The 134730-nt window shown below is 39.4% G+C and overlaps 14 protein-coding genes and 1 long non-coding RNA gene across 29 annotated transcripts; 8 read left to right on the forward strand and 7 right to left on the reverse strand.

Annotated features, from left to right (window-relative positions):
- Nucleotides 1–884: 884 nt before the first annotated feature.
- LOC135643340 (receptor protein kinase-like protein ZAR1) lies at nt 885–4119 on the reverse strand. Of its 2 annotated transcripts, none has more exons than XM_065160180.1 (2): nt 2433–4119; nt 885–1886 (listed from the first exon to the last, which is right to left on the reverse strand). In XM_065160180.1, exons 1-2 carry the CDS (start codon nt 3880–3882, stop codon nt 1258–1260), a joined length of 2079 nt encoding a protein of 692 aa, XP_065016252.1. In that variant the 5' UTR covers nt 3883–4119; the 3' UTR covers nt 885–1257. The 2 variants fall into 2 exon arrangements, with proteins under 2 accessions (XP_065016252.1, XP_065016246.1); XM_065160174.1 differs by having other exon boundaries at nt 885–1901; nt 2433–4116.
- Nucleotides 4120–5551: 1432 nt separating this feature from the next.
- On the forward strand, nt 5552–21212 carry LOC135643333 (uncharacterized). Of its 3 annotated transcripts, XM_065160153.1 has the most exons (20): nt 5553–6011; nt 8062–8214; nt 9372–9550; nt 11106–11213; nt 13550–13720; nt 13795–14337; nt 14442–14516; nt 14593–14721; nt 14835–14909; nt 15003–15212; nt 15400–15552; nt 15636–15868; nt 15993–16110; nt 16219–16357; nt 16681–16885; nt 16961–17066; nt 17154–17294; nt 17378–17501; nt 17583–17699; nt 20616–21212. In XM_065160153.1, exons 1-20 carry the CDS (start codon nt 5786–5788, stop codon nt 20996–20998), a joined length of 3588 nt encoding a protein of 1195 aa, XP_065016225.1. In that variant the 5' UTR covers nt 5553–5785; the 3' UTR covers nt 20999–21212. The 3 variants fall into 3 exon arrangements, 2 of the variants coding, with proteins under 2 accessions (XP_065016225.1, XP_065016234.1); XM_065160162.1 differs by lacking the exon at nt 16961–17066 and having other exon boundaries at nt 17249–17294; XR_010498215.1 differs by lacking the exons at nt 17378–17501; nt 17583–17699; nt 20616–21212 and having other exon boundaries at nt 5552–6011; nt 16681–16859; nt 17154–17293.
- Nucleotides 21213–26155: 4943 nt separating this feature from the next.
- Nucleotides 26156–29367, reverse strand: LOC135643351 (AP-3 complex subunit delta-like). The gene has a single exon (XM_065160188.1). It carries the CDS (start codon nt 29259–29261, stop codon nt 26376–26378), a length of 2886 nt encoding a protein of 961 aa, XP_065016260.1. The 5' UTR covers nt 29262–29367; the 3' UTR covers nt 26156–26375.
- Nucleotides 29368–30398: 1031 nt separating this feature from the next.
- LOC135582235 (uncharacterized) lies at nt 30399–37209 on the reverse strand. Of its 3 annotated transcripts, none has more exons than XM_065160202.1 (8): nt 36775–37209; nt 36333–36419; nt 34103–34150; nt 33990–34036; nt 33302–33368; nt 33175–33218; nt 31636–31693; nt 30399–30771 (listed from the first exon to the last, which is right to left on the reverse strand). In XM_065160202.1, exons 2-8 carry the CDS (start codon nt 36393–36395, stop codon nt 30721–30723), a joined length of 378 nt encoding a protein of 125 aa, XP_065016274.1. In that variant the 5' UTR covers nt 36396–36419; nt 36775–37209; the 3' UTR covers nt 30399–30720. The 3 variants fall into 3 exon arrangements, with proteins under 3 accessions (XP_065016274.1, XP_065016271.1, XP_065016280.1); XM_065160199.1 differs by having other exon boundaries at nt 37040–37208; XM_065160208.1 differs by having other exon boundaries at nt 37061–37205.
- A 2859-nt stretch (nt 37210–40068) lies between these two features.
- On the forward strand, nt 40069–41079 carry LOC135643367 (zinc finger protein GIS3-like). Its single transcript, XM_065160218.1, has one exon. The coding sequence runs from the start codon at nt 40255–40257 to the stop codon at nt 40957–40959; it is 705 nt and encodes a 234-aa protein (XP_065016290.1). The 5' UTR covers nt 40069–40254; the 3' UTR covers nt 40960–41079.
- Nucleotides 41080–41306: 227 nt separating this feature from the next.
- On the reverse strand, nt 41307–50008 carry LOC103980795 (uncharacterized). 3 transcript variants are annotated; one of them, XR_010498226.1, is made up of 8 exons: nt 47212–50008; nt 45665–47133; nt 45483–45548; nt 43736–43837; nt 43226–43345; nt 43007–43151; nt 42199–42604; nt 41307–41468 (listed from the first exon to the last, which is right to left on the reverse strand). It is a non-coding gene; the product is annotated as an uncharacterized LOC103980795 (long non-coding RNA). The 3 variants fall into 3 exon arrangements; XR_001977536.2 differs by having other exon boundaries at nt 45665–50005; XR_671352.3 differs by lacking the exon at nt 43226–43345 and having other exon boundaries at nt 45665–50004.
- A 274-nt stretch (nt 50009–50282) lies between these two features.
- LOC135582243 (uncharacterized) lies at nt 50283–62265 on the forward strand. 4 transcript variants are annotated; one of them, XR_010498232.1, is made up of 13 exons: nt 50283–50465; nt 52034–52226; nt 52352–52437; nt 53029–53113; nt 54377–54455; nt 54887–55014; nt 55148–55234; nt 55374–55486; nt 57519–57649; nt 57783–57896; nt 59900–60112; nt 60335–60416; nt 62027–62265. XR_010498232.1 is itself a non-coding variant. In XM_065160254.1 (11 exons), the coding sequence occupies exons 1-10, from the start codon at nt 50401–50403 to the stop codon at nt 57893–57895; spliced, it is 1080 nt and encodes a 359-aa protein (XP_065016326.1). In that variant the 5' UTR covers nt 50283–50400; the 3' UTR covers nt 57896; nt 62027–62265. The 4 variants fall into 4 exon arrangements, 2 of the variants coding, with proteins under 2 accessions (XP_065016326.1, XP_065016318.1); XR_010498227.1 differs by lacking the exon at nt 59900–60112 and having other exon boundaries at nt 50284–50465; XM_065160254.1 differs by lacking the exons at nt 59900–60112; nt 60335–60416.
- A 1285-nt stretch (nt 62266–63550) lies between these two features.
- Nucleotides 63551–69903, forward strand: LOC135643388 (universal stress protein A-like protein). Its single transcript, XM_065160263.1, has 4 exons — nt 63551–63804; nt 63995–64086; nt 66888–67006; nt 69446–69903. Exons 1-4 carry the CDS (start codon nt 63609–63611, stop codon nt 69522–69524), a joined length of 486 nt encoding a protein of 161 aa, XP_065016335.1. The 5' UTR covers nt 63551–63608; the 3' UTR covers nt 69525–69903.
- A 4511-nt stretch (nt 69904–74414) lies between these two features.
- Nucleotides 74415–76070, reverse strand: LOC135672344 (adenylate isopentenyltransferase-like). The gene has a single exon (XM_065180803.1). It carries the CDS (start codon nt 75682–75684, stop codon nt 74545–74547), a length of 1140 nt encoding a protein of 379 aa, XP_065036875.1. The 5' UTR covers nt 75685–76070; the 3' UTR covers nt 74415–74544.
- Nucleotides 76071–85447: 9377 nt separating this feature from the next.
- Nucleotides 85448–86785, forward strand: LOC135643394 (LOB domain-containing protein 40-like). The gene is made up of 2 exons (XM_065160274.1): nt 85448–85773; nt 85860–86785. Exons 1-2 carry the CDS (start codon nt 85584–85586, stop codon nt 86525–86527), a joined length of 858 nt encoding a protein of 285 aa, XP_065016346.1. The 5' UTR covers nt 85448–85583; the 3' UTR covers nt 86528–86785.
- A 6540-nt stretch (nt 86786–93325) lies between these two features.
- Nucleotides 93326–94980, forward strand: LOC135672345 (ethylene-responsive transcription factor ERF119-like). Its single transcript, XM_065180804.1, has 2 exons — nt 93326–93655; nt 93749–94980. Exon 2 carries the CDS (start codon nt 93919–93921, stop codon nt 94765–94767), a length of 849 nt encoding a protein of 282 aa, XP_065036876.1. The 5' UTR covers nt 93326–93655; nt 93749–93918; the 3' UTR covers nt 94768–94980.
- A 339-nt stretch (nt 94981–95319) lies between these two features.
- Nucleotides 95320–98499, forward strand: LOC135582252 (superoxide dismutase [Cu-Zn] 2-like). Of its 2 annotated transcripts, none has more exons than XM_065160297.1 (7): nt 95320–95467; nt 95603–95704; nt 97105–97200; nt 97271–97302; nt 97403–97478; nt 98115–98168; nt 98259–98499. In XM_065160297.1, exons 1-7 carry the CDS (start codon nt 95407–95409, stop codon nt 98285–98287), a joined length of 450 nt encoding a protein of 149 aa, XP_065016369.1. In that variant the 5' UTR covers nt 95320–95406; the 3' UTR covers nt 98288–98499. The 2 variants fall into 2 exon arrangements, with proteins under 2 accessions (XP_065016369.1, XP_065016363.1); XM_065160291.1 differs by having other exon boundaries at nt 95335–95500.
- Nucleotides 98500–102263: 3764 nt separating this feature from the next.
- LOC103980802 (uncharacterized) lies at nt 102264–104307 on the forward strand. Its single transcript, XM_009397308.3, has 8 exons — nt 102264–102387; nt 102459–102524; nt 102605–102702; nt 102784–102821; nt 102923–103010; nt 103100–103318; nt 103690–103755; nt 103840–104307. Exons 1-8 carry the CDS (start codon nt 102342–102344, stop codon nt 104029–104031), a joined length of 813 nt encoding a protein of 270 aa, XP_009395583.2. The 5' UTR covers nt 102264–102341; the 3' UTR covers nt 104032–104307.
- Nucleotides 104308–104695: 388 nt separating this feature from the next.
- Nucleotides 104696–108305, reverse strand: LOC135643405 (F-box protein At1g55000-like). Its single transcript, XM_065160304.1, has 2 exons — nt 107799–108305; nt 104696–105348 (listed from the first exon to the last, which is right to left on the reverse strand). Exons 1-2 carry the CDS (start codon nt 108225–108227, stop codon nt 104974–104976), a joined length of 804 nt encoding a protein of 267 aa, XP_065016376.1. The 5' UTR covers nt 108228–108305; the 3' UTR covers nt 104696–104973.
- A 7283-nt stretch (nt 108306–115588) lies between these two features.
- Nucleotides 115589–134371, reverse strand: LOC103980805 (chloride channel protein CLC-d). Of its 4 annotated transcripts, none has more exons than XM_009397312.3 (23): nt 133813–134371; nt 133640–133712; nt 130953–131174; nt 130829–130875; nt 130660–130758; nt 127008–127082; nt 124849–124937; nt 123635–123775; nt 123470–123540; nt 123272–123351; nt 122993–123142; nt 122787–122846; nt 122619–122693; nt 120538–120689; nt 118515–118650; nt 118313–118444; nt 118146–118223; nt 118000–118055; nt 117834–117911; nt 117594–117750; nt 117388–117489; nt 117246–117292; nt 115589–115953 (listed from the first exon to the last, which is right to left on the reverse strand). In XM_009397312.3, the coding sequence occupies exons 1-23, from the start codon at nt 133981–133983 to the stop codon at nt 115911–115913; spliced, it is 2334 nt and encodes a 777-aa protein (XP_009395587.2). In that variant the 5' UTR covers nt 133984–134371; the 3' UTR covers nt 115589–115910. The 4 variants fall into 4 exon arrangements, with proteins under 4 accessions (XP_009395587.2, XP_009395588.2, XP_018680889.2 ...); XM_009397313.3 differs by having other exon boundaries at nt 115589–115946; nt 117251–117292; nt 133813–134341; XM_018825344.2 differs by having other exon boundaries at nt 117251–117292; nt 133813–134341.
- Between the last annotated feature and the right edge of the window lie 359 nt (nt 134372–134730).

The raw sequence follows: 134730 nt of genomic DNA on the forward strand, positions 1-134730 counted from the left end.
TCGTCTTCGTCATCATTTAATGCCTACTGTTCTTGTTTGACAGAACTTCCTGCGTGACATTGATTTTGCAGCAAGAATCTGACTTCTGAAGGAGTTGCAGTAGAAATCTCAGGTCTTGCACCATCACACCTGAAACACTGCTTTCTATTCCTCCAGTTTTAGTTCATAGATTCTCTTCTAAGAAAGGCTCAGATGCTTTATATACATCTATTTTGGGATTGATCATATCTGACCTCTGAAGGAGTTTTTGTTTGGTCCTTTTAGTTCTGTTCTAAAGCCTACATACATGATGGAGGTGTGAGATTATGTTTGTTCTAGGATGTGAATGGCAGACTTTGTTGAGTTCCTATCTTCTCTTTCCTCTGGTAGTTGTATATCATAATATTCTTTTATTATTTTTGTTGGATAATACAACCCATAATTTCATCAGAAAAGAATTATAATGAAAAATGGATCTCTCCAAAGCTACATCAAATGAGCAACCTCCACCATTGTATTGCTGGTCCAAAGGAAGCCTTTTGATGATGAGTCCCAGCAGAAAGATAAGGCTGTACAAAAGTCTCCTGGGTGCTCTGCAAGCCTGGTTGGGTGTGTCCTTGACATGAAAAAAGTTGTGGCACCAAGACATGGAAGCTAAGATAAGTCCTAATGAGTTCATCAGAATAGATTATGGATGGTAAGACTAAGACAAGATTCTGCAAACAGGCTAATGACCAGTATAAAAATCTATGCTAAACAGTAAATTATTAGCAAAAAGGTAGGCCATTCTTCAAGAATCTGTGACAGACAAGCCATAGAAAAGTTGAGGTATGTGATTCAACTAAGATGTATCAGATCATCTTGAGCAAAGATTTTATCATGACAGGAGAAACAACAGCCATACCTTTCTTCAATGTATTTTTCCTATATTACCAAGCAACACAACCTTAATGAAGTGCCAACTGAGGACCACCCAAGCTCCATAATAAAGAACACATTAAACTATGGCTATGAAAAAGGTGAAACTAAAAGTTACAAGCACTACTGATCAAAACCAAGGCACAGACTCTAGAAACCAGTACAGTTGCAAAATCACTGAATCAAGATGTCTCTTTGTTATCTAATGAGCAACAAGTTCAATCAACATTCTCCATTCATGGTGATACTGACTGATGGTTTACCAGGATTGCGCTTGGAATGATTGACAGGGAAAGACATGGAAAAGTAGTCACCTCCTACATTCAAACTGCTTTTTGGTCCTTGTGAGCACCTTTGGATTCAGTTGATCAATCTTTCCAGGGTATCGGCAACATGCCACATTGATGGTCTCATTTCAGGATTAGCTTGCACACAAGCCAAAGCAATTTTTAGCACTGAAACAATCTCATCTTCTCTATCTATTTCTTGAGCTAGAAAAGGGTCCAAAACATCCAAGAGGGATCTCTTCTCTTCGATGCAAAACTGGACCCAACGAACCAAATCCATTTCCGTAGTCTCCAAAAGAACAAGTGGGGACTTGCCAGAAATCAGTTCTAGTAGGATCGCTCCATACGAGTAAACATCCCATTTTTGAGATGGTTTCATGGTTCTCAACACCTCAGGAGCCTGATAACATGATCCTTTGGTTATGATGCGACCAAATGCAACATCCGATTGTTGGCTAGCAGTTGTCTCAGCAAATACTCTATCTGACTGCAGAAATGGAGATCCTTCAGCTAAGTTTGCCAGACGCCCAACCCCAAAGTCAGATATGTAGGGTTCCATGTTCAGTCCAAGAAGTACATTGTTAGGTTTGAGATCTCCATGAACATACTTCTTTGGACTAAATTCATGCAGGAAAGCCAAGGCCTTTGCTACTCCCTTCATGATTTTCAAGCGTACTTCCCATGATAGTGGTGCAGAATCCCCTGTTCCAGCTTTCCCTGTTATTAGCCATAATATCGAGAAATATAATGAGAATGATATGCATGTAAAAGTTTGAACCATAGAAGATGTTGATTAGCCAAATTACTCTAGAGATGTGAATTAACTAGTTTGTCAAAGTGCTCCAGCCTGCTACGGATACTTTTATGAGCAAGAAATTAATCTCTCACACAGAAAAGACCACAAGGTCAATATAGGCTTGGGAAACCGGTCATGAGATTGAAGATGAATCAATGTCAAACCATACTTCTTGAAGATGAACAGTCACCGACAAATTTGGTGTATCCAGTTCTTAGAAATGTTCTTTTAATTTAAAAATGATTTAGATTTCATTTGAATTTGATGAAGTTGGAAAGTACAAACAGCATTAAATGAAAATACACTAAAACATCCAGTGTGGAAAATCCTCCTTGGATTAAAACCAAGGTTAGTTGTATTCTTCATTGGAAACTGAATATTATCTTAAGTTACCTATGAACATGGAAGATATCATCAAGTATCAAAAGAAAATTAGTGGTCCGAAAGCATACCATGAAGAGCAGTAGAGAGGTTTCCATTATGAATGTAGTCATAGATAAGTAGTTTCTCATCAACCGACCAGAAATAAGCTCTTAGAGTAACAATATTGGGATGTCGAACCTTCCCAATCATTTCTACCTCAGTTTGGAATTCTTTAAACCTTTGTAATCCTCCTTCCCCCAGCCTCCTAACAGCTACAGTAAGTCCATTGTTCAGCAAAACCTTATAGACAATACCAATTTCACTCTTCCCCAAAACAAAAGCTGACCCCTTAAGAAGCTCATCAAGATCAAAAGTCACATGCTTATCCAATGGCACTAGCTCATACTGCTCAATATTTTCTGATAATGCGCCCGACTCCTTTGTAAAGCACATGCATTCCTTCCTGCCCTTCAACCCTTTGTCAGAACGCTCTCCTTCTTCCTTGGTCTTTAGTGAAGCAATTGCCTTGCGGTAAAAGTAATAGAACAATAATGCAATCAGACCAATTCCAAGCACATCACTCACCGCAATCGCAATCACTGCAGCATTACTTAGTCCTTCACTGCTACTTCTTCCACTATGAGTGTCATCTTCCTTGGGCGAGAGCACATCAGAAGGACACGGGGTCTGCAATGGCGAGCCACAAAGGTCAGGATTTCCGACATAAGCCATCGGTCCTCTGCTCTTCAGAGCCCCATTTTGGGGTATTGGCCCACTAAGATTGTTATAGGTCAGGTCAATAAAAACATTCTCAGGCAGGTTCCCCAGGCTCGGCGGAATGAAGCCGGAGAACCTATTGTGAGACAAATCCAGAGTTCCTTGAAGATTAGGAAGATCACCAATATCACCCGGAATCGGACCACTGAATCCATTGTAAGAAAGATCAAGCTTTTCCAATCCTACAAGGCTGCTACCAAAGCCAAGGGCCAGAGAACTGGTGAAGTTGTTATGGCTCAAGACAAGGGCCTTCAATCGCTTGCATTGGACCAAAGAGCGCGGTATCGAACCGGAGAACAAGTTGCTGGAAAGGTCCAAGCTTTGGAGGTACAGAAGCTCACCGATCGCCGGCGGTATTGAACCGGACAGGAAATTCCCAAAAAGGACCAACCTTTCGAGCCCTCGGGCGGCGAAGAGGCCAGCAGGAAGGCTGCCGAAGAGCCTGTTGCTCCGAAGGTTGACATGCCTGAGAGATTGGAGGGAGCCAAGGGCAGAGGGGAGGTAGCCCACCAGCTTCTTCTTTGGCAGGCTTAAGGCGACCACTGAGCCTTCTCTGCAGGTGATCCCATTCCAGGAGCAGGGATTCTCGTCGGAAGAGTTCCAGTTTCCCAAGGAGCCCTTGGGGTCTCCTCTGATGGCTTCTTTGAACGATAGGAGGGCTGTGCCATCACTGTTCAGGCCACCAACAGCAAAGAGAAGAGATACATTGCAGAAGAGGAAGAGAAGCAGCAAAGAAGGTTGTGGTGGTGATGACAAGGCCATGAATGGGTGCCAAGGATTTGACCGTTAGAAGAATGAGCACAGAGATACGAATACCATATAAACACTGAATAATCTTTACACCGCAGCAGAAAAATAAGGTGTGGAGAGGAGAGAAACGGGTGATCTCGAGCGGCCTACCTTGTGCGGGGCAGAGGGCAGTGGAGAAGGGAGGAGTCGGGAGCTGCAGTGATGGTGAGAGGCGAGGGATCTTTTGCCCTGGGAAAGAGAGAGTGAATGAAAGCCAACAAAGTAGAGGTCAGAGGCAGTCGGGCTTAGTGGGATTCCCAGTGCCAACGTGTAGAACTCAGATCCCTTACCAAAGGACATGTTGGTGTCATATCTAATATCTATCAAGTTTCAAAATGACATATTTCTCCCTGTAATTTTAACATAGTAAGTATATCCTTCTATTGATTAACATACACCCATGTATATTCTCTCTGTTTATATTCACCCAAAAAATGCACATTATTCATAAAAAAGAGAAACATAATATAATTAAAATATTATATTTTATTAATTGTCGAATAATATTTAACTAATGTATACAGGGATGTTGAGGTTGATATTTATAGAGGTTCTAAAATAATTAAATAAAAATTATTTATGTACAATTAGATGTAGTATTAAATAAGGATTAAATGAGAAATTTAAGATGATATAAGTAAAAAACCTATTAATATTATAATTAGAAGAGCTAAGACAATTAGTCTTATGGAGAGATCTAAAAATTTATTTATTTTTTACATAGCTCAATGATGATAAAAGATCCTATCTGAAATAATTAAGATATTTATTATTATTATTATTATTATTATTATTATTATTGAGACTAACTATGAGACATGTATATTTGACTACTACTAAAATTATAGAATATATAATTATGATTATGGTTATATATTTATAGTTTTACCTATAAGTGATATTTTGTGGATGGAAACCGGGGGTATTTTGGTAAATTCAGTCCTTGAATATGTGCATGCGTACAATCAAATGCTGGTTTGAGCCTGGACCAGTTTGGTTGATATCGACCAACCGGTTCGGGGAGAACGAGGTTGGAAATTACTGGGCCGGTCCAATTATTGGGCTGGGCTGAGGCATAAATATGTTGACTGCGTTGACCAAATTAACCGTTGTCTATCTATTACGTCATTCATTAAAAATATTCCAAACAAAATCCATGTTTATGTTCGTTGTATTCGTGATTGATCCTATTATTCCCTCCCTTAATTATTTTGCCGTATCTATCGAAATATTTAATGCTTCATATATTCACTTTTAATTATTAGTGTATTTTTTTAATATCAAATTTCAAAGACACGTACCACTTGGTTCAAATCCTCAACGGATATATGCCACTCTGTCAACTTATTGGGTGTGTCTCCCTTTCCTGATTCCATGAGAAAATAGTCAGCTAAACAAAAGCAATGCAACTGTTGATGCCATTCACGAATAAGTAATTTGGTAGATAATTGATCAACTCAACTCAATTTTGAAACCATCATCATATAACAGCTGTTATAATGAGCGTAAACGCGTTAACATATTGTAACAGTTGTTATAATGCTATCACATATCGAGATTAATTAGGATCACAAATCGCAATCTAAGTCAACTCTAAACGCCACATCGATTAAAGTAGGCGGGGGGGATCCAAACACGGACCCGTCTCCTTTCCGCGCACAGAGGAGGCAAGCGTCGACTATTCCTTCTCCCTCTCTTGCTAGTTCCCCACGACGCGCCTTCCGTGGTGTGGTGGTGACCCGTGAAACCTCATCTGTTGTTCCGCATCGACATTTGACATTCTCTTTCGCCATATGATAGCGCTCGATCTCGTTCTCCCCCGTATGGTGTGAGAAGACGACCGGAGGAGGGATCCATTTTCGTTTCAGCAGGAGGGATGGGGGATCCGGCGTCGAGGCGGGCGATGGACGTGGAGCGGACGTCGCTGTGCAACTGCGTGGTGAACTTCTTGTTGCAGGAGAACTACCTACTCACCGCCTTCGAGCTCCTCCACGAGCTGGTCGAGGACGGCCACCATGACCAGGCCATCCGCCTTCGAAATTTCTTCGCCGACCCCGCCCTCTTCCCCTCCGACCAGATCTCACGCTTCAACGCCCTCCGAGGTTCGATTCGCAGACCCTTCCTCTCCTCCTGATCCCCTTTTGGACCCCTTCTTGTCTCATTCCGTTTCGCCAAATGGTTTTTCTTGAAAAAAGGAATCACGTTCTTATGATTGTTGTGGCGTTAAACAGCCAAGGCATCCATATGATTTGTGTAGAACATGTTTGATGACGTCTAAACAAACAAGACCAGCCTTGAGGTGAACGTGCCTGCTGTTTCATTTGCGTAAGATTGATCTGAGATTTTTAGGCCATTCGATTGATCATATATTTTCATGATAACAACGACTGGATTTGTTTCAGCAATTTAAATTGTAATATCATTATGCGATCGATCTTCATGATCGGTCGGTACTCTTATGCGGCCATTTGGCAATGGACATGTATAATGGTAAGATCATTGGGTTGCTATTGATATGTGTTTATTTGTTTGTCAAGACTCTGATGCAACTATTTTGGATTCTTTGATCCTCTTCGTTCGGTTTCTTTTTTTCAAAATGATCCATTCACGTCTAAAGATGTTATTTTTTAACGTGATGGATCTCCTGGAAACTCTCTAGCAACCTGAAATTTATTATTGTCGGTTCCTCTGACTCTTCTTTGAAGCTTGACCAAGTTGTGATATCTTTTTTCAGTAAATATGTAAACTTTATGGACTTACTTGCAACTTCTACCACTAGACGTTTTCAGATCCTCAAATGTCATGTTGTTTCCCACTATTATTTGATGTTTCGTTGCAGCCAATATATTTGGAGCCAAATTTGGTGATCCATAACTCAATTTCAGGTCACCATTACTTTGGAACAGTGATCTTAGCTTTTCCTTTACCATTCTTGGTCGATCATAAGTTCAAAATGTTGGACACTTTTGATACAAATTCCTAGGTTTATCAGCGTTGAGATATTTTTAGGACTGTTTTTTAAGTATAGTAATAGAAATCCATTAGACTATATACAACAAAAACCTTGGATTTGAAAATTTCTATTCAATTATAGTAAATTTAAGATTTTACGAGTATTTTTATAAAATATATGACAATTTTTAGTTGCAATTGTTGAGGTCGATAAGTTTGCAGATTTCTTCCTCTGCCAAAAAAGGAAAGAAAAAACTGTGAAGCAGGATCTTTTGTTGTAATTTGATCTTCATAATATCCTGTTGATTTGATGTTTTCGACAAATGTAATCATTTGAATCAGGACAACATTTTATGCATTTCTACATCACATACCAAGATTGACCAAGGAGGAAATAAAAGCTGAGTTAAAATTTAAGAAAATGGAAGATAATGTTGACTGAAGATGCTCTACATGAAAGGCAATTAATTCCCATTGAAGATTTTGCTATCTAGTAAGATCATTTTATGAAGTGAAAATGGAAGTTAAGATTCTACAGAAATGGTAAACAGGATGATCAGTATGATTAACCATTGATTTTAAGAATTAGAATTTTTGTTTCTTTTCTCTTCTTGTACTTGGGAGTTCTAAGAAAAGTTGGAAGAGTTGTAGTGAAGGACATGACTAAATGAATGAAAATTTTCTTCTCTTATTATGTGTATGGATGTATAAGACATTCATTCCTAGGGGCGACTCTTAAGAGTCCAGAATATGGTACATATCCCCTGATGGCTTGATGCCATCATCCATGCATGATGCTTATCCTGTGTAGGAACAAGGTTTGATGGCTTGATGTCATCGTCCATCCATGATGCTTATCCTGTGTAGGAACAAGGTTTGTGTGATGCATTAGAACCAGAGTGAGAGTGGTATTTGTCTTCTCCTCTCTCTCTTTTTTCTTCCACCTTTATAAAACAAAATACGTATTTTCTTTGCACCTAGAGCCCCTTCATCCTTTCATCCTACATCAAATTGTTAAGTTCCAATTGTGATCATTGGACTTGGTAGTTCAAGCAACATAAAGTAGAACATCTATGTTTTTTATGTCCAAAAATGTAATTTTGTTTTGTTGATTGTATGTGATAAATTTGGTTCCATCAACTGCAGTTGGATCATGGTTTGTGTGATTAATTCATATGATATTTCTTGAACTTGTTCCAGTTGCAGATGCACAAAATGTGCTAGAAGAGAAAGTAACAGTAGAAGAAAAGTTGGCAATCACTGAATATGAGCTTCGTTTAGCCCAAGAAGACTTGTCAAGACTCAGGGAGGAGTTACAAAAGCAAAAACAATATTTTCCTGATGACCTTAATGGTCCGTTCTTAATGTTTAATATAATCCCTATGATTTGTGTGAGGCATGCAATAGATGAAAATGTGTTAGATACAATTAATTTACAATAGTCCATCCTGTCAGTGATTTAGAATCTTTCTGCTAGGTATTTATTTTAGAATCAAACAGTTGAACTCATACCTAAGGTAAATGCATTACTATTGTGGCTAGATAGTAAAATCAAGATGGTATAAGAATGTTTTGTTGCACACTGTGATTTCAGATTATGGGTTACTAAACAGAAATCATCTATCCTAGATAAAAACAGGAAAAGAAAATCCTAAGGTGCTGGCATGCATAATGTTGAGATCTTTTGATCATTATGTTAATAAAATCTTAATTTTTTTGAATTTTCTTTTTGTAATATGTGTACTAGTTTCACTGTCTACTTGATTGCTTGGTAATTTTGAACTTAATAGAACAAGATGGAACTTCTGAAGCAATCTTAGATATAACCAGGCTTGTATCATAATTATGGTGGGTCCTATGTTGGATCTCTTCATGGATCAAATTTCTGACAATAAGTTTTTTTTTCTTTTTTAAAAGCTTCAAAGTGAGTAATCTATGAGAATGAAAACATGTCTATGAACAAAATGTAAAACAAGTTTTGTTTTGTTTAGTCTGTCAACTCTTATCAAACGTATACTCACCCTCCTTCTACATTAATGCATGTGTAGTAGATGGCTCCATCAAAATGTAAAACAAGTTACATTTTGTTTAGTATGTAAACTCTTAACAAACATATACTCACTCTCCTTTTACATTAATGTTTATGTAGTAGATGCCTCCATCAACCATAAACTTGTATATAATGCCTGTGATCCATAAAGTAGATTGTACAAAATAATAACATAGGTGGTAAGAGCTCATAATCTCTCGAAACTCAATGCCCGCATCAAACATGCTTTCATCTTGTTCGAAAACTATTATCTTGCTATTGTCATTTTTTTATCAATTTAAATTCATGACATTTTGGCAATTGTAACTGTATGTTCTTGGTTTGTATTTTACATGCATATTGCATGAGATTTATCATATCAATGGGTTGCTAAATGATTAATACTTATTTTGTGCCTTTGTCTTGAAAATATTATTTTATGACAACATTACATTATTGCTATTCTTAAATTCTAGTTCAGGGTCCAGTTCAGATATTTCGGTGACTAATGGCCCTACAACTCTACATAACACGAGGAAGATCTCTTATGTCTCTTTAGGCCCGTTAAAGGACACTGAACGGAAAGATCTAAATTGTGCTGTGAAGGAATACTTGCTCTTTGCTGGGTACCGCCTTACAGCTATGACATTTCTTGAAGAGGTCAGTAGATCTTTATTGTATGATTGCAAAAATTTATAGAAAATTTTCTAGTTCAACTATATCAGCAGGCTGGTTATTCATTTCACATAATAAATTTATAAATATTCATTTCAAGTAAAGGACAGCCTTAACACAAAGCTAAAAAATCTTTTAGCTGTACTATTTAATCATGTTCCATCGATTAATCAACAAAAAAGCAGGACTGTGAAAGACAACTGCCAGAAGAAAAACTGATATATTTACTCTGCTGGTATCTAGTTTCTCCTCGTATTCTTTGTTGCTTTGTGCATTTCAAATTTGTTTGTTGGAATCACATGGTTCACACAAATCTATTTTCATATGCTATTGGCTAACTTCTTGGGTTCTACCTTTTCTTTTTCCACACATCTGTCCTATATTTCGACACATGCAATTCTACCTATGTTTGCCTAGTACTCTCGTTTGCACTCATTTCTTTTTATTCAATACTATAATCATACTTGTTCTGTTTCGTGTATGATTTTATGTCATGACACATCCCTGATGGTTACATACTGGCAAAAGTTGCTGAGGTATCTGTTATAAACCACTTCATACTCGACACACCCAGACACTGATGCATTCGGTATCTTATAGTTGATATACTTGATGGCCAGCATATGCGATTCTTGGTGTAAGCCTTTGATAGATTAGCGCTTTGGGGTTTTTGTGCGTTGCAACAAACAAAGACTAATTTTCTGATGTGCATGGGTTTAGAGGATCTGTTTAGTATGTAGATATGATAGTTTATGAAATATTGATTGGTCATGATTTTGACTAGTTTTATAAAATGATCACGATTTGCAGCATGATTGCAATAGATAATAGGAAACCATGTTGGTATAAGCTTTAGTTGGACATGAATGGGGAACACGTGTGTAAATCAATGTTATCTTTTTCTAAAGGATGAAATCTTTTTAGATGGATTGTCAAGATTTTCCTACTTCAGTGAAACAAGAGAGGTTGACACCTTCATTGCAATAATTCCGACTATGTGAAGTGAAGGACTCGAAGAACACTTGTATTAGTAAGCAGAGGTTACGTTTTTTCCATGGTGGGAACATGGCTTTTGAATACCATGCTAGCAAGTCTCAGTATCCCCCATTGCAACAATTACACTTTCTAACATGGTACAGAAAGCTGATGCACATGGCATCCTTATAATCTGCTCTTTCAGTGATTATAACTATCTAATATGACATTAGTTTCTACTTTTTTGATTATTTTAGATGAGAACCGGAAACTATGTGCTTCCATGCAGTATTACATATGATTTGATTAAGCTTCTGCTGCATGAATTTCTTCATGACAATATCTTTTACCTACATTTTTCTTTTGTTCTATATATAGTTATATCTTGTTTATTATAGGTATCTATGCTCTCTCAAGCACATCATTTACATTCCTGTATATTAATTGACTAAAATTTTCCTATTCCTTGATTCTGTTTATGCTTTTCTTGATACTAATGCTTTCTCTATTCATTCTTGTGCATGACTTGCTTGAGCACATTTTATGTTGCCTTATTGTATTGTAGGTCACTGATCAAAACCTAGATGTGTGGCTGAAAAGTTCAGCTTGTGTTTCTGATGCTTTGCGTCGTTATTATTATCAGTATCTTTCATCCACCTCAGAGGCTGCCGAGGTACTTTATCCAACATATCCTGACAAGTTTATAGTTATTTCTTCTTTTGGTTGTGGAATAAGCAATATTTGATGAAGAAGAAGTATTGAGGATGGACTATACTTCAACCAATTGTTGTCTTTTTGTTTTATTTGGCAAGTTTTGGTTCAAATCCAAATTAGTTTCCATGTTCGATTGTAGTATCCATAAATCTGTGCAAAGTGCTTTTTGCCCTCAAAATGACATTTTATACCATTCAGGTGTTCATGTACAATCATTGTATTTGCTTTCGAGGCCCTATGTCATTTTTTCTGTTTAATACATGTCGACGATGTTTTCATTAATAGATCATACTTTCACAAGCTTAATGAAGGGCTTGTTTTGTTTTGTAGTAGTCGCAGCAGTCAAAAAGTGTCACTTTACTGGATGATGTTTCCAGAAAATGATTGTGAAGTTTACTATTTGATTTATCAATAAAATGGACAAAGGAAAATTAGTTACTTGATCCGTGAGTTTTCAGGATGCAGGAGATTGTAAATATCTTTTGTGTCAGTGGTGACCAACTGCTGATATAGCACTATAAATAATTATTTGATGATCAGCAGTCAAAGACTTTAGGACACAAGTAGCTGTAGCCAACAGTTGGCATATTTTGATTGTTAATCATTAGCGGACTGAAGAATGGTGTTGCACATCATGGCTGCCACTTGACTAACCTTTGGTGATTGGCAGCCTCAGCCCACCATTTGGTGTCTGTTGGCTGCTGGTAGAGATCATAGCTAGTACGCAATGACTAGCAGTAGACAAGGTAGTATTCCAATTTTAGTAGCCTAGTTTCAAACTTACATGGAACTCTTATGTCCAGTTTGGAAATGCAATAATGACTTGGAGACACTATTGTTTGTCCTACATTCATCATTTTGGGATCAAGAGCTGGCAATGGTTTGTTTCATTTCGAGTCTGATCGATCTCAAATGTAAAGTGTTGACCAGCATATGACCCATCTCGCTGAAGATCCTGGAACTGAACCTAGGTGATTGGTTTTGCAGGTCAATCTGATCCACTCTGACTTGCCAATCAGACTAGATTACTAGCAGTCAATTCGACTCAGGCTTGGGGAAGTAAATGCAGAAACACCTATGTCTGGCTGCTTCTTGTGGTCCAATAGATTCACTTGATCATCAAATAGAAAAAGTCGAGTGTACCATACAAACCCTGACCTTCACTGGGGCAAAGGTTTATACCATTGATGGTGGCAGAGAACAAGGTGGTGTGGTCGTCAACAATGGTTCATTTTTTGTGCCTTTATTCTGATCTAGAACCTACCAGCTCTAAAGCAATTGGAGATACAACGAACATGAGAAGGCAGGAAGAAGCAAGGTGATGTGGTTGCCGGCTGGCTCCTGATTGGCTCAGTACATGCTGCTGCCAAGGCATGACACACTGCCATGCCAGCATGGAGGTATTGGCAAGACACAAAAAGGGAAAAGAGAACTGATTCAGTACTTTTAGGATGCTTTGGAAATATATCAGTGATAGTTGAGAAGATTTTGTATATCTTGCATGCTGATAATTTGATTTTAGACAAAATATGTATACAACTAGTTATATTGTTCGTAAACTCTTCACGTGAAACATTATTTTAGGAGTCTATGACTAATGGCATTAAATAATTTATAATAAATTCTTCTTATCTTCTCTATATGCTTGAAGCATGGTTCTTCGCCTAGACTAATGCATAACAACAACACTTACTAGTCTGATAATTTATTGGGTTAGTGGCATCGATCGTGGCTCATGCAACCATGTATATTCAAATCTTAGAAAAAGTTATATGGCATGTACCGGCATACCATGTGTCTGTACATCAGGATGTACTAAACTCATGCCGGTTCAGCAGGCGACTGGCACAGGCCTGGTACCTGAAACATCAAACATGGCTTGAAGTACCATTTTCCATGATGAACAGGTTAGGGATGACAGTTACGCACTTGTTATTGTTCACCATGATATGTTGCTATATATTCTAAAAATATAGAAAAAATCTCAAGCATCATCATATGTGATAGTTATATGTTTACAATGTCTTTTACATCTCTTTTTTTTTCAAGGTTTGACATATAAGTTTATCCATAATCTGTCATACTGATATATTGCATTTATATGTATGCTTCATACATGAATATGTGCAGATGTTATGGTTATAGTTTTTCACAATATTAATGGAATTCACTAATAACTTTCACCCAAGGACGATCATCTATATTATTTTCTTTTGCAAAGTTCCTATTACAATATTCCAAACAACATATGGAGCAACATTTGACTCTGTTTCATAATGAATTGTCTTGCTGCAGGAGAAGATTTCCCTTCTTCGAGAAAATGAATTTTTTATTAAAGAAAATCAGAGGCTCAATGATGAGAAAGAGTCCATGCGTAGAAACAAGGAACTGGCTGATAGTCAGATACTAGTTCTAACAAGTAACTTGGAAGGTGTAAAGAAGGATTTAAAAGATAAGGATACTCTGGTATCGGTCCTGTCCATAATCTTTCTGCAAGTTAGTTTCATGGGCATAGAACTAACATCTGTGTTGTTCTGAAGGTACAGAATCTTAAGCAGTCCATGGATCTACAGAGAAAGCAACTTAATGACTGCAGAGCTGAAATCACAGCACTGAAGATGCACATAGAAGGAGCCCGAGCTAGCAGAAGCTGGACAGCTGGAGAAAGTGAAAGCACAAAGGCTCCTTATACTGACAAGTCTAAGGAAGAAAAGAAAACCTCATGTGGTGAACTAGAAGACTTAAAAGGTGTTCATTCCACAACAAGAAATCCAGAACCCATTATAGCTCTTAGCGAGGATGTGCAATCAGAGGAAAAAGTGGTTGAGATCAATGAAGTAGCTGTTGTATCGAAATCTGTTGACTTAGTTTCTACTAATTCAGATGAGAATCATGGTTACCAAGCTTCTGAAGATGTCAGATCCAGGCCTCATAATATTGTTTCTGATGCAGCAAATGTTTCTTGTAATGATAGTGTTGAATACCAAGAGAATGCTCATAAACTCATTTCTGAATTGAAGTCTGAGGATAAAGGATTGAACCAAAATTCAGAGAGTCCCAAGAGGGGGAAAACTCAAAAGATGGTAAATACTTGAAAACATTTGTTATTTTTAAGCATTAGCATACTTCTTTTTGGTGGTTATATAATATTATATGCAAACAGGTTTAGCTTCTTGTTTATTGTTAGGCACTGGAGACCATACAAATACTTTCAGATGCATTACCAAAGATTGTTCCCTATGTTCTGATCAACCATCGTGAGGTTCTTATTTGAAGTTTCTTTCTGTCTCCATTTTTCTGAAACATTAGATTATATTATTTATGACTTACAAATGCAGGAGCTTCTTCCATTGATTATGTGTGCTATTGAACGCCATCCAGATAGCGCAGTGAGAGATTCCCTAACACACACATTGTTTAATCTTATAAAACGGCCAGATGAACAGCAGCGGCGCATCATTATGGATGTGAGTTACTTCATTAAGACATGGTTACTAAATGATTTCAAGATTTTTTTATTTCTTTATTTTTCTTAATAAAGAAAATTGTAGCTTAAGGAGTTCTGTGTTTTCCTTTTCAGGCCTGTGTAAGCCTAGCTAAAAATGTTGGAGAGATGAGAACTGAAACAGAGTTGCTTCCTCAGTGTTGGGAACAGGTACCCAATGGTTGGCTTAATCTGCTTCATCTATTTAGGCAATCTGTTATTTATTTTTCCATGATGGGACTATGTTATGAAACTGATATGCAGATTAATCACAAATATGAGGAGCGTAGGCTATTAGTTGCTCAATCATGTGGAGAACTTGCAGAGTTTGTTCGACCTGAAATTCGTGATTCTCTTATTCTATCCATCATTCAGCAACTAATTGAAGATTCTGCCACAATTGTTCGAGAAGCTGCTGCTCATAACTTGGCACTGTTGCTTCCACTCTTTCCAAATTTGGACAAATATTTTAAGGTCAGCCTCACTAATGCTCAGAGGCCATCATGGAGCAGAAATTTGAGTTCACAGAATTGTCTAACATGTAAGCTGTATAATGGGCTGGAACAAATGGCACCAGGAGTGGTCTAGGGGCTCACTTCCTGGTTAAAGAAAATGCTCACAGCTGGAATTCTTATCTAAAATTCATCTTTATGTTTCATAGGTTGAAGAGCTCATGTTCCAGTTGGTATGTGATCCTTCAGGAGCGGTTGTTGATACCACAATCAAAGAACTTGTTCCTGCAGTAGTAAATTGGGGTGCTAAACTGGACCATGTTCTACGAGTCATACTCTCCCACATTTTAGGTTCTGCTCAGGTATCTATGTTTCGTATCTTCAGACCTCTTTGGCATTATGGTTTTTGACTTTCTTGCTAGTACACTGACACATAATTTGTCAGCGGTGTCCACCTCTATCAGGAGTTGAAGGATCTGTAGATTCTCATCTCCGTGTTCTAGGAGACCGAGAGCACTGGAATATTGATGTACTGCTTCGGATGTTGACAGGGTTGCTGCCATTTGTCCATCGTAAAGCTATTGAAACATGCCCTTTTAGCTCTGCTATGGAGTCTCTTACCACTTCAGAACAACAAAATTCCTTCTTCTCCACGTCTTTGCTTCAGTTATATGCAGGGTTAGCTACTCACAAATTGAGGACCCTCTAATCTGTCCATTCCTGGAACATATTGGTTCTGAATTAGTTTTATCTTGCTTTAACATTAGCTTATTTATGCATTTTCCTCAAATACGTTGGATAGGGGTCGGACAATTTGGCCTATGTTTGATTGGATGCACGTGGATTGTCTTCCTGACTTGATTCAGCTTTCCTGCCTCTTATCTCACAAGGAAGACAATCTGAGAACTCGAATCACAAGGGTAAGATTGTAATTAGTGCTAACTCAATTAATGCACTTTAAACTTGCTGCATTTTCTCTGGATAACGAACTCTGACATCCATTTCTTGATTTTTCTTTGCAAACAAAGTACCTTCTGGATGTATCTGAATTCTTTGGGGAGCAATACCTTGTGCATATAATGCTTCCTGTTTTCCTGATAGCTGTTGGCAATGGTGATGGTGCAGATTTGACATTTTTTCCTTTATCCATGAAGTCCAGAATCAAAGGTATTAAGACCATCTCAAGCGTGTGATTATGTATCCTTTCATTTCAAAATTAATTCATTGTGGCTTAGTTTTTCTGAGGTTTTTGAGCTTACATTATGACCTATTAAACATATCTGTGTACCCACGTCACGGCACCCTTCTCCTGTTTAAATTTTTTATTAATTAGGAACCAAGGATTGTATAATGGTTGACCAACTTGATGGGTTAAGATTCAGCTCACAGCATCTTTGGAAGATTATACTTTATAAGTAATAATATCATTAGCAATGTGAGCATTCTTTGGTAATGACTGCTGATCTTGCTTTTCTTTTCCTTTATTGCAGGACTGCAACCTAAAACCTCTGTGGCAGAGAATCTTTCTGTCATGTGCATTCTTCCGTTATTGTTATCTGGAATTTTGGGTGCTCCAACTATTCATGAAAAATTATCAGATTACTTGAGAAAACTACTAGTGCAAAACAATACTCAAGAAGGTTCATGGCTTGTTCATCACACTGCTGAGGTGATTGATGCAGTTCGATTCCTTTGGTTAGTATTTTGAAATAATATGTAGTATTTGATCATTATTTTCATATGATTTCACTAAAATTGGATTTAATCCAGCATATTCAATGAGCATCATGGAGTCATTTTTAATATCCTATGGGAGATGGTCGTTAGTGCCAATGTGAATATGCAGACCAATGCAGCAGTTCTCTTGAAAGTTATTGTAAATTGCTGCCACAAATAGTTCAATTACTTTTCTTTTTTTCTTTATACATCATTGGATGTTTTAATGACATTTGTGCAAAATTAGGTGCCATATATTGATGTAAAAGCTGCTTCTACACATGTTTTGCCTGCTCTTGTCACTCTTGGTTCTGATCCAAATTTAAATGTGAAATATGCAAGCATAGAAGCATTTGGAGCTGTTGCGCAGCATTTCAAAAATGATATGGTATTAAGGAATTGCCATTACAGTATTCCATTGTTTTAAAAACAAATATCCAAAAGTAGACTGATAAAGCAACTATCTTTCAGATTGTTGACAAGATACGCATACAAATGGATGCTTTTCTTGAAGATGGATCACATGAAGCTACTATTACTGTTGTTCGTGCACTACTTGTGGCTGTACCACATACAACAGACAGGCTACGTGAATATATCCTTTATGTTCTGGGTATTCTGAAATTTGGTTTTTCCTCCTTCTAAATCTCTGCATTTATCCTTGACATTTTTTTACATCTGTTATCAAAAATTTTCCAACTTACTTGCATGCCATCTCATGGAAATGATATCACACACCGCCGTGAGAAAGCAAATGTATTTTGCGAGGCAGTTCGTGCTTTAGATGCCACAGGTTTGCTCCCTTCAGATCCATTTCCCTTTTGCTTTGTTTAGTTTCTTGGCAAGATAGTATTGACAAATGGATTACTGTTGTGTATCATTAGTTATCAGTCATGCTCTGATATTGCCATCTAACCTTGCCAGTAGAGCATGTTGACATACTAGAACATTCTGTTATAGAAGTAAACAGGTAAGTTTCATAAGCCAATTGATTGTTGTACTGTAATATCAGTGGATTTAAAAAAACTGCTATTTATGTTTTTAGAGATGATAACAGTGAAGTTCTTAAATTGAACACAATAAATTATTGGGACATAAAAAGACTAGCAAAAGGCTACTATTGACAACTTTCTGGTTTGTATTGGTCAATCAGATTTAGGTAAATTGGATGAATCACCTTCCTTGGTTTATTTTCTTGTTATTTGGTTGACAGATTAAGAAACAATCTCCTGTTTGTAGGGATAAGGCTGTATACTCTAATCCTTCCCAAAGAATCTCCTGTTTATGTTCGCTCAAGGTAAAGACTTAGAAACTTAATTTTGTTGAAGAAAGAAAATGACTTTCTCTGTCCATGTTCTTTATAATATTAACTACAGGTAAAGAAGTATTTCTCCTCTTTGGCAATGGTGGACACATGTCCCTGGATACTTATTTAATCTTCTATTCTCTTTTTAAGTTGAGTCTTCTGTACCCCAAACTTTGTCGTCCTTTCTCATCCATCCTTTTCCTGGTTTCACATAATCTTATTTGCATACTCACCTCACATTTACTAAAGAAACACTGTTGCAGTTCAAATTGTTGCATGAAATTCACAAATTCTTGTTATTTAGTGAGTCTTTTGCTGATTAATTTTACATGAAAATTCCATTTTTTATTATCCATTCTCTGATCTTCATTAGTGCCAGAATTTCTCAACAGTGAGCAGGATTTTGCACTAGTTTCTTTCAAAGGTTTCATATAAGCAATTCTTTTGACATTACTCATTGATTCCCACCATTAGATCTTCAAAATCATATATTTGTTATTTTACTAAATGTAAACCTAACATTAAAAGAAATTGTAATGTATGTGCTGCAAGATAAATATTGATATATATTTTTCATGTATTACTTTGTTATAACTTCTAACAATGATTTTCATCTTACATTATCATGTTTACATTGTATTTATCTTCTGCTATCATTCATTTATCTAAGTTGCACATGTGCATGAAACTTTATTTGTTATGCCTTCAAATATTTCTCTTTTAGACGAGTCTTGATTGTTCTAGTTAGAAAAGTCAACAGGGCAACCTTAACGCTGCAAGATTGCCACTGTTGAACTTGGGTTGTTAGTGTTAAAGCCTCTACTCGTAGAGGTAAATCTATATATATTTATCTTCCCTGTTCTCCACGTAGGTGGGAGCTTCATCCACCGAGTCCCTCCTTTACCAGTGACTGCTATAATTAACTACCAGAATTCTTTGTGGATTTTACAATTTGGATATGATGTTTTTCCTAATTATCATTTCCTAAACTTGAATGTCTATTTTCACTTTTTGACATATAACTTCTACTGGACCAGTCTTTTTGTTTAGCCTTTATAGATGTTGACATAATTAATATAATTTGTCTTCAGTGCCATAGTTCTTGAGCACTGAAGACCAAGGGCTAGACCAAGCATATTGTGCCATCAGTCATTGTGTTGTCCTCATGGATCAGTTTTCTTTAGCTTCTGTTGAGTGCAAACTTTGGCTATAATGAAGACAAACTTACACCAGGACTACCACACAAGTAATAGGTCAAGCAGGTAAGAACACTATAGGCCATGAATGGATAATCCCTTTATTCCTTCAAAAGGGGAGTAGGCTTAGTTTGCAAAATTTTTTCATCTTCCAGAAATAAATATGAAGAAAAAGGTCAATCATAATGTGGTTGCAGTTTTGATTTGGTAAGCCTAGTGTAGTAACTAAAACAGTAAAGTAGATGAACATAGCAAAAAGCAAATTCTTAGTTGACTATTGATTTTGCTCTTCTGGCACTTAAAGCTCCAAATCTCAGATTGCTTATTCTGGACTACTAGCCCTATGGTGTTCAGGAAAGGGCTGGTGTAGTTGAGCTTTATCTGTTTCAATGTCAGGGAGCTATTAGTTTGACGATAGCACTCTGGTTTGCATGATTATCAGCTTCGGCCATTTGATATGAATATGATAATTCTGCATCTGCTAGAGAAGTGCAAGCAACAAACCCAGAGTCATGCTAAAGCAGGACTGTTGTTATTGTAGCTGGTTATCTATGATTTCTTGAAACCTATTCAGATGGGGAAATGCTATCTAGATCAACTGGATCACTCCAATAAAATTTTCTGGGGTTGTAATACCTGATGTGGTGAAACCCACATATCTAAGCCCCACATATTAGGTCTGTGATGGACTATATCACCCCAGAAAATTTATAGTGGTGATTCAGTCAGCATAATAGCATGGTCCTTACATATTTCATTTTGGAAGTCTCTGCCGATGTCATTAGAGTTGCTCCTTCTGACCTGGATGATTAGTTCTAGTTCTAGTCATGGAACTTCTTGAAAAAGATTGCAGCATTAAGACTGCATTCATTAAACCTTCATAGATCACATATCGGCAAGAGTTTGTTGCATTGGACTTACAATTTATGTTTCATTTTCACCTAAGTAGATAATTTCAAATATTAACTTTTTATTCCACCAAGTGGAACTTGTCAATTTCAGTCCTGAGTGTTGACTACTAATTCAACAATTTTTGTTGATGTGTACTTTTTGTTTTTTTGACAAGGCAATATGAAAGCACCAGGAAGTGTTCTTAAGAATAGAGTTGATCTTCCTATTGACAAGTCATGATTAGTCTATGAATCTATAAGAACTCCAATATTTATTTTGCATATGAACTCTGGCCAGACTTTTCCATTTTCTGCAGATCTTCCTGCCACCAGTATCCGTGATTTCCTTGTACCCACTATCCAAAACCTTTTGAAAGACCTGGATGCTCTAGATCCTGCTCACAAGGAAGCATTGGAAATTATACTGAAGGAGAGGTCAGGTGGGGCATTTGAAAACATCAGTAAAGCGATGGGAGGCCATATCGGTCTTGCATCTTCAGTTAGCAGTTTCTTTGGTGAGACTGGCCGTCTAGGAAAGAAAGAAGGTGGTGACACGCACGAATATGCTGCTTCGCCACAGCCAAGTCCACCAGCCCAGCAAGATGATACAAGGTTCAGGAAAATGTTGAGGGGCAGTTTCAGTGACATTTTAAGAGGCAAAGGTAAGGGTTCCGAGGAGCCTCCAAGACAGTCGGGCTAAAGAGCCTTGAGACACCTTTGGTCAATACTCTCCCGAGGAAAGTTCTCAGTACAGTCAGAATGACTCCACAGGTGCAACAGAGATTTGCTTTACTCTCTAATTAATAGTCTTTGATTTGTAATAAGTGACGTTTTTGATACTCGAGGTTATTCATCGTAATATAATGAAATTGAACTGAAGGAATAAACTTTGCACCTCTTATATTGCATTGTCAGACGACTTGTTTTTCAGGCCTTTATGATTGATGAGATGTCCAAGTTGGATGATTAGAGCTGATTAGATAAGTTGGATGATTAGAGCTGATTAGATGTTCTTGTAATAAACATGGCTAAAACTTGAGATGGATTTTCTTCAGTTAACTTTTGCAATTATAAGTCTCTGTTGGATGGTTAGTGCATTGTTGCACAAGTAATAGAAATTTCTTTCAATTAGAAAAAAGACTTTTGCAGTTATAAACATCTGTCAAGTTTTATAGTAAACTTTTATAAGATGAAACATTTAACAAGATTTGTAATTTCGATCCGTACTAGTATAGGTCGATAATGGTAAGATTCGATCATTACCGTCCAGTACAGATCTCGTATCGCACAATCAGGTTATGGTACCACCTAGTAGAGGGCAATCCACTCGCTCGTATCAGGTATGGATCCATACGTCAAACCTTATATCTATGCATATTTCAAATAGATTAGGTGAAATAAGATGAACTACGGTTATTAGTTCTAGTCTCATTAATAATTAGTTCTCCGTGTAAAACACATCAAAGCTTCTTCACCAACCGAGGCAGGCATTGGTTATACAAATTTATCGATGGATCACAAGGAGACATCCTAGTTAAAGGTTATTATAAAATCATTTCTTCCCTTTCCTCGAAGAGAGGTTCTCCCTAAATTTTGAACCCAATCGTTGTCATGAATGTTTGATGTAATTCATGCAAATGTATTGGATATATATACATACATGTCTAATGCATCAATCAGCTCGCGTAAGATGGTAAAAGAAGGGAAAAAAAAGGCCCTGCAGCCATAGGAGGAGAAGCCTTATATGTAGGCCATTGGAATCTCTCACCACCAGCAAATCGTGTTCCTCTCTATCCATTGAAAAAGAGAGAGGTCATGTGGGTCTTGTGAAAAGAATAAGATGGCCATGTCCTATCTCTCGACTCATCAAGAGACGGCTGCATAAACCTTCTAACTTGTGTATTGTCATTGGTGGCAAATAACTCAGATCCCAATTCGAGAACTGATTGTTCTGATTCTGTTGGTATCACGACAGTTTCGATTCTACCTATTTTTCTTTTTTTTATATTTTTTTTCAAGATACTGCTTAAATTAAACTATTGAAAGGGACAAATTCGTCGAACATTTTGATTTTCTTATTTTCCTATCGGATCCAGAATTAAACCGAAACCATCAGTTTTGGTTCCAGATTCAACTGACCGGAACTATCGGTTTCGATTCTAGATTCTAAGATTTTTCTTATTTTCCTATCGGATTCGGAGTTAAACCGAAACCATCAGTTTTGGTTCCAGATTCCACTAACCAGAACCACCGGTTTCGATTCTAGATTCTAAGATTTTCTTATTTTCCTATCGGAGTTAAACCGAAACCATCAGTTTTGGTTACAGATTCCACTAACCGGAACTTTCGATTCTAGATTCTAAGATTTTCTTATTTTCCTATCGGAGTTAAACCGAAACCATCAGTTTTGGTTCCAGATTCCACTAACCGGAACTACCGGTTTCGATTCTAGATTCTAAGATTTTCTTATTTTCCTATTGGAGTTAAACCGAAACCATCAGTTTTGGTTACAGATTCCACTAACCGGAACTTTCGATTCTAGATTCTAAGATTTTCTTATTTTCCTATCGGAGTTAAACCGAAACCGTCAGTTTTGGTTACAGATTCCACTAACCGGAACTACCGGTTTCGATTCTAGATTATAAGATTTTCTTATTTTCCTATCGGATTCGGAGTTAAACCGAAACCATCAGTTTTGGTTCCAGATTCCACTAACCGGAACCACCGGTTTCGATTCTAGATTCTAAGTTTTTCTTATTTTCCTATTGGAGTTAAACTGAAACCATCAGTTTTGGTTACAGATTCCACTAACCGGAACTTTCGATTCTAGATTCTAAGATTTTCTTATTTTCCTATCGGAGTTAAACCGAAGCCATCAGTTTTGGTTCCAGATTCCACTAACCGGAACTACCGGTTTCGATTCTAGATTCTAAGATTTTCTTCTTTTCCTATCGGATACGGAGTTAAACCAAAACCATCAGTTTTGGTTCCAGATTCCACTAACCGGAACTACCGGTTTCGATTCTAGATTCTAAGAATCAAAACTGAACCGTCAAAATATGCTTCCAATTTGATTCGGAATCGTCAAACTGTTGACCCTATACACAAAACATTTATGTGGAAGGAGGGTGTATGCCCAGTCATATGCTTAAATTTAAGAAACAAAATTATTCAGCAGCCAAATGCCTTTCTTTCTCTCCATAAATGATATAGCTTACTAGCTCTTATTTTCCTATAATCATACTCACTTAGACCCATTCCTTTTCTGCAGCTACAATATATGACAACAGCATTTTTCATCTGTTTTCTGCTTTGACAGCAACCACATTGTTGCTGCTTGGGATTAGAATGAACAACAACATGAGAAACCTTCAGACTTGGTATTTTAGGAGAAAAACCTAACACAGTGTCAGATTTTTTCATGCTTCTTGCCCTGAACTAAAAGGTGGTAAGAAAATCCATTTGCTAAAACATTGTATGCAATACCAAGAAGTAAGGAACTACACATTTTTATGATAGGATATCGAGGGCCAATATCACTAACTTGCCATCCCTAGTGGAGCCAAAATTTACCACATCTTTTGTAGCAATCTAGATCACTAATCTTAGCTGCTACAAAATCTGAAGAAGTCATCCATGGTAAGAGAACTCTTTGAAAGCTTGAAATATCTTTATACTATAAAACTGCACAAAAAGGAATCAAGAATCACAGATTTGTGGCCAGAGGCTAAGCGATTACTTGAAATATAAACGAAAGAAGTTGATCTACTCGTTATCAACAAAAAAAGATCCAAAAGAAGTATGACAATTCTGAAAACAGAAGGGGCATACTACTAGCTGAAAATCTGATGTACTGAATCAAAAGATCTCATTGCTGATGTACTAGCTGAAAATCTGATCGAGCAAAGAAACAAAATATTGAATGGCAAACCTGAAAAAAATCTGGAGAACAGAAGTTGCAGAAAAGTTGATACATGAGGCCTTCGCTACGAAGATTCCATTGAATGCTCAACTAAGAAAAGCACAATCCTAGGTCCAGGTAAAAAAGTTTCTTTCAAGAAATTTTATTTTGACAGTGAAGGCGATGAACAGGTTGCAAGGCGACTAAACCCTCATTGACCAAGCAATTTGGAGAATGGATTCTTGCAGGTAATTCTCCATCTAATGATGGAAATTTAATGAAGGATGGAAATAAGAAATTAAATAAGATTGTGGCTATCACATGACTGTTTATCACCGAAAAAGCAAAAAAGGAGAAGAAAACACATGGAGAGACAAAATTATTTGTTGATTATACATATGCAAATTTTAGTATATTGGGAGATTTATATGCATAAATCAGTGATTTAAAAAACGCTAGACACCAAAAGGTGCCAAGGTCCAAAAACGCCCAAGGTGCTAGGCACTCGCCCGAGCGAAACGAGACGCTAAAATATAAAAATATATAATATAATTAATAAATATAATTATTTAAAATTTTAAATAAAAATATATTATTAAATTAAAAAAATCTAAGATACAAAATCACAATGTCACATTAACAAAAAGTTTTAAAATCAAAATAATATATTATTAATCTATTAACAGTATTGAAAATTAATCATTTTAAATAAACTTAATATTAACAGTATAAGCCTGCTGACTGAGAAAAGAGGAAGCGGCGGCGGCGACAGCGGTGAGCGGCGGGAGGCGCGAGCGGCGACAGAGGCAGCGTTTGCGAGCAGCGACAGCGGCGAGCAGCGGGAGCAGGAGCAGGAGCAGGAGCAGGAGCGGCGACAGAGGCAGCGTTTGTGAGCAGCGACGGCGGCGAGCAACGGCAGCGAGAGCAGGAGCAGCGAGTAGCGGGAGGCGCGAGCGGCGACAGAGGCAGCATTTGCGACCAGCGACAGCGGCGAGCAACGAGATCGGGAGCGGCAACGGCAATGGCGAGGGTTAGGGTTGGGTTCTCACTTATATCGATTTTAGTTGGTTCGATTGAACCAACTAACTATCAGAGACCGAACCAGGACCGAACCAAACCTAAAATCTTGGTTCGGTCGCCTTGGTTAACCCAGGCGCTCGCCTGAAGCGCCCAACGCCTGGGCTCGGGCGAGCACCCAGGCGACGCCTGTTTGAAGCGCGCCACCTGGGAGATTAGCGAGGCGCTCGGGCCTCGCCTCGCCTCGCCTCGCCCGAGCGCCTAGGCGAACGCCCGAGTGCCTTTTTAAATCACTGGCATAAATCAAGAGAGTTGAAATGATCATATTGATATGAACCATTTTCCTTATGTCGTGAAGACAATTATGTGTGATCAAGCTGTCAGAGAGCACATTTGATTGGTTAACCTATCAATCACTTGATGTCCTTAAAGTCAAATATATTTCTCATACTAAAGCATTTTGTTAATGGGCCTAGATGTAAGGTTATTCATATTTTTGTTAAAAGTAAAAGTTTATCGACAGAGACAAATTAATATCAAAATTCCTATATGAGAAATTATTCATTCTGCTCTTGCTACTCATCATTTTCATGTCAAAACATAGATGCACTATAATCAATAAAAGAAAGACTCACCAAAAGTCAGATTTCACCTCCTAGTGAACAGATTTGTTTTCTATTATTTGTTCTGTGATTATTTTGCAAAACACTGGGAAATATCTGCAGCTGAACATTATGCACCTGCAACTGCAGACATGTAACAAAGATTCTAGATACTAAAATATTATTTCTTTTGGACCCCCAAAGCATAAAATACTCTAATGAACTCTTATAAGTCTCGAGAATCTAGGAAGTTAGCTTCAGACAAAGAAAGTTTAACATTTATTGGAAGAAAGAAAGACCTTAAATCTGGAAATGACTATATTGTCCATTAAAAAAATCCACTCAAATGTAGCCGTTTTGCCATATTTTGTCTAACTCATACATACCACACAGTATACCTGAACTTTTAAGAGATTAAAGATACAATACAAGAACTAGAAGCAGTACGGCAATAAAATGTACAGGCATAAAAAAAGACTGACCTTGACAACAAGGGAAACGGTGTTCAAATCATATGTAAAGGCAAAACCTTATAACAGCAAGTAGACAAACAACAATCACAAAAGGAAATCTTGGATAACTGGAGATTGTGGAACAATGTCCAAAGGAGCATCTCCTCTCTGTCTATGCTTATGCCTTCTGTGATGGTGGCTACTCTTTGCTGAGTGCCTATGACTCTTCTCTTCATTATCCCTGTTCTGCCCAGAGCTTTCAATCCTTTCCTTGTGGTGATGTCTGCTCTTCCTAGAACTTGATTTTCCATGTTCTCTATCACCAAAACTGTTACTTTCTTTTTGCTGAGAAATTAATTCACTATTCTCAGATCCATCATTCTCTCTTCTTTGAGAAGTTCTGTCCGATGATGTTTTATGTGTCGATGATGGTTTCTTTTCATTTCTTAAAAGAACATCCCTGATTGCGCCAGATAACATATCATCCTTAGATTCCTTAGCTGTACTCAAATTAGAACTCGAAACACCATCTCCTTCATCCAACCTTATCACCACAGGTCGTGGTTTCGTGGGCTTTGCCTTTTCTGGAATAAGTGATTGTGCAGGGAGCTTCACAATGTCTTCAGTGTCTTCCCCATGACTGACAGGCAACAGTGGTTCATTAGCACATGGATAATCATTTGATTCAGACTTATCTTTGTCCATGGGAAGATAGTACAACCCATGTCGCTTACGATGTTCAGCAAGCAAAGAATTTGGCTCAATAGCTGTTGCAGAATCCTGGTTAGTCTCTGTAGAATGATGATTGCGTAAGGAAAATGAAACTGATGCACATGGATTGATATCATCATCACCTAAAATGTCCAAAAGTTCAGAAAGGTTTTCATTCAGAATCAGACCCTCAGGCACTGAAACTCTCTTCTGAGCATTTGTAGAGACAGGACCTAACTCTTCAGAAAATGCTGATTCCATGAGTTCCACCATTTTAGTGATCTTGTTATCCCTTGTTAATTCATGTCCCTCCTCGATATTCCAAAATTGAGTTCCCTGTATGATGAGAATTAGACCAAGAACATTCCTAGCTCGCTCCTGAACCTCCACTTCACCACAATCTGACAGCGGGCCCACCACTGTTTCAATCAGATTTAGCAGGCAAGAAATAGATTCATGCTTGAAAGTTTCCTGCTTTTCAATTGAATCAAAGAGGATGGCCTTATCAGCTGTAGCAACACCATCTCCAATCTCAAAAGCATTATTTTGATCACTAGAGCTTTTAGCAGCAACAAGATCAGATCCTTCTTGCTTCCCTCCTCTTTGATTTAAGGAATTGCCAATTGCCAGTGACTCGCCAGCTTGTATTTGCTCGATAAAAGAAATAAAAGAGTAGGCAAGAATCTTAAACACAGCTTGAACATAAACAGCTCTTACAAATGGCGGCAGGAGATTAGTCCTTGGCTGCAGCAGTGCCTCTACTAGCTCCAACGGGTTCCTCGAGAACTCAACATACTCGCCTGAAACCCAAGCAGCAGCGGACAGCACCTTACAGAGAAAAGGATTCCCAAGCAAAGCAGGATCGATCAAAAGGTTCCGAGCCACACGGATGAGCTCCGGCCTCGCATCCCTCACCCTCAATCCAACGTCCACTAGCTGCCTCTCGATCTCATCCCCTTTGGCAAAATGTGGATTCCTCACCATCTCACCGAGGAGAGATACATACCAATCAAAATCCACAATCAGCTCGTACACATTCCTCCCACAGGTTGCAAGCACCTCATCAAGAATCTCATTTGCAAACTCTGGGTCGGACTTGATGGCATATTTGATTAGCATGTTGCAGATATCGACCACGTTGCCGTCGCACAGCATCCCCATTATGAGGCGCAGTGCTTCACGCCGTATGTTAGTATCGGTATCGTTCAGCGATTGGATCACGACCTCCCTGCTGTCCTCCACTGCCCACGAGTGCGCCGGTCCAAGCATGTTTAGAGCTTGAAGGCCAAGGTACCGCAGGTTGGGATCATCGTCGGAGGCCAAGAATTCCTTGATCTTATCCACAGCCAGCCGGACTGCGTCATCGTGATCCAAGAGACTGGAGAAGACGGTGCGGATGCACTCAAAGACAAGAGATTTGGCAGTGAAGCGGCGGAGGAGCTGGCAGACGGGGTCGACAATGCGGGCGGCGACGCGGGGCTCCAAGGGGGCGAGACGGGCGAAGATCTTGAGAACCTTGATGGTGACCCAGTTGTTGCGGGAGTCGACAAGGAGGCGGTAGAACTCAGGGGCGAGGGGGAGGTACGGAGAGGGGTCGGGAGCCGCAAGGGCGAGCTCGCAGAAGGCGCCGATGGCAGCGGAAACGGCACGGGGATCCGATGACAGAGAGAGGCATTCGACGAGGGGCTTGAAGAGGACCGGGGCGGTGTCTGGGCAGACCGCAAGTGCACGTAGGGCGGTGGCGACGGCCTTGGGCCGGAGGGGGTTGGAGGACTGGTTGGAGAGGATGGGAAGGAGGTCGGGGGCGAGGTGGCAGGCGAGGTCGGGGGACGAGGCCAGGGCGAGGAGGTGGAGGGCGGGGGCGGCGAGGGCGGGGGAATTGGAGGGTGAGGGGGCGAGGTGCTTGCGGAGCTGGTGGGTGGCGAGGGGGAGGAGGTCAGTGGAGGAGGGGTGGAAGGAGAGGGAGGCCGCGAGGTAGGCGGCGCGGGGCTGGGGGAGGGAGGTGGAGGGGAGGAGCTCTAGGGCGTGGAAGGCGGCCCAGGACATGTCGAAGTGGTGGAGGGAGGCCAGGTAGGTCAGCTTCTGGAGGGCCACCACCTTGGTGTCCAGGTCCGGCGACCGGATCTCGCGGCGAATCTCATCCAAGGCGCGGGCGATCGCCGCCGCCTCCAAGGCGGCGGAAGAAGAGGAGCGGAGGACTCGTATGACGTCGTCGAGGGATCGCTGGAACAGCGTATCGATCAAAGAAGGAGAGGATGACGACGCAGACGCGGCCGCCATGGAGGGAAGGAGGAGGCGGGAGGAAGCCCAAAAAGGGTTTGGGATCGTCGCGTCACTGTGGCGTTACGTTGCCTTTGCCGATCGGTACATCTGATACTTGTTCAGAGATTATGCTGATGATAAGAAGAAATACAAGATGAATAATGTCGGATGGTGTCAATCCATTGTAATCCTTTTCTTGGTAAATTTGAATGACAGATAATTAGAAATTTAATTTAATTTTTGATAGGACAATCCTCAGCTCCTCTCGTGTCACTGAGTAGGGGTCACACCGTCCAAAAGATAATGTCTAAAACCAAATGCATACGGATTAGGAGTAGGGGTGAAGCCATACCTCGACATTAATAATTGGCAACATAATTCATCTTCACGAATCATTTTTTCCCGACCGACAAGAAGGGATTACTCTATGTCTAACACAACGGTTCACTGTAGACACTAGAGGATATATGTCAATAAATCACCCTCATTAATACCTTCATCATATGAGGCCTAGGTGAATGCACATCTAGATCGCTTAGTATCTAAGTATAAAACTCAAGCATCCAACCAAGTCAAGGCAAGCAAGCAAAGGAGACTCTTTCCTCTCCTGTGGTTTTCTGGCTTAAGCATCGAAAGCATCGAGCCTAAGATACACCAAGTGAATGTTTATTATGCAGAATCATCAATGTAGCCCGAAGACGCAATAAGGCTATCAAGCAAAGGGGGTTGCCCAACTCCACTAAAAAATTGAGCGAATCGTCTCTCCCTATAGTTTCCTTTGTCACGCTTACTCTTCTCTCCCTACAGTTTCCTTTGTCACGCTTACTCTTCACATCAACCATAAGTCACCCAGAAGGGACCTAGAGAACCAATCGGAGCAACCCACTAATTGATAATCTCTTATTTTTATTATAAAATTTATTATTATTATTATTCTCAAATATTATAATCGAATTATCATGCGTGAATAATTGAAGAGTAACCTTGTAACAAATTGAATCGAAGAAGCTAACTTCAGAATGAACTCCATCGAGATCACTATCGGCTCGGCGTTATGTTTGAAAGTGACAACGACAATTGTCACGGTAATGACTAGGTGATGTCAGGGGATTTTGTTATGCCTCATACACCATGCACACTAAATAATAACAGATATTACGTTCATCTTCTGTGGGCTAACTATCATTTCATAATGAAATTAACAATCATTCTCTAGTTACATTATTAGCCATCTATTAAATCAAGAAGTTGTAACGTTCATTATAGTACAAACATAATATTTCCAAAAGTTTCACTTCATTGTGAACATAGCAGGAATCACTCTGGTAAATAGTCTTGCAATGCAACGCCAAGCATATTTTAGAAACATCGGTTCATTGACCTCGTCGATTTAGCATGCGATGATGCTGGCAAAAAAGCACCAGATATGGTTTCCAGGTCTGAAGCTTTAGAAGCTAATAAGGAATAGCAATGCAGTTCACCATAGGCGATTCTCGATTACAGCTAGAGTGACATCCTTCAGAGTTTCCTGCAGGTGAAAGTACACGATTCAACTTAAATTGCTAAGCAAATAAGATGACGGCATTAACTACTGTCATTGCTAAGCTAATCTGATGGCCATTAGTGAAGTCCATCTGCCAGAAAAAGAAGTAATCATTTTTGCTTTGGGTGCAACTAAGATTGTGTTTGAAAATGAATGTCTGAATACATATGAAGTTGTGAAATGCTTTCAATGCTTGATGAATAATAGATGAAAACTATATCTTAAATATACATTAATGTGAGTTTTATTTGATAAAATTATATTTCATAAGTTTATTAAATATTATGTAATAAATTTACCCTTCTAATATTTTGAATATCTATTCAAAAATAAAATTTATATTTTTATTTAAATAAATAAATAAATGTATGCAATCTTACAAAAAATTTCATATAACATAGATATAAAATAAATATAATTATATCAATAAATAGAAATAATTTTAAAAATAAATAAATAAAATTTCACCTTATAAAAGACATAAATCATATTAGTTTCTCATCAAATCATGTTGATAATTTTGTGATTTTGGATAACTCTATATGGTATTTTAGGAATCTAAAAAATTATATTAACATCCTGCAAATGCTAAAATGCTAATGTTATCTTAAGGTAGCATCTTTGAACATTTGCAATGCAGTATCTAGACCAAATACAATTTGAGAAAAACTTATCAAACACCAAATCACATTTAAAATATACATTAGACCTTCAATGCATATTTTAAATGTGTTCCCAAATGCACATCAAGTCTTGATGGCCATCAACAAAAGAATGTGATATTTCAGGATGAGCACAAAATGGAATACAGAAAACTAAAAGGGAAAAACAGATTGTTGCGCATCATACCGGAGAATGATCCTTCAGCCCAAGAGAAAGCACCAAATGCATAGAAGAGCCAGAGCAACTGCAGAAGTAAATTTGAATTATAATGGTACTCATCTAATGAGTGACATGAGGCATTACATTGCTAATATCAGTTTCATAAGTGCACAGAAACGTTGTAAAGATCTTACTAGTAACTAGCAAATGCAATATTAACATCCAAATCTTGTGCCAAATTTTCAACCAAAACAAATTTGGGCAAGAAACTGACTTAATTCGTCGGCATGAAAACAATTACAAAACGAACTCATGCAAGGAAAGAGCAATCTCTTTTGACTCTTATATTTTTCGATAAAGAGCATAGAAGACAGTTTCAGATATGAAGTAGTATTAATCTAAAGGAGAAAATGTAGGCTAACAAGCCAATGCTACCCAACCCTTAGTGCAAGCAAACAATACTACACATGTATATAAAATTGTAAACACTGTTATGTAACATATGGAACTCCTCCATTTGCAAAATCATCTAATCACAGATCTCTTCCATTCAGCACAATATCATCACAACTAATAAAGCATTTTCAATGAAAATTCAATTTCTATATTGTTGTGGAAAGAAGATTATAATTTTACAAGCATCTATTGACATAAATCAAAACAAAAAAAAGAATTCTGAAGAAAAAGTGATTTCTACATTGTTGTGGAGATAAGATAATAATTTTACAAGAATCTATTAACACTTAGTCGCAAACATAAAAAAAACATGCAAAAGCAGGTAACTTTACAACCAATGATTTAGCACTTAGTGATGGATTCTAGTAGTCCAAATAAGGGCAGTAAAACGAGAGGGATGAGATGAAATCCTAAGAATGTCATAGCAAAGAAGCATATTATGATCATCATATTTAATATATCAATATCTACTTCCAAAAGACCGTTCAAGAGTGAGCTTTGGTACCACATAAGGTTTCTCCTTTCTGACATGGTACCAAAGGTATGACTCAAGTTCTGGAACCACAGCGTTTTCATCAAGGCTAAGTCTGCCTATATTCAAGCCGTGACCATCCTAAATCTACATCACTAGAAGCCTCTAGCCTACCCTTTTTTTCCTCTTTGTCCCAATGGCTATTTGGAGTTAAATTAAATAGGGCCTTTATTGTAAAATCATGAGCAGTTCAGCTCCAAAGGTCAACACATGAACCATGGTCTAATAGTATAAAAAAACTTTGATTAGGATGGCGTGATTCATGTTATCTTCAATCCAACAATTTAGCTCCACAACCATGCTAGAAGTCTATAACAGTATTTAATAGGTGGATGCTATCTCAACTCCCGAACTATTAATAGAATGCTGGGATTAAAAATCCATTCTAAATTGTGATATACAGATAATGCATCTGCTTCTTTATGGAAGGTCAAGTTTTGCTATCATAAATGGAAACAAACTGTAGCCGCAAAAAAGTGAAATGAAAAATAATGTTGATTATGGGCATACCTATTACATAGTCTCCATCTAGGAAATAATGGATATATAAAATTTAACACGCAGAGATAAAAACTGACCTTATATGTTCAATCAACTGGCGACCACATGCAATAAGCCATGGCTGTGTATGAAATGAAGGCCCATTATCATCAAACCCAACAAGACAATAGTAACATTGACTAATCCTGAAACATCTACACTTACCTCATCTCTTTTACCAAATATAATGGAGACACTGTAAGTTGGATCGGTCAATACACTTTCCTCCTTCCTGTCTCCATGATGAAAATTTACCATCAGTCAGTAAGTAAGAATTATGACTTTCTGGAATGCAAGTTAGCTAGCACAATTAAAGAGACTTTGATGTTAGCTAGCATCACCAAGAGATGCAAGTATTCTTCTAAACCAGGTGATTACATCAAAACTGTTTCAATGTTAATGCAAATGGATGCTAGTCTTGATCATTACTGATTAGCGTGATATATTTTCTATGCACTGTCTCATTCAACTGAATACCTGAAATATTTATTTAGCTCATGGAATCCTATTATGAACCGCTAACCATTTATCAGCAAATTGTCAGTCATAACACCTTCAAGTTGAACAACAAAGTAATCAAGCACAATCATATTAACATTCATAGAACACTCTCTCTCCATAGTTAAGGACATTAACACCAAAGGAAAACAATTCAAATTCATCCATTGTCCGCTCTTCACTTATATGCCAAATTATAAGGTTATCTCACTATAATTTCAATCAGGGTATGAATCTGAACGTGTAAGGCATCGAACCTGGTGACAGGTCCAGAATAATGAGAAGAGATATGGATACCAAAGGTTGTCATTAGTACTAAAAACTATTAATATACAATAAGGAAAAAAATGCTGACCTGGCATGCAGTATTGTCCCCATGCATCCAATCTGGGTCACTATGACCTATGGCAGTTTTTTAGCACCAAACCTTCCTTCAAATAAGATATGCATAAAAGTAATCATACTAACCAGAAATTTATCATCATACTTGCAGATTATAATTTCAGTTTTATTCCCCTACAGTGCAAATAAAGCATCATTTAGGCCACAAAATTTAAGATAAATGTTGAATGTATGTCAATAAATTTTAAGCATGTATTCATAATTTTGGATCATATAAAGCCATGCAACCAATATATATAAAGGATACAGACAAAGTAGGAGGACAATATGTTCACACTAAAAGCCACCAAAAGGTCAAATTTAATTAAACAAGGGAAATGAAACAAAAGTATTGGATGCTAGTTTGTGATGAATAATAAATATAACTGAACAAGAAAACACTCAAGATTTACAATATCGGTCCATTGCAGATATGGATCGGTAGAAGAAACAGAATGATACTGGTAGAGGTACCAACACTTGTTACAAGTCGATATTGTTTAGACTAGAGAAAACAAGAGAAAAGTGAGAGGGAAGAGGAGGATGAAGAGGAGGCAAAGGATAGACCATATTTATAACAACGAAAACAACAACAAAGCCATGATATCCCAACTATTTGGGGTTGACTACATATTTTTTTTGCTGCCATTGGGCTCTATATAAAGCCAAGGATAGACCAAATTTATGAATATGAAACAAAGTCATGAGAATAGACCATATTAAGCATGGCAGTAGCCAATCAAAACAAAAAAGAAGTGTAGAATCATGCTTTCATAGCATAAAAAGATAAATAGAGAGAGATAAAAAAAACACAGTTCCTGATACACTGAGCACATAGAAGAGTCAATGTAAGCAACATAATGCACCAAAGAATCATTAAAAGAAATAACATGACACATGCCACTCCAAGTTCATGAAATGGCTCCTAAGAAGCTAGATAAATCCAAAAGAATTTTATTTTTCTCCCCTAATCCTTTCAATTTTTCATATAAGTTCCTCAGTTCTTATTTAAATGAAAGTCACCTAAATCCACTTAACCTGTGCAAACAAGTCTCTTCTATTAAATCCGGGAAAATATTTTTAAAAAAATGTGTTAGATCACTCACATCACCATCTTCTAGGATATTTTTATCAATAAAACAAAATATTCTTGGACTGTTTTGCCAATAAATATGAGTCTTATATATCTCAACATGCCAAACCCTAAAACATGCTCATCATTTTGGACTTGGCTTGTCAAGTCATAAGCTGACTTGAGTTTGACCTAGAGGTAAAAGGATCTCTTCATAGGTTAGGTTGAGTTAAACTGATAATAGTTAGAAACTTAGAAGAAAATACACAAAAGTACTAACATTGGAGAGAACAACAAAAGATAATTAGAGGGACTTTCATACAAATAACAAGAAATGGAGAGCATACAAAATTTGGAAGATATGAGGTGAAGATGATGAATTTCTTGATAACAGGATAAATGATTCCTACTAAAATGACAGACTACATATGTATTCTAGAGAATAAAAGCATTAATTAAAAAAAATTGAAACTGCACCAACTACAACAACAACAAAACTACAAGTTTCAACTATTTAGGATCAACTACTTGGATCCTTTTCACCATTGAGTATAAAAAATCATATATTTAGTTAAGTTTAAAATATTTAAATATTTATTTATAATTTTTATTAAGATCTTTTTAAATCTTCCTCTGTCTTTCCTCGTACCAGGTACGTACCGGTCCGACAGGCCAGCGGTACGCGGACCGCCCCGTACCGTACCGAGCACTGTAGCAGTGTACAGTAACACTGTAGCAGTGTACAGTGCTCGGTACACGTGAGTGTACCGCTCGGTACACCTGGGTGTACCGAACGGTATACCGTACCGTACCGGTACCGAGCCCAGGTCGAAACGCCGGTACGGTACGGTACGACGAACCTTGCGTACCATTAATATTAATCAATTCATCTTTTTTAACTATCACATTCATAGGTCTCCTATGCACATATCCATGCGATCTTAAACAATTCTCTCATTTTATCCGCTATCGAAGTGATACCTAAATTTTTTTTTCTACCATTTCTAGTAAATCCACACATAAACTTTTTATATATGTTGTTTTTTAACTGCCTAACAATCAGCAACTAATATTCAAAATATTATGTGAGCTCATAATGATTCTACCTGACTGTAAAATTAGAAATTTATTAGTTTCTACAACTAGTCATCAAGCATATAAGGGCAAGAAATTTAACATAATTAGAAGTCACATATCACTGCCGTTACAATCATAGCATATCACCAATTTTAAAATTCAACAAACCTTGATATCCAAAGAAACTGCATTGTGAGCGACGGGGAAGCGAAAAGACTGACCTGAATCCATTGTTCTCTCTGTTTAACAGTGAGCCTACGTAAAAAGGAATTAGTTTTGCAGGCCTACGGTAGTTTCACTTAGGAATAAGAGAGAGAATTGAAATGTAAATGTATTTAGACATATCAATAAAAAGCATTCTACATCCAACTCTAAAATGCCATGAAACTAAGAATACTTGGATGAAAAGAATTTCCAACTTAAGAATCATTACTGGCATAGAAAGATAATATTTTTCTCTTTTCTGTTACAATAGAAGACCTAATAATCGTTCTAATAAATATTCGTTCTTAGTAACAAGAAAGAACCAGCGAAATCATGCAAAAAGGCGAAAGAATCATTTGACACCAATAATCAAACAGATAGGAGGGTTTGATAACACAAAGAAGACCTGATTATTCCTTCAAAGTCTTAATCGCCGACGGAGGGACGTATCAGCGGGGAGGAGAAAACGATTGCTTCCAAGGTAAGCCAAGTTAGGGGTTGAGAACATGGTTCAAGAATTTGGTGGAAGTTAGTCCTAACCCCTAGCTTTAAGGGGTATGATTGTGAAAACCTCTGGCTTCCAAATCCCAATTCTTGACCAGGGACTCATCCATCCCCTACGGCATAAACAAAAGAAGAAATAGGACTACCACAGAAGAGAAGCAGGCTACCTCAGGCTGCAGAACTCGAACCTGGCAGCGGCCGGCGGCGATGTCGTCCTCGGGCGTCTCAGCCTCGTGATGTGGAGTAATAAGCAACAGCGGCTTCCAACGAGGAGGATTCGCTAGTGGCGTCAAGAAGGATGAATTCCAAAGGATGCACGGCGGCCGGCAGCAACGGGTAAAATGGAGGGCGGAAGGGCTCCGTTTTGGGCCGTTCTGGCTCAGGAGCTCACTCAGACCAGCCCAATCCCGACCCAATTTGTTAACCAAACTAATGGGCCTGGGCATATCATGGCCCAATAAAAGTTATATATATATATATATATATATATATATATATATATATATATATATATATATATATATATATAAACATATCATGGCCCAATAGGAGTCCAACTACAATCCAGTTTCCAACATTTTATATATATATATATATATATATATATATATATATATATTAGTGGGACGTTTATAGGCCTAGTGATATTGTGGGGTAGAGACAGCCATATCCAGGATACATGTAGAGCATTGAACAATGCAGGGACCCTACCTAGCACCTACAAGTGTCTCCAAGCTCATGAGCATGGAGACCACCACAGAGTTGATTCTAGTTGGTGTCACGGTGAGACTGTCAAAGAGTCATGAAAGTTTCCCTAGATCTAGTGGTCCTTACAAACGATATGTTGGAATATTTGGTGGTCACTACATGTCTCAACGTGTCTGCAACTTGGAACTGTGATAATACCATCGATCAAGAGTTGAATCGGGTTTCTAAAATAATATAATTCATTTTTTATTTCAGAACAAAAATAATAATAATAACCGGATAAGAGACGAATACAACGTCAATCACGCCAACATCTCCATCCAACTTTCACTTCAACGGCTCTGCGCGTAAAGGTGGCGGCACAAATAAGCTCTGCTGTCTTCTCCTCCCATCTTTTGTCCTTTCAATCAAACCTTGTGAGTCAACAACGCATACATTGTGTCGTATTTGTACAAAACCACTCATTCCTGCAACTTTTGACCTGGGAAAAGGTCCTCAGAGATGAACGGGGAAGCAATTAGTATGTTAGGAAACTGCAGAGGTGTGAAGAGGAGAAACCTCATAGGCAGCCTCAGGAAGACCTTAACTACTGTGGATGACAATTCTGAGAGAAAGATCTTTGTTACGACACTGGAGGTTGTAAGCCAATTCTTGAATTTGCAGAGTTGAAGGAAGAGTTGATTCTTGCACTAATGTTGTACTCTCTCTCTCTCTCTCTCTCTCTCTATATATATATATATATATATATATATATATATCTCTTTCTCACACACACAGTCATCATGGGTTTTCTAACGAGGCTATCAGGTCAAGTCTTCACCTGGAGTGGGTGTAACGTAGGTTGGTCAACCGCATGCAGTGCACACTGAAGTCACTCGCTCTTCACTTTGTGAAATGACTGTTTGGGTGTAGGAGAGGCGTTTCGCCCGTGTTAATGCGTGGATGCCGGCGACCAATGGCGACGTCCCGAATTAGTCCGGTCCCGGAGATATATGATTACCCAGGAGGTCTCCGAGAGGAGAGAAATAGCAGAAAGAGATCCGATTGGTGTCGACCCGAGATGTTTCCTGTTCACTTCGAGCAGGATCAGCATTGCCTTGAGGTGCTCTTATGCTCTACCAAAGTTCCTGCACAAGCATTAAGCATCGAGAGATGTTCCCGACCCAATCCTCTGATGATAAAATTAGTAGAGTGATGATTACAATAATAACCTTGCTCTTCTAGGCTATAAGACTTGCTTCTATTCCTAATTGGTGGATGGAGGATGACCAATTGCTTGTTCCCTCGGAACATATCTTCCTGATAGCTATATTATGGAAGGACAATTGGGAGCGCATCGTTTGTCAGGACAAGATTATATCTAAATGAGTAAAGATAGAGTTCGGTGTCAAGTACTTGAAGAGGAGAGTTGAGTCATACCGTTTAGGATTAATGCTCCCTATGATCAGGTGTGTGAGCCTTTTTGAAATCATGATCGAGAGCGACAGATCTCTGGCGACCGATGACTTGATTAAGGGGGAAAATAAAAGAACGGGTCTGACTACCAATGTATCGAGAATTAACTCATATGATCTTTTCAGGAATCACACTCTCGTCGATCGTCACGAGAGATGACGTGAGCTCTCACGTGCGTGTCAAACCCTTGGGTGGTTGCCTATGATTAGGGAAGTCAATAATTCAATGCTTATGCCATTGCTTTCCGTGTCAGCCGTGAACCATGCAGCTACAATAGCATTGCTAACATCCTATGGTTTCACCAAGTCTTAATTAACACCCTATTTATTCTAATCGCTAATAGAGCTTGTCCATCATCCATACTTTTAGGCTTGCATTGTCTCAGTCATCTAAGTAGAGGAGCATCAAACGAGATCTAGAAAATGAGGACACCAATAATCCACCTTCTCCTACATAGCTAAGCTACACACATGCGACAAAGATAAGGACCAGAAAATGAGGACCCATGAGATGTGTGTTAAGTACTACACCATTGTAGCTTGTGTTCTTGATTCTTCCTATACCCTAACATTTCCCCAACCTTCTCAGAAGAGGTGCTTATTTCCATCACCAGAGTTTAACCAGAGAAGACACCCTCTCAGCTCCATTGTAGCAGTAGTTGTAAGCCCAGTCGTACAAGCACTAGACAAAGAGGACCGTTCTAAGAAGTTATCACTACAGCAGAAGTATCAGTCTTACTGTAATCAAAAGATCCTAAGCCAGCTGCATGTGTTTCACAGATATATAGTACTGTACAGGGATGATCTGGTAATATCGTATGAAGGTAACATGATGAAGAAGGAAGAGAGGACAAGCGCAATCTGAGCCTACACAACTTTTTCGTGGGTTGTGTTCTCCTGTAGTAGTAGCAGTAGAACCTGCACAAACAATCAAGCTACTGTGGAATATAGTATTGGCAGTTCATTCCAGCCATCCCATCTCATCTCCGTCTCAGAACGCGCAGGTGTGGCTGTGACTTCCCTTTCCCCCACACGGTCTGATGAAGTCTATCTCTCTACGTAAACCACCTCAGATCCTCGTATATAAATACAAACACTGATACCCAGAATGAACTCAGATGCACCATCTTTCTCTCTCTCTCTCTTTCTCTCTCTGAGTGTGCCTAGAGGTGATATAGAACATAGGGGCTGTGAAGGACACACACAATTAAGGATAGGTTATGGAGATGGCCGGCGTCGAGTGTCAGACAAAGGCCACCAGCAGTCCAGGCCTTAAGCTCTTCGGATTCCAGGTCTCCGACAGCGACAACGCCACGAACGGCTCGGGGGATGTGGCGGCAGCAGACAGCTCCTCCTCTGCTTCCGGCAGCGTCGCAGGCGGTGGAGACGTGAGGAAGTACGAGTGCCAGTACTGCTGCCGCGAGTTCGCCAACTCCCAGGCTTTGGGCGGCCACCAGAACGCCCACAAGAAGGAGCGGCAGCAGATGAAGCGCGCCCAGGTGCACCATCACCACCCACACATGGCGTCACCACACCGCTCGCCCGCTGGTAGCTTCTACCACCAACCCATCGCCTCCGCCTTCTCCCTGCCGCCGCCGCACCTCCTCTCGCCTGTTCATCGACCTCCTTCCCCTGCTACGACGGCGACGATGACGACGGTTGTGGGCCTCCAGGCGACTGCCGCCGGAAGTTGGGTCTACTATGCTCGCGCCGCTCCGCCCCTTCCTCTGTCGCGCGCTTGCGTCGTCCCGCGGTCGGTACCAACCTACTACTCCTACGCCGAAGACAGTGGCAGCGAGCTGTTCTACGACGATGGCCGACCGACCAGTGGACCCGCTCTCCCGGGTGCGGCTCCAGCGGACGGTGGGGCGGAGGACTCATACGGGTTGGACCTCCACCTCAGCCTCGCTCCCGCTCGTTCATGAATCGGTCTCGACACGGCGATGCTCCCGTGCTTTCTTTTGTGTCGTACGACCGAGTTCTCGATATCTGATGAATTCTATTGGACTTTTAGTTCCCTAAATTTCTGATTTCCCAATTTTCCATGTGATTCTCTTCTCCACTGGGTGACTTAAACCCCATACTTGAATGGCGCCAACAAGATTTTCTAGAACACAAAAAGATTTAGAAGAAAAGCTTAGCGAGTCTGCTCAGTGAACGAAACGAGCGGATTCGGTGTCTCGGCTCGTCGCGGCATCAGTGAGTGCGGTGGTTCAGAAGCTGCCTCGACCAGCGTACAACGGCCGACGCACTCGACCAATAACTGACGTCAAAGGACACGAGGCGGACGATGACACGAAGTACAGAAGAAGTGGCTGAGCCCACCTTTGGGTCGGATCCCGACAGCCTCCATGGAATCCGACGTACCATTCCCATGTAGCTTGAAGCGGGGGACTTGTACGCGTGTGCGTTGCCACTGCAAGTGTTTTCTCCCCTGTAAAGCTCCAAAAAACAAATAAATATCGAATATATTTTATCGTATGAATTGTAAGATGTGGTATGTCAAACACTATGTTTCTCAATTAATTTGCTTCTAATGGTTCCACAAAATTATAATTTACATTCATCTCATCACAAAATAAGAGGAATTGTTGCTACAAACATGAGTGGAAGACGAATAACAAAAGAAAGAAAGATTAGGAAGAGAATTTTTACTATTTAGTAAGGAGGAAAAAAAATACAAACGATAAAAAAAAATTAATGTCCCCTTTTAGTTAACAAAATATTAATAATAATTTGTGAAATGCAGTTACATAAAAGAATTGGATATGAAATGTTGTGATAAGAAACTGGATTAATCATAATTAATTCTCAAACATACTTGATTAATGGAGTTAAGAGATTTAATATTGTTGTTGAGTTATATATATATATATATATATATATATATATATATATATATATATAAAAGAGCTTATGCTGTGTCAGGTGAGTTCGTTAAAAGAATAATAATTAACAATAATTTCAGTACTTATTTATGGATAATTATACAAGTACAAAAGGCTTATGCAAAGTAAGAGTTGCAAAGATCATGCAGTGTTGTTATTTTAGAGTGTGTCCTGTGCTAGAAAACTGTCGCATGTATAAGCAGGGCATATCATAGCCAAAATAATAATAGGCTTCTCCCCTAAACTATTAGGCTTGAATAGGTCTCGACAAATTACCTTTGGATAAGAACTGTTCATGTCCAGCTTCATGCCCCCACCAGCTTCCCTTGATATCGACCCTTCAACCTACAAGATCTACAAGCTTCATGTGTTATATTTTGCTGACAACATCCAGTACTGCATCGAATTAAATTTGAAACAAGCTTTCTCGACAGTATGCTTCATGCTTCTTCAATCAAACCCATTAAAAGACTCTGCTGCAAGTTTATTCAAGAGTATTTTTCTATTATAGATTCTTCAATCAAACGCATCTTGAGAAAGTTGCCATCACAAAGGCATATCACAATAGTGAGCACTCCACTCCACTGTGCTGGAATGGCCATTTCAGTGAGTCATCCATCACTTGAGACTAAAGTTGCATGCCTGCCGCTTGATGATTACTCCATAGTTATTAAACTACACTCTGCAGAAAAGCAAAGAAATCTTATCCTCTTAATGTGATCAACAAAGTTATTTTGCATTACTTCACTTATTTTCCGGCAATTACAGAGTTGCAAGCGCTCAACCAAAAAGCGAACGCAAGTTGCACACTTAACATAAAGATATGTTTTAACTTGAATTTTGCAGGTTTAGGTTTATTAATATTTCTTTTCTTTACTTGGTATTGAGTCAAATATACCCACAGAAGTGACAATTTTCTGCAGGAGAAGACCCTAGAAAATAAGAAAAAGCATCTCAGTCAAACTGGGATGCTTTTCCCACACTTGATCTGTGAATCCGCTTGACAACCTCAAGTGGAGAGAGAGTCTTGAGGATCAAAGCCATTTGTGGTTGAACTAATAAGACATGAGTTTCCAAACCTTACCTCAGCTTTTGATAGACCGGCATTTGGGCAAAGTACCAAACACTGCACCACCAATCCTCTCTGGTGTTTCTTCACTTAACCCACCATATACACTTTGCAAAATTCTTTGAGCTAGAAAAGGTGTTCCACCCAACCTCCACAAGCACTACATCATCAAGAGAAAGATTCAGCCTTTCAAACATCAAAAACATCAAATGATAGTGGTGGGTGGAGCCACACATGTTCCTATTCTGGTCGTTTTCTAGGTGAGGCATCTCAAGTCCACAACCACTCCCCCTCACAATTCCATGCCTGATAAGGGAAGAGCACGGCCTTTCTTTCTCTTGTCAAATAAGTGACCTGCATCACCAAGGTTGGATTGGGTCACTTTCTCTAAAGATGGCCACCAAAGAGACATATCTACAAAGGCAAGATACGCAAAGAGGATGCTAATTATGGTTTTGTGTAGGCTCTCTACAAGCTGTCCCCAGCTCCCAATTGGGCGGGGATCCAAGGTGGGCCCACACTAAGATGGCAGCAGGCCCCACAAAGATAATCCTGGCATCAAGTCCTTGTCTTGTTGTCGAATAAAATAAGGAATTCATATTACGTGGAGCACTTGAAGTGGAAAAGGGACAATTAGGAGGGTCAACATAGAGTTTGAAACTTGGGGGCAGCGGGTGGGTAATGGAGGTTCCCACGAAAAGATGCAGCTTGACATGTTTGAGAACAAGAGAGAAAGAAGCTTACTTCTTTGTGTGCCACATCGCCCAAATGATGCTAAAAGAGTGCAGCTCTCTCACAGCTCTTTTGTGTGATGGATGAAGACCAACTCCTTCACGCCTAATGCCACTGCAAGCAGGATTTGTTTTTTACCTCTTTTCCACCCAGAAAACAAAAGTAACTTGAAGAAATTGTTCCTCAACACTAGAAAACAAGAGAATATAACCATTAAAATGCTAAAAAAATATATTGCCATTTGATTAAGGCTGAAGTAATATAATCCAGCCTATCAATAATGGACACATAATACAAGAAAATTAATGGGCACGTAAAGAAGATCTTATTTTCATAAATACTAGACAATTCTCTTAACAAATTTCTAAATGTGCACACATACTTATAGTTTGTGAACAAATCCCACTAGTTAATAAGTAACGAGGCAAGAAATATCAAGATTAGATCAGATGACGACTGATAGTATGTGAAAGGGTTGTATGCAGGTTTGGAGGAAACTATAAGAAATGAACAGTTGTATTTAATTCTCTGAAACGAACAATATTTGCATTCGTCAGAGAGATTGAAATTTTCCACAAGCAACAAAATATCAGGTTACTGAAATGTACACCCAATGACTTCTTTTTCAACCATGTAGATAAAACACCAAGTGAGACAATTGCAGAGCACAACTGGCTTTCTTTCTCTTTCATCACTAACATAATAACTATCGGAAATATTCATGTGATGATATACTAGGTTGATCCATATCCTAGAAGCCTAAGTTTTTTGGTTGAATTGGTATCTGGCATCATATGACCAAATCTGTAGAACAATTCAATCTTTCCAATCATAGTGGTAAGACTGAAATTGGAACCATTTTTTTTCCTTTGATTTGTCTTTTACATCAGGACTTCCATTTGGGCTATCGAATCTAATATCCTCAAATTTTGCCACTACTAGCATCCCAACTATAATTGATCACAATTTTATTTATTGTAACTAGGAGTGCAGATAATCTCTTTGTTTCAGCAGTTCATTAAGCTGCAATGAACAATGAACAGTACATAAACAGAAAACCATATAAACTCTAGAAAGAACTAATCTCATTCAGTTCAGGTTAGAACATAGCATCTTAATATATTTATATAAAAATGCATTTAGGAACATGGTATGAAGAAAATATGCAAGTATGTTAACAAAGATAGAGGTGGTATTATAGTTGATTTGTCAAACTTCACCATCACTATTTAAAATGAAAGATAAAAAACTAATCAAAAGAACTGCAAGCTAGAACAAGGTAAAAGTTCAGATGCTATCCAGCTCCAAATGGCCAAAAAGAAACTATCTTTAAGTGACATTCTTAAGTTACTTTAACGCAAGGTACTTATATATTTTTTCATGATCTACTTGTTTGTGTCCGCCTGAAATCATGCAACTGTCTACACAACAATAAGAAAATTAAATGTTAATTTATGATGCACCTCGAATTGATATCACCAAAAACCAAAAGTTAATACTTCAAAATATTCTATTTCAAATTGTGTCATTTCTTTTGCTAAAATTTTAGGCATTTTCTTAAGTTTCTCACTGGTATCCTTGTGTGTTATTGAGCACAAAACTCAATAGTATATGCGGCAGGTCTGCAAACTGATCCTCTGGAAGAAGAAGGTTGGTTCATGGTTGTGTGTATATATATAGGGATCCAAAACAATACTGCAGTAAAAGATTGGTATCCATAAACAGCAAATATGTGGGTGAAAGGTTTTAGTTCAGAGACCTGACAAGGTTGGAGATCTTCCAACCTTTGGAAGAAAGCAGCCTCAGAATCTTTCATCATTGCTAACTGCACAAACAAAGATCAAAGCATTAATTATTTTACCAAAGACTTCCACTCCCTTTTTGCATCTATATACCCAGAAATAACAATTCAAAGATGGCGTGATGAACACACCATGTTACCTAGAAATAACAATTCTCCTTCTCCACCTCTCCGTTCAAAGATGGCATGATGAACACACAATTCTCCTTACCTAGAACCAAGGCCACCAGTTGCTTTCTGTTCAAGGCAAAGTGGCTAAGACAATGACAGTGTCAGATGAATTACCTGTGCAGAGTGCAAATCAATAATGGATAAAACATTGGTTGTAATAACTGAAAAGATAACATAATATTTGGGGAACAAGTGCAACAAGTAACACTACTTTATCATTTCTACTGCCAATCTGCTCATTTGCCATCTCTCACCTGACAAGCTATTGATCTCCAAAACTGTTTTCTAATAAAAGAAGAGAAAAAATACCAGAGTGTCACAGACAGTAAGATTGACAGTTCTCTGCCCTGATAGGTGCTACCAAACCCTTCCATGTTCATCTTGCTCCATTTCTATGGTGGCATATAGCAGCAGCCCTTCGATCCATTATTCTCTTCTTGCTTCATGGATCTTCCAAATTCTGGTCAATTAGATTCATATGGTTTGAGTGGGTTCTCTAATTTAGCATAATGTTGACCATTCACCTATTGAGATCTAAGGTAGAGCTAACATCACACAGGGCAAACATATGTAACCTAACAAAAACAAATCAAATAAAAATTCCTCTTCTACTTGTTCAATTTGTATTGCTTTTGTTTATGTTGCGATCTTCACTTCTTTAGAATTAAGTTATAGCCAATCAATTTGCTCATGATTTTCCTTGGTGTTAATCTAGATCACAGAAGTATTTATGAAATACCACTTAAACTCAAAATACAGTTCACCCCAATCGACTTGGCACAAGAATCGGCAACTTTGTATGGCAAAGAGAACAAGTCCTAATGTCCCAACTATTTGATATTTTTAGTTTAACGAAAGATATTACCTTGTATAACTTTATAGTTTAAATATAACTTTGTATGTCCGAACTTGGATCTTTTTCCATTATTGGGCTTTATACAAGGTGATATCTTTTGTTAAACTAAGAGTATTTAAAAATTTGTTTATAGTTTCTAGGAAATTTTTTTTATCTCCCTCTACCTCTCCTCACAGAACTAGTACTATTTGTCTCAACTGTTCTTTTAGAATATTACAAGGCTTCTTAAAATATGTTGTACCATCTTAAAAGTTAAAACAATTCTTTCTCATCTTATTTACATTCCACATACCTTCATATGGCAAAAAAAATCATTAAACAAAAATCTCTAAAAAAAGATTGACCATGCCAAAAGATATTGTAGAGACTATTTCAAACTAAATGACTATTATGATCAACACTAGAATTGTTATCTTAATGTTCCACGCAACATGGGCTGCTATACGATGGAGTGCCCAATGAACTCAGAACCTACCACCACAATTGACATAAAATATCAAGCCTATCTTAATGATAGCAAGTCTTAAGGAACTTGAAGCATCACCACAATTAAAGAATTCACCCTTGGCCATCATCTACAATCTGAAAATGATAAAAATGCACCATCCATGAGAAAACTAGCATGAATTTAGTAAATACAAGTGTTCGCTTGGAGATTACCGCTGTTAAATAATTCACCCTTGATCGCAATCTAAAATAAAAATGATACAAATGCACATCTTCACCTTCACAAGAAAAAACCAGCATGAATTCAGTAAAGACCAGTGTTCACATTATTGTGACAATTCTATACATGCTGCAAACTACCTTAAGCAAGATTTCAGCCAGCAATCTGCTGCAGAAAGAATTGAACAGTTTGTCAATTGGTAGACCCTATTCCTACTACCTAAAATTTGAAGATCTTGTCAAATTTCATGCAAAGTTTGTCAGTTTGTCTCCTCACAACACAAGTCAGGCCATGCAGCAGATTAGAGAGGTGCTCTTATAATCTTCAGGTTCTTTTATGCAAAAAAGGAAGCCTTGAAAGCAATTAAATTCTCATCAGCATGCCTTGTGTCTCTACATACTGTTACATTGTGAACATATAGAACTTAAGTTTTCATTCTTCGATTATGGTTCAACAAAGATGCCAATGGCAAGGATTTCCAGATGGATCTCTTTGTCTTGTTATCATATAGGGATGTGTTGGTGGATGCTCAACGAGTCTAGCACCCCTAATTGGATTCTAATTGGATAGGCATATGCTAGGTTCTCACAAAATTTTTCTTTTTCCTTTTTGTTTTGGTTGGTGAGGGTTTGTGCTATGATTTCCTTCTATCTAGAGATCATAGATTGTGGCTCTAAATCAACCATGTATCTTCTCAGATTGAATCAATATTTTGCGTGTGGTCTCCTGCCCTAATGGCATAGTCTTGCTTCCGATCTTATAGAAACTCACTATGTCCTTCCAAGTCTTACCAGTTTCAAGACAAATAAAAAACAAGTGGTCAACATTTTCAGCATCTTTATTAAGCACAGACAGAACACTGCATCAAACATCTATTTGGGATCAGCAATTATTTCCCTCATACAGCTCATCAAGGCACAGAAGCAACCTTTGAAATTCTTGTTAAGCCAAACAACCTTAGACCACCAGCCAATACTTACCTTTTCTTTTATAGAATACAAAGCCTCTTTTAAAATAAAAAAACTTTCCTCCATTATGTAACCAGATCATTTTATTGTCCATGTACTGAATTCTCACTGCTTTAGTCTCTTACCAGATCACTTCAGTAACTTAACTAACAACTGTATGTAAAAACCACTTGCCATTGACAATTATGTCTGATGCTTAGCATGTTCAGGAACTTGTGAATCTGATGCCCTTTTCACCAAGTCATGCATTATATTTTACTAAGTTATGCATTATACTTCCTCTAAGCAGCCAGTTATCATAATACTATAAACCATTCAAGGGTAACTGTGAGAAGGCTCTATATCACAGGATAAAAGAAAAAAAAACCAAGAATAGAAGTTACAATGTGCAAAAAGCATAAATATCAAAAAGGTATAGACTGCAGAAGAGAAGGACTAGAAAATCTGTTTGTCCCATGATAAAGCAATATACAGACACAAATTCCTTAGAGACGAGTGGCAACTCAGAGTTTCACAGTGCAACCTATGACACCATCACTAACCTGCAACAAAAGTTACTAGAAATGTTTGATGCTAAAGCATCTTATCTCTAGTTTTCTAACCAAAGCAAATACCAAACACCAAAATGCCTTAAGAAAAGGCTTTCATTTTATGCCTCTGGAATCCAAAGCTAATTTGAAAAAGAGACAACCTAGGAAAGCATATCATGCTAACTGTAACATATTATCATATTATTTAATCGGTGTTTTCTTACAAACATAAAATTATATTGATGACATTAAAGATCCACACTGGTCATGACAATATGATATGGCACTAAATTGTTTACTTACCTAGATTGGTCATAGCAAAATTTTTTCTGATGTAGCGGCATCATCCTTAATCATCCCTTTCGCTTCCTATCAACTCACATGTTCCTGACCTAACTACTTATGGTACACGTTATTCTCTAACAAAAGATTATTCATAAAAAAAAAATAATAATTCAACAATTATATTAAACACAGAAGCACTGGAAAAGAGCAAATCATGTAGTTATGATGACAGAAGCATGAGTCCCCATAGCTAGACACATTCATGCCTAGGAAGAGTTATATCCATCTTTGTGTAATTTTTGACAAGGCCATAACTTTCTCCAATTTCAGTAACTGTAACATGTAATTCCAGTTTCCTATTCCATGTTCTGCCTTTCATGCTCCCTTGTCAATTACAAACGCAGTAAAAATCATGATCCAAATACAAAATATAGGCAAGAACGATCACAGAAACAAGTAGATTTTTGCCCACCATCAAATGATCAGAAACCAAAGGACCTTCCGCTCAAACACACCGAGAAGACAGGGCAAGGCAATGAATGGAAGAGAAGATTACAAACTCGTAAGCGGTCCCGATCTCGTGATCGGACGAATCTCTCGGCACGCACGGTAGATCTGGATCGACGGATGGCGCCGAAGGAACCTCCATCCTCTCGACGCCACCCTCGCAACCTTTCACTCTCTCCTCCCTCGCTCCAAAACCAATCCAACGAACCCCACAGTAAAATGAAAATTCCTATCATTCGATTTCGATTTTTCCGTATACTGACTTACCAAAATCTCTTGTGAAAGATCAAACAACATCTTTCTTCTTTCCTTTTCCTAATGTAATCAATCTACCACATTAATCTTGAGCCTCGATGAAAACTTTGCACCAAATCAAGCAGAAATCATTATTCATATTCAAATCTCAAAGCTCAGGAACGAGGATTGTGATAAGAACAAGCCACGCAGATCAGCAGTGATCATCAATTTGAACGCATTCAATCACTGTGATTACTTGCTCGGGGAAATAAGTCGTAATTGCATGGTTTAAGTTCACTCGGTCACGGGTTCTCTTGCAGATGGACGTGGTTGAACGAATCCATTTGAGAGACGTCACTGGACATCTTTCTCAGTCAAATTGGCTTGATTCGCGACCTACAACCCGTTTAGGAAAGCAATCGGGTGTGGACCCGATAGACGCTCCAGTGTCAATCTTTTCACGCGCGTGAGTGCGATGAGACTTATAACCCGTTTAGGGAGACAACCGGGTTTGAACCCGAAGAAGGCTAAAAAATTTTCACGCGAGACCGGTCGCACCACCTCGTCCCTCTTCGCCAACCGGAGCGAGTCCTCCAATTCTTCGTCTCGAATAGATCCCTCGGCTAAACAGAACGCGACGCCCCCAGATCTCACGATGATGTCCCCAAAACCTCCCATGTCCGATGCCCGAGCTGCTCGCTCGACGTCTTCCAGTTCCAGGTGATTCTCTCTCTCGCTCGCCCTTGTCTCGGTGCTTTTAGGGTAGTGAAGCCGATCGATTTCTCTTATTCCTTCTGGGTTTGAGTGTGGGAGCATTAATCTTGGAAAACCCTAACGGGGGAATCTCTGATGGGGTTCGGTCTTCGTTTTTTATTTGACTTGAACCCACGAATACGATGACTTAGTAGGCGCGGAAGGAAAAGCAAATGAGACCTACATGCATTCTTGGTATTGGATATTGCATGTCGTGGGAGTTTCAGATTTGTAGGATTTCTGCAATTAGAAAAAAGTAGAACAGCTTGTGGGAATTGACAGAAAATTCATAAATCAACGGCACATAAGTAACATCACATAGTCAAACTGTCCTTCTGCAGGGCACCACAGAGGCCCTTGTTGTTGTTGGCGCTTGCAGTTGACATAATAACACCATATTTTGGACTTTGGAGTGACGTTAGGTGCAGAACAATGCCACTTGTTTTCGCTTCTCTTGCATCTAGAGATGCTGATTCTATAAATTTCGTAGAATGTGATTGTGCAATGTTATTAGAAGATATCTAGTTCTGCACACATTTAGCTGCAGCTGTGAATACTACCAGCCGAACTTATTCTTTGTGGGAATTGATGTCCAAGATTTTGCTATTTGAAATTAATCTGTATAGTGTGGTAACAGGGGCTTTGCACGCAAGCAGGTGAAGGGAGCTGCAGAACCCATTGGAAGTGCGACACATGAGCTTCTGTTTTGATGGACATCTCTTAGTAGCATGGTCCAAATGATTGAGTTTGATGTTGGTATTAACTGTGGATCATAATTGGATTATTCAGATTAACAAAATGTTATCAGTCTATTGGATTGGATGCTTGAGATCAACCCCATTGGCATCAATGTAGGCCCAACTATATCAGTAAGAGTTGGTGGGTTTTACAAGAAGCCCAAGACTAGCCTATAGACCTATCTTGACTGACACTTCTGGTGATTTATTAGCACCAAAAATATCAGGGGTTGATGTTAGCTCAAGCTGATTTATATTTTGATCTGTTGGTCAGTTGTTAAAAACACTCAGTACATGGTTGGTCAATTTGAACAACTAATTAGGAAAGAAGAAGTTGTAAGTTTAGCCTCTAACAGAAGTCATAGTAAGTTTGGCAAACCAGTCTGCTAGCGCGTCAGCCTCTTAGAAAATATGTTTCTTATTTTGTCTGTACATGAAAAATATGATACTGATAGTCCAAGGAACTTAACATTTAATTTGCCCATGATGGAGATCAAATTCATACCAATTCAGTTTGAATATGGTTTATGTGGTGATATTTATTATTTTATATGAGATAATGGTTTTTGCCTTTCTGTAGACGTCATAGTAAGCTTTTTTGTGTCTACTTTTCTTTATCCATTTTCAGCACTGTGTTCTGTAAAATTGTTCCTGTGGGAGATTCTAAGCTCCTCTAATATTGTCATGGTGAGCCCTTACAGTTGTTCTATCTGGTTTGCTAATGATATTCTCTGTTCATAGATAAACTTGGTTTAACTAGCAATAAAACATGTGTTAATTTTCACATTGCTCTTGTAGGCACACTCCCTTGCAGATAATACATGTTATTGGGAACTTTATGAGAATATGGTCTGTTTACTCCTTGTATCACTATCTATCGCATCAAGGAGATAGTGTAGTAGCTTTTATTTTCAGTTGCTTGGTTCCAGCTTCTATTATTTTCCTGGTGCTGCAAAAGCCTTGGAAAGGGAGGCCTTTACCCAATTCACAGGTGACCTAAGATCTTTTTGCTCTTTATAGTTTATATAAATAAAAGACTAGCCATTTCTGTAATTTTTTGCAATTTGCAACCATCTGTTACATTTTATTCATCTTCTGAAGTCAGCATTCTTTCAGATAATACCGACTGTCATTAATGGAGGAATAATGGCATTATATTTCATATTATGGGGAAAAGGAGTTTTATCATGTGGACCACTAATGTAAGTTGTGCTTCTACACATTTGAGATTTAGATTGAACTTTTCTTTTGTGGTATTATTGGCAATAACTGACTGAAACACAAGAAAAAAGGTTATCTAGGCACAGTATTGAGATAAAAAGGTCCTCTCCCTTCTCTTTGCCTTATAAAGCTTAAGCAAATGGACTTCTAATTCCTCAAATTGGACAAGATGGACTTGTTTCCTATATTGGATGAAATTAATATTTATGTCTTTAAATTGGAGTCAACTTATTGTTAAACTGGGGGTAGATGCTTGTTTATAGATGACCAAGTGATGTTAGAAACAGAATATACTAGTTGAAATTGGACTCCCAACTTACCCATAATGAGTGTTATGTTATGCTTTAGCTTAAAAAAAGGGTTTTGAGACTTTAATCTGACTATTTTCTTGATGTAAATAAAATTTTAACTAGTCTACATATAGAAAATTTGAATAAAGTAAAAAACCACATGAGACAAGTAAGGCACTTACCATTTTTGTATTTGTACTGGTAATATAAAGCATGCTCATTTTGCAATTGGAAATTTATGCTGAGTTCTTACTGCTCATTATTCTTCTTTTGCAACTTCAGTGCTCTACTGGCCGAGTATGCAGGTGCTGTTCTTGGGGTCTTATCTGCAGCATTATATGGACGGCAAGTCCATATTTGGAAAAAGGTTTGTTGTCTTTCTTGGTATTCAGTAATGCATCTATTAAATTTTCAATGATGAATTTTTTGGAACTGTAATATATTATTTCATCACTTGGTGCACATAGGCATGTGCAGGAGCAAGACCAGTTGTCAAATTTAGCACCTAATGTTTGTGAGCTAAGAGCCAATCTAATTTTAAGATGACAATGAAAGGCTATAAGATAGGATATACACCATCTAATTTGTGCTTCTCAGCCTTCTCTAGGTCGACGAAGAAAAAGTCAAAACTTCTCATATATATAGAGTGCCACTGATGCCAACAGTCCTAACTTAAGTCTAGTAAGAACTTACTCTAGAATCCTCTACCAATTTATAAATGATAAACTGAAATAACTTCAAAATTCCCTGCCAGAATGGCCTATGGATACTTCCAAACTGCTGTCCCTGCTGTATATGTGCTGACCAGTTCCCTGTCAATGGCTTCATGGGGTTGCTTGGGAGCCCTTAAGATTGAGCTGGGTATTTACTTCCAAGTTGGCTAGCCTGCTTGATCAGAAATCACAGGCTTGCAGTCCCGCATTGGGTGTTTTATTCTGTCTACTACCTCTGTCCTGATGCTCTTTCGGACCTCAGTCAAGTCCTAATTGATCTAGGATTGCTGTTCTTACTTTTGTGGTGTCCTCGAGTCTAATTCGAGTGGTTTTTGTTGACTTGAGTTCACTCCTAATGCAAGTTGTAGGATGCTGGATTGGAAAGGATACCTTTCCTATTGTATCTTGGAGCTCTCTGTTCTTATTGTGCCTCATCTACTCCTGATCAATTTGGGGCTAATATTATTCATGCCGAGGCTGACACTTGTTGTCCAATGCTTCCCTAGTAACCAGCCTTGCTGACAATGAGGCCAGCCGCCCTTAACAGCATCAATAGACCCCTGATATGGCTGGCTATGCCCTGGGTTTGGCCGGTCTGATTTAGGTTTGAGTCAGGTTCTGGATTAAATCTAATTTTTCTTCCCCACAATGCTGCAAGTCACCTGCTTATTCATCATGCTGTTGACATTTTCTGTTTATGTTTTAGCAAGATGTATTTACATTCCATACATCATTTGCTATCACAGTAAAGTCAATATAATAACACAAAAAATTCTCATGGGCCTTTTTCTGAGAGATTAACTTGCAAAACATAATCCTTGTTTCTTAGGCTGCTTGATCTGCCTTTTGCAACATTTTGCAAGAATGTAATACAAAAATTGAGGTATTGTCTGCTATTGACGATTTTTTTTGCCTAGGTGGGTGGACTCATTGCAATGCTAGCTTCCTACTACTTCTTGTCAAAAGGATGGGCTACAAGAACAAACTCACCATTTTGTATCCTTTACAAACTAAAAATTATACCTCAGTCTGCAATTTCTTCTCTATAATTATGCTTAAGTTACAATGGCATATATATATACATACATATATATATATATATATATATATGTATGTATATATATATATATATATATGTATGTATATATATATGTATATATGTATGTATATATATATGTATATATGTATGTATATATATATGTATATATGTATGTATATATATATGTATATATGTATGTATATATATATATATATATGTATGTATATATATATATATATACATACATATATATATATATATACATACATATATACATATATATATACATACATACATACATACATACATATATATATATATATTCATTTTCATAGAAGTTTGATAAGCTAGTAATAAGAGGTACTTGACTTGTTAACGCTGCTTATAGATAGCTTTGGCAAAGAACCACTCGTGCAAGCAAAACAATCTTTAGGATTTAAAGAAATGGCAGTACCCATTTCTGCTGGAATTTTATCGGCTTTGAGACGGGTGATTGCTCGCCGTGTGTCACTCAAGGTATTATTATCTCTTATGGAAAAACTTCTGTACAATCTTTGAGGTAGAAATTGAATGTCCCCTATTAAATTGTGGATGTGAAACAAAAGTTAGACATTTATAATAACTAACCCCTGTAGATTATTTCTTCTAGAATCAACTTAAAAGGCGACTTCATGCAATATGTATTGCTTCTGCGACATGCTTTCTTTTTCCTCTTGCCATGTGGGACACAATCTTAGTAAGTGCAGTTTATGAAATTGTTTTTTATATGTAATTAAAAGTTGAGAAATATTATTTTGCTGTGTTACTTTCCAGTAGTCTTAAAGTTGTCTGTTTATCTAGTTTATTCATGTGTGCTGGTAATTGATTGACTGCAGGGATCAACATCTGATAGCATTGTTAAGTTTCAGCTTCCAAGTTGGGCATACTTGAGTACTGTCTTCTTTGGAATCATCTTTGTATTCTATGCCGACAACATTGCAGAAGAAAGGTTCATTGTTAACAAAATCACCATACTATTTTTTAATTACTTCAACACAATCTCTATAGAACTATTTAACTTCTATCATTATGGTTCATTGTTTGCATATCTTATATCCTTTTAGCATTTGCAATGTTGAAACAGTTTATTTAGGTGACATGGTGGAAATGTGAATTTCTAAGCCATGTATTTTTTTTTGTGGATTGTCAAAATTGTGATCTGAACCATTGGATAGTATGATTCTACGGCCTGGATCAACTCCAGAGAGTCAGTTCAGAACCAGTTTGCATAGTAGAGTTGGGTCAACCCAGAAAAAAATGGTCAACTCCTACTAGTTGACCCACGTTTGCCAAGTCAACTCAAGACCATACATAAAAACCAATTCAAGTCAACTCAACCCTAATGGACGCTAACCATAGTTGAGAGCCTTTTCCATCTCTGCTGAGCTCAATATCAACTTATTGACTCATGCTGACAAAGGTGATATTCTTAAAGAGATATGACATATGTTGTATGGGACATTATCATTGTCTGTGGAGAGGCAGTTGTAAAATTTGCACGCCGAAAAGAGGTGTGGTGGTTCGCCTCTAAGGCATTGCTGCCATTGGCAGATACAAGCAGAGTGGTGGCAGTGATGCCGGAGGCTTGGTGAAAAGGGATTGAGGAAGATGGGAAAGGTTTGGGGCATGAGTATTCAGTAGGGTTTTGTGGGTGTGTGTAACTTACTAATGCTACTGCCTTGGTTCTAGGTATTTGAATTTTTAAATATTTGTGTTTCTTTGGTCTTTGGCCTATAACGAAAAGACCATTTCTTCTTAAACCATGTGGTTCTCATGGTTCATGTAAAATTGATGGTTCTTCCATGGTAAGAAGCACATCTTATTCTAACTGGAACTGGACTGGAGGGGGTCCAGCTTCTGTTTCTTGCAGTTGAACTGGCTTGTGTAGTCTGGTTGTCATAGCTATAAACAATATCAAACTGAAAGTATAAAATATAAATCCTGGTTTGATTTCGTAAATTAAATCAAGTATAGCAGTTATATTTATTGTCGAAAGTTGTGAGACCAGCTAATATTTTAGGCTTATTCAACTATACATCCTTTATCTGACTAAGTAGACATGTTTGTGTACTGTTGAAAACTGAAATTAGAAGTATAGAACAGTTTGTTAGGCAACATGGTTATAACTCATAAGCACGGATAAAAATGGTGATATTGGCCATAGACAAAGCTTGAGAGAATTGGCTGACTAAGCAAACAAATTTTATCATTTTAATTGGTTGTTAGTTATTTTAAGTTGCTATCTCTTACATATGCAGCTTTGTGTCTTTTTATGGAACTTTGTGATCCTTAGGTTTTTATGACAATCATTGAATGATTGTCATAAGATACCATGATGCTGTTACACTAGATATTGCTGAAATCCTCCAAGGAACTTTCTGAGCATTGAAGCCAAGTTTCTTTAACGATGAGATCTCTTTAAATGTGACTACATTGCTATGTTATATGCATCTTTATAACCATAAGGTGATTACTCATGTATATGTCTAAGAATTAGAATAGAACTGGGAATGACATGCTTGGAACTGAGTTGAACTAGTTTGACATTGTAGAAAAAAATTTGTGGTGCCATGATCAGTTCCCAATATAAATGTATATCACCTGACATTTAACATGATGTCTGTTGAATATATTTGAATGGTTAATAGTGGAGCAATAATATCAGAAAGGATGCATCTCTTGCCATTTATATATAAACTTTATTATCGATTATCCTTTCTCACTGATCTTTTTTAGATATGTTTTTCTTGTCTTATGTTCTTCGGAGGCCTAACCACCTGACATTCTAACATGATGTCTGTCGAATATATTTGAATGGTTAATAGTGGAGCAATAATATCAGAAAGAATGTATTTCTTGCCATTTATATATAAACTTTGTTATCGGTTACCCTTTCTCCCTGATCTTGCTTAGGTATGTTTTTCTTGTCTTATGTTCTTTTGAAGTCTAGTTGGATTTACTTGAGGTTTAATCTTTGGCAGATTGCATCTTGTTTTCTCTTCTCCACGGCATCTCATGATTTCAGGAGGGTCTATCATCCTTATGGAGATCTTATACCAAATGGATTTTTCCCTAATAGGTTTTGTGACTTGCTCTTTAATATTGGGATTTGGTATGTTTCTGTTTCCTATTTTGCTGCATGTTCTATTTTCCAGAATGTTTGTGGAGTATCATGGATAGTATTTTTTTGATCTTGATCATACTATACTATGGTTTTGATCTTGATCATACTATATTCTCACTAGGTATTTTTGAAGCAACCTCTTTGGGAAGATCAAGAAGAGGTCCTTTAGAATCTCAAGATGCTTCAGAGGAGGCTTTTCAGAACCAACTGCAGATGTCTTCACTTCCTAGCTGATGTATGTACTTCTACCTGCTTTATATGATTAATGTTAATCCACAAAGCATTTACCAATTTATATACTTACCTCATGCTGTTACATCATCTAAATCTATTTTGCTTATAAGAAAATGGTCATCCTTTGACATACCTAAAATTGTATCATGGAATATAAATTTTATTGTTATTTGGAAGAGTTGTTGGAGAATAGTCTAAAGAAAAGTTTGCTCTGGAGAACATGTATGCTTATCCACCTTCCTATTCTTTGTAACTTTGGAATTTTCCTTTCTTGATTTGTTTCTTCAGTTTTATATTGATATCATGATAGTCTCATATGCTGTACTACTCTACTTCAGTATGTCCATGATATTTATAAAATATTGTGACTTCTAATGGTGCTCTTTGATTTCAACCAGTAGATTGATCTATTATAAGCTAAATTGTATGTGATAAGGATGACATATTGAGTTGAGTAGGTAGCACAATATTCAGAAATGGTTATCTGTTAAAATACTTGGAATGGCTTCCGGAAATAAGATTCAGAAAAATTAGAATTTCAATTGTTTCTAAAGTTATAAGCCACTCAAAATCATATTGATCTCTTTTTGTCATATAGGTAATTGGCATAAGTTGCACAACAGTTAGCATGGAATGGTTTACATTTGTTAAGAGAATTTTTGATGTCCTAAAGCTAGACATGTCAGCTCTATTGAAGAGACAAAAAAGTGCACTAGTTTGGTAATTTGGCAAAGTCTTATTGGCTTCGCATGTTTGAGCATGTTGCTGATCGATTTGGTATAGTGGAATATACTGCAATTTGTTTGAGTATCATATTTTTTTTTATCCTAAAAAAATCACACAAATAGTAATGAGGCATATAGAAGGACAGAGTAGTGATATAGCTGAATTCAATATATGTCTCGTTACTTGGTATGTTAACATCCTTCAACATGTTAAAATTCAGTTTTTCTTGTACATAAATTTAAAATCTATTATATTTATATTTACTTGAATGTAAAGGTGCATTGATGCAGTAGATATACGTACTTAAATGCATTTTGTCAAATTATAGCATGAGACCTATACTTGTACAAGACAAAGCCAGCAACCAAAATGAATCACAATTGACTCTATGGTATTCCAAACTCAATTTTTTATCAAAAAATAAGGAATTTGAATGAGTTATTGAATACTGAAAAGGGAGATCCCCAGTGTATAAGGCTTCCACCAACATGGCATTTGAGAAAAGGTTAATGTTATGCAACCTTACCTCCACTAGCAGTGAGGCCATTTCTGTGACTTTAAACCTCGGTCAACCATATTCATAAAGAAGCTGCGACACCAAGATCTACCCTTTTTTGAGAAAATTTTGAATTATTAACTTCAGACTGATCTACCTATATACAGAAATATCTATATTTACAGGACTAATGCTGCATATATCGATTTTTCCTAGACCTTAAGTTGACAGAGCCTTGTGCACTAGGTTCGCCTTTTTCATTTGATCCACTCAAGTTTAGTAAGACTAAATGTTCAGGCCATCCAGCAAATTAGCTTGGATTTTCATATCCAAGGTCTTGACTCCCATGTTTCTGGCTCAGACCTAACCTTTAGATGAGCTGGTCCATGGGTGGCTTGAGCAAAGGCTTTGGAAGAATGGGCAAGCCTATGAATATTTTCAAGTGTACAATCGACATGGAGGGAGTCCATAGAGGAGGTGAGTAAATGCTCTCAAAGAGTGATTGGTGGTGGGGATAAGCAATGTGTGTCGTCTCCCTTGTATCAACATCAATTATTCAACTTGGTAGCCTTGTGAACAGGTATCATTCGCTCATGTTTAATAACAGTAGCTATATGTCATGATAAGACAAAATCTGATTGGGACAAATGGACAAACAGTGAGTGATGCATACCTGAAAGCATTCCTATGCTTGTAAGAGTACTGAGAATTGTTTTCCTTATCCTTGTTCTGTTCTTAAAAATAGATCAAACTAAAAGTTTCATCTGCCATGGATATCACAGCACAGTAATCCTTGATGCCACATGCACTAGAAGGCAGGGATTGGTCCAATGCCACTCCGTTACAAAGTCGCTGTCTCTTGCACCTGGAAATTCACACTGGGAATTACTCATCCCTTTTCCAGCTGGTGCAAATTTATGTATCAGCATGCACTTAATTGTCTCGCTAGGGAAGTTAGTCGACTGGAACAAGTTCCACTGACATCACCAAATTTGGTAATCCTTCAGCTATTATATCAAATTTGCAGGTTATGCAATATCTATGATATCCTTGCATTTCCATTTAGGGAAAACACTATCCCAAATGGTTTGTAGAACTAATTGATCATTTGTATTTTTTAAATAAATTATGTAAGACATCTAATATTCTATGAATTCATTTCAATAGCTTCTTTAAGTAAACTACATTGTATTAACAATAACTTCCTTTTCTTGTAGGATTTATTTTCATAGCTGTTCTGTCATTATCATATCAATTTGAATTTGGTGGCGAAGTTGATGCATAATTTTCTTTCCTGAGGTACAAGCAGAAGTACATAGCATATGTAAACATCAGTATATGATAATTAATGGGCATGTGAAAGCAATCATTTTTGTTCCATTTTAGCTGGTGCCATTTTTGGAGATGATTGAGCAGTTAATTTTATTAATTTTCCTATTGACACTACTGATGGGACTGAATACATATATTTATAACAAGAAATATAGCCGCAACAGCAACTTCCATTTAATTGCATCGAACATGAACCATATCCATTAGACATTTATTAATAATATAATTTCAATTTGAGCACAGTACCTTGAATTGAAATTCATATTTTTTCATCTATGTTATGCAAATTTCACTTGTAAGGGTCTGGTTGATTCTATAACTGGGTATCGTGCGTACCTGGGAACTGCATGAGCATTTTGTGGTTTTGTTTTGCTGTCTGTTTACGTATATCTAATTCATACTTATGGAACCAAGCTACAGTCCAAAATGTAATGGCCAAACCTATGGTCGAAGCTTCTAGGAGTGAAAGATGCAGAAATTGGTGCTGTTTAATCTTTATCATTCATAAAATTATTGTGCCAGTTATGTTTGATACTACATTTCTGTTAGCAGCTTGGTTTTCTGCTTTGGGATTCAGAGTACTGAGATGAAAACATATTTTGTTTTGATTGGTGTTCAACTGTAAATTCATTTGACCGCCTATACAAACTGCTTCATAGAAGTCCTCAACCTTAGGTGTGGAATGATATCCAGGCAGCAGCACATGTAGTATAGTTTGAATATTCAATCATCTCTCTGCTAATGATGCAGCCATATGTGGTGATTATATAGCATTAAAAGTTGCTTCCTGCAGGATTCTTTGTTTAGTTACCTTATTGTCATTGCTTCTTATATTGTCATTATTGTTATAATACATGAACCATGATGATGTAATATTATCATATATACAATCACTTGTACTTCTTTCTCATTGCACCTTTATTATTTTTTGCATTATGTTATAGCACATGGGTCATGATTGGAGTAACTAGACCTCTTGAATTTTCATGTATCTGCATTTCATCTTAGATATCCTTAATTAGATTATTAAATTACTGTAACATCATCCCATAAGAAATTCTCGATTTACCGACAGTTATTTACCCATTTATTACTCAAATCAGAGTGTGTCTTTCTTATCCGACACTTGATGGTGCATTGTTCTGTATGTAGTTACAAGTTTTATGATTGCAACTTGTGTGGATTATATGGATATGCATTATATGAAGTGTGCTGTTGCTGCTATTGGGATATTGTCCACTGACATTGGAAACCACCTAAAGATGCATCAATTGAACCAGAAAATAAACCTACCTAATATTTTCTAATGCTGTATTCCATAGAGAATTTGAGGAAGCTACCTACCAGTCTGCTATGTTTCATCTTTTAGACATAACAAAACTATTCTTTCTGAATTAGTCTTCTTCATTTGGTAATACACATTTCCCTTTTATTTTGCTTTCACTGTACCCATTTTACTCGTATGTATTTGCAGGATTCTTGAATGTTCATTTTGCTTTATTGTTTCTATTGTAACCATGATATTTTTGTATTATTACTTTATTTATGAACTAATATGGTATTACCGTGGCGTGCAGTTATATACAGAAGATTCATTACGCCTCACCGTAAATTTTCTCAACCAGTTACCGAGATAGTCAAGTACAGAGCAGTGCATATGATTTTGCTCAAAACTGAATTTTCATCTGTGCGAAATGAACTCATGATTACCATAGTTTTAGGATATTGATTAGAGCAATTGTTACTATTCTTATGTACAATTACTGCCCTGTAAAAATCTTGGGCTTTATACTGCAAAAGAGCACTTGCATGTTCACGTCTTGCTTCTTTCTTGTATTGTTGTGGCGTGTTGGAAGATAAACCAATTGGTTTCATTCACTCTTGGAATTATGCATCTGTCTCATTTTTAATAATACAGTTGTGGATTGCTGAGATAAATTCTACCTTCAAATAGACGGATGCTTGCTGGAGTTATTAAAAGCCCCGTAGGGAGTGCCCAGGCATGCAAAGGGAGGGGGAGAAGTGGAATTGAAGCCAATTAAGACTAAAAGAAGTTTGCTGGAGAAGTGGAACCCTGTTTGCTTTGACCTTAATATTGAAGTCAATTGAGACAAATAAGTTTGCTGGGTTTTCCTTATAATTTCTTAGAATAGCGTTCGCTGATAAAGGATTCTGCAACATCTTAATGTCACGTAGCTTCCATATCCTGTGTTCCATACTCTTTTGTTTTTCTTGCAGCACTTGTCGGGGCAGAGGAGGATAAGAGCTTTAATCACATCTATCCACTGAAATTAATGCTATAAAAGATCCTCCTGTCCACGGGCAACTTTTACTCAAATTAAATATTTTTAAACATGGTGGTAAGAAGTTAAATTTAAATTAACAAAATATGAAATATTTTTATTCTTTGCCATTGTAACGGTAGAAGTTAATAAGCTGACCAAGTGATTGAAGGTACAAGTCTTAAAGGGCAATTTTCCTATAAAATACTCATATTTTGAGTTATTTCTCAAAAGTATTTTTTTTGTTTTTTAAAATAATACCTCAAATTCAAAAAATATCCAAAATAATTTTATTTATCACTAATTTTTAACTACTAGAGTATTTTTATTTAGCTCGTTTATAGTATGTTTTAATAATGTTTACAGTATTTTTATTGATGTATTGAAAATATTGTAAACATTATTGAAAAATGCTATAGGTGATATCATATCATTTTTTAATTATTATTCTTATAGGTCATTTTAATATTACATTTTAAGCTTATAATTAGTTTGATTAAGGTTAAGACTCTTTTTAGAACATTTATAATATTTTTAAGTAGGTTTTGTAGTGTTTTTGTTGTGATGGTCAAAATACTATATTAGGTTAAAAATATAGATTTGAGAAATATCTAAAATATATTTTTTCTAATATATATATATATATATATATATATATATATATATATATATATATATATATATATATATAGATAAGACCAGATTTGAAAAGTATTAAGTACGAACTCACTAATTTGCCTTGAGAAACGTGGCCAGGAAACTTCCAACGCCTCTGTTTCACGAGCCGTGTATATATATACTCCGTGCCGTAGTCCGTCATCCAACCTATCATTCTTCTTAGTCTGACATTGCTTGGGAAGAAAGGAATAGCATAGCGATGGCTGAAGGCGGAGCAGAAGGCAAGGCGAAGAGGGTAATGGTGGCCATCGACGAGAGCGAATCCAGCCACTATGCCCTCGAATGGGTCCTCTCCAACCTCCGCAGCTCCCTTTCCTCATCACCTCTCGTCGTCTTCACGGTTCAGCCCTACCCCGAGATCAGCTACTTGAACGCCGCCTCCTTCGGCGCTCCTCGTATGTCCATCCAAGCTCGATGGGTCCTCCCTTCAACTAATTGATTAGTTTCGAAAATATTTTATCTTGGGAGAGGACTGGATCTCTAGCGGTCACAATGTTCTGTCTCTCGATCGTTGCATGTTCGAGGAAACTATCCTGATGTGTTCTAGTTGTGATTTTTCTTTCTCTTATTTCCTTTTCCCCTCAGCTATGGAGTTGATCCAGACGGTGCAACAACACCAGAAAGAGCTTGCACTTTCTCTGCTTGAGAAGGCGAAGGAGATCTGCATCCAGCATGGGGTGAGTCACATACTTTCTTCTCTATTTTTGTTCTTCCCTCTTTTTTAACTTGACTGTATGTTTGCATTAGAATGAAGCGTGCTTCCTCTTTACATATGTTGATTATCTAATTGATGGCCGTTTAATTGATCTTTGATGCTCGTGAGCTTTCTTCCAATTCTAGTCTGTTAATCATGGTTACAAATAAAACAATTTCAATTGTGACTGGTTGCCTGTTGTTATTTTGCGAATTGGAGACTTATTATTATGTCGATGAAAGATCTGGTAACTGACAAGTGAATCATTTTTAGGTTTCAAAAATCTTAAATTGGGATTTATATTTCTATTTTTTGGTGCCTTAGCTTTTTAAAGGCTTTGATGCATGTCTTTGCATAAAGCACATAGTTTGTTGTCCCAAAAAAAAATCCAGCCCTGGCACAAATGACACAACAGCTCAATTCTTGTAGTAACATGAGACTTGACTAACTCATTGGCATAATAACAAAATATAATTGGTCAGTTGACAAACTAATGAATCATTGGCTTTAATTTTATGTCATCGACTTCCATTTTGCATCTTGTGAATTTTCCAGTTGTAGTTACTGGCTAGAGATGGAAGGTATCATATGCAAGAGTGTTTTGACACAGTTTGACCAAGCTGGTACGTCAAATATAACAAAATTTATTTTAGCTCAATATGAGAAAGAAGAATGTTGCATACAGTGTTTTTAAAAGCTTTAGACACCAAGGTCTCAAAACACCCTAGGTGCTAGGCACTTGCCTAAGCGCCCACACGAGTGAAGTGAGACACTCTAAAATATTAAAATATAAAAAAAAAAAAAATACGATTGATAAATATGATTCTAAAAATAAAAATATGACATTAAATTGAAATTTAGTACCAAGTCACTTTGTCAATCTTCTAATAATTAAAATGTCAAAAGATTCAAAACAATAACGTTTTACATCAAATTCTATCGTCAGTATCATCATCATCCTTTAGATAATTGTATTTCCAACCAAGATCCTTTCTTCTAAATTATTTTGAACACTTGTCATTATTCCTAAACCCTAATAATAGTTTTAAATAGGGATTTATTATATTTCTAAATAACGATTAATAGTGCTAAATAGAGATTGGTAGTTCTAAATAGGAATTAGTTCTAAATAGGGTTAATAGTTCTAAGGATTAATATCAGTTTTAAAGGATTATTAGGGTTAATAGTTCTAACAATGCATAGTAGTGAGAAGATGAGTCATTGACGGTGGAAGGTGGGGAAGGGGAGGAACCTTTAGTCAACGATAGTGGTGACGGAGAAAGTTGCAGACAACAGCGGAGAAAGCTATGGATGGCGACGTCGGGGGAAAAGGAAGCTGTGAATGGTGACATTGGGGGCAGAGGAAGCTTCAGATATGTCAGTCAGTGGTGGAGAAAGCTGCAAACCAATCCCTTAGCGACAGAGTGAGCTGCACATGAAAGTAACGGCAGCAAGGGGAACTATGCACGAGAGCTGCAGCAGCGAGAGTTTCAGACCTGTTCGTCGACGGCGGAGAGAGCTGCACACGGAGGCAGTGGTGGCGGAGTAGAGGTGCGTCAGGGGCGGCGATAGTAGTTAGAGTCTTACTGTGGCATGGGTTTTACTGTGCATGTGTGGGTCGCACAAGGAGAGGGGTTTGTTTACTGTGCTTAGTTGGTTTGAACCAACGCCTAGTTCAGTTGAACCAGTTGATAATCTGGTTCACATTCAATCGGGCACTCGCCCGAGGTGCCTGACACCTGGGCTGAGGCAAGCGCCCAGACAACACTTCATTGAAACGTGTCACTCGAGCACTGTGCGAGGCACTCGGGCCTCGTCTCGCCTCGCTTGAGTGCCTAGGCAAGCGGCTGGGCACCTTTTAACAACTTTGGCTGCATGCTTAGGACAATTGCTCGAATGATGGTGTATTACTTTATTCCTTGTTGAGGAACTCTATCAAGAGTTCATCAAAGCAGTTTGAGCCCAATGAGATTGTGTAAAAATCTGCGCTTGCTTGTGTGTGAGCATTATCAAGGAAGATAGTAATTATCGTTCTGTTTCAGCAGAATAACATGTGTCGTTTGAAAAATCATGTGAACAAAGTTACAATCTGCATAATATCCATAGTGTTGAAATTTGTCACTGTTCTCGATGTAAAGTCCCCTATTGATCAATCATAAGAGAATGTTCCTTAAAAGTTAAACATATATAAATTGATCATTTACTTTACTGCTAAAAAGCTATTGAGGACCAACCAATAAAATGCTTTGCTATAAGAGTTTGCTGGAGTAGTTTCTTAGTATGATGGCATTAATAGTTATCTCATCAAATGATCATCATCGTTGATGTGATCTTGGTGCATTATTATCTTTTTGTGTTGTATCAACAGCATGCTTTCAGAATTCTTTGTGGTTAAATGATGGTCTCTTTGATGTAATCCATTCCTGTTAGATGATAGGCTATAAAGTGATTAGCAGATACAAAGGTCCAGTTGCTTATATGTGCCATATCAGTATTTTATATTCTCTAGCTTGCTATATTTGAAGTCCTATATACCACATATCAGCTAAATTTGCATTTATTGTTTATACTAACTGTCTCACATCCTCTAGGCCAATACCAAATTATATTTTGCAGTCCATAAAGACTTTGTTGTTAATGCTGATATATTATTAAATTGTCAACATCTTTCACCGCACAAATTATAAAAGATTGTCCTATCACCTATGTGTGCATGCAGTCATGCTTGAATACTGTTGATATATTCTTGGAGCATGTTTTAATAATTTTCATTTTGCATCTTAGGTAGTTGCAGAAACAATCTCTGAGGTAGGAGATCCAAAAGAAGCCATATGTGAAGCAGTTGAAAAGTTGAAAATTGACTTGCTTATTGTGGGAAGCCATGGTAAAGGAGCCATACAGAGGTATGCATTTTATTTCTATGTGCATATCTTCTCTCTTTTGGTGTCTAAGATTTGTAGCATGCTTTAATTCATAATCAATATGGATTTATGGACTTTTGTATCTCCTCTTCAAATGATACAAGTCCATTGCAGTATATGTTCTCTCATTTAAGGGAGTAACAATAAGGTCTTAGGTCATGCATGTGACAAAGTGCTTTAGGTACTAAATATATTTAGAACATGAGAACCAATCTATTCTTAGAAACTAGAAAAATGTAGGAGTAAAACAGAAGAAACGTTGGTTCCTAGATTCAATGAAAGCTGGTCTAGAATAACTGTCAACTACATGTGTTCATTATAAGGTGGAACTAATAGAATTCCGAATCATGCTCTGCTACTTTGCGCTCACTTTTGTTGATCGAGCTGCAATGATACAAGTTAGTTGGTATTTCTCTCTTCTGCATGCCCATACTCTCCCTTTATGCTCGTCTTTGTATTCTTTAGCCTTTGAATTGTCTAATGCCTATCAACAACATTATCTGAAAATCCAGAATGTATTTTATCAACTGAGATTTAAGATTCTTCATCAATTTGCATAACGATCCTAATTGTTAAAGTTCTTAAAGCTGTGACTATTTACATTCAAGATTAAGATAGCGGTGACAAGCTTCAAAATACTCATTTTGAATTTTCATCTATGTGGTATAGACCTTCATCTAACAACAATATGAGCAGAAGGTCATAGATCCCAGCTATTTGTGGTTGGTTTTATGGCTCTTTTCTTCCCCTCAGGCTTCCAGTTGCACATCTTGAATTTTTCGTCTCTATAGTGTGAGCTTCATCTAAGAACAAGAAAAAAGACAGCCATATTTCCTAGCTATTTGGGTTCGGTTTTATTGCTCTTTTTCTGCAAAGGGCTTCAGGGTCCACATCATGAATTTTCATCTTTATAAATGCATATACAGTGCACGAGGCTCCCGCCAATATGAGATCTCGGGAGGGTCAATGTACGTAGTTTTAGCTTTAAATATTTAAAGAGACTGTTTTTGTGATTCAAATCCTTATAGTGCGACTTTAATCTAGGAACAACAAGAAGCAAAAGTCATAGATCCCAGGTATTTGGGGGTCAGTTATTTGGCACTTTTCCTGCTGTCGTGTTCTTTTGAGGCAATATCATTGGTCAAACTGAGAGCCAACAAATCTTCTGATGGCGACTTTAGGTCTTGTATTGACTCTCCTTTCACCATTTATTCGAGTTGATGTGTTTACTATCCAGTGCATTCGTTGTTCTCTTCTTTATATGTCAAAACCAAAATGATTTTTTTTTATCCTTGATTAAAGTCACCCCTTATAGTCTAACCTTTGTCTCTGGATGATAATATATCATACTATTGTTAGTGGCCATACACTATGTGGTCTGATTAGGCTTGATAAGTGCAAGGCAATTTAAGTGAGATTGAGATTGGGGTAGTTCTCCAATTTTACTTTAGAGCTCATTGTTAATAATTCCAACGTAGCAGTGCTACCCCTTAGTTGATCTGAATGGGTAAGTCTAATAATATGGGGACTATACATGTCTCAGCATTGTCTTCATATTTAAGACCAGTAAGGTCCAAATGATGTGTCTTATTGGTTTGAACTGGTTCAACGTGATTGTTGACCACCACCAGAAAAGAGGAATACAAATTCTTTGGTGTATAAACAGGATCTATTATCTTTAAATCATATCACGGAATCAGTAGTCCATCAAGAATTGCTTGTTTGTGGCAGGCTACTTGTGATGTTTGCATGAGATTTCTTGTTCAATGGACCAAATGCACCACCTTGTAAGGGAAGACAGCATTGACACATTCATCGATATCACAAGTAAAGCATTGTTTGCAGGATATGCCACCTCTGAAGTATGAATAACATGAATCATAGATAGCTAGTGCTCGGGAGTTTGCATGTGTACTGAGTTGTGAGCTCGAAAAAAAATCTGCAACTATGACCAAAGAAGGCATTATCCAAGATTATACCATCTCTACTATCACAGGGAAAGAGCTTGCCTTTGCCGTCCTTGGACACGGTCTTACTTCTTATTTGAGATTAGTTATTACCAGGTTGCAAGAGCATGTGGAGACTCGTCTACTCTAGAAAGTTGCCCCTTTGTGATATTCCTATATGATCATTAAGTGAACATGCTTGTTATCTACGCAAAATCCAAAACCGAAGGCTAAATAATCCCAAACAGTTATGTTCATGTAACGAGCCATATCAATAGTCGATCATTTTGCTGCTGCTTCTTAAAAGGAATTCTTTTCAGATACAAGCCTATATATGAACTATGGAGTAGTGTTATGGAGACTGTTGCATATGCTTTTCACTTGCATATATATCTCCAGGTGTAGATTATGCATAAAATCATCATCTTGATGTCTTCATCATTTATCCACTAATTGTGTCTATTGATTGCAACAGGGTTTTCCTGGGGAGCATCAGCAATTACTGTGTGCATAATGCCAAGTGCCCTGTCCTCGTCGTGAAGAAGTCTGTATGAAAATTGATTCATCGAAACAGAAATAAATGTTGATGGTGTTATGTGACAGACTACACTGATATTTCATCAGGCAGTGGAATATAGTAAATTAAGCCAGCCTTGTAAAGATTGTATGCATATCAAGACAGAACACGATTTGTTCGATGTTTATGCTCTGCGGCAATTGGACAGCCGGAAGAAGTAATTAAAATAAATCGGGCAAGCATGTAATCTTTTGTTTATGGAGGCATGATATTTGATCAGCCACTTGAAGCAATTATTATTATGTTAATACTTTCAAGCAGCTTTAAAGCCCAATAAATATATCCGAATTGGGGGCTCTAAAGTCGATTGATGAGTTCATGTTGTTTTGTTTTGGAATCCAACTATTGTTGTGATGCGGCTTTGTGTTTATGTGGAACTTTTTTCTTTTCTTTTTCATTTTGTTAAAACCACACACACACACACACACACACACACACACATATATATATATATATATATATATATATATATATATATATATATATATATATATATATATATATATATATATATATATATATATATATATATATATATATATATATATATATGAGATGAGATGAGATTGCAAGTGGAAGAAGTGAGTAGATAAATTGGCTGTACCTCCAATCAGAACAAATGGGATAATTAATGTACAATAGTAACAATACCCATCTGATTAACCCATTAAAATAGTGATTGAATTGCGCAAGAGGACGAGTCGACCGACACGGCATCACGAAGAGAGCAGATCGAACTCGGGTAAGTCTCGAGTCGACCCAACGAGTTCTCAAAACGTCTAAAGATGTTGGCATCTCGTTGCATGGAGTGAGGCGAGCTCAGTGTGTTTCTTCCTCATACGTCCCGGTCGTGTTTCCTGTTGTTGGATCGTCATTTAGTGTGGTGGAGTGTAAGCTCCAAACCCACAATTGCATGGTGTGAACTGATAGCATATGGGTCGACAGTGCTTTAACAGTGGTGAGATTGACGGCATCGATAAGGAGGGATTGATAGTGATACAGCGAGAGAGAGAGAGAGAGAGAGAGAGCTCTCAGTCCAAATCCAAGTCCATGGTTTCCAGGTTGGGTTCCTGGTTTCTCGTCGCGGTTGCTTGTTTCGTATCGGTGCCAGCTCTTAGTGGCTCTCTTGGATTATGTTCGACGAGTTTATCTTTGCTTCTGAATGCGATTAATATTTTTTATTTTTTTTTCTTTCCTCTCTTTGACATTCGATGATATATATTTCTTCCACTTGTTAGTATTTTAGTCGATAATAACAATTTGGTTGGTAGAGGCTTTGATATCGAAACAATCTACATTGATATTTCTTGGAGATGACTTCGTATTGATACGAGTCTCGTGTATTGAACTGAACGTATTTTATTTTTAGCTAATATTTTAAGTTATTAAATTGAATATATTATTAATTTTTTAATTGAAATCAAAGTAAATATGAAAAAAAAAATTGAGTAAAAGAACTTTCGACTTTAATTTGATTCTCAAATTTATGTTGAAAAATAAAAATATATCTAATTGTTTCATTTTCGATCCGTCGGCAACTTATTGCTTTAGTGTCGTCGTTGTCAATCAAATATGAATAGTTACTTTCATGTGATTTATATTTTGATATATTTTGATATGAATAAGTAATTAATCTATCTTCGATTGGAACTCATTCCACATCTTAAAAAAAAAAGAAAATCAATTTGAAACATAAATTTTTTTTTTTATGTTTACTAAGTCGAATAAGTCGAATCAAATCTAACCGAACATCTCGAGTCGATGTGCTTTTCAATTTATACATTTACTAAATTCTTTGTAAGTCATGACCTCGAATAATTGGTGCCATTTTGATTGCTTTCGCAAGTAAGAAAAGGGAGCACCGATAGATATATTAAGAACGATAAAGATCAAGAGGGGATTTGCCATGGATTCTTGGATATAAAAATTGACCTACCATGATTAATTTTCTATGATGTTCACCATCCACGTGGTGTTAAAAATGAAGAACAACATGATCAATAGAGATCGAAGACGGAGTCTTGGACTCAAATTTAATGAAATTGGTACGAGGGAATTCCAAACTAAAGATTTTGGAACGAAAAAGAAATCACTGAGAGAGCAATTTGGACTTTTAGAAAGAACACAAAGACGAATCTTCTAGTGCAATAGGGTGCCATTAATTATGTAAATATGCTTCCAAAACCACATGATATGTACGTTGAGTTGGAGTGAAGACTAAATCCCCATTTCGATGTCCAATACTTTTCTAGTGGAGCCATCCAACAACAAATAATGGTGATTTGGCGTTAGGTGAGGATAGGAATGGGTTGGGTGGAGAGTCGTTTGTACGTAGAAATGGAATGCTACCAACATATTAATTTCCTTTAGCAAATAAATAATAATACGTGGTGAAAGCAAAATAAATCTAAAGTAATTTGTAAATGCATATATTGTTGATATAGGAAAAATAAAAGAATAAAGAGTCATGATAGAGGTCAATGTGACGAATACCATTATAACTTACGAAGCACTCGTTCGACATATCATCATCCAACGCGATGTATATCGTCATGACTCAACTTGATCAACTTGTCATCGGTAACTCTACTAAGCTCGACGTATACCATGCATAGCTATACGTAGCTCAGAGGACACCATTATAAGTTGGATCAACTTAGGTTGAACCTTCTCCAAGTCAGCTTGATGGGTGCCGTCATAGTCGAGCTTGAGTTGGATTGGCTGCCACACCATTAAAACTAGACAACCATAATGTATTCCACGACTAAGATTTCGAGAACCTCATCTTACAAATAGATAAGGCTGGACAATCTCTTCCTCTCTCACGCAAGCGATAGAGATTCTCGATGCTCGTCTCGGGCATCGCTTTGGATTTGCTCGACTCTATTGCATCTCACTTAATAGGATCCACCTCAGCTTAACAGTGTCACCCAAACTCAATCGAGTGGCATTTACTATAGATAAGAAAGGTACCAAATTGGCTGTGATCCTCCACATCTGACTTGGTCAATCACCAACGAAAAACACATTTGAATCATCAACTTCAAATAAAGGATCATCAAAAACACTACTCTATACATCTCTATCTAATGTACAGTTGTGAATGATAGTGATGGCGAGGTCGAGGACAATATCCATAAGGTTCATGCTCATTTCATTTTCCTTGGAATTAAGATGGATCTAAAATAATCTAAACTCGATCTGAAGGATCAATCCGACACAAACGAGTCCACTTGGATTCCAATCACTTGTCACAATGGATGAATCTCATCATACAATAAAAATCCTGGTCCAGTGGATAAGACTTCCCTTGACAACGACACAAAAAGAATCTCATACTCATGACTTTGCTCTATTATTATTGCATATAAGCTATTATTATTATTATTATTTAAATATTATTAACATCATTTTTGTTATTGCATATAAGCTATTAATACACGTCAGGGAACTAACGTAGTTTTTTATCGTAAAGTAGGTGTTGTAATGGTACGACATGCAAAAACTATCATCAACGCTCAAATATGAATAATAGTCGACTATATTAGCATGTGAAGAACATAGTTTGTCTTTTTAAAGAGGCTTAGCTATTATGAAGTAGATAAGTCTTTTATGAGATCATTTACATAAAGTTATCCAAATTATTACCGAGTGGATAGTCTTACGAACTACGTTATGGGCTGACATTTGAGGTTCACACAATATCAACACCGATTTAGTGTCAGAACTTGTCGATGCCCAAATGTCTGTGTCTTTTCCTCTGTATCAATAAATAGGTTTCTTCGTCTTATTAGACTACATTAAAAGGCGTTCTTGCACGGATACAAATATGCGATCTATCAATACAAAATAGTATGCTAACGATCAGCATGTCTGAATAGTGTAAAGTTGTTGATACGTGTCTGATTCGATCGATGGAGACGACGACGACTTGTACTGAGTCCAACAGGTTCGAGTGATGCCATGACGGAGAGAACGATCTCCACCCTCGCATGGCGCGGTGGAATGCGGTGATGCCGATCACAGGGACGTCCTTTTGCCACGTACCCAGGAGTTCATGTCCATCGTCGACGTCGCCGTCTCTATTCACGTCGCATCACTAGCCATCGGCGAGGGAGGGGAAGAACGATGGATGGGAACTTCATCGAACACCTCGACGACGGGACCTCCCAATCATTCACGTGCCTTCTCCTCCTCCTCCTCCTCCTCGTAATCGCAAGCGCCAGACCTCGCCTTCGGCCCCTGCTCTGTAGCTTCTCGCATCATCCTATGGAGGACGCAGCTAAAGGATCTGTTATTCCAATCTGTCCTTGGTTGCATGGGACTGTCGATGATGATGCTTCTGCCGCTGCCATTCCAGCTCTGGAGATCAGCTACGAGCCACGCATCCCTCTCTCTCTCTCTCTCTCTCTCTCTCTCTAACAGCTGTGTAGATCAGTTGTGGATGTTCTGTAGGAATGAGACGTTGGCTCGCAGCTTCCCACTGTCAGCTATATGGAGATTGAGCATTGCATGCAAAGAAACAGAGGATGAAAGCTTCGAAGCATTTCTGATTGGCTTTCGATGTGGAGTTTGGATGATCCTGGCACTCAGAAGCAGAGGAGTGAGTTGTGAATTAGGAAGAAATCAAGAATGTGGAGTATTCCCCAATGCCCACACGTCCTTGAGCAGGGTGGGGTTTGGGTTGCTCTTCACCCCACTGCTCTTCTCTGCTCTGCTCTGAACCCTCAACCCCCTCAATGGTATCTCTCTCTCTCTCTCTCTCTCTCATGAGTCACAAAAAAATAATAATGAAAAAGAAAAAGTACAGAAAATATAAATGCAAATAAAAATCACAGCTTCTATTTCCATTATATTGTTCTTTACTTTCATTTTGTTCTTTTTACCTATTACAAACAAAAAGGGAAAAAGAAAATAAAGCAGAGACAGGAGGGAGGGAGGGAGGGAGGGAGGTGAACGTGTAAAAAGAAGCACCGGGACCGGGTGACCAGAAGCTCTCAAATATAAAGCAGAGGAGAAGGTATGATGTGGTGATGGTGGTGGTGATGCGCCTCGACGTCTCCATTCAGGAACCGCTCCACCGCGACGGCGCTGGGGCCCGCCACGTGCTTCTCCCACGCGGCCTCTGCCTCCGCCGCCGCCGCCGCCGCTGTCCCGGATAGCCGCGCCAACACGGTCGGGGTGGCGTCCAGCCTCAGCAGTGGCCACCCCAACTCCACCAGCTGCTCGATCTTCCGAGCCTGTTGCTCCGCCAGTCGCCTCGTGTTGGCCTTGATGGCCACCACCGCTGCCTCGTATGCCGCCTCCGTCCCCCGCCCCTCGCCCAGGAAGTATTCCCGGAATTCGGACACCCCGATCGCCTTGTCCAGCCCTGGGTGCCTCGACTTACCCGCCTGCGCCTCTGCCTCCTCCGCGAAGTACCGCCCCAGCTCCTCCACCATCCCCGCCGCAACCATCTCCTCCACCCGCCGATCGAGCTGCTCCGCCAGCGCCGCCGCGTCCACGTCCACCCACAGGAAGCAGCACCGGTACCGCAGCGCCCCCGCCTCCTTCCTCGTCGTCCGCCGCGGCCACCCCGCCGTGAACGGGCTCTGCCGCGGGTCGTACCTGCCCGCCATGGCGGCGTGTATGAAGGAGTTGGACCCGCCAGCCACCACCGGAATCCGTCCTCGGCCAGCGATCCCAGCAATGGCGCGCGCCGCCATATCCCGGAACCCAGCCGGGTCGAGCTCGCCCGCCGCCGGGTCTAGCTCCCCCAGCAAATGGTGCGGCACGCCGCAGCGCTCCCCGAGCGGCATCTTGTTGGTGGTGATGTCGAGGCCCCGATACACCTGAATCTTATCGGAGTTCACCACCTCGCCGTCGAACACCGTGGCCAGCTCGACGGACAGCTTCGACTTCCCCGTTCCGGTGGCGCCCATGACGACCACCACGCTCTCCTTCCACGCATCACCATTGCCCTCGACGCAATAATGCTCAGGAAGCACTCCCCTGCGACACATGTTCAGATGGTGCTGGCGGCTCTGCTGCGGCACCGCTGCGACAGTGGCCGACGTGAGACCGCAAGGCGCAGACGCCGGCCGAAGAAGGCAAGGAAGAAGAGCTGCGCTGGCCCCGCTGTGGACTAGAATTCTCATAAAGGCCAGCAAGCAAGCACTTGGCGAAGGCCACCTATTTGTGTGTCGATGGAGCTCAAGAAATGGGTGGAGGGGGAGAAGAGTGGCATGCCACAGTTTCAGGTGCGTTGTTCGCCTTCAGGGTTGACACACAAAAGGAAAGGCAAGGCTGGGAAATAGAAATGGCAACCGAGTTGGGTATCCTCTCAAATCATCCATGCTGTTTCACGCTGTTGCAGCTTCTCTCTCTCCCTCTCCCTCTCCCTCTCCTCATCCTCTCCGTTTTGGCTCACAGGGTGGGAGGGGATGCCCTTTTTATTTGGCATGGTATTAGTCATCCTTGTTATTTTAATCCAATTAATCATTGCCATTAACCATGCCAGACACTCCAAGATAAATATTTGTGTTCTGTATCCCCATAAACATACTTGGATTCATTCATTCATTCATTCCATTCCATTCCATAAAACTCAAAATCCCAAGCAGTGCAGGTACAAGGAAGAACATACCCAAAGAATAGTTTAATGACGTGGGGAGGGAGAAGACACCTCCATGCCCAGTTTGGGGCACACACATGCTAATGCAGGGCCTAAATTTACGCTCCTCATCATGGTGTTGAGCACTCCAGCAAAAAGGCTTTTTGAGTTGAGCATGCACAAATCATGAATATGGTTTGTGCTTTGTTTTAGCTACCTACAATTTTATACTGCTACGTAAAAAAACATATTTTCATTTCTTTTATTTCAGAAAATAATAATAATTGTATTAATAAATAGAAGGTGCCAAACCAAAAATACTACGAAAAGAAACTTTTAATAGATCTAGACGACTAATATATACAAAGATTTTCTTTCTAAAATATATGACGAAAAGAGTTACGGTCACTTAGCATTATAATTGTTATAACTCGTAATACGTTGAATCATAGATAATTTTTTTCTTAATTTCTTTATCATGAGATATGATCCAATACCATTTATTAAGTTTATAATATTAAATTCATTCTTTTCTCGCTTTCGACTTTCGATATGATACTAAATTAGATAGTAAAAGATAATTTAATGCATAGGATTCCGAAAAGATCAATGTAAATGACTTGAGGCATACAAATAATGAGATTATCTATAATTATCCAATTTATAAATAAATAATCGTATTATAGTATCCAAATTTCTCTTTTTAAATACCAAGAAAACTAGCTGTTATAAAAAACTTAATATATTTAAATATCGATCTTAAAAAACTCATATATCTAAAAGTTAATGACCTCAATAAGATTTGAATTATCAATTTTTATTGTTATCATCATTGTATTGGAAAGATCAAAACTATGTATGTGTACGAGATAGAATGTAGTTTAGATTCTTGGCATTTATCGAGGTTGGTGACTTAAGTCGGGCCGTGGATGCATCCATGAGGGTTGCATGCAGTAGTGGCCTTCACATCACATGGTTCCATGCATCTTTTCATTGAGTCTGAGCATTGGATTGTCCCTTTTTTCTTTTCAGGAGCTGATGATACGTGAATGACCCCATCGAGACACTGATGCATGCATGAGTGTCTCGGATCTCCTTGCGCAAATGCAATTAACCTTAACCCCCATGAGAATGTGACCCTTGACATTAATTGCAGTCTCTTTCTTTCGAGATGGTGCCATCTCTCTCTTTCTCTCTCTAATTTACCCAAAGCACCGACGACTACCTTTTCCAAATCAAAATAGATACGTTTGATGGGGAAATCTAAACCATTACTTTTAGAATTGGAATTAAAAATTTTCTTTTAATACAACTTATTTGGTTTAAATAATTAATGCCAATTCCCGAATTATTTCTATATTTATTTATTTATTTATTTCACTTAAGATGTGCCACACCTCAAATTTAAATCACTAAAAATATTCTTCACTAATTTTAACTTAAATATAATTAAAATAATCTTAGATAAAATCCAAGTCTAACAAGCTGTCCCATCACATCTTATGTATCATGTTATATGTCTTGCATAGAACTCATATGGTGTAGATAACATCAGGCAATAATATATGTAATTAGAATACAAAATCTTAATTAAAAATAATATATATATATATATATATATATATATATATATATTTTGCCTTTCATTCACTCAAATAAGCAAAGCAACTAATGACTTTCGATTTTTCTCTATTAAAATTCTTGAGCAATATTTACTTATAATAGATACCATAATATATATATATATATAAAGAAGAAATAAAATAAGAATAATTTCAAGAAATATAAATTAAGATGGGATAAGTCGTTGTGTTTCAAGATAGTCAACTCAGAGTTTTAGCTAGATTGGTAGACTTTTGTATACTTTTCCTACAAAACACCAAGATGCCAGTAAAAAGTGAAAAAGGATAGCAGTAGGTAAGACAAGACACTTGTGATGTGTCTTGCAGATTCATGGCATCTATGAAGTCTCTCTACTTTCAATTTAAATTATCCAAATCCATGTTCTCCACATCCCCATCACTTCCTTCTGTTTTCATTTCTACACCTACTCTTGACCATGAAAGCTTCAAGAAATTTTTTGGCAGAATGCCAATGTTCAGAAATTACAATGTGATCAGGAGGATGTATTCAACCACAGCAACTTTGCACCATCCTTCCTATCAAAGTAGCATATCTGGTTTTAGGTGGTGGTGCAGATAATGGTAAACTAGGAAGGATAGTAGGAGAGAATAATTTCAGAAATTCGATAGAAGAAATATTCTTGTGATTCTCTACTTTCTCACATAAACTCTGGATATTTTTTTTTCTCGGTTCTCTCTGAATCTACTTTAAAAGATCTTACAAGCATCGAAAGTACCTTTATCTATATTTATAACAATAGATTATAGTTCATTAAGGACGATTCTTGCTAGTTTGAATCTAAGCCCGGAAGGAAAGGCAAAAGACATGACACAAGCTAGAGAGTCTCACTACAGTTTGCAGACCACTGGTTGTGTCTTTTTGTTGGTGAGATCCTGAGGAAACTCCAAATGATCACCTTCTTTGGTATCTAGAGACAGAAGACATTGCATCATATCCATTCCAAGGATGTGCAGACCGAAAAGGATACATTATCATTCACACCATATCTACACTGATATCTAACAGCTGCCATGATGATCCACATGCAGGCTCAGTACAAGTAACAATGTGCACGCAGTACCCACAAGCTGAACTCCCACTCTTGAAGACTGGCCTCTTCCTATCGGAAAGGTTGGCAAGTAATCAATTGCGACTTTGATGGCTGAAACATAGTACGCACAAAAAGCAGAGGTTAGTGCCAGGTTTCTTATCATAAGCACCACGGGTTCCCTTTTCTATTGCTTCTACGGACGAGGGGAGGGTCCTCCTCACTTGGGAGAGCTTAAAAGTATCATCCTTGATGCTCAACGGGGACTGAGGTGACGGGATTGAGGTCCATATAATTACACTAGTTTAGCTCACCACAAGGAGGAGTGTACCTTCTTCAGTGCATTCAAACTGGGATATGCTTCGAAGACCAGAGAGATCCAGCTGTTGTCTGATGGTCTTCGTTCACCTGTCCCCAAACAATTGGCTCGGAACAGCCAAAGTTCTCCGCACGACATTTTCCTCCTGCTTGATGTTGGAAAGCGTGTCTGTATAATATGGACAATTAATGTTCTTGTTTCATGTTCCATGAACGCTTCACCCTCTTTGGAAAACTCTTGACATGAATAGGACATCCTTCTGTTCTTCCTAAAACATGTACAACTTACTAAACTATTGCAGCACTAGTGAGGCAAAACAAAAGAGGACACCTTACTGTGCGCCTGCTTTCTCCTACCACTAAACAACCAAGCTCCGGTTGTAATCGCTACTGCCAAAGCTTAGATTAATCGCAGGTAGGAATGTGGTAATGGCATCAAGGCATTAACTTGCGATGTGTTTGGCCTCTTCTTTCATTGTTAAACTTGCATGCTGCCAGTCTCAGCTTTAGTGTACACTACTGCTGCTGCCTTTTATCCGTTCATCAGACAAGGGAACACATACCAAAAGTTATCCGCTAAGAACATTATCTTCCTCTTAGCGTGAGGATTAATGGATGATGTTATGTCGTGATAGGTAGCAGCAATTAAGAACATTAAGTGAAGGTGTGATCTAACTGCGTACATGTTGCTTTCGTCTGATAGGTGAGGCAGTCTTCCGATTGTTTATTGTACGTCTCGTCTCATCTCATCTCATCTCATCTCATGTATCGGAGACGAGTCCGGTCCGCCCTTCCGACTTGCGAAGAACATTCAAACATCTATTCTATGTTTGGTCAGACGAAAGATATTATTCATAGAAATATATTAGAGATTATTACGTGATAATTATAAAGATCAGACATACGATAAATCTAAAGAAATTTATCTAAAATAATAATAATAATAATAATAATAAAAGAATATTTCCGCAGAGATCACACCTACACCAGATGGGAGTCGTCGGCACGAGGAGGAGGCTGGAAACTTAGCCAGGAAAGAGCCGAACGATTCCATCACAACACAGTCTGTCTTTTCTTATTCTGATGTCTCGCACATGGAAACCAGCTTTAGATGGATAGCAGGTGAAAGCATCTGGCTATCTACCAAGACTCCATGTTTGACCATCACCACCGCCTGTGGAGTTTCTGTATTAGTTTAGACTAAGGAGACACCCAACTACTAATGTCAACACATCTGCAACACCGACGTGATCTAAAAACATTGTGCATTTGTACTAAGAAGTTTACTTCCTAACATCTCGGTTTCGTCGGACAGACGCTGAGAGCGAGAGATCATCCGAATTGGTTTATGAGGTTGGAGAAGACTATTAATAGAGTATGCTCATCGTGTTTGACCTCAAGCAAGCTTTATCCTGTTGAGGTGAGTTTCTTTCTCGGTTTAGACGAAGGGAAGTCCTTTGCACACCTTATTATTGTTGGGCTGACAGCCCAAAGTGGGTTCAGCCCATGGTGGACTTTATCAGCCCACAGTCCACACCTCCTCTTAATCTAACCCTAATCAATATAATGAGGTGTGGTGGCTGCGTTTTGAAGAAAATGTGACTGCGTTTTTTGGGCAGAAAAGGGGCAGCAACGTGGTGATAGCAACAAAGAGGAGAAGAAAAAGGTAGAAAAACAAGAGAAAGAAAGGGAAGAAAATAAGGACAACGTAGAGAAACTGTTCTCAATCATCTAGCAGTCTTCTCATCTCAGGTTAGATCAAATCTACAGTAGACTCTTGCTGTGATTACTTAAGGAGGTTTTAGATATCGTGGACAGTGACGTGATCCTTATATCTCAGTTATTCTATTGTGATTGTTGCTAGGGTTTAGGGCAAGAGATTGAGATTTGTGTATTCATTATTCTCATAGTGGATTATCTCTAGTTTGTCCCGTGATTTTTACCCTTCATATTAGAAGGGTTTTCCACGTATATCTTGATGTTCTATTTGATTGTGATTTCATTTAATTCCGCTGCTAATATTTGTTCATATACAAAATTATTCCGCTTTATATCTCCATCAATTATAAATATGATTATAAAGAAAACTAATCCCAAAATAATATTTTTTATCATATATAAAAAATGTTTACTTTTTAAAGCCTTAGTTTCTTTCGACAAAAATAGAAAAAAAATTAAATTGATTTGTAAAATTTGATATGATTATCCCTAATAATATTTTGATCGATAAAATAACTTTTTTTTTATAGAGGCGATTTTAATACAAGTGCTCATTTCTTATATTTACTTTTGACATTTTGATATCTCTGTATATATAATATCCCAACAAAACATACATTTGAAGGGAATTGAAATGATGATATAAAGCCTATGAAAAAGACCCAAACTGACAAAATAAAAGAGAAACTAGAGTGATAAACAAAAGAATAAAAAGAAAGTCTAACGATATGAGCAAAAACTAAAACGGACTTCAAGAGAAAACAAAATAATAAAGAACATCAAACAAAAGCTAAGGATTTTCTACCATGAAATATCAAATAGCAAATGTTATAAAAAATATCAATTAGCTTAAATAATAATTAATGATAAGATTTTAGGATCGAATTTTACCTTTATTACCTACCTACCGTTTGCCAAGGAGAAACTTACATAACAAGGGAGTTGCATGGGTTAAATTTGTGGACTAAAGAAGAGTCGAAAATTTGAAGGGTGGGCTGAGCCGAGAAGTAGAAAGGTGATATTTTGGATGTTACTACTATGTTCTTCTTTCGAGTTGTTCCCTCGATTCATTATTTAGCCTCCATTGGTTCGAGTTTAATTCGATTCAATTACTTATATAGATATAATAAATATTGAAAATATGGTTCCCACCTAATGGTGTACTATCGTATTCGAGCTATTGCTATCGTACCGAAAAGCATGTGAGATTGTTTACACACACGTCATTTGCCCTCGTGCATTACATCGAACACAAGATTAGGAAGAGGAGTTCCTCGAATTAAATGCCCACCAAAATCCAATCAGCTTTGCCTCGGACGTACGTCCGTCATTCATGTCCACCATTTCTTCTTTAGTCCTATGCATCATCAGAGTAGTCGATTAGGGGGCTAAGGATATGTCTCCCGAAACTCAAAGTGTTGGCTTCATTTGTATCCATCCATCCAAGATTATTTTTCTTCGAGGAAAGAGAAAACTATATTACTTTTTCAAAAGCCAACAAAATGACTAATTGAGGTTAAAAATGGATGTAAGATATGAAGAAATGTCATTTTTTATATTTTAGGAATCTAATTGGCTGCTTAATTAAATTCCCTCTGAGGTGGGGCAGTGAATGCGACAAAGAATTCTTGATAACACTTCCTATCTTTCGATTAGTAGATTGCTAGTTGACTATGATATAAGAATCTAACTCCAAGATTATATTTCCAAGTCTAACTTTTTTCTTTTCTGTATGTGCGAAAGTCAAATCTTTTATAGTTTTATCCTGATCTTCTTTTTATCAAAAGTTAGATGAGTATGACAAAGAAATGTATACATGTACTTAGCAAAAACTACCCCCTTGGCATTTGATTTCCGAATTCATTTATCATCATCAATACATATGATAATCTCACCACCTTTAATTCTATCCACAAAAGAGTATTCTTAAGAATCCATTTCTTTTAGTAAAAACAAAGAAAAAGAAAAAATATTTTGACATTATCCTCTATGACTACTAGTACTTCTTTGGGACCACATTGATTGATTTTCATCTTCCACATGAAAAGAAATATGATCATCGTTTTCTCCATGGTGAAGTTTAAACCCCTATTATGGTCCCTTTTTTTTATATACTTGATAAACCATAATGACAAATATATGATCACATTTTTTTTTCTCGTTTTTTCTTTTTGGTGCAATACAACTAATGGGAAAGATTCAACAACAAAGATGAATGTACACGAGGTGAGTCAAGTAACATTACGATGTGATGAGAGGAAATTAAATCTTTAAGAATATTCAGATTAAAAAATGATTTACCAAAAACCCTCAAGTTTTTTATGTATTAGGTGACACTCAATTTTTAAAGAAATGTGTTATAGAATTTCTGCAAAAACTTTGAAAAGACCCCTAAAAAGTGAGAGATCTCTCTAATGTTTTTTTTTTTCAAAATTGATTTGAAAATAATATAATTCCCTCCTTTGTGATTTTCATATTTATTTCTTGTTTTGGGCAAATTTATATTTAATTTGTCTATTATTTAGACTAAATATAAATTTTACGGCGTAAAAATATTTATGAGCTGTTTTTGCATGTGATACCTAAAGATTTTTTACAACAAAGAAATTAATCTCTCTATAACTATCATATTATTTTAAAATTACTAAAAATAATGACATGATCAATGCTTGGTTATATTACTTAACTGTACCTAATCAACATTTTAGCATAAGAACACTTCCACCACATATGACTAATATGACATCATTCTTCGGACCAATAACATCATGTTTGTTATATGTCTTCCGAATTCAATGCAATATGACTCTACCAAGATTGGGAGATGTATAAAATTATTTCGATATTAATGCGTAACTATGAGTGTAACGATCATAGAGTTTATATTATAAAATGTCACCCTTAGATTCTCAAAGATAGTTGAGCTCTTATTCAATTATCTTTAACTATTTATATTCCCGAGACTACGCTATCATAAGGGCTTTATCGGATACATCTTTGACGCATTTGAGATTCAATAGTTCTCGACATCGATAAGAGACAATCACAAAATATGATCTCATTTGGCTCAAAGTTAGCATCTATAAATTAATCAAATTTTGAAATAACAACATTGATTATATATGAGTTTAATTTTGAAATAACAACATTGATTATATATATATATATATATATATATATATATATATATATATATATATATATATATATCATTTTTAAAGATATTTTTAAAAATAATTTTTCAAAGAAATCGCTATATAGAAATACTTAAAAATTAAATATTTTTTTAAGGGTTGATGAGGGTAATAATGGCGATAAGACTCGGATTCACGTTAGCTACCCCATATGACGCCTCGCGCCTCTGTTAACCTGACAACACCTGGTCAACACGGATCGGAACGTCAATCGAGGCACATTAATATCATGTTCAGGCTCAATCCTTCACGCCACGCCAACGTCGATGTCAAACGTTACTAGGAGTACGATCCTGCTCCTTGCAAGCGGGCACATCAGGTATCGATAACTTTCACTATAAAAACCCTCGCGCTCCGAGGAAACGAAGGGGAGAACGACAAAGAAAACCCCCTGTGATTATTCACTAACTTGATCGTCGGAGGGGTCGGGCCGACCTCTCCCGACCCAACCTGTGTGCAGGTGCGAAAACGGAGGCCTCCCACTAAACGCCTAGGCGAGGAGCCCCCTCCCGGAGGAAACGATGACCCCTTTGTGATCGGCCCATTGCAGTCATTTTTTGCTGTCTCAAGGATCGTTCCAGGAAGATCCCCCACCATTCGAACCCGAACCAAGTCGCGTCGACCCCGAGGCCATAACTTAAAGTTGTTTACACTAAGAAGGGTGTTATTGAAATTTTAGAAATAATTCTTAAAAGAAATTGCTACATGTAAATACCTCAAAAGTTAATATGTTTGATTTAAAAAAATTCGTGCAGCTCATTTTCATACGAAAAAGGAGATGTTTTTGCATTTGCAGCCAAACGAACTCCTAAGAACAAACCTATTTCGTCCCCACCCAACGCGGCGGCTGAACCGGCGCATGTGATTGCTGTGCACCGAGTTCGGAGACGGGCGTCCGACGCGCACGCGCGTAAGGTGGTCGTGCGTGCGCGAGACGGCAAACTCAACCGGATAAGCACGGGAAAAAGGCGGCCTCGTTTTGTGGGCGGCAAACCGGCGTACGCACGCCCATAGCATATGCGCACCCAGAAACCAGGAGGACACCGGCGAGTCCCGCACGGCTTCCTCAATACCGGGACTGGACTCCCTTTCCCCGGGTTTCATCACCCCCGAAAAGTTCGGCATGAGCCCACGTCATCCCCCCTAAGCCAAGCCTCCGGGTGGAATCGACCGACCTCAGTTGCGTCCGCCCACTGCATGAATTAATTGCTTCATTATTTTACTGTTTATGTGCCGACACCGCCGCAATTGTCTTCGTCCCAACGTGGATTCTGTGCGCCGCGGTCTCATTTAAGTACCGCCGCGGTCTTCTAAAAGATTCCTGCAATCTATTAAAAGATCTAAGTCTTTTTTGTTCCCTGAGATTATTTAGAGTTGAAGCAAACCAAACCCGCTTTCCCACTCTTTGGAAACCGGAGGCACGTCGAAACCCACGGCTGCTTTCCTCCCACACTCTTATAAGCCCTACCCGAGTCTTCCTCCGTCCGCCACTTTCAGCCTCACCTCCCGTAGGTTAATAATAGATTACGTAGGATCGACGCCATGAGGATGAGCTGCAACGGATGCCGGGTGCTGCGCAAGGGGTGCAGCGACAACTGCAGCATCCGGCCTTGCCTGCAGTGGATCAAGAGCTGTGAGTCGCAGGCCAATGCCACCGTCTTCCTCGCCAAGTTCTACGGCCGCGCTGGCCTCTTGAACCTCATCAATGCCGGCCCTGAGCACCTCCGCCCTGGTCAGTAGATTGTTCTGCCACTGCTGGTAGGATTGATTACAAAATCGGTGCTCTGAGTGTGTATGTATTTGGATTTGTTGTTGCAGCGATATTTCGATCTCTGCTGTACGAGGCTTGCGGCCGGATCGTCAACCCGATCTACGGCTCCGTCGGGCTGCTGTGGTCCGGCAGCTGGCATCTGTGCCAGGCGGCGGTGGAGGCGGTGCTCAAGGGCGCCCCCATCGCCCAGATCCCCTCCGAGATGGCGGCCTCCACTCCGGCCCCGCCGCTCAAGGCCTGCGACATCCGCCACGTCTCCAAGGGCTCCGGCGCCGCGCGGGCCGCCGCAGAGCTCCACAAGGTCAAAACGGCCGGATCCCGGTTCAAGCGCTCCGGCGCAAAACCCGCGAAGCCAGCCGCCCCCTTGCCCGACTTCCAGCCCGCCGAGAGCCACGACTCGGCGGCAAGCCACGCGACCGAGCCCGGCCCGGCGAAGGCCGGTGCCAACGGAGAGGACGGGGAGTGCCGGGAGAACGAGAGCATGTCCTCGGCGGACACCGTGGAGGAGGAGGCGTCGCACGTGAGCCAGGGCGAGCCGGACAGCGCCGAAGAGGACGAGGTTGGTCTGGAGCTCACCCTCGGGTTCGAGCCGGTGTCGCGGCCGACACCGGCACGACGCCCGCGGTCTGGGGTGGACGGGCGGTGCGACCTCAGCGCCACGGATATGGGTGAGTGCACGGCCGACCTCGGCCTGGCTCTGCCGGCGGCACCATAAGCCAAGCCAAGCAGTGATGGATGTGAACAAAGCAGAGATGTGAGTCCTTTGAGCTCCCCTGTTTTCTTGGTTTTCCTATCCCTATTGTGCAAGAGGATGGAGGAGGCTTATAATTTGTTGTTTTCCTTTTTCCTTCTTTGGGTGGTATTTCAGATGTTAGAGGTTAGCTACTTCCATGTGTATAGAAGCTTTGGCCTGAATAGGATCCACTTTGTATACTTCGAAGAAAGAAGAGATCAAAGTTTCTACTTCTGTTTATATCTTGTCTCTTGTTTCTTTATTTGTCCTGAGATGATATTTGCAGAATCCTTTGGGCTCTTCATGGAAAACCCAGTCGAGGAGGAAATCAAATTACTGAAAGAAACAATTCAGTAAAATGGATCCTCACTGACCTTTTGACCTTTCTGGCTATTTTGGAAGAACGTGGAGTCCTTTCCTAGCTTGAAAGATATGGATGGATAGCTAAAACAGCTGGTGTTTGTAGGTTTTGCTCAAAGACGGTGCATGGAATTGGGAAGAGAGAGAAAAATGGAGGCCAAAAGCCAACAAAAGAGTTGGGAGAGGATAAGCTGCAAGAATGGTTCAAGCCAAAGGTTCTGCACGAAGATGTCCTCTCTCTCAGGATTAGAAAACCCTGCCTTTCATGCTTACAGAAGCTGGGGACTATAAATGCTGTGGATCTCTCTTACATACAAGATAGAATTCCAACACTTTTGTATTCCAAGCAGCCAATCATGAAACATGAGGTTGATGTTTGGCCATCAGTATTTGGAATGCGACTCAGCTGTTGTGAAGCCATTTCTGGGTGCAGGAGACTTTTTGAGAGAAAAGGTAAGAGCAACTTTCAAGACCAAGTCATGTTGGGGGGGATAACCTTATCCTCCATTAACTCAATTCCATGTTGGTGGTGGTCGATTTTATATATATAACACTTGGATGGAGTCGAGATGATGTTATCAATGCACCTTGGAATTGATTTGGATATCATCTAAGCGAAATGAAGGATTGGATTCGTTGCATCATTTAATCACCAAGGAAGACTTTTCGAGTGAATGCCATCTGAAATAACGAGAGATGTGTGAGCGAGTTAAAATGGGATATATCTCAATCTCATATGCACGAATTGAAATAAGCTACATCAATAATAATGGAGTTTTTGGAGCTCCTGTCCACTGTTTTTAGTGGTGTTGCATCTGGTCTCAAGTGGGACTATGATCCTCTTCATTTCACTGGTGGTGTGGATGATTTATGTGTATGAACTATGTAGATTCGAATTTAAAGATATTGTGACATTTTGACTTACGAGATAAAGCCAATGTGTATGACTCCATCAAGTTTAATGCTTCTTGTATCTTACTTCTTTTTCTTTAAGAAATACAAAAATGTTAATAGCCAATTAATTCTAAGAATAAACTATACAATAACAATAGTAAAAGTGATGAGTGGAAACCCACACCACATCATCATTCTGTGGGTCTGATGTTATATTAGTATTAATAAGAATATCTATTCATCTTAACAAGTCAATCGAGTACCTTCAGTATCAATGTGAACTATTATGATACATGATGTTTGATGATTCTCCTCACAAGAATGGTGATACATATATCCATCTCATGAATTAACTTTTGACGATACTTAAATAAATAAATAAAATTAATCATACACTTGTTGTGTGTAACACCACTAATTAATCATACGAACAAAATTAAAATTAACTTATAAGAATTTGATGAGTGTATTATTATTAATTTTAATTTAATCATTTTGTTAGTGGTTTAGATCAAACAAAGTTGATAGGTCAGTTAACCATCAGACCCGGATCATGACATTTGGTATCAAAGTCGACCTAGTATTTAAGTATGATAAGAGAGATCAAATAGGAAAGGACTACGTGAAGTCACCATTAAGTTACGTTTCACATGCATTATGCTAATATTTAATTTAGATTATGTTAGTCGGGTTTGACGGGTTTAGACGAAACGAAGTTAATACACGTTCTGTACACCTAACGTAATTCTTATTTTTTAATCCCTTATTCACTTGATGTGAAACATAAGGTAAATAAGGTAAATGTGTAAGATCTACAGGAACAAATAATACTTGCTAAAAAAAGGTCAATTTTTGTAACTTGCAGAATTGGTTTAGAACAACTTGTGATGCATGCATGGAAGATATTAAACATGGAAACATGACAGTTTGTTTTCCTCATCTCTAAGAGAAGTTGTGTTTTTTTGTTCTTCAAGCAGGTTGGTAGGTTTTCACGGCCACCCAAATGTGAATTGAACATGGTCTTCACTAGCCAGCTTCGTTGAGAGATGGCTCCTATAAAAGTCATCATTTCTGGTTAAAGCAAGTTGTGATGCATGCCACATGAAGAATATGAAGAATCTGATGTCCATGAATCCTGCACTTGGATTTCTCTTTTCTGAAACCAAGTGCTAATTTTTATTGGAGAGAAAGTTCAATCTTTCCTGTAATACCTCGGTTAAGTTTGATATGGACAAAAATTTAGATGGGTATCACATGTATATTATTATTATTATCATGGACTTAACAACTATAGATTAGTGGTCCAGACTTAATAAAATAAACACATCTATTATCATAATAATTGATATCTGACTAACTTAGTATTAATCATATATTAGAAGTCAGACTTAGCTTAGCTTATAAAAATCTGAGTAGCGCACTGTTATTCAGTTGACCTGAAATTATTTTCGATAGTCAAAAGATCAATCTATTATATTTATATCTTTAAATTAATATATGGATAGCTTATTAGATTATGGATCATATTTAATTAGGCATATTATAGATGATTGGATTCTCACAATGATTATCAATCAATAGAAAAAAAAAATTCAATTATAGTATAATTTTTTAAAAGATAATCTTGATTCTCCTAATTACTTATTCTAGATCTTTTATTCTCACCTAATTTTCTTTTAGGAAGAGAAAAAAAATGTGAGTCTAGTTCTCTTATAGATCAACATCATTACGATTTTCGAATCTTACGATATTCTTGTAAATCAAATAAAGATTTTTTTGAATAGTATTAAAAAGTACGTATCGTAAATATGATTTATTATTATTTGATTTCAATCTTGATATTAAAAAATTTTATATAATATATAGTATTTTATGACACTATCGTGTTTTTAGGTTCACAATAGCAAATACTACTACACCTCTCCCTTTCTCTATAACCAAATTGGGAGGGGATTAGTCCCAACTCAAGAAAATGATAACTTTAATATAGTTATTAGCCACTTGGGATTAATTAGCCGCTATACCTTTAATAAAGCGACGCTACAACAAGAGAGTTGTTTAATTGCTAGTAGTATGAAATGGAGACTCTAATTAAAGCGTCTCTTCGATTGATAGGTTAACGATGGTGATAATTAGGATGGATACATGTGGTGATAACTTCGAATCTTGTAACTCTACTTAGCTAGCCTTGCCAATCTAATGTGCATGTGTTACTTCGTCTCCAACCTCATTTCAATCTCTTCTATCTTAAACCCTTCTTTTTTTGTTTTTTTTTATAATAACGAGTGATCGTCAAATCTGACTTGATGAAATAATTAATTAATTAATTTATCAAATCTTTATATTCTTATGATGTGGCACAAATCGGGGTGTTACAATGGATTAAAAAATAGAGATTATGATTATTTAGATTATAAAAGATGATACATTAATAGATATAAAATTATCATAAATGATGAGTCGTATTCCATGTTTATTATAATATTATTAATCATGATTTGATTCGACAACATAAATGATGTATTAATTTGATGACCTAAATCACGTGATCTAAATTATTTAAGATAGATAAAATTAATAATAATAGACTCATTATTATGATATTACGATGGTGTATAAGATAAGTTGAAAGTTCAAAACCTCATTGAACTTTTTATCTTTAAAATCTTATTCTATGTATTTTATATCTAAATAATATTGATCACAAATGAGACCGGCCACTATAAATAGGCTGTCTAACCCTAATATTTATCATTATAAATGGTCTAATACTTACTATAATACATTGGAAAAGGTAAGCCGACGTTTTCCTGTAATTTGCCAAATGAGAGAAAGCAAAAGCATGAGAGAAAGCATATCGATCCGAATAAAGTAATCCTCTACCTTATGGAATTCCATAGGGTAGCAAACTACAGCCGCCACCTTTCCGTCCGTGGACGACTACCGCAGTAGTCATCCTCGTTACGGAGTTCCAAAAGTGTTAGAGAGAGAGAGAGACGTCTCCATCTCTCGACATCATATTTCACGTCCTTCGTCACTTTCTTTCCTTCATCCTCTTCTTCAGCGACGAAATGGAGGGGTGCGTGAGAGAGAACAGGCCACGGCCGACGCAGATCGCAGCGAGCGAGGGAGATGATCAAGAGGAAGAGATGGGGAAGTTCTACGCTGTGCTTGCAAACATCAGAGCAGCGAGAGATGATCTGTCGAGGACAACTGCGACCAGGAGGCTGAAGAGGGAGGCGGTGCCGCTTTGGAAGCCGAGGTTCGTGATGGAGGACTTCCGCCATGGCAGGGAAGTTGAGAGCTCGGTGGCGGGGGCATCGGATCGTTGGGAACAGAAGACAGGAACTGAGAAGGAAAAGGAAGGAGTAGGAGAAGAAGAGAGGAATTTGGATCTCAGTCTCTCTCTCAAATGCTTGTAATTAATCCCACTACTCCATCACTGAAACGAGACCTCTCTCACTCGAAATATGTAGTTATCATTCCTCCAATGTGTATGAAGAACCTGCTTTTTTACATTAATTTAAGGTGCATTATACGCGATATTTATGCATCACTTTCCTGTTTTACATCAGTGCATGATGTCATGACCCCTGCGACGTGCAGTAGCACGTACGCAATACGTGGGCTTATTGGATGGTCTGAGATGGACTGGCTCGACCACATCATCTGATAGGCCCATGCAATCGTGTCCGGTCATGGCTTGACTTGACCTGTACCAGATCGAATTATTTTTGGATTCACGGGTCTATCCAACCGACTTAAATTAAATCTTAATTATAATTGAAATATATATATATATATATATATATATATATATATATATAGAAAATAAGTACATGAATTGGATGTGATTTGAGTCCATAAAATCGGTAGCTGTTATGCCATAAAAATCTGTCTTGCTTTTCGAAGGACTTACAAAGAGAAGGAAATGAAATGACTTATGAGCCTACGTCAGAACCAACCGCTCCTGTATTGCGCTGGCACAGTTTTGGCGGGAGCGAGCGACGCAGCTTCGCGCGCTTTCTCTTCACCACCGCGGGAAACGAGACTCAAGACCCACGCCACCTGCTTCGGTTCCGTGGCCCCCAAACCTTCTCCCCCAATTAGTTATTTCTCGGTCAAATAGGAAAAGAATCGAACGGCCTGATAAAAACATGGGTTGGTGTCGTCGATGCATGCGTGGATGGATGTCATGTCGTTGATGACATGAACGAAACTATATATATATATATATATATATATATATATATATATATATATATATATATATATATATATATATATATATATATACTTTTTTGTATTACCATTCATATATAATTATTATTTAGGGTCCTACGACTAGTTAGAATAAATGATTCAACGGATATGGTTCCTTAGTTAACTAAGTTTCGACTTAGGAATTATCATGAATTATATTATTTGCTTTTCTTTTTGGAAATTCTATTTACAATTGGCTGTCCTGTCCATGGCGTCTTGCGATGGAACTAAAACCCCGTAATTACATGGGAAAAGTGTGGTGTGGTTGGTAGCTCATGCAACTTGTGCTGGAGGAAGGTTGTAGGAGACTGATCCAAAACCTGGGAATTGGGGAGTGAAGTATGTATCGAACCAATTTGGGTTTCAAGTTTTTAGATCTTTGATTAGTTCGGATTCAAATAAAATGAGATTTAAGTATATTATTTTTTGTTTTTCAAGCCACATCTAAAGGTTTGGATGTGACAAAATTAGGTTCATGAGATGCTTGAAGCAGTGTGTGATTACACAATTTGAAAGGGTTAATTCTGATCAAATATATTACCAATTTGATAGGATATGATTAGGATAATGCGGTTTAATTATCTTGTCATATATTTTTCAAAGTTAAAAAATATTATGTTAATTTAGAATAGGTCTCGTTTCAGCTATCCTCCATCATGCCATAAATCCATAAATTTAAATTCAATTCTCAAATTTCATGAGAATTAAATTTAAAGGATACTAACAATTATGATATCCTTTTTTTAATTGATATAATATTTTTTATCTTTAAAAATAATATGATACAAATAATTAAATATAAGAATATTAAAAATTGACATGAAATCCGTGGATTACTCATTTAATTTACCAACAATGTTTCCTTAAACCATGGCAATATAATTCTTTTAACTTCTCAATCACGAAATCAACTCATTCAAATTATATGATGTCACCGTAACTTGGTTTCCAAGCATCTCACGGACGGCCGCGATCCTCTCTCAGATCATCGCCGTAATGTCATCAACCTTCTTACCTAATCTTATCACCATCATGCCACCCCCATGCTATCGTGCCTCTACGAACCATAGCATCCATCAATGTTATTATCTATACGTGTTCATCGTTTACTCCCATGGAACACCTGACATAACACCTCCCTTCTGGGACCCAAATATACTCGGAAGGAATGTATCTCAGCGAGTAGCACGGTAACGAGTACGACAAAGCTTTAACATTTGCCGTCGTGCTTCGTGTCGTGCCTATAACGCACTCCCTCGACCACTTCCGAGACTGTGCAGAGGAGAATAAAAAGGAGGTCCGTTTTCTATTCTTTCGACCACTGCTACTAGACCGTCGTCCTGTTGGGTCTTCCTTCTCTTGCTTCCTCTTGTGGACGCTCCGGTGAACAAAGCAGAGTAGGATAGCAAGAGCAGATAGAAGGGGATTTATGTGGGCGGTTGCCGTACCCCTATTGGTCTTCTTCCGCTTCCTGTTATCCGCAAACGAAGGACAACCAGTTCTCGAGAGGTTTGGCCGTCCTTCTTCTTCTTCGGCAGTGTGCATGAAACAGAGGCTTCTGTGCCTGGTCTCCATGCGCTTCATGCACATCTGGTATAGATCTACGTGAAAAGCAGTCTCTTACACTCACCAGTTTTGTTATGTTGATGGTATTGAGATGTTCACCGGAATGCTTTGATCTTGCAGGGCTGGTTTTGGTTTCGGAGTGAAGTATTTCGGTTTCCTGCACATAGATCGGTGTTCCATCCTCGCCCTCACATAACAGCAGGAGTTTCTTTCAAGGTGCCGTATTCTTCGCGTTCAGAGTCTCGAATTGACGCTGGTTGTAGTTCTGTTGCAAAGAAGCAAGGTGAAGGATGTTTGCTCTGTGCGAAGGCAGGACGAGGAGGAAGAGGAAAACGAAGAGATTGGATCGGTTGGACTTGTCCGATTCCGATCGGATGAAGAAATCGCAAGGATTGTCATCTTTCCGGCCCAATTCCAGGAAGCATTTGAACGGCCTGATCGGGTCGGGGAAGGCCGCTAGAAAGGTTCGCATCCTTTTTGCTGACCCGGACGCCACGGACACCTCCTGCAGCGAAGACGAGGAGGACAAGTTTGGGACCGAATCGAAGAAGAGGAAGCGAGTGCTGTACGAGATTCCTTTGTCCCCTGCAGCTAAAACCCTAGAGATCCAAAGGGTATCACAGCATAGGGCGCCGAAATCGCTAACGTCGTCGTCCTCAGCCGCTTCGGGGAGGTATAAGGGTGTCCGTCAGAGGCGGTGGGGGAAGTGGGCGGCGGAGATCAGAGACCCCATCCGCGGCGTCCGCCTCTGGCTCGGAACCTACGCTACCGCCGAGGCAGCGGCCGAGGTGTACCGGGCGGCCGCCAGGCGTATCGAGGAGGAGAAGCGCAGCCTGCTCCACCATCGCCGCGGGCCTTCCAATGACGGTGCAGGGTCTGTCTCGTCCTCCTGCATGTCGGCACCCGCCGGGGTACCACCCTCCCCATCCTCCGTCCTCGACATCTCCTTGGCCGCCAAGCCCAAGGGGAGACCCGCCGCGGAATTGTTGGAGGAGCTCTCGATGCCGGAATTGGAGTTTGGGCTCGACGAGGAGCCCTTCTTGGTGGGCGAACTCGGCGAGGATGTGATCGGCCTCGATGATCTGCCGCTCTGTGAGCACCAGTTCGACGGTGACGATTTCTCGTTCCTCGATTCGTAGTCCGAGCCCCCAAAACGGTTCAAGATTAAAAGCGTATGCCATTTCGTATGCGGATGGCAGTTAAGTAATTATGTAAACATGATTTATGAAGGAGTAGGTACGTGTTCATGGCTAAGCTCTAAGAATTAGTCGCAGTTAAGTTGGATGTCGTTGGCGATTTCTCTCAAATAAATGTATTCCAAGGTCCGATTTCAGTGGGAATCTTTGGTATCATCTGCCGGGCTTGTCAAGTACTTATAAACCCAATCTTTGCTATGATTGGGTTTATGAATTTTAATAATGTTATATATTTATACTTAATTAATTTTAGATCCGTATATGTTTATACTTTTATCTGATATCGAATGCTGTTAAGAAAGATAAAAGATCCGGAAACTTTTGAACCATATCTAGTTCCTGTGGGCGATGGGTTTTATTATATGCAATCTTATTGGGTCGGGTCGAGCTTTGAGTTTGGGTGAGACGTTATGTGGCTCCGAACCTTCGACCCGGTTTGGTTTGGCTGCGTTTGTTTGATATCGGGATGAGGGTTGGTTGTTCGAGTGTATGCGTGTCTTTTTCTTTTATTATTTTTTTCTGTGTCAAATAAAAGAAAATAAAAGGATAGGTGGAGGGGAAGTGCGCCGGAGCGGTCGAAGAATGGCAACGGGAGGCAATCTGAAGGGCGTGGCGATCGTCAGCGGCGGCGACGCCGTCCGAGGTTCTCTTCACTTCATCCACGACACGTCCACCGGTCGGCGGTTGCTACGCTAGGATAGATTTCTTGGAATCCTCATGCTGCCGTTTCCTCTCCTCCCTCATTCTCTCCTCTTTCGTGGTCGTTTTCTACCTGCAGGGTACACGCATGTGAGGGGGAAGATCAGCGGACTCGCGCCTGGTCTCCATGGCTTCCACATCCATTCTTTTGGTGATACCACCAACGGCTGCAACTCCACTGGTAACCCTCGAATCTCTTTCTCCTCAATCTTTTCTTATTCTTTTTGTTCTTTTGTTGCTGCGAATTGATCGTTTGTAGCAGAAGAACTTGTGAAGAGGGAACCTTCTATAAAAGCCAAATACAAAAAAATCTCCATGTGTTAAGTTCAATCATGCTTATTGGTGATGGATTAACTAGCTTAATCCTGATGAAAAATGCGAGATGATTTGTGGTTAATAGATAGATAATTATATACAAGCTCAAATAAGTACCACTCCGTGGAGACACTCTTTTTTCAAGTTATTGTTTCCTTTCATGCTTTTAATGAGATCTTCTGAACTTCTATTCATAAGATAAACATTTCTGTCAAAATGAATTGGTATTGAGGAAGTTACCCAAGGTTTTTATAGACTTGGCCTAACCTGACCTGTTTCACTGGAGCTGCTGAGTTGCTTCAAGTCTGACAAGGCAGTCCTTTAGCAAGAAACAATTAGCTACTACTATCCCTGCCAAATTTCCCTATTAACTTTCACTATTAGAAGCGATTAAATTCATTATAACAAAGAAAGGCCATGAGTTTCAAGTAAATTAAAGGCATATACTCAGCAACCAGAATGATAGAGCCTAGGTTTGGGCTGGTTTAGTGAATCCTTTCTGTTTGTCCAACTCCATCTATGACTATTTCCTTATTATTGATAGTTTGGTGCTATTGTTCTTGTCCTAAAGAATTAGTTTTGAAACATACCACTGTCTATCAATATTTAACCCTCTGGCAGGTCTAAATCATAATCAGGTAAAAGGAGGGAGCATTATAAATTTAACACTGTCAGTTTGGTGAAACTTTAAACTTCAACCTCCTTAAAGCATATGACCATACGACATATTCATAACACTTAATACATTGAGTACTTGACTCGATACATACGTGGATAGTTCTGAAAGTCTAAATTTGGCATTACCCTAGAAAAGAATGTCAATGTTGAAGTCTCACGAATTTTCTTTCGTCCAAATACTTTGAAGTCTGGAAAGGGCGCTTGAAGATGGATTGGAAGAAATGATTGGAGAATATATATGGTGTGAACAAAAATAAAACTCTAAGTACTTTGTGGTGAATAAGGGGAAGTGCCAAGTACCATTTAGGTGACCTAAGAAATGGAAGGGGAATTGTGGTGCTTTGGAATGTTATAGGTTGACTCATCGGAGGCAACCTTGGTTATTGGAAATTTGATGATAATTTATAATTAGGTTAACAGAAAATTTTAACAGAAACTAATAATTAGGTGAACTGAAGAACCTTGTCTTGGTTATCTATTTTCAATGATGCTAATAAAACAATTGTAGTTATTTGGTATATACAGGGTAAAGGAGAAATCTCTGGATAACGTGTTAGTGGCAAATGACTTCTCCTTGTTGTCATGCAGGACCTCATTTTAATCCGCTGAATAAATCTCATGGGGCTCCACGTGATGAGGAACGTCATGCGGGTGACCTGGGAAACATTGTAGCCAACCAAGATGGTCAGTGCCTAAAAATATTGTGTATTACCATACAGTATTATGATGACATCATGGAATATGGTTGTTGCAGGAGTAGCTGAAGTATACTTGAAAGATCTACAGGTTTTGCTGTCTCAACCAATAACTTTTGGATATTGATTTTGACAGTCTCCAGAAATTTAATGAAAATTTCGTTGGTTAATCTTTTTTCCTTTTTTTTAAGATTCCTTTATGCGGACCAAATTCAATTTTGGGAAGGGCAGTCGTGGTTCATGCTGATCCTGATGACCTAGGCAGAGGTATAGAAATTGTGTTTAACATAAAAATTTCTGATATCCAAAAATTGTGAAACTAGATTTTGCTTGCATATAATTTGAAGAACAAATACCTCTTGACCTTATCTAGTTTGAAGAATAATTAGAACTAGAATGCTCAAAGTAAATTAGTTCCACAGAATGTCCCCAGGTAATTTAGTGCTTTTGTTGCACATCAGACATCTCACATCAACACAAACTCTACCTAGAAATGGACTGATTTATAAGTTATAACTGCACTTAGAAATGGACTAATTTCACTTGCATCAAAGTGTGTTAGATTCCATTTGGTATATACATTCTATCATTTGCATGTGTTTTCGGTTATTACAGTTTTAATGTTCATTACTCTCTTCTCTTTACTGTGTGCCACTTTGATTGATTAAATGGTAGTGAAATTTGTGTCAATATTCATAAGAGAGGGGCTTTCACACTTAGTCTAATACTTGCATAAAGTAGCCATCGTATGCTTTTAACCAGGTTGATATGCAAGATATGATAGTAATTTATAGATTAAACATGGCAGTTGAGTCATATCTGCTAGTTACAGATTGTCCATTGCAGAATACATGTCAGACATGTGATGAATGTTATATTTACTTGCATTTCTCCAAGTTGCAGGAGGTCACCAACTCAGTAAATCCACTGGTAACGCGGGCGCCAGAATCGGATGCGGTGATACATCCGCCCATTATTGCATTGCATGCATATGCACTTGGTTTTATTTCTCTATGAAAAACCTAATTTGCACATATTGCTCTCCAGGAATCATTGGTCTTCAGTCGGCAGTTTGATGATGGTTTATACATATGCACGAACCACTGTCATGGTTTCTCTCTACTGCCTTTAGAAGACGCAAAACAATTACCATGGGCCAGCCGGTACTTGTGAATAAGTAAACTGAAACATGCTCGTAAAATTTCATAGACCTCTTGTAATGATGAGCATATTGATTACTGCTGCAAATTAAGTTCAAGAAATTGCAAGTTAATGGCTTGGAACTCCATGCTTCTTGTCTCAGTTATGATCTTTTACTTACAGCTAGTCATCTTGTTGCAAAAAATTATATTTGAGCTTCAAACCAATGAATTCCAGGCTATGGTTTTTTGGTTATGACTAATTTGGTAGCCATATATTGATTTGAATGGTTCACTCACCAATTTAAACGTGTTGAGTGGATGAGACTGGGAGTAGGCCATCGACACTGGGAGAGATGGGTGGCATAGTTATTTAACCGACCTTTGGCCAGTCCAATATGTTGTTGATTTTTTTAAATATATATAAATCAGAAAAATATTCTACTATAGTTTCTATTTTTATTTTTCTTTTGAAATTATTTGAAGTTTTTTGAAAAAAAAAGATTTATCACATTTACTCAACTTGCCACTCTAATCATCTCACTGTTGCCCAACCTCAACTCAATCTTCGTGCTGGTCAACGTGGCGCCTTAGGCGCCTTTTTGATGTTCGTTTATATCGAGAGTCGCTGCTGAAGCCCGAGTCAGCGCTCTCAACTCACCGCTTCTTTGAACGCGATCCGCGCGGGCAACCACGCATTCATCGGCTCCCATAGCATCGACCGTTCTACACCACCCGACTCCGTCAACTCCTCCATGCCGAAAGCGTAGCCACCTCCCTCCGGCACCTTATAAGAGCCCCGGCCCTGCAGCCCTATCCATCCTCGCAACCGAAGCAACCCACACCTTCCACCATACCCAACCAACCAAGCTCAAGCCCCTAACGCAGCAGCAATGGCGGAGACCAAGACGGCTGTGGTTGCTTTCCTCCTCGTCGCCCTCCTCGTGGCGTCGGCTGCCCCCTCCGCGAGCGGCTTCTGCTTCCCCGACTGCTACGACCGCTGCGCCAACGGCAAGGTCGGCAACGTGCCCTGCGCCACCATGTGCGCCCAGGCCTGCATCGTGCCCAGGGTCCTTCCCGACGGCAGAGACCCGACCATGATGCAGCCCGGCGGCAACTACTAATAACTTGGAAAGAAAGATGGAGAAGAAGATAGTCGTGGTCCCAATCTTTGCCATGTTGTTAGGCACATGTGATGTGTGCTCTAACAGTAGGAATGCTTATTAATAATCGTCAATTATTATTATTATTATTATTATTATTATTATTATTATTATTATTATTATTATTATTATTATTATTATTATTATTATTATAATACTACGTGAATTTTGGGACACTAGTCAGTTTCCACATTCTTCGGTTGTTTTCTGTAACGATGTGGAGATTGACTGTAAGCCTTTTTTCCTGAAATATATGCATGTGTTCTTTTGTGCTGAGTTATATGATTGTTCTAATGGATCTATCTACGCTCCAAAGAAGACAAATCCATTTCCTGCCAGCAGAGACCAAGCATGGATAGCATCAACTTCGTCCAAGAGCTCTGCAATCCCCTCACCTTCTTCTCATGCTCCTAGTTTGCTTTCATTTCATTCAGATTACATGACTCTGCGATCCTTTTTGCTACAAAAATTGGATCGGATTCCAACTGCACTCGGTGCATTGAGACAGATTCATCTGCCAAGAGCAACAATTCCCATTGATGACAGCTCTGGCAGAGGCAATCATAGATAAAAGTGGTGCCATCTTGCAATCTATGATGATTGTCCTGTTCATGAGATCTGGAAGCAATGCATTTTCTCAAGGCCATTCTCTCTCTCTCTCTCTCTCTCTCTCTCTCTGAGAGTTGCCTTACAACTCTCTACTGAGAGATGTCACACCACGTCATGAACCCTATTCACGTCCGTGATATCTAATTGTTTAGAACGTATGACACACCAGTCTCTACAAAATAACCAAACGCAGTGGGTTCCTCTGTTTTCTTGTCTTGCATGGGAAATCTGGCATCCACGCAGGAGCTCAATCCCAAGCCTTGGGACTGTCGATGGAACTTGTGCCACTGTCATTACAGATGCTTCATGTGCGAGAACTCATCCTCTTTCTGGTTAGGGACGACCTCTAACTTTTCCTCTCATGGAGAGCATTCTAATGCAACTTTTCCTCTCATGTGAAGCTTGGCAATGGCTTTGACTCGACCTATGTTCTGTGTCGTTGTTGTTTTCTTCCTATCTTTCTCTTTCTTGTTTGCCCAGATAATTGAAATCGTCTCCGTTTTGCTTTTGTTTTGTGTGGAATGTGGCAGAGAAGTTCTGCAACGATGCCTGCGTGGAGCGGTTTCTCACATCCAAGGGGGGCATCGTGAAGAAGAAGACGGCGAAGCAGCTCAGAACCGCCCTTTCTTCCAGAGACAACATTGGAACTGGCAGCTTCCATTTTACTCTCTCTTTCCATATCGTTCCATTGTTGAAATAATTGTATTATTCAGTGTTACTGATTTGAAGCATATAAATGATTGACAAATAATTGTATTCCTAAAAATAGAGACACGCTCTATCATGTAAGCTAAATAATTATATTTGCTAACTATTTATGATTCACTTATGTTTTAATAAGCATATTATTATCAGTTTTTATTTTGTCAGAAATAAAATTGTCACACATCAGTTATATATATCTCACGTTCATACATATTTTCAATTAGGATATTCTCTCGTAAAGTCACAAGGTGTTTTACTCGTATCATTTCGAGATATACATCCGTGACAAAAGCTTAATCTTATAGGGACATGATAAATGATCACTAATTAGAATGAGTAAGGATACAAATGATTGGTAAACAATTATATTTTTAATAAGTCCTAATTAATCTATGATTTAAGGATTAATTATCTTGATTCATATAGATAAATGATAGAGAATCAATAAATATATGACTCCACAATGAATTTACACGATATAATTTATATTACTATAATGAGTGTAATAACAGTTTTTATTGATATAAAAAAGAATACAATTATAAAAATTTTAAATCAAATTAATGTGTTACAAAGATTGGAACCCATGTTTATTGGGTTTAAAACAAAAAAATTCAACCTCTACACCATAAGGTAGATTTATGTTATAAGCTTATTTTTTATATACCTAACCAATTAAAAAAAAAAGATTGGTTGGGAACCAAAATCATTCATTCTATTTTTTCAAAAATCAAAATCAAAATCATCAAAAGCTAGTTTCAATTATATTTCAAACCGACTTATGACCAAAGGTAGCTTTATCTTCATCATCTCCATCAATCTAGTAACCCTTTAAATAATACAAGATGAAAAAAACTTTAATATTAAAGATTGATTCTTTCATAAATATGATAGGTATTTTTAGATTTTGATGAATAAGAAATACTTTATTACTCAAAAGATAAAGTAAAAAGTAAATTCTTTAGAGTGTAGGTAAAAATGTGCACTTATGCTTAGTGTGAAGAATTTAATTTTTCTTCATAAATAGACATGATAAATATTAAAAACCACATATATCGATTTTATGATATATTATTTAATTAAACTCTGAATTATCTTTCTCCCTCTGCAACAATATATATATACAATGCATTTTCTGTCACAACCCTTTTATCTCAAAGCTCTCCCCACCAGCATTAGGAGGAGGCTCAGAAGAATCTAAAGCTGACGCATCGCTTCTCAGTCACAAACAATCCCTTTTCTTTAGGAAAAGAACCGATAAAATAGTCGAACGCGGTGTCGAGTCACGTTTCCGGCGTGCAACACGTTTCGACGAGGCCAACTACCGTCACGACGGTGTGTCCGTATTGAACGCACGTGCAATCGACACGGAATGATCCGACCTAATCCGCGCCTCTTGTCGTGTCTCACGCCACCACCTGTGGTGCCTTTAAATACGAGGCTTCGCCTTGCCGCCATCTCGTCCTCTGCTTCTTCCTCCTCCTCCTCCTTTTCCTATTGCTGCATCCCGCGAGATGGAGATTTGTGGCTCTCGATCCCCATTCGACTGTCTTCTATTAGGTAAACTTCACCATTTTGAGCTCTTTGTACTCTGTATCCATACGTCCGTCTTACAGAACTGTTTCCTAAAGATCTTGATGACACCTTGTACTCCCCGACAATCGGCATCGGACAAGCCTGCAAAAGGAACATCGAAGGTACTATATGTCTGTATCATCAGATGCTTCGGTCCGCGTGTTCCGTCAAAATTGCTGATCGATGATGGTTTGTTCTTTAGAGTTTCTTGCCGGCAAATGCGGTGTGTCAGCGGAGCGAGCTTGCTCCCTCCGCGTCGAGCACTTCCGAAACCACGGCAGCTCCCTCGCAGGCCTCCTCGTATGGCCTTCACCTCTCTGCTCGTCATTGACACTTCGTTTTGCTTGCCCTTTCTGTTGACGTTGGCTCGAATCGTTGCAGGATCTCGGTCACGACGTGCACCCCGACGAGTACCACAGGTCTGTTCCGACTCCAATCTCCTTGTTGCGGATGATACACAACGGAGCAGCAGGGAACACACCTGATTCTGTTCTTGGCAATCTTTCTTTCATGGTTTCAGCTTCGTTCATGGGAGGTTGCCGTACGAGCTGATCCAACCTGAGGCGGAGCTGCGGGAGCTTCTCGGCAGCATCACCCAGCCCAAAATCGTAAGCCCTCGAGCTTGACTTGGAACTCCGCGAGCCGCTCCGTAGCATACACTAATCGTCTGATGGATTTCATCCGGGTGATGTCGCAGCTGTTCACGAACTCGGATAGGCAGCACGCGAAGCGGGCGCTGCAGAAGTTAGGCATCGAGGAAGAGTGCTTCCACCGCATCATCTGCTTCGAGACGATGAACCCCCACCTCTTTGGGGACAAGAGAGAAGATTCGAAGACTCCGGAGGTGGTCCTTAAGCCCTCTGCTAAGGCAATGGAGATGGCCGTGCGGCTCGCTGGCTTTCCTCCCCACCGCACGGTAAGGAAGCAGACAATTTCTCAAACAAAGCCTCCAAACCAACTCATTAAACTGCTGCACGCAAAATGATCCTCGATCAATATCTCCAAGGACGAACAAACATAATAACCACTGACATATTCGATAAAACCTCTCGATGTTTATCTTAATTTAGAATTGTGGGCTCGATAAAGTAGCGAATCTATATACCAATAATTCAAATAGATTCGAGAGAGTTTTAACGAATATACTTGGGATCTTTTCTTTTTATAGTATTTGATTGAGATTTTGATCATAAATGTAAACATGAAATCATACTCCCAACTCGTAGAATATGAAGTGTTATTATTATTATTAAATGTTTAAAATCGTTGTCCTTTTGTGTGGAGCAGCTGTTCGTAGATGACAGCGAGAGGAACATTGCAGCAGGCAAAGCAATTGGCCTTCGAACCGCTTTGGTAAATGACATCCCTGCAGTCTCCCTTTCCCTATCAAACATTACGTAGGCTTGTGTGCCACGATCTCTTGTTTTACATGTGAAGGTTGGAAAGCGTGAGAAGACGAAGGAAGCGGACTACTTGTTGGATAGCATCTGTGCGTTGAGGCAACTCATACCGGAGATTTGGGGAGAGCAGGAAAAGGTGGAGGCAGGTGGAGAGCACGGGGTGACGACGACAACAACAACGAGGCCTGAATTGGATTCCATTAGAGCAACCACCATAATTGGAGCATAGTCACGGCGCTGCTGCTGCTGCTGCTGCTGCGTCGCCATCACTCGTCGTCAGCTGTACTCCTGCAAATAATGCTCCAATTAGTAATCTAATCTTCCTTGTGCGTTGCTGACTGGATGTACATGTCTTATGCCTCCAAGCCTTGCGTCGGCTGTGTACATGTATAGATATAATACATCCAACTGTTGCATTCCACACATCGATTCTGGCTGTCATTATCTCCACTCGTAAAATGTCTACAGATCGATGGACATCAGTGACGGAATTGTTTGAACTTGACGTGACATGTTGCGTAGGTCATTGGTCTTTGAACTCTCGATCTCATCTTAGCACTAATGAGTCGGATTGGAAGTTTTGATTTATATATCAACAGGTCACCATCTTGGAGTGATTTGGCTGCCAAAATTTGATTTACCACTAAAATTATGAGTAAGAAGACTACATGGAACAAAGAACCTCATCAAGAACTCAACGATGGGTCTCAGGTCTGTGAGAAACAACAGATGGGTTTCAGGGGTGATTCGTCTGCCATAATGATTTAATTCCATTTGCGGACTAAATAACTGCTAATAAAATAGATGCTCCAATAATGAAGTATTTAGCCATCCTCAGATCAACAATCAGCCACTGTAACATTCATAAAGAACCAAATATAATCCTCTTCTCATGATACACAAAATAAGATTAAATTCATATTTGGTTACTCGGTCACTGCCATCTTCGATAATAAACATGATACAGATACGCATCTCATTTGCAGGAGAACCCTGGAGAGCTTAAATTCCAAATGTTTATTACAAGCTCATAGCTGTGACTAATTTATACCATTTCACAGTTGAATATATACGGTTTCGTGATTAATTTTTGATGTAAAGTTTGTGTAGGTACATTTCAGCCGATAGAGTCAAACTCCATAAATGAAGCACATCATCTTGACTCCAGCACTCATTCATCTCTGTTTTGCTGTTCCCACCTAAGATCCTCCGTGAACTGCAGCATGGCAGCCCTCGGATCACCATCCGAAACAGACAGGTAGTATTCTGCAGTTCCATCATCCACTTGCATGCTTCGCTTCACGGAATTGAAAATTTTCCTTTTGCCTCTCTCGGTAATTGTCCTGTTTGCTGGATAGCCAGCTTTTCCATCAGGACCGCCTTCCAGATACAGCACCGCGACTTCTCTTTTTGCATGTTCATCCAACTCAATGTAGCAGGTGCTGTGAAGAAGAAGCTCTGGTTTGCTAATGGGGATCAGCAGTCTCTCCCTCGAGTATATACCATGGTCACTCATCATATTGTTTAATCGTCTGATGTCCATAACCTACATATAGACCAGATTCGTGACAATAAGATAAATCTTTTCTCCACACCAAAAGGAATAATACAAACATGCTACAAAAATATTCATAAAAAGTTTCAGAATAAGAGCAAATTTCAGCAGTACCGATGGTAAACAAGGAATAGGAAGGAAACAAGAAGAATAGCAAAACAAAAATGTCTCCTAGATCAAGTTAGCTGTACCATGAAATATAAATGTAAAGCAGCAGACTTGTCTAGTGCAACTTAAAGTTGTGCATCTATGTATTTACTGGAAAAACAAAAATATTATTCACACCAACCCATTCCATTAATATAGAAAGAAGAAGACTCAACGAGTTCGATAGTTGGAAGGTCTGGGTTTATCCTTGTGGAACATGTCTTCAGCAACTGATGCTATAAACATGCGTAGTTAACAAATGACATGTCTGAAACAAAAGCTTATTCAATCAACCTTCAGCAAATTTATGCATACAAAGAGTAGGAAGTAGTCAGTCCTAAAAGCAGAAATCTGTTTATTTCATTTACAAAGCAGAAACCTCTTATCATCTCTTACTGCATCTGCAGGGAAAAAAATGAAATATTCTCCCTTTGGTGGAGAAGATGTTTATACCGCAGAAAGGCTATGTCAGAACTCAAAACACCAGCCCTGCATCAGTGTGGTAACTCCTTGACAATGACCTAAGTAACAAAGAGCAGGTACGTGGCAAAATACAGGTTCTCAACCAGACTCACTCTAGGGAACATTTAGAGAACTTTTCATAAGGACATGACATGGAGCACTTGTTAGCCTGCAGCAACATGAAACCAACCTGCCAAGGCACAATCCAAGGTCTGAGTACTAGTTCTTATTCGGCTGCAATTCAGTTCAAATCCCCAAACCATTGCTAACTTCAATCTACTTGCAAACGTTGATTTACATGATAGAAAAGTTAAGCAGACATAAAAGGCTATGACCACAAGCAGGAAACTTATGTTGCTGGGTGTAGAAAACACATTCAACCAGGAAGCATCTGTATAAATCCAGCCTTTATGGCTGCTTTAAAAGTAACTGAATTTCTTAGAAAAAAAAAGAAAGAAAGAAAGAAAGAAAGAAAGAAAGAAAGAAAGAAAAATAAAACTTCTAATTTCCAAGAGTCTTTTATGAGACTTGAAACTGACATCATCTGCTGGTTATTGAATCATCACCCTTTACTAATCCTAGTTACACCTTCACAATAATTCCATCAAAACCATTTATCTCACAAAAAAATGATACAAATGTATTTACCAATATGGTGCTTTTGGCCAAAGATCATTCAGTTTTCAACTAGATATATTATGTGTGGCCTACAAAATCCTCGTTCGTACTACCTTGAGAAATAACTTCTCATGATGGACTTAAGTGCCAGTAGAAATACCAACATAATATCAAAAAAGGAACTTGTGTCAATCAACTCATTATCAATTGGCACATGTCATGCTGATACATTACTAGCATGCCCATATTTCATGAACTTTAATACGTTGATTCGTCGTATAAGAAGTCCATCTACTAACTGCACAAGTTCTTAGTCATGCTTGTATTGCAACTATCCTCAGAAGGTGCACCAGAAACCAAGTAGATGAACGAATAACTACGTATTAAAGCAAGCTTTATTACAACCAAAATCAAATATTTCCAAGATGGAAAATATTCCAGATGGTTCAGATTATTTCCTAAAGAAAGCTTTATTATTTTTAATACTCCGAAATTAAATATCTTTCAAGTTTTCACGCGATTTAGAAGTCGGACTGCATGGTACACACAAAGGCAACTCAAAATTCTTCTATTATTACACACAATGGATAGCAATTACAATGAGCAAATAATGACCATTTACTTGTTTCCTTTCCTACACTTCTCAATAGACTTGATCATTTCTGGAGCCAATTAAATTTTGAGACACATGCTTCAGACAATACCACTTTGGAAACAATTAACCTTAAACAAACTCAACCTGTAGGCCAACATGGAGTGCAGACACCATTCAGTAAATAAACCAAAATGTAACCGTTCATCTTTGCATCAACCAGGCACAATGATATCACTGGTTGCAACCAATGACACTTTTACAATATCAATGACAATTCTGTGAGCTTCAACCTCATCCAAGATTGTGCTTGATCATTAACCTTGAAGCTTAAGATACAAGAATCTAAAATTTCCATGTGGATGAGTCGCTTAAGAAGCATGCATCTCAAGTTTAAACATAACTGCTGATAGGGTGAAGTGTCAATTAATAGAGGGCAAGACGAGGTATGTCAGTTTGCATTCACAATATCCACGAACCCAAAAAACTCCTCTTTTTTTCTTTCCTCCTAATTCTATGGGGTGAAGATCATATAACTGATCAATCCATTACAACCCAATCTTCCACGGACCACAGATCGCCTATAGAGGAGGAGAACAGAAGAGCCCAAGGAGGACAATACCTGGACGGAGTACCTCAGGGCGAGGCCGGGGACGGTATCGCCGCGACGGAGGCGGTGGGAGATAGCGAAGCGGTCGAGGCCGGGGTGACGCCAGAAGGCGACGGAGGACGGCTCGCCGAGGACCCGACGCACCTTCCAGGGCTCCCGGAAGGCCCACTCCTTCATCTCGCGATCTGATGCAACGGCGCGCCACATTCGGCAGACGCACGCCGATCGGGCCAGATCGCCCGGCGGCAGTAGCTCCAGGATCGCCCGGAGGAGATCCGGGGAGCCGAGGGCCGAGAAGTTGGAGTTCATGGGGGAGAGCAACCCTTCGGAGTAGGAGGACGAGGAGGAGAGAGATAGATCAGGGTTAAGGTCAAGGTCGGAGATAGGGGCGAGGAGTTGCTTGAGGACGTCTTCGTCCTCGTCTCCTCCACAGCGTCCCATGGAGGGGGTGGATGAGACGAGGGCGAAGCTTGACCGGATGGTAAGGCTGGAGGATCTCGTGCGTTTCCCCTCCCGGGATAGGAAACGGCTGGTGCTTTTTAAAACAGGAAACAGATCGCGTTTCTAGATTTTTGTTTCGTGAAACAAATTTAGGTAACGAGTTCGCCTTTTCTCGCATTCAATCAGGATGCGGTTCGCGAATCTCAAAGCATACGCGTTGCGTATTTCTGATTTTTTTTCTTGAGGTATTTCGAAGATAATAATGAACTTATTTCTTGTATTTTAAGTTTAGAATGTCAATTTTAGACCCAATCTATAGATTTAGATTGGATCAGAATTGACTAACTTTAACAGGCATTGATGAGACAGGAGTTGTCTAAATCAATCGTCGATAGAAGGGAGAAGCAAAGAGGGAGAGACTACGAACAGAGGACTTAGGAACTTATCATGTAGCAGAAGACCTTATTAACAAAGGTCACATGGTGTTGATGGTCTTTAAATCATTATGTACAGTGAAAATTATGTTTTAAACAGTGATTAGATGCATTTTTTTGCCTTAATTACTTTGTACATCGCGGGTTAGGCCTTCAAAACATTGTATTAGTCATTCACTTTCCCTCATATATGAGAGATTCTGCTCCGATATCATTTTAATTTTTTTTATTCTGATTAAAAAATTAGGAAATCAAACAATGAAAGATTACTTTGGTGTGGCACAGATTTCAATTAGTAGGTCATGCGAATGACATGATCACCTTGAGCACATTGTGAATTAGGTGTCTTCTCGAACTGGAAGTATGAGAACCTACCGATTATGGCAGCACTTTTTTTTTTTATCTTGGATGATTCCTCCACCAAATGCCCGTTTGTTTCACTGCATGCAGTCAATTACGGGGCATTAATCCATATATAGATGCACTACGCAAGCAACACAATAGAGCAGGTGAATCAACGATGGAATGCGAGGGCTGACATATACGTGTATCCAAGGAAACCCAGCTGCGCATCGAGCTCATCCGACACTCATTACAAGCTTGCTTATACCACCACGACACAATCCAAAACAGCACCGGGAGGAGCGAGTTATTTGGCAAGTCTTCAGTGTATGTGAGGTTTGTATGTATAGCTGGAACGACATACCATCTCTATATATAACGTACTGCGTGAGACCGTGCAGGTATTCTTCTTCTTCTTCTTCTTCTTCCTCCTCTGCTTCTTGTTCTCCTGTGGTTTCGGTTCCGAGTACTGTTGCCATGGAGAAGGGATGGTGGTCGCTTTCCTTGTTCTGGTGGCGTGCATGGGCCTCTCGGAGGGAACGGTGCAGAGAGTTGGGAACGCTTCAACTACTCGAAGTGGTATTCTTCGAAGATTTTCCGAATAGGGAACTTAATCGGTACGATGGATTTCTACCTCCGCGCCCTGAAGAATGCATCATTGTTACCATCACTACTCTCTTTTTAGTGGCTGGGCTCTCGTTAGTTTAACGTTGGGTGCAGTGTTCGAGTACCACAAGGCGGAGCACAACGTGGTGGAGATAACGCTGGCCGACTACCAGAGCTGCAACGCCGCCAACCCCATCGGGGTCTACAGTACCGGCAAAGACACCATCTGATGCGGGGGGGCATCTGTTTAAGCCATGGCCTCGGGGCCGTCGCGGCTCGGTTCGGGTGTCCGGATGTCGGGGATCTCGGGCTCCGTCCCTCGGGGTCTTCCAAAGACCGAGCACGGTGGTTCGGGTCGACGGTTCGGGTCGGCGGGTCGGTTCGGGAGGAAGCTCCGCCGCAGCGTCGGGAAGAGGCGACACCGTCTCGCACCTGCACACAGGTCGGGCCGGGAGCTCAGCCCGACTCCTCCGACGATCAAGTTAGCGATGTGGAGGGGATTGTGGATGAGGCAGAAGAAGAGCCTCTGAGTGTTTTGTGTCTGAGTGAGTTCCTCTCCTCCTCCCTGTTCGTTTAGAACTCTAGGGTATTTATAAATGAGTTTGATGTTACCTGATGTGGCTGCTTGCAGGGGCAGGACAGTACCTCTCGTGGCGTCTGACATTGCCACTGGGGTTGCATGGAGAACCGGGCTGCCGTAGGGTATGAGCACGCCTTGGTCGATGTGCTCCTTTGCCTCGGTTGAGCGCACGGAGTCAAATGCTGAGGTTGTTGGCTGAGAGCTGGTGACGTTGGCGCACATCAAGTCGGCATTAATGCTTGCTTCCTCGGGCAGTGCATCCACCTGGCGTGGCTGACGTTGTGGCGCGTTACGTCGCCATTTTTACCCTTATCATATCCCCCCCCCCGAAAGGAGCTATGCGTCAGTTGTCACGCAAGGGGAGTCCGATGCATGGCTTCTGTCTTCAGGTGGGCTGGCCGTACGGACGCGATTTCGGGGAGAATGGAGCCGAGGGGCCGCGGAGCACGATGCAGATGGGCTAGCCGCGCAGGTGTGTCCTGGGTGGCGTAAAGCCGAAGAGCAAGACACAGGCGGGCTGGCCGCGCAGGCGTGGTCTCGGGTGGCGTAAAGCCGAAGAGCCGAGGAGCATGACACAAGCGGGCTGGCCGCGCAGGTGTGTCCCGGGTGGCATTAAGCCGAAGAGCCGAGGAGCACGACGCAGGCGGGCTGGCCGCGCAGGCGTGGTCTCGGGTGGCGTAAAGTCGAAGAGCCGAGGAGCATGACGCAGGCGGGCTGGTCACGCAGGTATGTCCCGGGTGGCGTAAAGCCGAAGAGCCGAGGAGCACGACGCAGGCAGGCTGGCCGCGCAGGTGTGTCCTGGGTGGCGTAAAGCCGAAGAGCATTGGAGCACGACGCAGGCGGGCTGGCTGCGCAGGCGTGGTCTCAGGTGGCGTAAAGCCGAAGAGCCGAGGAGCACGACGCAAGCGGGCTGGCCGCGCAGGTGTGTCCCGGGTGGCATTAAGCCGAAGAGCCGAGGAGCACGACGCAGGCGGGCTGGCCGCGCAAGCGTGGTCTCAGGTGGCGTAAAGCCGAAGAGCCGAGGAGCACGACGCAGGCGGGCTGGCCGCGCAGGCGTGGTCTCGGGTGGCGTAAAACCAAAGAGCCGAGGAGCACGACGCAGGCGGGCTGGTCGCGTAAGTGTGTCCCGGGTGGCGTAAAGCCGAAGAGCCGAGGAGCACGACGCAGGCGGGCTGGCCGCGTAGGTGTGTCTCGGGTGGCGTAAAGCCGAAGAGCCGAGGAGCACGACGCAAGCGGGCTGGCCGCGCAGGTGTGTCCCGGGGGTGGCTTAAAGCTGAAGAGCCGAGGAGCACGACGCAGGCGGGCTGGCCGCGCAGGCGCCGCTCAGGCGGGCAGGCCGCGCTGAGGTGGGCTCGGCCGTCTATGGCCGAGGGATATGGCAAAAAGCCGGGGGACTCGATTCAGGCGAGCATACCGCGCTGAGGTGCATCTCGGCGGTGCGGCCAAATGACACCGCTCAGGCGGGCAGACCGCGCTGAGGTGAACTCGGGAGCGTATGGCCGAGAAGCTTGGCGCAGGCAGGCTGCGGCCGAGGGACGTGACCCAGGTGGGCAAGCCGCCCTGAGATGGACTTGGCAGTGAATATGGCCGAGGAGCTCGGCGCAGGCAGGCTGGACGCGCGGACGTGTCTCGGGGAGTATGGAGCCGAAGGGCACGTAGCAGGTGGGCTGGCCACGCTGGTGTGTCTCGGGAACACGGAGCCAAGGAGCACAACGCAGGCGGGCTGGTCGCGCAAGTGTGTCTCGGGGATGATGAGAACGAGGAGCACGACGCAGGCGGGCAGGCCGTGCAGGTGTGGTCTCAGGCATCATGCTGCCGAGGAGCACGACGCAGGCGAGCAGACCGCGCAGGCATGGTCGCGAGGGCCATGCGGTCGAGTAGCACGACGCAGGCGGGCAGGACGCGCGGACGTGGTCTTGGGCACCATGCGGCCGAGCAGCACAACACAGGCGGACAGGCCGCACCGAGGTGGATCTCGGTAGTGTGTGGCCGAGGTGCTCGGCGCAAGCAGGCTACGACCGAGGAGCTCTCGAGCAGGCTATGGCCGAGGAGCTACTTTGGCGGGCAGGCCGCGTAGAGGAAGTCTCGGGCAGGCTGTGGCCGAGGAGCTCTCGGGCATGCTGTGGCCGAGGAGCTACTTAGGCGGGCAGGCCGCGCAAAGGTCTCGGACCAGTTGTGGCCGAGGAGCTCTCGGGCAGGCTGTAGCCGAGGAGCTACTTAGGCGGGCAGGCCACGCAAAGGTCTCGGACTGGCTGTGGCCGAGGAGCCGAGGAGCACGACGCAGGTGGGCAGGCCGCGTAGGCGTCGCTCAGGCGGGCAGGCCGCGCTGAGGTGGGCTCGGCCATCTATGGCCGAGGGATATGGCAAAAAGCCGGGGGACTCGATTCAGGCGGGCAGACCGCGCTGAGGTGCATCTCGGCGGTGCGGCCAAGGGACACCGCTCAGGCGGGCAGACCGCGCTGAGGTGAACTCGGGAGTGTATGGCCGAAAAGCTCGGCGCAGGCAGGCTACGACCGAGGGACACTACTCAGGCGGGCAGGCCGCTCTGAGGTGAACTCGGCGGTGTATGGCAGGGAAGCTCGGCGCAGGCAGGCTGCGGCCAAGGGACACCGCTCAAGCGGGTAGGCCGCACTGAGGTGGGCTCGGGCAGACTGCGATCGAGGGAGATGGCTCAGGCGGGTAGGCCGCGCTGAGGTGGACTCGGGCAGACTGCGACCGAGGGACATGGCTCAGGCAGGTAGGCCGCGCTGAGGTGGACTCGGGAGCATATGGCCGAGAAGCTCGGCGCAGGCGGGCTGCGGCCGAGGGACACTGCTCAGGCGGGCAGGCCGCTCTGAGGTGAACTCGGCGGTGTATGGCAGGGAAGCTCGGCGCAGGCAGGCTACGGCCGAGGGACACCGCTCAGGCGGGTAGGCCGCACTGAGGTGGGCTCGGGCAGACTGCGACCGAGGGACATGGCTCAGGCGGGTAGGCCGCGCTGAGGTGGACTCGGTCGTCTACGACCGAGCCGTGCGAATGCAAAAAAGAGGGGGGTTAGACCGAAGCTAACCGTGAGCCAAGAGGCGGTCAGGTAAACATGGAGCCTTCGCTTGGAAGAGACTGAGGAAGGGGCTAGATTCCTTGCACGAGGATTACACCGGATAGCAACCGCGGGAGCTTGACCGCTGCTATGGGGCCCGTCGCCCAGAGTCACTCCTCTTCCTTGCGGTCGCCCAAGCTTCCGTCGCGATGTACCGGTTGGCTCGCTGGAGCATATCTGGTACTGTGGTGGGGGGTCGCTCTACGAGGGATCAGCAGAATCTGGAAGGTCGCAAGCCTACCATGAACGCCTGCACTAACACAGAGGGGTGAGTGTCCGGTAAGCTCCGGATTTGCGTGGCAAAGCGATCCACGAAATATGAGAGGGGCTTGTCCTCTCTTTGTTTGAGTCCGAGGAGCTGTGCCGCGGAGGGCTTTGGCCGGGCATGGGCTACGAAGTGGAGCTCGAAGTCCTTGGCAAGCTGGTCGAAGGAATTGATCGTTCCGGTCTCCAGGCCGTCGTACCATGTGCGGGCTAGACCCCTCAGGGTCGTGGGAAATGCCCTGCACATTAAAGCGTCAGACGTTCCATACAGCGCCAGTTGGGCACGGAAGGCGGCGACATGGTTCGCTGGGTCAGTGGCGCCGTCGTATGCGTCTAGAGAAGGGAGCTGGAAGTTCGGGGGAACCGCGTGATCTCGTATCTCTGGTGCGAACGGAGATCCTCGGTATGTGTCCACCCCGAGCTCTCTCTTCGAGTTGCGAAACTCCTTCTCTAGTTCGTTGAGCCGCTGCCAAAGAAAGCGTAGCTGGGCTCGCAGGGAGTCCGTTGAATCCGGGGATAATACCTCGGGCTCCGGGCGGCCGCTCGGGTTTGTCCTTACTGTGTCCCCGAGTGGGGTCGGTCTGACCCGGGGAGTAGCGGAAGGCTCCAGAGGCGTCATGTGGGCCCGAGAGGGTGGCTCTTGTTGCCGTAGCGGCTGAGTCATATGCGGGGGTGCCGATTGAGGGACGAGCGAGATGATAGATTCCACCACGCCCGCCAGTGCTCGGACTTGATGAGCGAGGTCGTGGAAGGCTTCGGGCGATACAGGCGACGGGACGACGGGGGCGTCGGGTGGCGACAATCCTGGGTCGTTGAACAGCCGCTAGTAGCGCTCCGATGTCGTGGTAGGGCGTTCGTCTCGGGGTTCATCACGCAGGGGATGTTCTTCCGGGGTGATGATTGGACGCGACCCCATGGCTGCGGGTTCACCGGAGTGGATCTGCTGATCGCTCGACATTCGGGCCCTCCTTCTAGCGCCAAAATGATGTGGGGGGCATCTGTTTAAGCCGTGGCCTCGGGGCCGTCGCGGCTCGGTTCGGGTGTCCGGATGTCGAGGATCTCGGGCTCCATCCCTCGGGGTCTCCCGAAGACCGAGCACGGTGGTTCGGGTCGGGAGGTCGGGTCGACGGGTCGGTTCGGGAGGAAGCTCCGCCGCAGCGCCGGGAAGAGGCGACACCGTCTCGCACCTGCACACAGGTCGGGCCGGGAGCTCAGCCCGACCCCTCCGACGGTCAAGTTAGCGATATGGAGGGGATTGTGGATGAGACAGAAGAAGAGCCTCTGAGTGTTTTGTGTCTGAGTGAGTTCCTCTCCTCCTCCATGTTCGTTTAGAACTCTGGGGTATTTATAGATGAGTTTGATGTTACCTGATGTGGCTGCTTGCAGGGGCAAGACAATACCTCTCGTGGCGTCTGACATTGCCACTGGGGTTGCGTGGAGAACCGAGCTGCCGTAGGGTATGAGCACGCCTTGGTCGACGTGCTCCTTTGCCTCGATCGAGCGCACGGAGTCAAATGCTGAGGTTGTTGGCTGAGAGCTGGTGACGTTGGCGCACATCAAGTCGGCATTAATGCTTACTTCCTCGGGCAGTGCATCCACCTGGCGTGGCTGACGTCGTGGCGTGTCACATCACCATTTTTACCCTTATCACCATCAACATCTACCGAACCTCCCACCGCTTCTTCATCTGCGGCCGTGCGAAGGACTGCCAGGTCGGCCAGACGGTCAACATCAGGGTGCCCGAGGCAGCGTCCTCGTCGCCGCCGCTATCGGACGCGGGATGGCCTTCGGCGCTCGCTGCTGTGGTCTGCGCCACCGTCTTCTTTCTCGTGGGGTAAAAGTGTGAATTGGTTCAAAAGTGTGTCTGCGCCACCGTCAGCATTGTGGATGGCGGGCACAGCTGCCATCAAAAGAATACACAGTGGTAACATCTAAATGCTTATGGCAACCAGCGGGGTTCAAAGCTACAAGCAGTATTGCTGCTGGTAATTTGCCTGACCTTTTTGTTACCGAGCTTCAGTAATTAATAGATCATTCTTTTCAGAAAACAAAAGGCTCATGGCAACAGCATCGAGTGAACAAAAATATTGGGCAACGTGTTCTACATACAATGCAGAATTTTAGAACCCTTTACCTCGCAGTAAGAATCAAATAATATAAACCTCTAGCTTATAGAAGCCTACATTTGTTCTCGGCAATCGGATGGCCGCAGCCAACTGCAGCGACCATCACTCCCTAAAGTAAAGAAAGATGCAACGAGAGACCAAAATATCGACGTAAAGTATTACAAATTCAGAGTTAACCGGTATATTGCGCTCCTCTGCGTGAAGGTAGCATGTGTTATGCAAACAAAGAGAGTCTGTAAACCGTAAAAGCTTTTATTCTTGGTTGAGAAGACTATCAAGAAGAGGATGCTGAGATCTACAAAGCAACAAAAAAAACATTTCTTAGCATATACAAGCAAAAGGCTATATGATATCAAAAACCTAAAATTTCTGCCTATAATTCCAATTTTCCTCGTGACCATATTTGCTTGCAAGGATAACACCACATATGTTAATCCGCCTTGGATTTTCAATAATAGCAGGTCGATGCACTAAGTTGTCGATCAGATAAAATGGTTGATGCTTGGAAAGCAATGCTGAGGATTAACATGGCATGAAATACAATGATCATATAGAAGCCAAAAGAATGTTTCCAAGTGTTCTTTGCTTTCATACAACACAAGATTTATGATTGGTTTTTACACCAAAACTAAATCATATGACAAGTTTATCCGAAAAAGATATATTATTAAGATAAATATATTTGCTAGGATATATCTGAAAATTTATCTTACTTAAATCCCCTCTTTTCACTAACTCTTCCCAGGTTCTCTAAGCCTATCATGTTTAGGCTATCCTCCATAATTTAGCTTTGACCTAGTATCAATGTACAAATACCATGATGGACTCAAGTCTGGGTCCATGAAGGTGTAGCTTTTGTGGTGTGCATGCCATGACAGGATGATCAAATCCAAAGCTAGGTTGGCACGAGCACATAGGCACTTTCCCAGAATCCAAGACCATGTTGGCACAACCATGTGGTCCAGTTTGGCCCAAATCCAAGGTCGTGTTGGTGTGAGCACATTAGCTAAAAGAGCCCAGTATGACTCTGGCTAGGCATGGATGTAACCTCAGCTACCTGGCTTGGCCTTCCCCCCTCTCACGAACTCATCTCCCTCTTTCGGCTCCCCCTCACCTCAATTGACTGTCATGAGTGTCCTATCATCGTCTTCCTCTCAATCAACCCTACCTCCACCTCATCCCAACCTCCCTTTCCTAGATGCTGCCATCACCACTTCATCGTTCTCCTCGGAACAATCCACCCCAACCTCCCCTTCACCTCCTTTGGTCACTACCTCCTCTCAACCATCCCTCTTCCACTACCTCCTTTGGCAGCCTCAACAGAGGAGTCTGTCCTAAGCCAGTCTGGCCCAATTCATATTACATTTCAAGGCTGTAGACATACTGTGCCTACTTCTCCAAACACTCAAAAGTTTGAGCCTGCCTTATCTCATATCTTATCTTGTATCCATATTTGTGCTTCATAGGATAGCAGTAACTTGGTGATTCTTGATTGATAACAAAACATAACAGTCAAAACTTGAGGCAAAAAAATGGGAAACCAAAATTTTGAAGCATGAATCAACTAAGGTGAAGCCACGTCAAGACCTTACACTAGTTGATTGAAGTTCCATCGTTGTTGAATGATCACTTTCCTGCAATTCAACACGGGAAGTTTTAAAAACGTGTTCTAGATATAGATACAAATAGCAAGTGTTATCACAAATAACAAAATCGTTCAGCTGACTACCTCAAGTAATAAATCCTTCCTGGTAATTAAACCTATAACACGGGAAGGACGAGGAACGACAAATATATGCCTCAGTCCTAACTGCCGGAAAAGATTGTACACCTGTCATAGGTAAGATATATCATATAACAAGCTAATCACCAAAGATGATATATGAATAAGAAGCTAATCGCCTTCCAAAATGAACTGAAGTAAATTTCATTTACCTTTGCCAAAGACATATCCTCTGGCACAATATAGGGAGAAGGGTTTAGAAAAGGGGCAAGATCTAAGTAGAGCTCAAGTTCATCCTCAGTCAGATGAATTTCCTCAATAGACATTCCTTTACTTGAGACAGGTTTGACAAAATCACTGAAGTTGTGTCTACAAAAGGAAAAGAAGTAAACCATCATTTTATTGCAAAGTAGCCAAAGCATCTGAAGTAGAGGTTAAAAAAAAGTACATGCCTGTTGATTCCCCTCATATCGCAAGGAAAAGGACTGTTCTGAAAATCCATCTTGGACTGTAGTAGTACTAATAAATGACTGGAAAATCAAGAGATATACATCAACTGAGCCACACTATTTAAGCAGTTTTTTCATGAAGTTTGCCCATGACTGATGCATGATATACCTGCGAAGAATGAGACCAATGACGAGTGTCTCTCCATTCTGCCCCTGATCTACTACCTGGATAAAACCATATAAAATGAACTGCAATAACGTAATAACAAGCAAACTTAGTACAGAATAACACAATTTACTAGAGTTCTGACTCACGGGGTAGCCATTGTGCTTGTTGCTACGTAACACAGAGACAATGTTCCCAACTTTAACAACACGAGGGAAGGATACGACCTTTCATCATAAGGGAAGTCATATGTCAAATAAAAAGCTGAATAAAAGCCTGCGGCTATATTTTTCTTAAGCCTAATGACAAGTAGAACCTTTTGATTCTTGCTTGCCTCCTTGGCTGTCATGTTACGCATATAAAGTTTTGGCCTCGATTCAAGCAGAGGAATGCCTCTCAATTGGGCTTGCTCTTCATATAGACCTTTATTAAAAAAATCACCAACAGCCTGGGAGAAAAAATATCAGTACCATCACTAAATTCAATATGCTTAATTAAGAATAACATTACCCATATACCTTTGATATTAGAAGAACAAGCATGATAAGGGGTAACAGCTTCAAGTTATTTGTGATTTCAACCATAATCACACATAAAGAAACGGTCATTCGCATAGAACCACCAAGAAATGAAGCAGCACCAAGTAGAGCGTACCTGAAAAAGGAGCCAAATATCAAGAGCGAAGAGGGAAAAAAGTACATAAACAATTATGTGGATGCATTGAACCAATTGATTAATAAATTGTTGAGAGTGCAACAATCATGGCTTGGACCATCCTATTCAAGCTTGTAAAGGAATAAACATTGTTGAAGTTCACTGGAGAGACCTGATGATCAACAACTGATGATTCATAATCAGAAATGTCCAACTATTAAACTGCAGAGAACAAGGCCAATGATTTCCTAGGTGGTTCTGGTCAAAAATTAGTATGAAAATCCAATACTTTTCCCATGCTTGGAGATGATCAAAATCAAGTAAATAAATGCTTTAGAAAAACTCAGAAAAATTGCATAGTTGAACCAGACACCTGAGAGTTTGACTGCAATAAGATCCATAAATCTTGAGGATCAAATGTATCTCATAATCAATACCATCATGTGGACAACTGTAATGACCCAGTTCGATGAGATGATCAAAATCAAGTAAATAAATGCTTTAGAAAAACTCAGAAAAATTGCATAGTTGAACCAGACACCTGAGAGTTTGACTGCAATAAGAGTGTTATAATTTTCCAAATTAAAATTTGATATCCTCATCAAAGCATAGTTCACAAGCTAGAAATGAGCTGAGGTGTGGCATAGTAGTAACCTATCTAGCTGTACAAATTGACTCAATTCTTCTCCCATATCAGATATTCAGATGTGGGACTAAACAAGGATATTTCAATCTTCCCCCTTTAAGGCTTGATATCCTCATCAAAGCATAATTTGTAAGCCAGAATAAAGCTGATATGTGACTCCATATCACAATGTGTCCCAGGCCCCATTCACGAATAGTTTTTTCCTACTTAAACCTTTGACCATATCCAATATTAGATTCACTCTGATATCATTTATCACAATCTAACCAGATCAGATAATTAACTTGTTAAATTGATAGGCTTAAACCACTAACCTAAACTGTTTAAGTGGGGTCAACTGGGACGTTATAGCAACTAAGTGAATAATAAAATCTCACACAAATTGATTTAATTCTAAGCTCATATTCAATGTGGGGTCAACTAGGATGTTATAGCACCTAAGTGAATAATAAAATCTCACATTAATTTTGCTTATTGGTCTTAGCAAACTATGAAAATTTAGGGAACCAAGTACTAGGACAGATGTGCTGCATCACTAGCCTACATTGATTCCTTTTTCATGTCTAAAAATTCTAAAGTATCTAGCAAAATTTGGAATATTATTTGAAGAGGGCTAAGATCAAATAATGAATACCCACTGTTTCATTAAATAGTTTATGTGCATATAACTTATCCACATCGGCATCAGCTAAGTGGATCAAAGTTGGAGCATCAATGGAAGCCAGAGTGAGCCAAGAAAAAGCACACTCTTACCCTTTTGTCACATGGAAGGGTCTTGAATGTATATTCTTGCTAGAAATAGCAAAAAAAAGGAGAGAAAAATGAACAAAATATCAGGGAAGTTTATGACTGTCAAAAATATTAAGGAAAAGTTTTCACTATATTTTTATTTTTCGAGATTAATGAAAATGGATCCTCATGTTTTTCTTCATTTATTTATTATATGTTTTCCTTGAGCTCGAGGATCTCCCCACATTGTCTTTATCAATAGACTAGGAAACCTTTCTGTTCTCTTCTTGCTAGTTTCTGCTTCAAATCTTCCATATTGTTTTCAGGTCTCATCTCTATTACATGTATTGGTCCTTTCTAGGGCTTTGTCTACATCACAATGACATATATAGTACTTTCAATGAAAAAATATTTGCCATCAAAATCTCAAATGGAGAAACTTTTGAAAGAGAAATGTTCTCGAAACAGAGGAAAATAAATGACAGGAAAAACTGAAAAGATGCAGAACTTACGTTCCCTCCTCAACATTAAGCTTTCTGTAAAATTTCACCACAAGCATTCCAACAAGACGTCCATAGGTTGATCCAATCATTATTCCAGGGACAAATTGGCCAGCCGGAACAGCAGTCCCAAATGTCACCACTGCTAAGGAATAAAACATTACCTGAAAATAGCAGCAGTATAAGAAACAAGCAAATATGCATAAGATGTGCAATTCTGTCGAGAATAGGTTGGATAAGAAGTCACACCAGAAGAATAGTATAAACCACACAACATCCATTTAACCAAGGATAACAACACCAGATTAAATTCTTCAACAAGTAGGCTCCTACCCCAAAAAGGTGGGTCTTCTCAAACAAATATATGACATTCATGTTACAAGTAAAGACCAAACTAAACACTTTAGTTTAAACCAAACAATTCACTTAAATAAATGATCAAATAAAAAAGAATAATGTAAATACAAGTTGATGTTTCTTTCTATGGGATGACAACATTTGTAAAATACAGACGAGAAACATAGAACGTAATGGAAAATCACGAGTATCAGGACTAAGAACAAGTTAGCTTTGGTGCAGACAATGTTGTAAGGCAACAAGAAATTAAGAGTAAATGGAAACAGTTGATTGACAATCATATATATAATGAGCAGTTGTTGTGGGGAAATGAAGACTAATCAAACTTATTCATTTTTCTAACCTGAAAAAATTAATTTAAATTTTAAAATGTCAAGTCAACAGACAGGAGGAAAATTTAAAAAGGAAGCAACAAATCCACACTGAAAGAAAATAACCGAAATCAGACAAATGGAACTCGAATATTGGTATCACTTAAGTGTAATAATTAAGAAGGGTTATATATACCGTGTTAATTGCATATTTGCTTCTCCAACTCATCAATTTGCATATAAACTCAAGAAAACCGAATTTATTTACATCAGCTATTTTGTGGATAATAGATATACTGACAATTTTAAGATGTCTGAGGTCATGCAAAGTGACAAAGTACATATGTGCTTATCTTGCAAGATTCTCGTATGGCGAGGATGAAAAAGAGGAAGAATGGATGACAAGGATAAAATTGCACTAATGTCCTAAGATTGAATCCCTGTAACAATGGTTACATCGATAAAATGAGGGGTTACAAGATAGGTTTGTTGCTTGGATTTTGTGTAACCTTGGTTTAGTTAGAAAAATACTTTGTTAATGGACAAACTATGACAGTAGGGTACTGGTGCAAATGAATTTGGTTTTTGGAGACATGCATGCAGATTTGTAGGGCGTGAATACACAAATTGACCCATTGTAAAGGGGCATAGTTTGAGAGTCTGTTCTATATTGTCCATAGACTCCATAAGCCCAGACTATGAAAATTAAGACTGTACAAAACCTGTATGGTTCTGTCTTGCTAATAAAATCAGGTCTATATTAAATTATTAAGACTTCTCCATAGAAATTTTATATGCACAGCCGTTGTGATGCAGCCAGGTTTTCAATCTACTCCAACAGTACTTAACTTAGGTCAAGATTTAGTCATGTCAGGTCTACAATTACGTTCCCTTTTATTCTTTTTGTATTTTAGGCCTTATTTTTTAGTAGGTAAAGAGAAGTCTGATTTGCTAGATTAGGGTCTAAATTACCTGTTTATAAAGTGTTGTATTACCATGATTTTCTATTTTCAGTTTGATTTGTGTTTTATATGGGTATAAGTTAATTAAGTTCAGCTTTAGAGTAAAATTAAGATTAGCTGGTATGGTTAAAGATGAGAGTCCATAGATCACAATAGTCTTAACCACAGTAATTCTGTTAATGTAATATCTAATGATACCTAATATAACTCTAGATAACTCCAGACTGCATCAAATTACCTTTCCTGAAAGGTAAAAACTAGTATGGAATACAACAAATTGATTCTAGGAAAACAAAAGGTTGCATTATTAGGTGACAACCAAGGAAATTATGTTATTTATTTTCAAAATCTAAAATGTATACAAAAAAGAGGCTAAAGATATTAGTCATTGAATGAATAATGTGATACAATTTATTTATACAATGTCATATATCAGACTGAATAATGTGATAAAATACAATACCAAAAAAATGACAAGGCTTTGAGCACTGTACTCGTGGAACGTTTTTGCACTAAATAAATTGCGTATTGCATCATCCTGCAGCAGAAATGTCATGATGTCAAAGACAAGAAACCAGCTTCCATAAAAGTGCTTTATATAATAAGAATCGTTGCATTCTGCTAACATCACCTGTGTATTGAAGAAAATTGTTGCCAGATCATTATATTCACTATCCTTAGCACAGTAAAACTGCATGTTCAATAGTGGAATGAAGTTTATAGATACAACAGATAAAAAGAAATACTTACCAGAATAGAGAGACCAGACTACAATATGGTAATGGTACTTTATATTATAATAGAAAAAATAAAAAAGAAATGTGATAGAAATCTCACGTTCACAAAGTTTCCATCTGTCCCAGGTGGACGAGGGCATTCAATACCAGGACTCATCTCCGAATCAGGGCATGCACTGCATCTTCTCAGAAGTGGCAATCCAAATGAAATAACTGAGGTTACCAGGGATATAATGCAAACTTCCAAAATCTGTGACAATGAGCATAACATTTTAACATCAAGCTCACAAACATGAGCTTAACTTTGCATTGGAGCAGTAGAGATTCCAGAAGAAATGTTATTGCCAAATGCCAATATCAACATGAACCTGTAATCTACCTTGACTCTATTTCCCTTCTTATGCAAATATTTTCGCCGCCAACTTGTTATAAAAAGAGTAAGCTGATTAAACAAGGCTCCTGTAGAATTAAAAAACATGGAAGGGTAGTTTGAGCATAGAACCAATTACTGCAACTGGATATGCTATACAAAAAATAGAAATGTAGTTTGGGAGATCCAAGGCTATTGAAAACGCACCAAGAAGACCACCAATAACCCCAATAATTGCCATAGGCAGTAATTCCTGAAAAGAGTAGTCTTCTTGACCACTTCAGAACAAGCATTTATCAGAATTCAGGGTTCAGTCCACATCAAGAGTTCTGTGAGCAGAAAGTGGCAGTGGCCAATAGATAGAATGCTAACCCTGATATGTCCCAGATAATGAAGCCACCAGAACCAAAATGTCCACATTTCCCACTCTTGCACCAGTTCATTGCAGATCTTACCACCACAGCCACAACAGCAGATGTAAAGAACACTCTCCACATAAGCTGGCTTCTCCACCTTTAGGGGAAAATAAGACCAGGAAACATAATATATGTATAATTGCTTACAACAGAAAGGAAAGCCCCTCAGTAATGAACAATGAAACAAAACAGAATTTCATATTGATTTAAATAGAACTCACCAAACAAAGATATAAACTACCATTAATTGATAAACTATATGAATATGTGTCCATTTCTTAATAAACTTTGTTCAGGTATCTACCTGAGGTTAGAGAGAGAGAGAGAGAGAATCAACAGCCAATTTTATCTTGAACGTTCGTCTATAAGCACCAAAACTAAAAATTGATGTTGACACCACTATGACAACTCTGTATTCCTGTGCATTTGAAAGTCTCAAGTAATATAAGAATCTAACAATTCGATATGTGCATCCATGCAATAATAAAAACTAAAATTAAAGTGTAGAAATCAAAAGTCTTTTATTCAATCGTAGAACTTTAAAAAGGTGACCTAGTGCACAAGTTCTTCATGAAAGTGGAGTTTAGGGTTAATGTATGTAGCCTTACCTATGCAAACAAATAGCTATTTCAGTGATCCAAATGTGTTTGCTGAGGTCCCAGGGGAGCAAACTCACCATTGTGCCAATTTTACACATTACAAACTTTTATTAAAAAATTCCAATAAAATGACTTCTTCAAATGACAAGTGGTCTGCACGTAGCCATATTATGATATTTGCTTTGATGCTGTATTTCAGATATAGCCAACATCTAAGTATCTAACCTACACTATAATTCAGGCAAGACTTTTGTTCAGTCCACATTTTCACAATGCTCAACCCCTCGTAAGAATCTTAAGTTCGTACTCGTTCTAAGTGACTATGGTATGCATCCACAAGTAATTGCATCTGACTCCAAAGTCATTCGTATACATTATAGAGCAAAGTTACATTGTAAAAATATTTATAGGTCAAATTGTAAAGAAACAAAAATCAGACTGATCATTAAAAGTTGGATTGTTTCTATCATAGAAATAGAATACTGTACATCCACATAACTGCGGCAAAGAAGAAAAGAATAGTCATTAGCATTAAACTAATAGATAGTAAGAAAGACATTAGCTTAATCACCATGATGTAACTTCTTCCAGGGCAAAGAGTACACCACCAACTGGAGCTCGAAAAGCAGCAGCAACCCCAGCTGCACATCCGCAGGTCACCTTTTAAAAAATTTAGCAAAAGTCATAAACCTATTGCAAAAAGAAATGTAATCTAGATGAACCAAACTTGCAAATGATAAACAATAGGTACAAGTACAAAGAAAAGCACCTCCCCTCGAGAACAACACTAGCAAGAAACATTTATTATATGTAATCTGGAGAACAATTTTCTTATCCATCCAATACTACAAAAGTTAGATCAAAAGCCAAATCATATCAGTAGCCATGCAACCAAGTTTAAACTATCTTTTCAGCCCAGTAGAGGAATGGACTTGTCTAAGAATGGCACTTGGAAAACAGTCAATTGCTGAAAGTGTGAGGCAGTATAGAGGTGAGGAAGGAGGGCTTTATAGCTTGGCGGGTACAATCTCCTTAGACAACACTAGTATCATGTCAAATAATCAACTATTCCATTTTGCATAGCATTGTCCATATTCTAGACTCCATACTCCAATAACACAAGTAAACAAGATGTTGAATATCGGTGTGATACCGGTTTCCACACATTGTCAAACCAGTACGATAAAATATTCCTGGGCAGTATACCAACATGTACCACAAATCTCATTGAAAAAACAATAAAATAAACACTAACCAGTACCAAGACATGTGGTCCGGTACCAGTCCTTAGACAAGTATTTGTAACCGTGCAAGTAATAATCAAATGCCTAGAGCAACATGAATGGCAGCATCAGTACAACATTTATGGAGTAGATCCACATTACCTCACTCAAACAAACATCTGGCAATAAGCATCATGATAAGAATTAGTTGTCCAAGTGAAATTTAGAGGACAAGAAGACTGCTGGTCACATAGAAACAGCAGATGGTAGCAAAAATTTGACACATTTTAGCACATAGACATGGTAACCTGTCAAAAATCTTTTCAATTTTTACAATTACATGCTCGACTTCACTAACATGCACACATGAAAGGGGTTGGGAGGAAAGAAAGAGTCAAGATTTATGTATGTGTGCCCATTTATATTGAGATATTTGTTTCATTGCCACCATTACTATGACATAGCTGCCAATAAGTTCGACAGACCTATTTTTCAACACCATTCATTTTTCTTGACAAATATGAAACTGACACCTCAGAACAAGGTGAGATTTGTCCAGCAGTCAGGTTGCTTCACTGCAACACTAGATTATGGTTCAGATGACTCATAGCATCTCACCACAAATGAGGACAAGAGTGTACATGTTTCAGCCACCAAACACCCTGCCTTTGAAATGATGGGCATTTAGTTTTTTATTACATCTTGATTCCAATATATAACATTCCCATGCTAAACAAAGTTGAAGAACACACAGAAAGCAACTGAAATTCTATGTCATATGTAAAAACAGGATGAAACCAATGCGAGCTAAGGTCAACATAGTACAACAATAAAGGAATAACTGTAGGTAATTATATATAGTAAAGATATTTTAAGAAAGGAAACAAAAACAAATATTGTCAATATCAAACACTTATATACAGCAGATGAGATAGTTGAACATTTCTGTGACAACATGGCTTCATGAGATTTCTTTTTCTTTTGACTTCCAGTTAGATGTGGAATTTTCTTGGGCCAAAGAACACCTATATTTAATATATAATATAACATAAACACAACTGGGTCCTATCCTAATGGTTGATCTCTTTCTTCAAATTGAAGAGGTCTTTGTTTTGACTCCCTATGACAGTGGCAGCCATGTGTATGGTCGTGGTAATTCTATACGTGTGATGGATCTCCCCTTCTGTTTTCTTACATATGTAGGTGTGTTTGTGTATGTGAGTTTGAAGTGTAATACATAAACCAATGTGTACATATGAGTTTAATGTGTGTGTATATAAATATATAAATACATATATATATGACTGTGTATACAAATATATATATATATACATATATGTGTGTATAATGAAGAAACTATTAATAAAACAAAATGATTAAAACATGAAAATTTTGAATCAATCAAGCTATAAAGGTACTAGGTACTAGCAACATAAGAACGCAAATATGGAGTACAATGTATCTCATTAACACATAGTATAGCTGACAGAGAACATAGGCAACGTACAAGATCACGCCGATCACGGTCACTCTCAAAGACACGTACCCACTTGGAACTTAAGTGGTATCTTTTGGATCCACCCTTCAGAAATTCAAAAGAGAATGAAATTAAGATGATTAAATAGTCTCATAAATGGTGATAATGTTGTTAATATATGGAGATCAAGTTTCATGGAATAATGATATAATGGAGGCAGAGATCAGTCGAGAATCTACTCAAATTGAAGTTTTCAGATAAAGCATAACAGGAAAATCACAGGATAGAAAGTTGAATTTGAACTGTTAAAGTCAAATTTTGGTATGTTACAGAGGTTGATCAGATGCCCTTATGCAATGAGATCAATCTTTTCATGATTGCATGTCATTATACTGAAATACAAATGTTGGTGAAAAGGTTTCAACATTGAAGACATGCATAAATCAACAATTATAAATACATAGATAACAAAAACTACTGCTATCACAGAATGCATAAGTAGTCCCAATCAAGGTTGACAAGGCAACCAAGTGTTCCTAGGTACTGAAGTCCTTAAATGCCTAGATGTTTTACGAGGATCACAAATAAGTTGATCGAATTTTCAAGTATTAATAAAATAAAGAGACCAAAATAACAGTAAATACAACATATATCCACCAATTTTACTTAAGTACAGACATATAAATAATCACACAACCTACAGCCAGGAAAAGCAAAAGTTGGTCAATAGATTAATACAAAGTAAATAAATGTATTTTACTCCAACAAACTAAAATAAGATCAAAACTCCTAATAGTTATTCAAATTAAATTTTTTGGCACTATTGTTGGGTATAAAATAAGCTATTGCTGGAAGTTTAAAGTCACAATAGCCAACAGGAAGGGATTCAAGAGTAGGTGTGACAAACAAGGCTAAAGAATATGATGAACTTGAAAAGTCAAATTTAACGCAAGTATGTTGTATCGCACCTTCATTTACGGCCTAAATATGTTAAAGTTTTTAAGTTAACTTGCATACATCAGGCTGAATTATTCACTGAATCCACTTCAGCACATAGTTACTGATAACATTACCTCTTGTCATAAGTTACAAGTTACAACCAACCTAAAACCATTGCATCTAGTCTACCTTTAAATTAAGATTGATATGTATACCCTTAAAATATTGAAGAGCACTTACCTATGCAATGTTAAAATGAATAAAAAAGCTTCCATTATGTTTTCTTATGTTCCTTATGTTGGCACTAAGACCCACATTAGTGCTTGGGCTGCCTACGCAGCAACATGACAAAGCATAAGATTTTCCACACATACCTATATGTATTTTCTCATTCACTTGTAGTGACTGACTGCAAAGATGGGCACAACTCCCTCTAGTTGGACAGATTGCAACATGAATTTTTTTGTAAGTAAAATAGCATAATTCAAACAGAACATCAACATGAGAGCAGAAGATGACAATTGTGAAAGGCATGTCATGGTTGCCATTCTTGTCTGAAACTTTTGAGAACAGAAATGTCTTCATTTTCAGAAGTTTGTAGAGAAAAACATAGTCAAATTCCTACAATAAGAAACAGAAATGTTATTCCCAAACAGATTATTATGTCTGTTTTCATGCTTCTATTATACAGGAGCAATTTAGAAACCCCATTTAATTGCTTACTTATGTTCAATCTAAGAATAGAATAAGAAAAATGAAGATCTCACTCAAGTTCCACGAGAACCAAATTATATCATGCACTGTTCTCAATATTGGACAAGTATTGTCTCAAAAAAATAGTATTGAAAAAGTAGGTATACATCCATTCATATATGCCATGAAACATATAATTAATTAATCGAAATGAAGATGTTCTTTCATTCAAACCAATGGCACTGTAAAAGCCAAAATGACAAAGTCATCATGCTCTCTATACCTACCAAAAGTAGGTTGATCTCGTAATCATCTTGAATATCCAATTAGTTCTTTGCTTCCCTTTGCAGGCACTTATGGTTTTGCCATACACTATTTTCCACTGACCCAAATATTTCACACTGGAATTTAGCTCCCATGTCTAGGTAAAAATCTTAATTGATCAAGCTACCAACCTCTCCTAAGTTTGTAAAACACATGTATCAAGTTCACTTCAATAAACTAACTATTTCAAGCTCCTTTCGTGTCTATAAACTGCACTACAAAGAGTTCTCTAAACCTCAGAAAGAATAAAAAAGATGGTACCTCAATTAAGATGCTAAAACAACCACCATGTCGAATGGAATTATTAACATATATACCAAATTCTACCTCAAACATTTCTTCTCATTATCCATAAAATAATTGATCACAATAACTCCTGCAATGCTGCTCCGCCTTTCAGAAATTGTGCTTTTCTGACAAAACATTGCTTCTTCCTCGTGAGAAGTTTTGTTTTAAGGATATCGCAAGTTATAGATTTGCATGGTTTCTACTGGTTTGACAAATGGTAGGGGTTTTACTTGCCAGGTGAAGTAGTCTAAAACTCTAAATGATATCTTTTCCCTTGCCAGGTGCCCATTCTCCTGCAATTTGCATGTGTCATAGATTGTCATACCGAGCCATATAACTGAAGTATACCATAGTGCAAGTACCAATCTAGTGTTTCATGTCCTCCTAGGGCTTACTAATACACCCTTAGCTACATGATTGGTTATACTGGCTGACAACAGCTCGTGCCAAACTTTGCAACCATTAGATGTTCCTACCATGGAGTGCGCATACATGCTTATCATTAGAGAAATGTGATAAAAGTAACACCAACTCAGAAAAGGTCAAGCCGACTTGTTCATCCTTTCTATTGTCTTTGCTGTATCTTGATCCAAAAACAAATATTATCCCATTTGTCAATGTGTTTTTCTGTTACAAAAGGACTTATACTTTCATCAATTCATGAAAGATTTCAATACCAGCTAAAACACACAGTTCAAAACCAAACAATTTTGTTTTGGTCAATTCAACTACATACCACCCTGATGCTATAGCTTTGACCAATGTAAACTATAAACAAATATCTTTTTTCTCCCCCTCTATTCCTTGTGTCCATGCAAGTTCCCAGCTCAATGCCTCAATCATCTGCACTTGCCTTCCTGACCTCATTGCCTCATTACCTACTAGATCCCACTGTTATCTGGCCACTTCCCATCAAGGTGACCTATAGTGGAGGTTTAGACATCATTTGCACACACTGTCCTGCCAAATCTCAATATTTTTCACTGATATTGGCCCTTTTTCTCAGGACATGACTGATCCTAGCCTCCTAGTGATCAGCATCAACCAAAAAGGGAACCATCAGCCCACTTAAGATCATCAGAATATGTGCTTGCTGCCTCAACCATAACTTTGCCTATGTATGCTTATTGGTAATTGTAAAGCAAAAATGCCACAGCTCCAATAAGGTACCTTTATGAGCTTCATTTCTGGTAACCATATGCATCATGTTTTCATAAACATAAAAGTTTAGGTTCAAGGAAGGATGCAATTTATGTAATCAATATGCAACAATTTACAATACAATTTTCTAAACAAAATGAGTAGACTAGGAAAGTTATTTTAAGTAAAACTTCAAAAGGTTAATAATACAAGTTAATATTTGATATTAAAAAAAATTAATATTTGATATTAACAAAACAAGTTAATAAAATTAGCCTTTAAAGTAGCAACCCCGTACCTGTCCAAGAAGAGACGCAATACAAGCACCAGTATGCACAAGGGGTCCTTCTTTACCCAGAGCAAGCCCACCACCAACAGAGCCAATGCTTCCAAAAACCTAGAGGTAAAAACTTCAATAATACCTCACTGAAAACAGCAGACAAGAAATATGCAAATCCAAAACAAACCTTCCCAATCAATGTTCTAAAAAGAAGGATTCCAGGTGTGTCCACTCCTGCATATATTTCAGTTGGTACAACATCGACAATCAAAAGAAGACACATACCAATTTGAAAGTTAGGTAATGCTTACCATTCAAGTAACCCTTAATCTCAGGTATACCAGATCCTGCTGCAGCTGGTGCAAACTTTGTTACAATATAGACGGAAGAAAAGACCAGACCCAAATTGAATAATATGTACACCAAGAAACCCACAAAATATGAGTGCTGTATTATAGAGAAAGTTGCAGCATATTTCCAGCCTGAGAAGTTTTCGACAGCCAGATTAATGAACACAGCAGCCAAACCAGTACCTGAGAATAAAAGATAATAGTTATGCAACTAAATTAATGACACTGCCACAAGGAAAAATCAAGAAATATAAAGGAAGACAATGAGCCAGTGTCAAGTATATTTGGAATAGCTGGCCACAAAAAAATTCAGCAAAAGCAACTGAATGCTGTAGATGAAGTCCCTCAAAGAGATGAAAGTAAACGAGAAAAACCATAAGGAAACAAAATTGAGAATCCACAATTGCATGTGATAAATATAGTATTTGTTCTCCAGAAAAGTATAATAGAAAAGTCAAAAAGACACATTCAATAATTATTTAGTGGTTTGGAGTTGAACATGCTTCATATCATGTAACGACTCACTCCTTTATCTAGACAAAGTAAATGTGTTTATCGTCAAAAGGTAAACTCTGAACGAGGAATGTCACAAAAGATAGCTATATAATTTATCTTCTTTTGAAGAACATAATACTTGTTATTCCAAATATCTAGATAAATCCCATCAAGGAATACTAATATCTCAGAAAGTCATGTCTTCGAAATGAATTGATGACATCACTAGATATTAGCTACCATGTTTTCTGAGTAAAGATCAACCCCACAAAACTAAGAAACAAAATCAGTTTAACTACCTCATCGGCTTTTGTCACTTCCAAATAACTCCAAAAAATCCGGGTACTATAAGACAATTAAATTGATTACTCCTTGTTTTATAAAGTTGCATCCTTCTTACAACATCCTTTTGACCAAAAAATAAAGAATAGAATAGTAATATGTTTTTCCATCATTTTTTCACTTCTAACAATTCTCTTTCTGTCAGACACCCACTTTACACCCATTTTGGTTTTCCCTCATCACTATGCATTCATCTCTCTTTTATTTTCTTTCCTTAATATTCTCTTAAAGAAAACTTCCTAAAGTTAATCCTTCAGGTTCCTAAAAACTACTGATGATGTCATCTTCACAACATCCAATTCCTAGGAAGACCACATGTGGAGACCATGGCTCGCCTTATCGTGCCAACAAAGTATAGGGACCTGACCGAACCAGTATTACAAGAACATATTACTAGTAATCTCTAGGCAGTAAGCTTAACAAACATAAAATAAATACAGTGTTCTTTGACACTGTAGCTAGTGTTTGTATATTTTGGGCCAAAACGTTTAACTCATATGTATAAAGTGCACGGTATTAAGATGGTTAATTATAAGTAACCTAACCTTATGTTTGGTTTACCCAAGAAGCAAAATCAATCAACTGGATCAACCAGCTTGTAGCAGATCAGCCAATCGTCCTTGGCTTTGGGACTTTCACATTTCATATACATGTGCCAGTTCCTAAATGCATCAACTAAAAAAGAAAACAAACATATAATATCTCGGATAATTAACCTAGTCACCATTTGTGATAAATATTTAGAGAGAAGCTCAAGAGATTCAGCACCAAACATTAAAGAAGTTGGGAGTAACTAAGTTTGGACCATGTGAGGCAAGTTGAATACATCTTAGATGACTGATCAATGAGGGATTAATGGCAGTGAACACAAAGATTCCATAGGGTCAAAATGGTGTACAAAAATGAAATAAGTTGTTTCTTTATGTCCTATGGATTTTATCTGAATGAAATCTTTGTGTTTCTTATGATGCGTGTTATATTACTTATTATAAAATTTATTAAAAATTATTTCAATATTTCATTTATGAGCAAAAACCAGAATAACAACATTAACTGCACACCATTCACGCCCATTGTTATATCTTCGCTGCGATTGGTAGGCTCTGTGAGCAATAGGTGGAATCTTGTAGGCCCATTACATTACACAAGTATGTTACACGTGCTATATGCATGAAAAACAAAACAAATCAGTCCTGATTAGACAACTGCAGGACAAAAACACAATGCTCCTGATGAAAAAAACAAGGGTTGAACTCTGATCTACTATGATCACCACTCACTGTTTGTCTCACAATATGATAACCTGCTGTGTTAACATAACTAACAAGGCAAAAATCTCAGGAAGGGCCAGAGACAGTGCAAGCCACTTGAGGGTACGCCCAAGCACAACTGTGTATACGACAGCCACTTCTGAATTAGGGGTGAAGACATACTATTGTCACAACAGGTTTTCATGAATGCTTTAGATGACTTAAAGATGACAGCATCTACTTACACGCTCAATCCTCCACCAATACAAGGCATAGTTTAGTAGTTAAGATAGAACTTCATCTCTTATCTTCTATGGGGCAAGCCTGCCCTCTACAGTCCCCACCCCATAATTCATTTTTCACTTTTGGTTTTCAGAAAATGTGTTAATATAGACGCAAGTATGCAATGATGAATCGGACTAATCTTCTAGTCCACAGAACACAGAAAGTGAACAATCACGGCTGCATAAGGATATCTAATGATCTCCAAAACTGCATCATCGAGCTAAATCAGGCAATTAAAATTCAGTTAATTTGCATAGCAGTATCCACGTTACTTACCGATACCGATGATTAAAGAGAACAACCATTTGAGGACTACATAATATGAAACCCAGAGCTTTCCTCTCTGTGCCTGCAGAACCCAGAATAACCCAAGGATCGTGTGTTCACAAGACGATTTATCACAAATTCCTTTAATTCCACAACAACGAGAAACCAAGGGGATACGGAACCTGCGCTTCCCGGTAGGCGTAATTCTCGATCACCTCGTAGTCGAGGCTCTCAGCGCCACGGCTCTGGCTGGGTAACTCGATCTCGGTTCTCTCGCCCTCCTCGGAGCTGGGCAGGCGGGACCATACGAGTCGGGCCGTCTCGATCCCGTTCTGAAGGTGATTCGACAGCATGGGGATGGGATCAGATCCAAACGAACCGCTCGATTCGCAGTAGATCTGATCCCACGAAGCGATCGGAACCGCTCCTCCGCTCGCTCTGCGAGAGCTGAAGGCGCGATCCGCGAAGCGAGAGGGTTTGGTGGTGGCAGGGCTACGAGGAAGGGTAAGAAGAGAGAAGGATATCCCTTGTTCCGGAGGAAGAAGGAAACAAGAAAAAGAAACTGCGGTAGCGTAGGGGAGCCGTCGATGGGCCGGGGAAAGGAGCGAAACGAGGTTTCCGGTCTGTGTCGCTGTAGTTGGTGACCGTCGCCCACGAGTCACCGTTTCCCACTGCGTCCCGGAGTTTTCCACGAATCCCACTTGACTCCATTTGCGGCCAGAGATGCCTCAAGAAGCGACTTATGGTCCGTCGCGAAAGGCGCACTGGATCTGAGTCACAGACCCCCAATTCGTGACTTAAGTAGGACACAGAGTCGTATAAGGGGACTTATTGGTCTTAACACCCCATTTAACAATCTATATTAAATTACGAGGGGGCCCTTAACACAAATCCCCTCCATTGGCATATTGGATCCATCTTTAGGGTGCAGCTGAGCCAAGCTTACAGCATGTTCAAGCTCGTCCCCATCAACCTTCGCCGATGGCAAATCCAAATGTCTGTCATTTTCTCCTCCACTTCGAAGCGTTGCACTTCATCCTCCCATCACCCTCTTCCACCAATTCATGGCAGCTTCGTCCGTCCCATCAAGCCCACGTCCA

The sequence above is a fragment of the Musa acuminata genome, chromosome BXJ1-4 (genome assembly GCF_036884655.1).
Source record: "Musa acuminata AAA Group cultivar baxijiao chromosome BXJ1-4, Cavendish_Baxijiao_AAA, whole genome shotgun sequence".
Taxonomy (NCBI): domain Eukaryota; kingdom Viridiplantae; phylum Streptophyta; class Magnoliopsida; order Zingiberales; family Musaceae; genus Musa; species Musa acuminata.

Coding starts and splice junctions, on each gene's coding strand:
- LOC135643340 (XM_065160174.1), bottom strand. CDS start 3,882: ATGGCCTTGTCATCACCACCACAACCTTCTTTGCTGCTTCTCTTCCTC. Junction 1,902..2,432: donor CCTCTCTACTGCTCTTCATG/GTATGCTTTCGG, acceptor GGCTAATAACAG/GGAAAGCTGGAACAGGGGAT.
- LOC135643333 (XM_065160153.1), top strand. CDS start 5,786: ATGGGGGATCCGGCGTCGAGGCGGGCGATGGACGTGGAGCGGACGTCG. Junction 6,012..8,061: donor ACGCTTCAACGCCCTCCGAG/GTTCGATTCGCA, acceptor AACTTGTTCCAG/TTGCAGATGCACAAAATGTG. Junction 17,700..20,615: donor TCGTGCTTTAGATGCCACAG/GTTTGCTCCCTT, acceptor CATTTTCTGCAG/ATCTTCCTGCCACCAGTATC.
- LOC135643351 (XM_065160188.1), bottom strand. CDS start 29,261: ATGGCGGCCGCGTCTGCGTCGTCATCCTCTCCTTCTTTGATCGATACG.
- LOC135582235 (XM_065160202.1), bottom strand. CDS start 36,395: ATGGATTCAGGTCAGTCTTTTCGCTTCCCCGTCGCTCACAATGCAGTT. Junction 31,694..33,174: donor CAGTTGATTGAACATATAAG/GTCAGTTTTTAT, acceptor TTACTTCTGCAG/TTGCTCTGGCTCTTCTATGC. Junction 30,772..31,635: donor GGCTGAAGGATCATTCTCCG/GTATGATGCGCA, acceptor TTTCACCTGCAG/GAAACTCTGAAGGATGTCAC.
- LOC135643367 (XM_065160218.1), top strand. CDS start 40,255: ATGGAGATGGCCGGCGTCGAGTGTCAGACAAAGGCCACCAGCAGTCCA.
- LOC135582243 (XM_065160254.1), top strand. CDS start 50,401: ATGATGTCCCCAAAACCTCCCATGTCCGATGCCCGAGCTGCTCGCTCG. Junction 55,015..55,147: donor CTCGCCGTGTGTCACTCAAG/GTATTATTATCT, acceptor TATTTCTTCTAG/AATCAACTTAAAAGGCGACT. Junction 55,487..57,518: donor GACAACATTGCAGAAGAAAG/GTTCATTGTTAA, acceptor AATCTTTGGCAG/ATTGCATCTTGTTTTCTCTT.
- LOC135643388 (XM_065160263.1), top strand. CDS start 63,609: ATGGCTGAAGGCGGAGCAGAAGGCAAGGCGAAGAGGGTAATGGTGGCC. Junction 63,805..63,994: donor CGCCTCCTTCGGCGCTCCTC/GTATGTCCATCC, acceptor TTTTCCCCTCAG/CTATGGAGTTGATCCAGACG. Junction 64,087..66,887: donor AGATCTGCATCCAGCATGGG/GTGAGTCACATA, acceptor TTTGCATCTTAG/GTAGTTGCAGAAACAATCTC.
- LOC135672344 (XM_065180803.1), bottom strand. CDS start 75,684: ATGAGAATTCTAGTCCACAGCGGGGCCAGCGCAGCTCTTCTTCCTTGC.
- LOC135643394 (XM_065160274.1), top strand. CDS start 85,584: ATGAGGATGAGCTGCAACGGATGCCGGGTGCTGCGCAAGGGGTGCAGC. Junction 85,774..85,859: donor CCCTGAGCACCTCCGCCCTG/GTCAGTAGATTG, acceptor TTGTTGTTGCAG/CGATATTTCGATCTCTGCTG.
- LOC135672345 (XM_065180804.1), top strand. CDS start 93,919: ATGTTTGCTCTGTGCGAAGGCAGGACGAGGAGGAAGAGGAAAACGAAG.
- LOC135582252 (XM_065160291.1), top strand. CDS start 95,407: ATGGCAACGGGAGGCAATCTGAAGGGCGTGGCGATCGTCAGCGGCGGC. Junction 95,501..95,602: donor CATCCACGACACGTCCACCG/GTCGGCGGTTGC, acceptor TTCTACCTGCAG/GGTACACGCATGTGAGGGGG. Junction 95,705..97,104: donor CAACGGCTGCAACTCCACTG/GTAACCCTCGAA, acceptor GTTGTCATGCAG/GACCTCATTTTAATCCGCTG.
- LOC103980802 (XM_009397308.3), top strand. CDS start 102,342: ATGGAGATTTGTGGCTCTCGATCCCCATTCGACTGTCTTCTATTAG. Junction 102,388..102,458: donor ATTCGACTGTCTTCTATTAG/GTAAACTTCACC, acceptor TGTTTCCTAAAG/ATCTTGATGACACCTTGTAC. Junction 102,822..102,922: donor CACCCCGACGAGTACCACAG/GTCTGTTCCGAC, acceptor TCATGGTTTCAG/CTTCGTTCATGGGAGGTTGC.
- LOC135643405 (XM_065160304.1), bottom strand. CDS start 108,227: ATGGGACGCTGTGGAGGAGACGAGGACGAAGACGTCCTCAAGCAACTC. Junction 105,349..107,798: donor CCCTGAGGTACTCCGTCCAG/GTATTGTCCTCC, acceptor GTCTATATGTAG/GTTATGGACATCAGACGATT.
- LOC103980805 (XM_009397311.3), bottom strand. CDS start 133,983: ATGCTGTCGAATCACCTTCAGAACGGGATCGAGACGGCCCGACTCGTA. Junction 123,352..123,469: donor GGTTATTGGTGGTCTTCTTG/GTGCGTTTTCAA, acceptor TTAATTCTACAG/GAGCCTTGTTTAATCAGCTT. Junction 117,490..117,593: donor AGGATATGTCTTTGGCAAAG/GTAAATGAAATT, acceptor TACCTATGACAG/GTGTACAATCTTTTCCGGCA.